The sequence below is a fragment of the Nyctereutes procyonoides genome, unplaced genomic scaffold (genome assembly GCF_905146905.1).
Source record: "Nyctereutes procyonoides isolate TBG_1078 unplaced genomic scaffold, NYPRO_anot_genome, whole genome shotgun sequence".
NCBI classification, from domain to species: Eukaryota; Metazoa; Chordata; class Mammalia; order Carnivora; family Canidae; genus Nyctereutes; species Nyctereutes procyonoides.
This window is the reverse complement of record NW_026575135.1, coordinates 12,770,087-12,911,524: the sequence shown is the minus strand read 5'-3', so window position 1 is coordinate 12,911,524 and position 141,438 is coordinate 12,770,087. Positions and strand designations below refer to the sequence as shown.

The window sequence follows — 141,438 nt, the reverse complement described above, 5'->3', positions numbered from 1 at the left end:
TCTGTGATACTTTATTTTTTTAAAAAGATTTATTTATTTTAGAGAGAGAGCACACACTCGCGTGCAAGCAGGGGTGGAACAGAGGGAGAGCAAGAGGAAGAGAATCTCAAGCTGACTCCCTGCTGATCGCAGAGTCTGACACGGAGCTCCATCTCATGACCCTGAGATCATGCCCTGAGCCCAAAACCAAGAGTGAGACACTTAACTGACTGAACCACCAGGCACCCTATTTGTGATACTTTATTAGGCAGCCCTTGATTAATGCAGTAATGAAGACAGTGTGGTATTGGTAAAAAGACACATAGATGACTGGAACAGAATAAAGAACCCAGAAATTGACACACAAATACACTCAATGGATTTTTTTTTAATAAATTCTTTTTTTTTTTAATTTTTATTTTTTATGATAGTCACACAGGGAGAGAGAGAGAGAGGCAGAGACACAGGCAGAGGAAGAAGCAGGCTCCATGCACCGGGAGCCTGACGTGGGATTCGATCCCGGGTCTCCAGGATCGCGCCCTGGGCCAAAGGCAGGCGCCAAACCGCTGCGCCACCCAGGGATCCCCACTCAATGGATTTTTGAACAAAGAGCAAAAGCAATTCAGTAGAGGCTAAGGTAGCCATTTCAACAACAACAAAAATAACCTCAACTTGAACCTCATACTTTATTTTTTTTTTATTTATTTATGATAGTCACACAGAATGAGAGAGAGAGGCAGAGACATAGGCAGAGGGAGAAGCAGGCTCCATGCACCGGGAGCCCGACGTGGGATTCGATCCCGGGTCTCCAGGGTCGCGTCCTGGGCCAAAGGCAGGCACCAAACTGCTGCGCCACCCAGGGATCCCCGAACCTCATACTTTATACAAAAATGAGCTCAAATGTATCCTGTACTTAAATGTAAGACTATGAAACTTCTAAGGGAAAAAATAGAAAATCTTCATGATTTTTGGCTAGGCAAAGGGTTCTTTCTTAAGACTTGATACCAACCAAAAGCATAATCCATTAAAGGGAAAATTGATAAGCTGGACTAAACCAAAATTTAAAACTACAAAAGCCTACAAGAAGAGGATGGGAAGTCAAGCCACAGACTAGAAGGAAATATTTGCAAACTACATAGCTGACAAGAGAGTAGCATTTAGAATATATAAAGAAACTGACCCTCAATAGCCTGAAAAATCCATTAGAAAATGGGCAAAAGACATGAACAGACATTTCACTGAAAAATATTTACAGCTGATTAAGCACGCTAAAAAGATGTTCAGCACTGTTAACAAAATAGCCAAAAGCAATACTGAGGAAGAAGAGCAAAGCTAGAGGCATCACATTTGCTGATCTCCAACCATAATCTAGTGCTATACTAATCAGAACAGTATGGTACTAGCATAAACATAGACCAATGGAACAGAATTGAGAGCCTAGAAAATAAACCCATACATATCCAATCAACTAATATTTGATGAGGGAGCCAAGAATACTCAACAGAGGATATCCTCAACAGAGGATATTGGATTAGTTGATCCAATCAACTAATATTTGATGAGGGAGCCAAGAATACTCAACAGAGGCTGGGAAAATGGATGTTCACAAGCAAAAGTATGAAACCACTTCTGTCTTTCACCACTCACAAAAGTTAACTCAAAATGGATTTAAAAACATAAATGTGAAACCACAAAACTCCTAGAATAAAATGGGAAAAGACTTCTTGACCTTGTTCATGTCAATGATCTTTTTTTTGGATATGACACCAGAAGCACCAAAGGCAACAAAAGTGAAAATAAACAAGTGGGACCACATCAAATTAAAAAGCTTCTGCACAACAATGCAAGGCAGCCTCTAGATTAGAAATAAGTATTTGCAAATAATGTATCTGATAAGGAGCTAATATCCAAAAGATACAAGGAACTCCTACAACTCAATAGCAAAAAAAAAAAAAAAAAAAAAAAAAAAACATCCAATTAAAAGTGGGCAAAGGAACTGAATAGACATTTTTCCAAAGGAGATATTCAGGTGGCCAACAGGTACCTGGAAAGGTGTTCAACATTACTAATCATCAGGGAAATGCAAATCAAAATCTCACACCTGTTAAAATGACTTACTAAAAAAGATAGGAGCTAATAAATGTTGATGAGAATATGCAGAAAAGGGAACTCTTATTCACTGCTGATGGGAATGTAAATTGATGCAGGCACTAGAAAAACAGCATGAAGTTTCCTCAAAATATTAAAAATAGGGATCCCTGGGTGGCGCAGCGGTTTGGCGCCTGCCTTTGGCCCAGGGCGCGATCCTGGAGACCCGGGATCGAATCCCACGTCGGGCTCCCAGTGCATGGAGCCTGCTTGTGTCTCTGCCTGTGTCTCTGCCTCTCTCTCTCTCTGTGTGCCTATCATAAAAAAAAAAAAAATTAAAAATAGGGCTACCATATGATGATCCAGCAATTCCACTCTGGATACTTACCTGAAGGAAACAAAATCATTATCCCAAAGAGATTTTTGCCCCACCCCCACCCCCATACATTGCAGGTTTATTTACAATAGTCAAGATATGGAAACAACCTAAGTGTCCCATCAATGTACAAATGGATAAGAAGATGTGGCATATATAGAGAATGGAATACTGTTTAGCCACAAAAAAGCAGGAAATCCTGTCATTTGTGGCCAAATAAGTAGACCTTGAAGGCATTATTGTTAAGGGACATAGCAAACAGAAAAAGATTAGATAACTATATGATCTCACTTTATATGTGGAATCTAGAAAAACCAAACTCAGAAACAACAGATTGGTGGTTGCCAGAGGCAGGGGGTAGGGAATTGGGTGAAGGTGGTCAAAAGGTACGAACTTCCAGTTGAGACAAGTTCTAGGGGTATAATATACAGCATGGTCGAGTATAGTTAACAGTACTATATTGTATATTCGAAAGAGCATTTTGTCACAAGAAAAATTTTTAGCTATATGAGGTGATGGATGCTAACTAGAGGTGATCATTTCACAATATGTACATATATCAAATAATTGTGTTGTACACTTTATGACCTATATACCATGTTAGAGGTCAATTATATCTCTATAAAACTGGGGAAAATGTTGCCATTTTTCCTGGTCATAATTTCTTCCATGAAATCTGAAATATTACTGAAGCAAACATTAATAAATCAGCCCTTGCTCAGCTGATAATTAGAAATTTTTCTTGTTATCACTGGTATGAGAAGTAATGCTAGAACCTCCTCAGCTCTGCTTCATTGCACCTTGTGTTTTGGGATCCTATTCCTTGGATGCAAAAATACAAAATCTTCTGAATTTCAGCATAGTCCTCTTCCAAAATGTATCATTTTCCAAAAATGTTATGGAAATGTCCATTTTTACTAAAAGCTACTACTAATTTTATTTCTAATCTAACTTTATACCTTTACTATTCGTCCCATAAATAATGTTTCCCTATGACTATTCTCTCCCCACAAAGCTATATGTAAACTGCTGACCAAAGGTGCTAAATGTAACAGCATTTTCTGAAGGGAGTAAAATTTATCATTGATAATAGAGAAGTAAAGAGAGAGCTATAATATTGATTATTAATATAACTTTAAGAAAATGTTCAACAGGGACACCTGGGTGGCTCAGCGATTGAGCGTCTGCCTTCGGCTCAGGGCATGATCCTGGGCTCCCAGGATGGAGTCCCACATCGGGCTCCCCACAGGGAGTCTGCTTCTCCCTCTGCCTGTGTCTCTGCCTCTCTCTCTCTCTTTGTGTCTCTCATGAATAAATAAAATCTTAAAAAAAAAAGAAAGAAAAAATGTTCAACATTGTTAACCATCAGGGAAGTGCAATTACAAGCATAATGAGATATCACCGTACACCTACTAGAATGGCTAAAATTTTAAATAGTGATTAACACCAAATACTGTAGTTGTCTCTTTTATAAAGGATTTCTTTTTGCATGTGTACTGTGTACCATGGTTTGTACTATGATTTTACTAGAGTACCCTTCAACATGTTACAAAAACTCTTATAGCACTCTTTATAAAAATTTTATTTTTTTAATTTTTTTATTTTTTTAAAGATTTTATTTATTTTTTCATAGAGACAGAGAGAGAGAGAGGCAGAGACACAGGCAGAGGGAGAAGCAGGCTCCATGCAGAGAGCCCAACGTGGGACCCGTGGGACCCGATCCAGGGTCTCCAGGATCACACCCTGGGCTGCAGGCTGCGCTAAACCGCTGCATCACCGGGGCTGCCCTCTTTATAAAAAATTTAAAGGAATAATCTTACCACAATTTTTGTGCTGTACTAATCAAAACAGTATGACACTAGCATAATGCACTAGAGACCGCAAGGGCTTTGGTGTTGTACAAACTTGGACTCAAATCCAGGGGTGCCACTTCCTAGTTTTATGATCTTGGGCTAATTATTTAACTTTTGAGTTCCAACTTTTTTTCAATTCAGGGGGCTGAAATTAATATCTAGCTTTAAGGGTTATTATAAGAAATATAGGAAATCTGTAGTATCTGGTTCTGTTCAGTGCATAGTAGATGTTTAATAAATGGTGGCTCTTGTTAATAGTATCTTGCTTTTATTTCTACTTTTGGAATAAATCCCATGAACTTATATTTTCCCAATAAACCCAAGTAATTTTTTTCTGTAAGATTAGATATTTAAGAGTTCTCTTGGGTAGAGGACCCTGTCCTAAGGTCTGGTGATAAGAAAGGACCCTAGCCTCAAGGGCACAGGTGCATGCTCTGTCTTTTGGGGAGACAGGACATGGGATTAATTGATTCTCAAAGACCAGGCTTGGATAAGGAGACCAAAAGTCCCAGACTTTGTAGAAGGCAGCCTGAGCACCCTAGGCTAGAAAAAGCTCTAGGAAGGAGGGCAAGGAAGGGACAATGAGGTGTAACTTGATCTTAAGATATTATTAGTGAACAGTAACTTTGTTGTTTTTTGTTTTTTATTTATTTATGATAGTCACAGAGAGAGAGAGAGGCAGAGACACAGGCAGAGGGAGAAGCAGGCTCCATGCACCGGGAGCCCGACGTGGGATTCGATCCCGGGTCTCCAGGATCGCGCCCTGGGCCAAAGGCAGGCGCCAAACCGCTGCGCCACCCAGGGATCCCCTGAACAGTAACTTTGAATGAAGAAAGGGAAGAAAGCATTTCTGAACAAAGGAAGTCAGTGAAATCATGGAATGGGCTTTGTAGGACAGTACATAAGACCACTTGGCTATACATGGATAAATAGTGGGGGGGAAAAGACAGCTAGAAAAGCAGGCAAGGAACAGATTGGGGGCAGGGGGACCTGAATATACTGCTGTGAAGTTTGGATAAAAGAAAGTGTAGAAAGGTTATTTGAATAAGAACATGATGTTTTTAATCAGCACTCCTGGCTAGATTACTACTCACGCATACTATGTTGGGGGCTGAGGTCCATTTGTTGACTCAGGAAATATTCATGAAGCACCTCCAAGGCCAGAGTGGGGATTTGGAAGAATTTAGGCTCACTGAGACTGATCCCATGAAAGCAGTCTAGGACAAGTCCATTTCCACCCAGCCAGATTCTGCTGCCTGGGTCAGAGAGCTGAACCTGGGACGACTCCCTGGCAAGGTCTGGGCCAGCTTTAATGCCTGTTTGGATCCTAAGGGTGTTGAGTGTGGGAGGAGAGGAGCCCCAAGCACAGGTGTGTCCTGTTAAAACAGCCCACTTCGGCTACAGTGTGAGTTTCAGAATCGTATCTGAAACCCTAGCTGGTCTTGGACTTATTTCACATAACTTGTAAGGAAATCAGATCTCCACCAGCTAGAAAAGATGGATATGCTCTTGGGTAGTACAGAAGTATCTGTATTATGCAAAAGCAAATGTGAGAACTGTGGCAAGAAACCAAGGTTTCCCCTGTAGGTTTTTTTTATTGGTTATATTTAAAATAACATGCTTTAATTGTCCTAAGAAGCCCCAGTGGCGTCTCCTGAAAACATCTGCTGAATTTGAGGACTAAGGGGGTGCCTCCCTCATCCCCTCGGTATATGTTTGGTTTGGGCTTTGTCCTTCTGGAAAGCAGAGGGCTCTGGGCAGCTCAGGCCTGGCAGATTTCCTCCACCTGCCTAAAATATAGCTCAGGGGGGCAGAGGCCCCTTCCTAGCCCAATCCTGTGCCTTCACTTTCCAGCCCCTGGAGCTGTGGCCTTTATTTCAAGTCTGGTCCCCAGGGGGCGGAGTGGGGAATGAGGACAGCTGATAAGCCTGACATTATTGACTTTATGGGGAGTATTCAGTGAATTTACTTTCTGCAAGAAGGCTGCACTCTTATCTGCTGCCCACAGAGCATCCAAATCCCCATCTAGGGGACCCATTTGATGAGTCATGTCTCTTATACAAAGACCAGAGAATATAAAGAGGAGAAAGGGGAGTCACACCCCACCTCTTTCTTTTCTCCAGTACCTTGCTCTGTTCCCCGTTCCCCTCCCCCCAATTCCCCTTGCTTTCCCACTGCCCTTGGGGTTATTGGCTGGAAGTAGCACTCTCCGCTCCAGGCCTACAGAGCGAAATCAGGCCAAATCAGCCTGGTCTTGAGAGTCAGCAGCTGGGCACACCCAGGGCTGTGCATCCCTCTAGTTGTAACTATGGGAAGAAAAGCCCACTCACTTTAGGCAGTTCTATGCCGTGCTTTCTATTGCAATGGTCAACATTTGCTCTGGACAGGCCTCAACACCAGGTGTCCTGATGGAGATATGTGTGTGCATGTGTGTCTGGGTGTTACCAAGGAGTCCTGGGTCTGGGGAGCCTTGGAGGGTGGAAATTAATGGTAAAAGAGAGCCTGATGCTCAAGAGAAGCTTTTCTTTCCCTTCTTTGATATCTCCCTCACCCAGCTCTGGGTTCTGTTTGCTTCAAATACCAGAAGGAAATAAATGCTTCTTAGCAGCACAGGACCCAAAGTAACTGGGAGAAGAGAAGTGGGAGCCAGGATAGCTGGGTGGGGCAAATGAAAGGAAAAAAGTGCCCTTTGAACGATATTAGAAGCATGTGTTCAGACTCTCCATTTAGTTTTTGTTTTTTTTCTCCATTTAGTTTTTGGATAGGATTTTTCTGGCAATGAAAATGAAAACACAATGTACTGAGCGGCTATGATTTTTATTAGATGCCTATTCTCACCATTTTTAAGCATTTACTCCAAATCATTCACTGAATCTTCACAATAAGCCATGAAGCTAATGTTTCCAATTCACATGAGAATATTGGAACTGGGAGACTAGTGTCAGAATGAGGATTCAGGCAGTCAGCCTGCCTCTGCAGCCATAGCAAAGGCCTTCTTTGAGCTGTCACCCACTTGGTGTTTCTTAATCCTTTATCACACTTAATTCATAGCAAAGTGAGTATTTGTTATTCCCATGTTATAGAAAACAGCCTCAGAAGGGTAAAATATGGGGAGGTGGGGTTGGCAATTCTATCAGCTTTTTGTTTCTTAAGTCAAGTAGCCAGTTTAATTGAGAAAGTTTCAAAGCAGCATGGGCCTGGAAAGCAATTTATAAATTCCTCTACTTGCAATCCGAACCAGCAACCTTATCATTGCACTTGTCCCAGGCAAGGCACAAGATTAGACAGCAGACAGAGAAAACAGGAAATGAGAAAAGGCATCAAGAAGACAGTGTTACAACAGTGCAGGAAATCTTTGCAAATCTCATTGTAGATGGATCACCCACCCTTCCCCTCTTCTTTATTCAAACAGGGCCTTAGGTTTGGATCCAGTTGAGGACCATCACTGAGGTTCAACGTTGACTGCTTCTGAAATGCAGGATGTCTGGCAGGCTATGGCAATCTTCCAAGTAAGGATAACTTTGTTTACCGAGTAATATTGTCCTCTTCTTTTGTCAACTAAAGTCACTGTAAGCTGCAGGGAAAACCTCAGTGGACAGCACATTTTTTTCCTTATATATCAATACCATTTTTTCCTTTATTATTTCTATCTGTGAGTATGTCCAGGGCCGCAAGACTAGTGTACATCAGAGACTCTGGTCTGCAGATTCTACTATCTTTCCTTTTCTGGCCCAACTAGGAAACAACCTCAGGAAAGTCCGAAAATGATGAGAAAGCAGCCAAATCTCTCTTTCCTTATGACAGAAGACCAAAGCTCTCACTCAGCCAGCACCCTTCCCAACGCTCTAGTAGAGATGAGGCCATGTCAGCTTATTTCTCCCTCCAGATGCCCTGGTTTCTTACATCACCTGCTTTCATCTGCACCCGCTTGCTTTATTACTTTTTTATTTGCAGGAGGTCGAAGAAGGGGAGGCAGGAAGAGCATCTGAGGAGGTAAGCTAATCACTAAGTGGCTCTATGGGTCCTGTGAACGAAGTGACATTAATGTCCATGAGGATTTACAGCCTCTGCTGGCTCTGGGAAGATACTTGTCTAAGGACCACTAGTAAAACAGAGTCAGCTGCAAGTGAAGTCTTGCTTCTTTGGGCATACTTTTTAGTATTTCACTTGTTTGGGAGCAATATTTTGTTTTGTCAAGGATGATAACTTATGTAATTTTATAATCAAGATATATAATTTCTCATATTAAATGGGAAAAGTGTGTGTAATGCTTTGCATGACACCTAGTACTTAGTGCTAAATAATGGGATAGAGAATTTGACACCTGGCCCCCAGTTGGTGCTTGATATCACCCCCTAGGTCAAGCAGCATCCGCTCTCCTGTCACAACCTGCTAGCTAGTCTCCTCACATCGTTTCTCGCCCCTCTGTGTACAGCAGCCAGAATGTTCTTCTCTTCTCCTTAAAAAACAATCACCCAAACCCCTCCCATGGCCTTGGAAACATTCGTTTCATAGAAACAAGCTATGTGTCTTCTGACAGAAAGCAGGGTAGGCTGGAGGCAGCTGTTTGGAGAAATGAGTCAGCACTGTCTTGCATTCATTCAACAAATGACTTATCAAGCAGCTTTTATGTGCAGTGAACACTATGGGGTTTAGTGATTAACAAAGCTAAGTCCTTGCCCTCTTGACATTTACAGTGTATAACAGGCAAGCCAATAAGCAAGTAAACTAGAATGAGATTTGCTTTGAAGAATTCACCATGGTGATGGGGCACTTTTAAAAAACCAGAGTCAAAAGAATTTTAATTTACCAAATAAAGTTTCACAGAAGGATAAAACCTATGACCAAGAGTCATACCCACACAGCTTCAAATTAACTGTAAAAAAACAAGCACAGTTTTTTTGGGAAAATGCAAAGTAGGTTGTAATAATATAAAATTCATGACAAAAAGCAAGGCAAAGAGAACCATTTTTATACTGATATGGAGTATAGTTCTCTAAATCAATAAAACTTCACTGAGTCTTCATGTGTCAAATGCATTGTATCTTAAAATATAAAGATCTAAAGCAAACTCTTCTGGAAAAACTGAAAGGAAGGAACAGATATGAAATAATAGAGGGAGATTTTCATACAACTCTGTCAAATAGATTAAAATAGACCAAAAGGATGTGAAGGATTATGTTAATGGTTGTATATAAAAACATTTTATTTTTCAAACAGGATATTTACCTCCTTTTTATTGCTTATGGATCATTTATAACAGTTGATCATATGTTTTACCAAAGAGAAAGCTCTCAATAAATATCCCAGACAAAACAATATACAGTGTATCTTTGACTATACCACAGTGAAATTAGAAATTAATAGTAAATTGTTACCAAAAGATACAATGATAAAGAAATTTTAAAAGCACCTTCAAAAAGAAAAATTAAAATAAACAACAGATGTTCGAAACTAATGACAGTGATAGCATAAATGGAAACACAGAATGACACCAAAGATATATCAGAATATAATTCATAGCCAGAAAATTAATAAAATAAACATTCAGTCTAAGAATGGGATGTGGAGAGAGAACAAAATAAGCATAAGCAAATGAGAAAGGGCAGATTTAATAAACATAGAGTAGACATTAATACATTAGAAAATCATAAAAGTGTTGGAACACAGAGGTAGTTTTCAAAAACAACAATAAAATGTATAAGCTTCTGCAAAGCTAATCAAGGAGAGAAGTCATGAACAACAACATGAGGAATGAGAAAAGCAACACAAATACAGATATATTTTTAAATTTTCATCTTTTTAAGATTTTATTTATTTGATAGAGAGCACGAATGGGGGAGGTGCAGAGGGGTGGGAGAAACAGACTCCCCATTAAACAGGGAACCTGGACTTGGGGCTCAATCGCAGGACCCTGAAATCATGACCTGAGCTGAAGTCAGACACTTAACTGACTAAGCCACCCAGGTGCCATCAGATATATATATATATTTTAAAAATCATTGAATAGCTGTATATAACACTTTGTTAATGATTCTGAAAAGTACCAAAATTAACCTAAGAGAGAACACTTGAAGGAACAAAACCTACCTAAAAGGATTTACTAGTGGATTCTATTAACTATCAAGAACCAGCTATTTCATGTGATGAATAAATTGATGGTTGCGGACACAATGGGTGGAAGAAAGGATTGGATGGATGGGTGGATGGATGGATGGATGGATGGATGGAGTAGGGAAGGAGTTTTAAGACTGCATAGGTAAGGCTGATGCTTGACCTCCAGCCAAAATGACCTTGGCTCACAACCACCTGGGATGACAGAAATCCCTTCTGCAAACTTCAGGTTTGGTCTCTCCTGAAGCTGACAACCCCTGCACACAGGACTAGAGGTCCAGGGTTCACAGGCTAATCCAGACAGATCAATTAAGCCAGTAGAACGCGGCTCTCCTAGCGGCCTACCCTTCCCTCGCCAGGAGTCTGCAGGTGCAGTCTCTCCAGGGGGCAGTGAGAGCCATGAATAGTAAGGGTTTTAGCTCAAGCACACAGAGGCGTTTAGCTGCCCAAACTTAATCCCTCAATAATCGGATTATGTAAATTCCTCCTTCAACCCCTTCCCCTGGGGGACCGGACCTAGCCCCTAACTCTCAGCACTGGGAGACCGGGATGGAAGAGCGCCCATCATCCGAAGAATCACTGCCAGTGGAATGGGGCACTGAAAAATGTTTCCCCATTTTAAAAATAAAGGCAACAATAACGTGTAAGACAGTTTTGAGAAGAAAGCAAATGTCGACCCTGGTCCCAGTGTGCCAGTATGGTTGGGTCCCTTTCTCTGTAATCTTTGCCCTCCTGTCAGTTCTTGTCCAGTTGTGCACAGATCCCACTCCACAGCTTATTGTTTCATTTGGCATCAACACATTTCTGCCCTTGCTACCCAGTTACGACATTTTTAAAAAAGATTTTATTTATTTATTCACGAGAGACAGAGAGAGAGAGAGAGAGAGAGAGAGAGAGAGAGAGAGAGAGAGGCAGAGACACAGGCAGAGGGAGAAGCAGGCTCCATGGAAGGAGCCCGATGTGGGATTCGATTCCAGGACTCCAGGATCACACCCTGGGCTGAAGGCAGCGCTTAACCGCTGAGCCACCCAGGCTGCCACCCCCCCCCTTTTTTTTTTTTAGCAATAACAGACTTTGCCACTAAGCAAATACATTTGCTAAGGTTTTTGGCTAAGATGAAGGGTAATATGGGTTCTTGGTTTAAAATATAATACACAGGTCTAGGGGAGCCCCGGTGGTGCAACTGTTAGGCGCCGCCTGCAGCCTGGGGTGTGATCCTGGGGACCTGGGATCGAGTCCCACATCGGGCTCCCTGGATGGAGCCTGCTTCTTCCTCTGCCTGTGTCTCTGCCTCTCTCCCTCTCTGTGTCTATGAATAAATAAATAAAATATTTAAAAAAATATAATAGGGGTCTATCAGAATAGTGATGTCACAGGGCTTGGTAGAAAAACATGGGCACTGGGAATCTGCAGTTCCCCTTCCACAGCCCACAAAGCAGACAGAAGGGCAGAAAGAGGACAAATGGAGGATGTTTGCTGGAAATATCAAAGTGTGTTTCTAAGGGCCCCCTTTGTGCACAAGTTGATCAATTTTCTCCAACTCACTCCCCACTCCCGTTCCATCCTTTGCATTGCTACCAGATGAGTGTTGGAACCTGTAAACCTAAACATATCACTCTCATCATCTTCAATCCATGCAGCTGGCTTCACATGGATTGGCTTCTCCTCCACTCCTACCTGTGTAATTCCTTCAGTCTTTCCCACCCTTCTGCCCAGGTACCCAGGCGACTGTAACTCCTGCCTTTTTAGATGTGCTTTAGATGACTCTGTATTAGTTCTTCTCTAGTACCCACTGGGTGCCCATTTCCTACATTCTAGATCCCATTCTGGGTATCCAGGACCCCTGGATTTAGACCACACTCTGTGTACCTAGGACTCCCTGAATTTCTGCTCAAATGGCTCTGAGCCTATTTTCAGAGCCTGCACAGGGTTCTTCCTTAGGTCCATGTGGGCTGGGAGTCCACATCATATACACAAAGCCCTTCACCGAGCAGAACAGAGCTGGGCAGTGGGGAAAGAATGGGGATGGCTCAGAAGTCTCCATCTGTACCTTTGTCCTGGATCCCACAGATGTCAGAGGCAGCCCTGCCTCAGGGCCGGGTTTAAATGCCATCCCCCTCACAAGCAATCTCTGATCCTCCTGTTAGAATCTTGTTCACACTCTCTGGCACTCAGGACTCTCTTGTATTTAGTCATTATGGCCATGCCTCTCCCTCCCAAAAGCTGTGAACTCCTTGAATGCAGATGTAGTGTTTTCTTCACCTTCTTGCTTCTGGAAACTCTAACAATTCACACAAAAGCTTTTTAAAAAATTTATAATAAGAAATATAATAAAAATATAATAAGAAATACATATATAGGAAGAGGGACAAACAATCTCAGAGTCTCAGTGGCTTGCTTAAAACAGTGAAGATTTACTCCTCTCTCATGTTACATGAGGGCTGTGGTTGGTTATGGCTTTGCTCTATGGCTGTCAGGTTGAAAGAGCAACCCCAACCCCAAACATTTCTCATGACAGCCCAACTAGGAATCACTCTTAGAGCTTCCCCTCCATCACTGCAGATGTCAGGTCTGCTCACACTCTGTTGGCTGATGCAAATCTCATGGCCAAGCCAGGATGTGGGCAGAGAAGTCCCCTCCCACCACCTACAGGGAGGCACTGTCCAGCCCATGGCAGTGGGTGGGGTTATATAATCTTCTCCCAGGAAAGGGAGCCAGTAGTTGTCCTTATAGTCCTGTTGTTGTTACAACAGTCCTATTTTAAAATAGTCCTATTTTACAGATGAGGAGACTGAGGCAGGGAGAAGTTATATAATTTGCCTAGGGTCACATAAAGGGATAGACCAGGGATTTCAATTTGGGCAGCAACTCCAGAGTCCTTCACTTTTATCCATGAAACTATAATGTATTTTGAATTTATGATTTTAAATCCCATGCTGGGTCCTTTAGAGAATGTGATATCTAGAAATTCTTTACTTATCCATTCATTAATCAGCCAATGTTTGATGAATGCCTATTCACTGGGGTTGGGAGGAGACAGATGGAATAAATAAGTAAAATATTGCTAAACGGAGAGGAGCACTAAAGAGAGAATAAAGCAGGGCAGGAGGATGAAAAGTCCTTATGTATGTGAAGGTGCAATTTTAGATGTCGTTCTCAGAATCTTCATAAGAAGGTGACATTTGGGGGAATCCCTGGGTGGCTCAGCAGTGGGGTGCCTGCCTTCGGCCCAGGGTGTGATCCTGGAGACCCGGAATCGAGTCCCACGTCGGGCTCCCTGCATGGAGCCTGTTCTCCCTCTTTCTCTCTCACTGTGTCTCTCATGAATAAATAAATAAAATCTTAAAAAAAAAAAGTGACATTTGACCAAAGACAGGAAGAATGTCAGTTTCTTGAGGGCAGAGATTTGTGTCTGTTTTGTTTGAAGTGGTCTCCCGGCACCTGTACAGGGTGGACCATAGTAGGTGCTCAGTAATAACCGTGCAATGGATGAAAGGAGGTGAGATGGGGGTGGGAAACTACGTGGATAACTTGGAGGCAGAGTGTTTTCAGGCAGTGAAAACAGTGCAAAGGCCCTGAGGCGGGAGTGCGTTGGTACGTTCCTGAAACAACAAAGGTCAGAGTGGCTACAGTTGACTAAACCTGGGGGAGAGAAGGAACAGGCAGGTAAAGGGGGTCTTAGGGGCCCTTGTGAAGACTTCAGGTTAATTCTGAGTGAAATGGAGAGCCGCGTAAGGGCTTGGAGCCAGCAGCGACAGGAATCCCAACTGGGTTTTCATCGGGTCGTTGAGTGATGCTGGAGTGTAGACCGAGAGAGCAGGTGTGGAAGCGGGAAGCCCCGTGGGCAGGGCGCGGAGTCACCGGCTCTAAGCTGCGCGGGGGTCTCCGTGCTTCCCGGCCCCTGGTCCTCTCGGCGAGAGCCTCGTCCTGCGGGCGCGGGGCGCGGGGCGCGGGGAGGGGCGCGCGGCGGCGGCGGCGGCGGCGGGCAGGCCCCGAGGGGCCCGGAGACAAAGGGCCGCGTCCTATAAAGGCAGCGGCGGCGGCGGCGGCGGCGGCGGCGGCGGCGGAGGCGCGCGTCCGGGCGAGGGCGCACACGGCCAGCGAGGCGGCGGCTCCCGGCTCCGCGAGGAGGTGCGTCGGCCCCGGGGGCGCGGGGGCCCGGAGGGCAGAGGACTCAGTGGAAGCCCTGGGGGGGCTCCGATGTCGGAGGGGGGGCGCGGCTCCGGGGGAGCAAAGCGATGCCCTGCGCGGTCGGCCAGGCCGCCCCACCTCGGTGGGTGCTGCTGGAGGTCCCCCCGCGGCTCCTGCCGGGGCCGCTGCGGCGGCGTCCCGTCCAGGTGAGCGACTCGCCCGCAGCTGCAGGTGCCCAGCTCCGCAGGTGCAGGTCCCCAGCTCCGCAGGTGGAGGTGCCGACTCCTCAGGTGCAGGTCCCCAGCTCCGCAGATGGAGGTGCCGACTCCGCAGGTGCAGGTGCCCAGCTCCGCAGGTGCAGGTCCCCAGCTCCGCAGATGGAGGTGCCGACTCCGCAGGTGCAGGTGCCCAGCTCCGCAGGTGCAGGTCCCCAGCTCCAGCCCGAGCTGCCCCCCCCCCCCCGCCGGGCGCTGCAGGCCAAGCGAAGAGTCGGGAAGTGAAGGGGCGAGGGCCGCAGGTGGGGCGGGGCGGGCAGAGGATTCAGGTGCACCAGGCGGGTGCCCACCCAAAGACTGCTTGCTACTCATGGGAAACGCATTTATTAGAACATCAGCATGCAGAGGTGTCTAATGAGGAAAGTAGTTTGCATAATAGCGTGTGTTCTGATATTTAAAGGACATATGTGTTATATATAAGGTACACACACCAGACTGGCTACTGCTGGGCCATCAGATTGAAGGTATAGATAGAGAACCTTCTGTGTTTTTACTTTATGCACCTACGGACAGCTCATTTGTTGGTTGTTTTGTTTTGTTTTTTCTTGGAAGAGCATGTGTTACTTCTGTACTGATTTCAAAAGGCAACGAACGCTATGCCCAGTGTGGGAGGTTAGGCATCTTCCCTTAACCTGTCTATGTAAATCACCTTTCTCTCTTTCTGGAGACTGTTTTCACTTATTTTCGAGAAAAAGATGGACGAAGAGACAAATACACATGACCAAATGAAAGAAGGAGGAATTTAAAGTCTTATGAACAAAGAGCCACATGAATCTGACTGCCTGGGACAGGCCACCGCAGGAATGTTAGCTGTGAGCCTGGGCTGCACCCTTTTCTTGTTGACCTAGGCTCTGTGTCCAGAGACCACTGTCACGGAAAAGCAGCAATCCCTATTGGGGGCATTGGCTACTTTCTGTGGGGGCATAATTGTCATTCTTATCTTTGGTAACCTGTTATCTTCAGTGAGGACAATATAAGAGAGGGAAGTTTGTGTCCAACTATATATATTCCTATTATATTTACCATTACATTCCCCCTGCCCAGGTGTTCCTAACCCCAGGTCCGTGACACCTATCCAACCGGAGGGATGTAAATAGAAATCAGGGGCTCTGTGTATTTGGATGGGGAGAATTTACATTTTTACTTCTAGTAACCTTTCATCTAAATTTAGCCTTTCCTTTATTTACAAATGTGGGTAATAAAAAGTAGTACAGGTGACAATGTCACCAACAAAAATCATAAATGCCTTCTTCTCACATATGTTGCAGATCTTTTGCTTACATATCATGGTGTAGAAATTATGGTAACAAGTCATTTAATGTGTTAAAAACAAAGCACATTACTACTATATTGCATTTTAAAATTATTTTAAGAATTATTGATAATGGATTATTTTTATATGCCTATGTATTTCAACTCATGCATTTAAAATAATTATTTTGAGACGGGAACCAAAAGCTTTTCACTTTGTGAAAATGATTTAAAATCATTGTCCTGGGATAGAGTCCTCCCCTAGACTTCCCCAGTCTGCCAAAAGAATCCATGCCACAAAAAGTTCATGTATCCTGACCCAGCAGGAGTCAGTGGTGACAAAGATGCATACATACAGAGGCATGAGACACAGGCCATGCCACCAATTCCCCGTGTGACCCAGGGACAGCATGCTTTACTTCTTTTTTGACATCTATCAGGTGTTTTCTGATTTTGCAGCATCTGGTGTATTTTTTTAAGCTCTTAAATTATTCTGAGATCAAGCTTAGCAGTAATCAGGCCTTACAACTGGAAAAACACTAAATGCAATTTACTTTGATTTAATAAGTAGTTCAGTAATTTTCCAGTGACCACTACTTTGAATTTTCCCAGCTTGTTAAAGACCTGATTTCTATTTCCCCCTGTGGAGAGTAACACCCTTGAGGCTAAATCAACAAGGCATTATTAAGCTCCTTCTAGGATGGCAGGCTACATTTCTGAAGCTGAAGCCCATCTTTTCCTCTCCTTATTTCCTCTGTCTGCTTCTAACACAATAGGATTGAGCCCTCTTAGAAGAGAACACCAGTTAGTTTATCCTGCTTAATCTTTCTCTTCCCAGCTTGAAAAGGACTACTACTGCCCCCCCACCCCCGCCCTGTCCCCCACACATAAGGAAGTAGAGTTGACTTAGTGAGCTAAACCCTCCTTTGACAAGAAAAGCTTGAAAGTAACTTTGCTCCTACAGTCCTGGCTGCAAAGCAGCCAGCCTCGTGGTGTAAACAAAACTGAATAGTTTTCTATCTAAAATCCCTTGATTTAGGTTCAAACTGTCATATTTTAGTTTTAGTTGGCTATAGTTCTGACGGCACTCATATTTTTCACTGCAGATGAAGGATTAGGTTATTTGGAAATGAGTTAGATCAAAGACTATTAATAGGCTGGGCACTGTGGCATTTTAGAGCAGAAAGAGGCCTTTGGGATCACCTAGTCCACCCCCTTCAGTTTGGAAGGACACATGGTATGCCGGGAAGGCCCCTAGAACACTTGGGTAGAAGCTGCTTCTGTGCTTTATAGCCCCTGTTTCGCTGTCCATTCACAAGACATTGGTTTCCCAGTATCCAGCAGCCAGTATAGTGTCAGACACATAGGGTCAGTAAGTGTTGTTACCTAAGCTCGGAGTGCATATGACTGTAATTGGATTATGGGTCCTACTAAGAATGTCTTCACAGAGAAAGGAAGTGGACCTGAGTGGCTGGTGGAGGGAGCCTGAGGCCAGCCAGTGAGCTTGGGCTGCCATGTTTTCTTACCACTGGGTTCTCAGCACAGCACCCAACCCAGATAGAAGCAGGAAAGGCCACAAGACCAGGGATGGAGAAATGTCCTGGGACCATACAGATGATTGAAAAATGCTATTCTTTGGAGTAATGACACTTATCATCTGTATAAGGAAGAGAATGCTTGTTATTTATTAAGCACCTTTATAGCAGGCACATAGTATCTCATTTATATATTATATACTTCACATAACATATTATTGAATCCTCACAAGGACCCTGATAATGGCTTCATTTCCATTTTCCAGAGAAGAAATTGAGGCTACAGAAGTTAACTGATTTTCTCAGAATCATATAACTAAGAAATTGGGAGCTGAAATTTAAAACCAGGTCTTTCTACATTAAAGCACATAAACTTTCTTAGTTTTTGCCTATTATGAAGCAAATAATATGTGAGACCTTTCTTGTTATAAAAATGTAAAATATTGGGGCAGCTGGGTGGTTCAGTGATTGAGCATCTGCTTTGGGCTCAGGTCTTGATCCTGGGGTCCTGGGATCAAATCCCACATTGGGCTCCCCACAGGGAGCCTGCTTCTCTCTCTGCCTGTGTCTCTGCCTCTCTCTGTGTGTCTCTCATGAATAAACAAATAAAATCCTTAAAAAATGTAAAATATTACCCAACTATAACAAATAAAACACACTCATCTTCTTTTTCTATCTTCCCCCAACCCACTGTCCTCCCTTAAGGAACTACTATCAACAGTTTGACCTGAATCCTTCCAGGTATTTTGCACACACACACACACACACACACACACACACACACACGTGCGCGCATGTCCATAGACATATAGAGAACAGACAAATACATAAATCAAGCTCAGACATTTTCTACTGCACGTAGCTTCTGTATCAGAAAAAAAATTTTTGCTAAGTTGCAATAAACATTTACTTTTCCCTGTTTTATTTGTAGAGATAGTGATTGTAATTGTCTAATATTTATTGACCACTTACTATGTGCCGAACACTTTGCTAAAATGGCTTACGTGGATCATTTTATGTGTCCTTACAGGTGGTGCCCTGAGTCCTTCTTTACTTATGAGGCGTTTGATACATAGAGAGTTTAAGTAGATTGCTCAGGGTCATACAGCTAAAGAGCAGAACCAAAAGCCAAAACAAGGTTCTGGCTCCGAAGCCTGTGTTCTTAACCACTGTGTAAGTGCTTCCATTGGCGACTGATCCCTGTAGGGTCAAGGCTTGGTGATAACAGTGACTTGTTCTAATTAATTGAGATCATCATTTGGTTCCTACAGAAGGGCAGAGATACCAGCACACAATGTAGTGAAATGACTTCTGGAATATGTCAGCGTCTCTTGGCCAATCCCGACAGTGTCTACAGTACTGTCACTACAACCAACACTGCTTGCGTATGTGTAGAGCATGAGTTAATGCACCAAAAAACAGTGCCTGGCACAAAGCAAATGCTCTGTTTGCTCTTATTTTCCTTAGTTTATAGTTCACAGAATGCTTTCACGTGTAGTATTCCATTTAATCCTTACAACAAGCTGTGAGGAAAGGATGGTATAATTACACCCGTCGTATAGCTGAGGAATTGAGGCTCAGGCTGGTGAAGTGACTTAGGCAGCGCCTCACAGCTGGTTAGTGTTTGGTGCTTTGACCAGAACACACACCCTTGGAGGGAGAAGGTGGCTTTTCCTCTATGTTGAACTCCTGCTGTACCTTCCTCCAGGATTACAGGGACCGGTGAGTGCACTGCTTCTTACCACACACAGTTTCCTATAGGGATGACGGGGTTCCTATTTCAAGAGTAGAGCACGGGTGCTCAATGTCCACCACACACTGAGATCACAGAGAGGTTTGTTTGCTGATATATCATCTACATTCCCATTAACACATGTTAATCCAAGCTGCCTGGGGTTGGAAAGGCAACCCAAGTGCAGGCTTGTGGAGGCCTGAATATCTTCCACAGCATCTATGGCAAATTGCCACCCTCACTTGCCCCTTGTCTTGTCTTCTTCTTACACCAAATATCCCCACTTCTGTTTTTCATACAATAGGGTTTCACAACTCTTCATCACTCTGTTCACCCTCCTCTAATTGTGGTCCAGTCTGGATATTTTAGATTTTGCACAGTGAGGCCCAACCCTCCAGGTGAGGTCTGCCGTCTAAGAGGAGAGCTGTGTTAATGTCCTCATTCCTCAAATTATCATATTAGTGAAGCCTAGGGTTAGAGCTTTTATTTTTTGAGAATTCATATTTAACTCCCTGTTGGCTGACTATATATTTTGTTTGCACAGTACTAAATCCTATGCTATGTCTGATTCTGAACAGTTATGAAGAGTTGGTTCCAAAGGAAGTAGTGGGGTTACTGGGTGGGATAAAACCACCTTGTGATGGAGGCTCCAGAACAGGGAGGGAGAAAAAGGCTGAAGGGTATTGTTCTGACCCTATCCCTTCTTCTGCCACATTTTCTTCCGTTGTCAAAAGGAAGATTAAAAAAAAAAAAAAAAGGAAAAACAAAAGCCACCATCACCAACAACCCCCCCCCCCAAAAAAAAACCCACAAACCTAAAAATGAGGAAGTGGAATTTCCTAAAACCTGGTTCAAAAAGATCTAACATCTCAAATTCTTGGCAGGACAGGTGATACCCACCGTCTCTTACAAAGTACTGGGCCCTTTCTCTTTCCTGTCTCAGGACGTCAAACATGACCAGGAAGATCTTCACCAACACCAGGGAGCGGTGGAGGCAGCAGAATGTCAACAGTGCCTTTGCCAAGCTGAGGAAGCTCATCCCCACTCACCCTCCAGACAAAAAGCTAAGCAAAAATGAAACACTTCGCCTGGCAATGAGATATATCAACTTCCTGGTCAAGGTTTTAGGGGAGCAAACCCTGCAGCAAACGGGAGTGGCTGCTCAGGGAAACATTCTGGGACTCTTCCCCCAAGGATCCCACCTGCCGGACAGGACTCTCCTTGGTGACTACCAGGTTCCTTCACTTGACCCAAGCCCCAACGTTGTGTAATGGGGCTCTGGCCGTAATCACCCAGGGCAGCACTTGCTCAGAAGCCACTGGCCGTCGACAGCCTTTTGCATGTTCTGGTATCAACTTGATGAATAATTTGTGAGGCATGAATTTAAGTTCCACAGGAGGAGGCTCAGGGACAGCTGAGCCGGAAAGGGGCCATGAGGCTTTGGAGTCTGCCACCAGCCCGGGGCCTTTCAGGCAGAGCAACCCACCTCTATTTTATTTATCCAGGATCTGCATAAGATGTTGTTTGTGGGGGGAAAAAAAAAGAAAAAAGAAGGAGAAAAACATAAGTTAAAAACAGGTTTGAAAACCAACGCTTTACTCAATTTGTTTTCAATTACAAGGAAGGAGTTTTCTCATAACAGATCTCAGATGGATGAGTAGAAAATGCTTCCCTCGAAATGTATTTTAAAGTTTGTTTTGAAAAATGAGATATATGTGATGGAGGGTGAATGAAATAAGGTTGATGAATGTGAAGACAACCCTCATGGAAACCAACATGAACTCCCTGCCGAAGTTCAGGGAAAAGACCCTCCTGACCTGTGAGGATTACAGGAACATGGCCAATACATGTGGAAGAGCTCTGTATCCCTTATCCCCGTGGAAATACGAAGTGTTGCCTGTGTTGAGCCATTTATATATGTGTTATCTCTAAAGCCAAAAGGTGGATTATATCTGTGAGAGGAAAGGACTTGATAATTTATGAAGTAGAGTTCATAGTTTTCTTATGAAAAACAGCTGAACTAGGTTATCTAAACCCTTAGTTGCACATGTCAGACATTAAAACTTTTCATTCAGCCTGAGTTTCTGCTATTTAAGACCTGTAAAATTCAAATATAATTATGAAAATCCAAATATTACCATTTAACGACTCATTTGACAGCTTAGTTTAAACAAAAGATCTAGAGTAGACAATAGGAATGTAATACCAGACTTTAATGAATTAATGAATTTGTAATTTGTCTTCCTTGCTATGGAGCATTAGCTCAATCCTATGCTGGGAGGGGTTGTACCCACTAGTCAATGAAACAGTGTGGATCTGGCAAAAGTACTCACAACCATGTGCCACCCTGATGATTGGATTCAAAGATGGATTCAAAGATGAATCCCATAGCTGAGCCCAGAATACAAATAATAGCATTTGATGGTCTCTGGGACATTTGATTTCCCTAAAGTTCTTGACATAGCCTTGGTTTTAAAACCTTCTGAACCACAGGTAGGAAATTGATGGATTTGCAATTATGGATTTTCAGTGTGTACACAACAGAGGAATTTAAATTTCCTGCTACTCTAGAAAGAAGATATTGACTTATGGAAGGTTGAAGCGAGCTTCTTTGGTTTGGTGATCAGAAAAAAGCTCAATGAGGCTTCCTCAGATTCTTATTCCCCCCAGATAGCAAGGTCATAATGTCATTGACATCTATACAGCATTTACACTCGTAGCCCAGTGCATTTCTCCAAACAATATTTTCCTTCTAGGTCCTTTAAACTGCATTCTGTACACTTCCTATGGGTCCAGAATAGTCCAGGGAAACACATACACACCAATTCTAGGAGCCTTCCTCTGAATGTGCATTTCTTTCTATGAGGTGATGTGGACTTAAATTTGTCCCCAAACTAACTGATAGTACAGCTCAAAGCTTTGATGACAGTTGTCAATCAAACACTACTTACTCTCTCATCTGGCATTAAATCAAAATAACACTTTTGACAGCGTTTTTAAAATTAGCTTCATATTAACATGTTGCTGAGGAAGGCACAGAGGACCTCTTTGCCTGAATGCAGGATTTTGCTGCTCTCCTCAGAATGAATGCCCCCTTTTCTGCTATTGGAGCCACGTCTGTGTGTACAGGGGGCTTTTCCACTGACGTGTAAGAGGGTGCTTCTGAAAAGTCGTGAGGAGATTGAGTTATCACTAAACTATATGAGGGGGATAATGACTTAAAGAAACTGCAGGAGATTCCATTGATAAATGAATAAACAGTTAAAATACTACTTGATCTAATTCACCTCTTATTTTGTGAGCTTAGGTTTTGGTATATCAGGTTGTGTTGGGTTAAAGTGACTGTCAAAAGGAATTGTAGGTACACATAGACCAAAACCTTTAGCAAGGTATCCATGAGACTGGAAGCTAATTAAAAAGTTACTCTGTAGTCTTCCTTGGTGTCTTATAGTCAAGGCTTGGTAATTGCAGTAGTAAGAATATATGGTTAAAATACATTAGAGCTCACCGATGGCATATCTCTTTATGGATCATTTGAACCAAACAGAAAAGTTTAGACAGATTATGCCATTTATGCTACTCTGTTACTTGAAAAAAATGTTCAGTCTCCTGTGGGCACTGGAAACTTCTGGAAACCAGGTCACTGATTTATATAGATCATTAGATTGGCTAGTTTTACTCCTCAATTTACAGAGGAGAAAACAGGACCAGAGTGTTCTGAAGTGGCCTTCGGAGGTCCCATGGACAGTTAGTGCTTGATTTCCTGACTCTGTGTCCAACCTTTCTACAGCCCTGTTCACCCTCTAAGTATTTTAGGATTGAAAATGGATAAGCACCTTATTGCTATGCTCTTTTCAACAGCATTCGGTAATCTTCATATACCTTTTAATTGAAATTGAATTAATGTGCTTTATAGAATGTGATTAGATGTATTAACCAAAGATTTTTTTTTTGTTAACGTGTTTTGTGCGTTTTTAACATTGGGCTTGCTATTTAACTATTAATTTATTGCAAATAAATTATTTAAGAAAAGAAATTGTTCTTTAAAAAAAAAGAATTTCATAAATTTACTAAGCACTGCTCTCTTCATTCTTACAGCTTTTGGCTCTCAGCCCCTCCCCCATCATTGTCTTTAGTCTAGAAAAAAAATCTAGCATCCCCTGGTTAGTCTTTCTCTCCTCTCCCTTTGTCTCTCTCTCTACCTCTGGCTCTCTCTTCATTTTACCTTTCACACAGCTCCCTCATTATCCTTCTCAAACCATTGCTGTGGTCAGATCACTCCCTAGCTATCAAACCTTCAGTGTCTTGTCCACCAGACCGAGACAAGTGCCTTACTCCAGGCCCTCTGCAGCCTGGTCCTTCCTTGTATCTTCCACAATCCCCTAAGTAGGTTGTACATGCTAGGGGATTCCTGGGTGGCTCGGCGGTTTGGCGCCTGCCTTTGGCACAGGGCTCGATCCTGGAGTTCCGGGATCAAGTCCTGCGTTGGGCTCCCAGCATGGAACCTGCTTCTCCCTCCTCCTGTGTCTCTGCCTCTCTCTTCCTCTCTCTACATCTATCATGAATAAATAAATAAATAAATCTTAAAAAAAAAGATTGTACATGCTAATGAAACTGCCTCACTCCACACATGTCCTACTTCTTAATACTTCTGAGTTTTCTCTTATAATTTCACTTGCATGCATGAATGTTCTTATTCTCTCTCGTTCTACTCCTCCACCTGCTCCAAATTCCACCCACTAACATCTTTCATGACTGATCTTAAACACCACTCCTTCACAAACCTTGACTCCTCTTTTTTTTTTAAAGACTTTTATTTATTTATTCATGAGACACACACAGAGAGAGAGAGGCAGAGACACAGGCAGAGACAGAAGCAGGCTCCACACAGGGAGCCCGATGTGGGACTTGATCAGGGGTCTCCAGGATCATGCCCTGGGCTGAAGGCAGGCGCTAAACCGCTGAGCCACCCAGGGATCCCCCCTTGACTCCTCTTAAACACCATCTCTTACACAAAGTCCTCCTAGATTTCCACCATTCTATTGAAACTTTCCTTTCTTAGAATCCCCCTTTGTGCTTCCTGACCCTGACTTCCTCTACTCTATGGTTACAAATATTGGTGTATAGCCTGTCCCCCTTCTCCAGTAAGCTTAAGATTTCCTCAAGAAAAGGGGTAGTTTCTAACTTTTACTCCTCACCACAGCCCTGCAAGAGACCTCATTTTCAAAATGAGAAAACTGTATCAAGACTGTCCCTGTTAAGAAGGCAGCCTCCCCTAAAAGAGGACACAAATGAAACTTGGATAGGCTGAATTTTCCTGAAAACCCCAAAGTCTAATGCTTTTCTTAAAAGCATCGTTTCTCATCATTTCTATTCTACATGCAGCACCTGCCTTAGGAAGTATCACCACCTAAGAATGGCTTGAGATGGGCGAAATATGTATAAGTTATGCACAACTGGCTTTGTCCTTAAAAAGGCAAAAGATGAAAGGAGTCTGGGAGAATGGACAGCTTAACTGCTGACCCACAGGCCAAAGGTTAGTTAAAAGTCACATCCTTAAATAAAAAGGTCAAAGATAAGGAGGGAATCTAAAAGTCCAATGGCAATGCAAAGCGAGGGATTTAAAGTGGCAGGTGTCAGAAAGGAATGCCAAGGAATGAATGCATTCAAAGGATTGCAGGAAGCTGGGGGTGGGCGTGGGGGCACAGTCTCCTAAACCACTTTCACTTCTGTGATTGTTGGGTGTACCATAAATAGGGAAACTTTTCTTTTTTTTCTTTCTCTTTCTTTCTAATGACTTATCACAGACTTAAAGAGCACTAGATTTTAACATAAATATACATAAATTTAGGTTTGCAATCTGCCAAATAAATTTAAGAATTTAATATCCAGAGTTCAAGAATTCCCTGGTAGTCAAGTGAAGCGAACTGTCGAATTGAATTTTCTTTTTCTGGATAACTCTGAAAAAAACAGGATTATCATCCAATATGTCCATATGCTTCAACCTAAGTAATTATCCTTCTAGAACCTATCATAAATAATTAATCAGAATTATGGCCAAAGAAGTATGTACATGGATCTCTATTTCAGAATTTCACAATGTACATAAAACTATAATAATAAGAGTAAGAGCTAAGAGTCATTGGGTGCTTCCTTGACTGCCAAGGCATCCTGCCAAGAGCTTCCAGTGTATCAGCCCACCTAATCTTCATAACAATGCTGTATTGTTAACATTATATTAATTATGTGTGTTATTCTCACTTCACAGATGAAGAAACTGAAGTTTAGGAGACTATTTATCTTGCTCACATTTCCACTGCAGAGTCAGAATTTGGCCCCAGTCATTTTTATTCAAAATTACTGCTTTTCACAGACAGATTTTGTGTGTGTGTCAAAATTCTTAATTCCTTTTGTATTTTTAAATTTAAAAAATTGTCCTTTAAATTGAACTATAGTTGACACACAATGTTGCATTAGTTTCAGGTGTGGGAATTCTTTTTATTTTTTTAAATTTATTAAAAATTATTTTTAATTTAAATTCAATTTAGTTAACATATTCTGTATTATTAGTTTCAGAGTAGAATTTAGTAATTCATCAGTTGCATATAACACCCAGTGCTCATTTCCTCAACGGCCCTCCTTAATGCCCATCACGCAGTTACCCTCCCAATTCCACTCCAGCAACCCTGTTTATTTCCTATAGTTAAGAGTCTCTTATGGTTTATCTCCCTTTCTGTTTTTACCTTATTTTCTTTTTCCTTCCCTTCCTCTCTGTTCCTCTGTTTTGTTTCTTAAATTATACATATGAGTGAAATCATTTGGTATTTCTCTGATTTATTTTGCTTAACGTAATACCCTCTAGTTTCATCCACATTTCATTGCAAATGGCAATGCCAAGATTTCATTCATTCTGATGGTGAGTTATATACATATATATATAACATATATATGGACTTATATATATATTCATATGTATATGAACAAATATATAAATGGATAAAGAAGAGTTGACTATATATATATGTTATATATATATATATATATAGTCTCTCTCTTTATTCATATATCTGTCAATGGACATCTGGGCTCTTCCATAGTTTAGCTATTGTGGACATTGCTGCTATAAACATCGGGGTGCATGTACCCCTTTGAATCACTATTTTTGTATCCTTTGGATAAATATCAGGTGTGGGAATTCTTAATATTTTAAATCCTGACCACTTTAATGGAACATCATGGAGCAGACATATTACCCAATAACACTATTGGGTAATCAGACACAACCTTGAAAAACAAAGTCCTCCTGTTTAAAAGCACCAAGTTGGGGGTAATCCCACAGCAAGACACTTTGAGGACACTGTCCTGCAGAGGCAGGCTTGAAAGTGAGCCTGCAGGAGCAACTGTTAGTTGCTCTGTTTAGACTCTGCTTCCCGCTTCCACCTTGGCTTGAGCATGAACTATGGTTCAGAGCATTTGTTCTTGTGAGTGTGTCTGTGCATGTGCTTGCATGCACACGACAGGAAATCTACTCCTCCACATCTACCTGTCCTTCTCCTGTTTTTAGCTCCTCTGCAGTTGAGGAGGAAGAAGAGTGTCTAAGGAAATGGACAGTATTTTTCTTCATTGGATATGGGATTGCATTTTCTTCCTATATTCAGTTTAGACTATTCATATCAATTCTAACTAGTGATACAAATCAGGTTTAAAAACACTGTGGAAGAGCAAAGAATTAAATCTCTTGGATTCAGCAGGACTCTACTTTGCACATAGTCTTAGGGACACTGTGACCCTCTCCCCACTCTGGGAGAAGTGGAGTGCTGTGCTGAATATTTAGCATCTGCTCCAGCAGTCAGGTCACTACAGGGTATTTTTTTTTTATATATCTTTCACTAAATAAACGAAGACTTAATTTTACCTTATGGTGTGTGTATGTGTGCATGTGAACACAAGTATATGTGTGCACATGTTCTCTTTCCACCAACCAGTAACATACCTGAGAGCATACAATTGTGGCAGCAATTGGGAGACATCACATCTCATATGGGCACTGCAGAAAGAATGAGTTTTGAAGGATTTAACAGTGGTGACTGGAAAATATGTGGAAAGGGATGGGCTAATCAGTTATTGAGACCATTGGGTCTCTAAGAGAAGTTTAGAGAGGTTGTCATATCAGTCACATCTTTTGGCCTTCCCTTCAGCTCCTTTCAATTTGGACTAATAAGTAACTAGATAAGGTTAAAGCTGAGGATCTGTTGGTGTAAGATCCAGTTTCTTGGTGTCTCTTTAATACTCTACCCAAGGAGGTAGATGTCGAGCACAACATCTATGTGATCACAGAGGTCACAAAATGAGCCAAATCCATAGGGAGGAAGGAGCCTGGGATAGGAACTGTAGCCAGGGGTCCTCGGATGTCCCAGTCTTATCACATGGTAACATTCTGGATGGGACAGGCCTCAGAGATGCCCCTAGACTAAGCATCATTGACTTTCTGAACAAAAACTGGGTACATATTTAGCTTTTAAGCAGTATGTCAGAGGAGAACCCCAAATGTCCTGAGTTTACTTTCCCTGCACGAGTAGATTTAAAAAGGAGAGGAGAGGGCTGCTGAGGACAAAACAATCAAATAAACAAAACAAACAAGAAAATACAGTGTTTGTCAAATTGAGATCTGAATCTTCTCAAAAGCTTTACCCTTGGAGCCCTTATTTGGGCATATTGTAAAATATTTTGGAGTCAAATTAGTTTTCAGAAGATGGTCATATACATAGTTGAAAAGAGAACTTTCTAAGCAAAAGTATAAAGTACAAAATTTTGATGCATAAACATCTTTTATTTTCAGTACTTCTGCTTAAAGAATAAATGTTTGTTACCCAGTGAGATAAAATGTTTAAATGGATAGGCTAGGCTGTGTAAAACATTAAAAAGCTATACATTTTATCTTTTGTGGTTATAAGTATCCTAAAATAAAATGGTCTCAAATCAACTGCTGTATTTTTATAAATTGATAAAGTGCCTTAAAATCCATAGTTTTTGTATTTTAGAAGTAATGTTTTAAAACAGGGGATTGAGATAATAGGAGGGATACAGTAATACTCCCAGGAAACGGTTATCAAAAAGTCACTTTCTAAGGCTATTTTTTTAAAAAAAGATTTTGTTTATTTATAGAAACACAGAGAGAGAAAGGCAGAGACACAGGGAAAGGGAGAAGCAGGCTCCACGCAGGGAGCCTGATGTGGGACTCAATCCAGGACTCCAGGATCACGCCCTGGGCCGAAGGCAGGCACTAAACCGCTGAGCCACCCAGGGATCCCTTTTTTTTTTTTTTTTAAGTTGTCTCCAAGTCCAATGTGGGACTTGAATTCAACATCCTGAGACTAAGAGTCACATGTCTACCAACTGAGCAAAACAAGTGACCCTTCAAAGCTATTTTTTAAAGAAAAAAAAGAAAAGGAGAGTGGGAGTGGGGTCAGTAACAGCATTTTTTTTTTTTAATTATTAAGCTCTGTGAAAGACAATTTTAAGAGAATGAGAAGATAGGGACGCCTGGGTGGCTCAGTGGTTGAGCCACTGAGGAATCATGCTCAGGGCATGATCCTGGGGTCCTGGGATCGGGTCCCATACCGGGCTCCCCTCAGGGACCCTGCTTCTCCCTCTGCTTATGTCTCTCCCTCTCTCTGTGTGTCTCTCATGAATAAATAAATAAAATCTTTTTTTTTTAAGTTTGGCAATTTTTTTTAAATAAATTAATTTTTATTGGTGTTCAATTTACCAACATACAGAATAACACCCAGTGCTCATCCCGTCAAGTGTCCCCCTCCGTGCCCGTCACCCATTCACCCCCACCCCCCGCCCTCCTCCCCTTCCACCACCCCTAGTTCATTTCCCAGAGTTAGAAGTCTTTATGTTCTGTCTCCCTTTCTGATATCTCCCACACATTTAAATAAAATCTTAAAAAAAAAAAAAAAGAATTCCAGATTGCTCCAAAACCTCACCAACACTTATTATTATTGGTCTTTATAACTTTTAGTCTATCTGTAGTGGTATCTCACTGAAGTTTTAATTTGCATTTCTCTGATGGTTAATGTTATATGCTTATTGGTCATTCCTATACCATCTACTATGAAGTCTGGGTGGTTTTTTTTTAATATTTTATTTATTTATTCATGAGAGACAGAGAGAGAGAGAGGGAGAGACATAGGCAGAGGGAGAAGCAGGCTCTCAGGGAACCCAATCCCAGGACCCAAGGATCACGCCCTGAGCCGAAGGTGGACGCTCAACCGCTGAGCCACCCAGGTGTCCCTAAAATCTTTTTTTAAAAAGAAGAGAGAATAAGAAGATAAGCCACAGATTGGGAAAAAAATATTGTCAAAAGACACATCTGATAAAGGATTGTTATTCAAAATATACAAAGAACTCAAGAAGAAAACAAACAAGCAAAAACAATTGAAAAATGAGCCAAAGACCTTAAAAGACACCTCACCAAAGAATATACGGAGGGCAAATGAGCATATGGAAAATTGCTCCACATCAAATGTCATCAGGGAAATGCGAATTAAAACAATGAGATACTGTTACACACCTATCAGAACAGTTAAGATTTGGATCACTGACAACACCAAATGCTGGAGAGCATGGGGGGCAACAGGACCTCTCATAAATTGCTGGTGAAACTGCAGTATAGCCACTTTGGACAGCTGCTCGGCAATTCCTTATAAAACTAAACATATCCTTCCATACAATCCAGCACTTGCATTCCTCAGTTTTTGCCCAAAAGAGTTGAAGACTTCTGTCCACACAAACACCTTCACACAGATGTTTATAGCAGCTGTATTCATCATTGCCAACACTTAGAAGCAACCAAGATGTCCTTCAGTAGATGAATGGATACATAAACTATAGTGCATCTAGACAGTGTACTATTACTCAGCACTAAAAGGAGATGAGTTATCAAGCCATGAAAAGACACAGAGGAACCTTAAATGCCTATCACTAAGTGAAATAAGCCAACTTGAAAAAGACTACATGCTGTATGATTCCAACTACATGACATTCTGGAAAAGACAGAACTATAGAGACAGTAAAAAGATCAGTGGTTGCTGGAAGTGGGAGGGGGTAGGACGAAAGGGAGAGGATTTTTAGGGCACTGAAATTACTCTGTATGATATTATAATAATGGATAGATGTTATTATACAATTTTCCCTCCAGTTCAAAATGTTTAAAAGATTTTATGTATGTATATATGTATGTATGTATTTACAGCATGAGTGCAGCAAGGGGCAGAGGGTGAGGGAGAGAGCATCTTGAGCAGACCCCATGATGAGCGTGGAGCTCAGTGAGGGGCTTGATCTCAGGAACCTGAGAGCATGACCAGAGCTGAAACCAAGAGTCAGACACTTAACAGACTGACTCACCCAGGTGCTCCTCCAGTAGAAATTTTATTCGGGATGCCAACACATACCATCAACAAAAACTAGACTTTTAAAAATCAGTGACATTTATTTCAATGGGTTTATGTAATATCTAGTTATAAAATTAATCAATGATAGCAAAGAGGTTGTTTTAGTGAATACAAAATTAGAATTAAAAATTCTAGTAGAGGGGGGATCCCTGGGTGACGCAGCGGTTTGGAGCCTGCCTTTGGCCCAGGGCGCGATCCTGGAGACCCGGAATCGAATCCCACGTCGGGCTCCCGGTGCATGGAGCCTGCTTCTCCCTCTGCCTATGTCTCTGCCTCTCTCTCTCTCTCTCTCTCTTTCTCTCTCTCTGTGACTATCATAAATAAATAAAAATTTAAAATAAATAAATAAATAAAAATATTAAAAAAATAATTCTAGTAGAGTTAACATATGGTATTATATTAGTTTCAGGTGTATAATATAGTGATTCAACAATTCTATACATTACTCAGTGTTCATCATAAGTGTACTGTTAATCTCCTTCACCTAAGTTTAGGATCCTCCACCATCATCCATATGACTTTATATATTTATCAAAACCCTTAGAATGTACAACACAAGGAGTGAACCATTATCTTTTAACTAATTTATCTGTATCTTTGTGCAAACATAATCATATATTCTCATTTCCTTCTTTCTTATACCACCTTGCTTTCCCTCTTAACACTATATCCTGGAGATCTTGCAATACCATAGAGAACTTTCTCATTCTTGTTAATATCTGCATGTCTTATACCATATGGATATACCTTGGTTACTGACAGACACTGGGTTTTATCCAGTCTTTGCTGATACTAACAATGCTGCAACTAATAGCCTTCAACACACAAGATTTCCCAAGCTTGTAGATATATTTATAGGATAAGTGCATTCTTAGCAGCAACGTGTGGGAATTCTTGTTTCCACAGTCACCTAGAGAGCATGTTGACAGTTGCTGGGATACTTGCCAATCTGATAGGTGAAAATGTTATCTCAATGCAGTTTTAATTTGCATTTTTCTTTTTATGAGTGAGGCTGACATCATATGCTTATGAGTTATTTGTATTTTTGAGGACTATTAGCTTTTTTTTTTTTTCTGTTGGGTTGTTTGGCTTTTTCTTTCCAATTTCTAAAAGCTCTTTATATGTGAAAGAGATCAATCTTTTTTCTGTGATGTGAAAAACAAATATTCCCCCCCCCAATATTGCATTTGTCTTATGACTTTGTTTATGGCATTCATTTGCCTTGTATAAGAATTTGATTTTTATGTTATACAGTTTATCAATTTTATGGTTCTGGATTTTGAGTCATAGTTAGAAAGACTTCCTTCACTCTGAGGTTTTTGTCCTTTTGAACTCACTTTAAAATCTTGCTGTGAGGCCCCATTTTTGAGGTTTCTGAGGCAAGAAATGGTGGGGGGGGATGCTGAATATTTCTTCCCCTTTAAATACAAATGACTTATTATGACATTGAAAATTACATAATTCAAATAAGTTCAAATAGATAAAACTGCTCCTTCACCAAATTCTAAATTTGATTCTAATAAAGAAAAGTCTCAAAAATTTGCCCCGTGGTACTCTGATACAAGAAAGTGGGAGACCAAGGGCCCACCAGGTTTGAGATAGATCAGCATCTTCTATCCTAAGTTGGCAGAGCTAAGAGTACACATATACTGGGCAGGAAGAAAAAGAAACATCCAAAAGGCAAAACAAAGAGAAAAGGAAGAAAAAAACAAAACAAAACAAAACAAGAAGTGAAAGTTCAGAAGAACAATTTCCTCAGAAATTGAGTCTCCAGAAAGGGATAGCTGGGTAAAGGTGGGTTTAGAGTTTGCTACTGCCTGGTATCTCTAGCAGAGCTGTGCCCACGAAGAAGTCTGTCTAATAGGAAGGAGCTGTGGTTGCAGATGAAGTGGTGGGAGTGCCATGGGAGTGGTAAATACCTTGACCTCTTTTTCTCCTGCTACCCTCTGCTCTGCTACTGCCTTTCATTTGTTAGCCCAACTAGAGGCCCAAGAGTAGGGAGGCCAGAGTGATGGAGGCTGAGGTTTGTACAGGTCTACCTCCTGGGGCATAGAGAAAGGCAGTTTCCCTTGCCTCCCACATGAGGACCCGGTAATGCATTTTAATGAAAGGTTTTTGATACCTATTGAAATTGGATGAGGGGATCCCTGGGTGGCGCAGCGGTTTGGCGCCTGCCTTTGGCCCAGGGCGTGATCCTGGAGACCCGGGATCGAATCCCACATCGGGCTCCCGGTGCATGGAGCCTGCTTCTCCCTCTGCCTGTGTCTCTGCCTCTCTCTCTCTCTCTCTGTGACTATCATAAATAAATAAATAAAAATTTAAACCATTTGTTTTAAAAAAAAAAAGAAATTGGATGAGATATATAATATTAATGTATTTCCTAGCAGTGTTTGGATAAACCTTTACTTGGCCATGATATAATTATCATGATAAAAAAATAATTATCATGATATAATTATAAATAATTTCATATATGTTCCCAATCGATATCTTGGCCATGTTGTAAAATATCCCTGAAAAAGTCAGACTTACAAAAGCTATCTTTACTAAAATCTACGTGGGAAGGAAGAGAATCTTCTCTAAGGATACCTTGTGCCACTTCCTTTTATGCCACCCCACCAACTCTGTCTATGTAAAAGATGTATGAAGATGCAATTGTTTCAACCCACAGCTCAAGAGAGATGTGGGTTGTCAGAGTTAGTGAGCTTCTCAGTCCTTCTCCTTATCACCTTCTTACCCTTTTCTCTAGATACCAGGCCTCCACACCCCCATCTCACACTCAGGGTGTTCTGCATGCTTACTTTGGCTTCTAGAAGATAGAAATGATTTTCCTCCCTGCCTCCTCAGACTAAATTTTTGCCCCTAGATTCCAGACCTTCTGAAAACAACCTTGGAGTATCTTCTTCATCTTCCCTGAGAGACTGAATGGCTCTAGGCTCCAGGAGGAAAGATGTTCTACCACAGAGATTGAGAAGGAAAGATGTACTGGACAAAAGATCGGGGAGACAAGGCAGAGAAAAGTCAGCTTGTGGGACTAGTAAACTCTTCACACTGTGTTTGAATATCATGATATTGATACCATGATACACCTACGTAGATATACAACATAAACAGATGCCAGTATGGCAAGGTGGGGATGCAGAAGGGAAGTATAAACACCTCAAGGAAGGGTCACTAATATCCACTGAGAGCCTATTATATTTTATAAATGCCATCTCTGATAGTCCTAATAACCATCTAATGGTAGTATTTGTTCCACTTTACAGTTGGAGGAATTGTGGCTTAAAAGAGTCTAAGTAAGAGACAAATCTGAGATCACATCGTGATTTACTGCACGCATAGAGTCCCTTCCTTAGTTTTCAAAATAATGAAAATTGCAGTTCTATGCATAAACGGCCCATAGCAGAGAAAGCTGCTCTCAGTCAAAAAGTTTTCTGGCTTCCCTTGTTATAACAAGTTGATTGTTGGCTTCTAAGCACACCTTACCCAAAGGCCTAAAACAGCTACCACCACCTTGCTTTCCCCCACTTCTTTTCCAGAAATAAAGGAAACATACAGAAGTCCAATTCAGAAAGTACCAAAATCAAACATCCAATGAACTTTGTTCCCTGTAAGTAAACCCCTTATCAGTCTCTTGCAGAGATTCTAAAACGCTTATCTCGATAGACCAGATTATGGGGCTGACCCACTCTCACTGCTGAGTAGGAATCAAACAGGCATTCTCTTCTGTCAGCAACTCCTGCCTTGCCAATCCAGATAAATCAATTAATGGGATGCAGAGCTGCTGTCTTGCCTTTCTCTTCCTGATGCTTACCTCCCCAAGCTCCCCCGGACTCCTCAGTGCCCTGTTTAATACCATCTAAGAGTCCTTATTTACAAGAGGGCTTGTGCAGGTGCAAGCTTTCAGGCCAGCAGCACAGGAGCAATTGTCGCCCCTCCCCTTGCAAGCTCCAGGCTCCCCTCTTTGTGAGATACTTTTGTTTTCTCCCCTTTTCAGACCAAAGACGTCCCTCAGCAGCTAATCTAATCGGATTATGCTAATTTATACTTCATGAACCTAAACAGCATAACTAGATCTGCAGAGGGCTAAAGCCAGGAAGAGAGGGACAACGACTTTGTTGGTAAACCTACCCTGCAAAAAAGTGCAAAAAGAAAGCACGTCCTGTGTTTAGCCACACAAAGCTGCTACTCTGGAAAGCCTACAGAACTCTTGACAATTTAGAGTGCCCAGAGGTCTCTGTGTTCCGAACAGAAAAGGCAGTGCAGTGAAGGCACAATGAGGACTGCAATGACAAGGCTGTTTTTCCCTCTTAAAAAGTAAGGTTCCTCTTCGTTTTTTTACCCAACTGACTCACATTTACCCTCTTGGTTAATCAATATATAAATTCAGAAGCTGAAGCTGAATGGTACAGTTTAACATTCACTGGATCCTACTAATTAAGGATGATGCTTTGTGCTATGGGCTGCACAAAAGTGTTGAAGCCTTAGTACTTGCCTTTCAGAATTTATACTCTGATAGGGAAAGATATCCAGGTACAGAAATTAGGAAACACCTCAGTGAGCGGATTGCATTCCTTTGATTTGTTTTCTCTGCCTCATGCTTGAGGACCCTGCTAGTCATCTTTCACAACCTTCCACGGGTTATTTTTAAAATAACTTATATTCATATGAGGCTTTGTGTTAATTCAAATTACATAAGTATATAACTTCATAACAGACTGTGAGACAATTCACTTACAGAGCTGACAAGGTTGACTATCCTAAAATTAGTGAATGATTCAGGCCTTCTCAGTTCACATGCTTACTTCGTCACTTCTCCCTCTCCATTACTTCCAAAATAGCCCAAATATGCAACAATAATCAGATTCCATCAGAAGAACAGAAAGTCATATTTCATCTCTGCTGTATGTCCCCTCCTCATTTTTGTTTGAAAACTAAAAAGATCACTCTTATTATCTCATAGCTTCAGACCCTGGTTAGAATGGAGAATGGAAAGGCAGAGGGTTAGAAGTGGAATCTTTTCAGACAAAAAACTGTCTTAAAACCAACTATAAGTTGAGTAAGGAAAACATTTTTGTGCTAAGAAATGGTTTATTTAAGCATATCCAAAATCTTCCACCAGTAGTTTTAATTTCCTCATATGGTCGAATGTTATAAGCCAATCTACTACTTTGGAAAATCCTGGGGTCGATATATCACATAGGGGAAAAACTGCCAGAATGAATTCGAACGTATATTTTCTAACATAACCAAAATGTCTACTAGTATTTTCTATGAAATACCTAACTTATACAATGCAAACATTTCTCACTCATCAGATTTTTCTAATGTTAGCCAAGTTTTTTCAAATTCCAGGCTTAAAAGAAATCTATATCATTACCATTTTCATAAAGAAGTCATTTTTTCCAAAGCCAGAACCCAATCAATACATGAACAAAATGAGAAGTTCAACAAAGAAATAGAGATCATTAAAAAGAACCAAACAGAAATTCTAGAGCTGAAGAAGAATAGGAAGACTGAACTGAAAATTTCAATAGAGAGCTTCAACAGCAGACTCAATCAAGCAGAATAAAGAATCAGCACACTCAAAGACATGTCATTTGAAATTATCCAGTTGGAGGAACAATAACAACAAAAAACCCCAAAAACCACAAAATAGAAAAGAAAGAGTGAAGAAAGCCTATGGGACATATGGCATATCTTTATGAAAATGAATATATGCATTGTGGAAGTCTCAGTAGGAAAAGAAAGGGAAAGGGGCAGAAAAATTATTTAAAGAAATATGGCTCAAAACTTCCCACTCATCAATGGATGGGTAAGGAAAATGTGGTATATATGTACAATGGAGTATTATTCAGCCTTTAAAAAGAAAAAAATCCTGCCATTTGCAATAACATGGATGAATCTTGAGGACATGCTAAAAAACAAACCAGGTACAGCAAACAGATGTACATGATATTGCTAACATAAGGAATCTAAAATAGATAGAAGCAGAGAGTAAATTGTGGTTGCCAGGGGCTGGAGGGAGAGGGAAATAGAGTTGTCTTAGTCAAAGAGGACAAAGTTTCACTTTTACAAGATGAATAAGTCCTAGAGACCTACTGAACAGTTTAGAGCCTATAGTTAACAATATTGTATTATATACTTAAAACTGTTAAGAGTAGATCTTATTACACTTAAACACAAAATAATAACAAAGAGATGGGAGGAAAATTTTGGAGGTGATGGATTTGTCTATGACATAGCTTATAGTGATCATCTTATGGGAGTATATTTATCTCCAAACTCATCAAGTTGTGTATGTTAAATATAAATATAAATAAGCTTTTTGTATGCCAATCATACCTCAGTAAAGTGTTGTTTTCTTTTTTCAAATAGGAAAGATCAAATGGTTATTAGATCTAGCGATGAGATGTATTGGGGCTTCTTATAAAGACACAGAGTCCCATCCCTGTGACTCTTTCATTATTTATAAAGACCCCATTCTCTGGAGTGGCATGTGACACTAGTTCCGCCTCCCCTCCCTGTTCTTTCCTGCTACTCTGCACCAGTTCTCCGGGCCAAGTAGTCGCTAGTCTTTGGACTTTGTGGGAATGTGGTAGTGGGAGGATGTCATATGTTTGAGGTCTTGCAGAAGTTGGCAGCAAGTTTTCAGTTTCACTCTTTGGCTATTTTCCCAGCTTCCAATCCCCATCCAGTAAATGCTGCAATTACCCTGAGAGTAGTGGGAATCCTTGAGCTCTCTGTCCTTCTGAAAGATACAAAAGATTATCTGCTTTCTGCACTTAGTTTTTGATAGATAAATATGTCATGCAACAAGGCCCCATGAGGTACCAGTAGACATAGCAATGCGCCTTAGAGAACATGATGCCGGGGTGCGGGGTGTGTGTACGTATGTGTGAGTGAGTGTGTATGTGTGTGTACAGTGCTTGGCCCATGCTTCTGTGGGTGGATATATATAAACAGGAGCAAGAGAAACAGATTGCTCTATAAAATAGTCCATCGAATAGTGGCTGATTTGCCGGCAGGACGATTATCTTCCCACTTTAAACAAATTGTTGCATCAGTTCATGGACTTGTACTCGGGCTTCAACCAGACAGCTGTTACACATTCTAGACCTGTAGACCAGAGTCCTGGTCAAATTCCAGGTCTCTTCTTTTAGTCAGAAGCAGGACACACTGTGAATTAAACTCTGGGAGAGTACTGCTATTCAGAGGCCTGATTTGCTGCCAGGAGATTGGCAAAGAGCTTCCTGAAGGAAATCCCCTGCTTTGTAGCCAGGGATGGCAGGAAAACACTGTGGTGTACACATGAGGTTATGACTCGAGTTCATTTGCTAAGCAGCTAGTCCCCAGACTTTCTCAACCTCTCGAGCTTGGGTTAGGAGGTCATCTTCCAGGGGCTCTCATAGTACCCTGTGCTATTATAGCAGTCATCAGGGGCCATGTGGCGCCTTGCTATGAGAGACGAAATGGTTCCTCAGAGTCCAATACCTTGGAACCTTGGAACAAAGAGAGGCCCGCAGGGGCTATACCATCAGGCACCACCAAGAAGTGCCGGCACTGAGGTGAAACCCTGAGTCCTGGAATGGCTTTCAGTTTTATTATCCTGGAATGTAAAGTATGCAGAAGCAAGGAAGGAAAACAACTCAAGAAACCAGTCATGTGAGGGACAGCAGGGAACTGCATATGTGACTATCTGCAGGAGTCTCAGAAAAGCATTAAGTAGGGGGCTGCTGGGGATGGGAGAACTGACCTCAGCAGGCCTGGCTATCTTATCCACCATCATTGCTGTTTTCAGGATGGATGGATGGCAGGAATAATTGGCTTTTGCCATACACATAAAGCTGTTGCCATTTATTTTTATTATTTTTTTAAAGATTTATTTATTGGGATCCCTGGGTGGCACAGTGGTTTGGCGCCTGCCTTTGGCCCAGGGCGTGATCCTGGAGACCCGGGATCGAATCCCATGTCGGGCTCCCGGTGCATGGAGCCTGCTTCTCCCTCTGCCTGTGTCTCTGCCCCTCTCTCTCTCTCTCTGTGTGACTATCATAAATAAATAAAAATTTAAAAAAAGATTTATTTATTTATTCATGATAGACACACACACACACACACACACAGAGAGAGAGAGAGAGAGAGAGAGAGAGAGAGAGAGGCAGAGACACAGGCAGAGGGAGAAGCAGGCCCCAAGCAGGGAGCCGGATGTGGGACTCGATCCCAGGTCTCCAGGATCACTCCCTGGGCTGCAGGCGGCGCTAAACCACTGCGCCAACAGGGCTGCCCTGTTGCCATGTATATATGACCCTGTTCTTACTGTTTCTTTTACCCACTGAGATCCTGCTCTCCCACAGTCATGCTACACAATCTTTGTTCATTTGTCTGTGTGCCAAGTAGAACAAAGCTCCTAAGAGCCTGGAGGTGTTCTTCATCTGCCCATAAAGTTGATCAGATGCATGAACCAGCCTATTAGAATTTCCTCACAAATATCTCAAAAGAATCCAATGTAGGCAGAGATGCTGGTGGTCATTTTTCATATAACTATTGAACCATTCCCCATTCTTCTTTTGAATGGCAATATTTAGGGGAATTGATGTATTCTCTTCCTTACCCCTGCTGACTCTCATGATCTAGAAGCCTTGTGGAGAATAGAAATCTATTCTATACTTCATGAAATCTGAGCCTGACTTCAGGTATCCTTGCCACCCAGCTCTGACTTCAAAATGCCCACTAAAATTTGTATGTCTGGAGCCCGAAGTATTCATTTGTTTAAGCAACAACACAAGAATCTTAGCCCGATTTAGCTGAAATTACTTCCTTTCAAGGAGAAGAGAACTCTTGTAGCATCTAGAGGCTTACAACTGAAGGACTTGGCATCTGACCTCCTCTCCCTACTTTTTAAGCATCCCTGCCCCTGAATATATATTTAAAAGTAGATGATACAAAGAATCAACCATTCTTAAGGCCCAAGATTTTTAGCACCTGCAGATTAATGCCAGAGTGATTATTAACTTCATCTTCTCTGGAGGGAATTCTTTAGGAAACAGACTTCAGGAGAGTATGAACTAAGAAAATTGCATGCAGCTTCACTATTTTTTCTCAGGGTTCCAGAGGAAACCTCTGATTGAACAGATAACATAACATTGCCTTTGACTGAATTAGGATAGGTTTTTATACCTTGGCTTATCATGCTACTCCCACAGAGACTGAGCTCTTCCTGGAGAGACAGAAAACCCAGTCAGGGCCACACTTCCTGCCAAGCCCCAAGCTGCCTAGTAAGTTTGTTAGAAAATGTCATTCCTCCTCTTTACTTGAAAAAACTTTTTGAGGTATAAAATACAAATCAAAATGTACAAATCTTAAAACTATAACTCCATTTTCAATAAAGTGAACACAGCAACATCATAGTAAAGAATAGAAACTCCAGAAGCTCCCTTCTCCTGCCTCCAAGAGCAACCACTCATCCCTATTTTCAACTCCATAGATTAGTTTTGCCTGTTTTTTGAACTCCATTAAATGGAATATTGTGTTTGAGAGTCATGATTCACTGATATTGATGCAAGTAGCAATATTTCATTCATTTTCATTGCTGTACAGAATATTGTGTGTGTGTCTGTGTGTGTATACGTATATAGCAACTGGACATCACAATTTATTCACCCATATTTATTTTGACAAACATTTGTGTTGTTTACAATTTTATGCTATTATAAATAATGGTGCTATTCATATTTGTGAGTGGAATTTGTAGATCTGAGGATATCTATGTTCACCTTTAGCAGTTTTCCAAAGTGGTTGCATCATGTTAGACTCTTGCCAGCAGTGTGTGAGAGTTTAAGTAGCTTTATATTTTTACCAGCACTTGGTATTGTCTCTCTTTTAAATTGTAAACATTTTAATAAGCAGGTTTTTTAAAGATTTTTCTTTCTTTATTCATAGAGACACAGAGAGAGAGAGAGAGGAGCAGAGGCACAGGCAGAGGGAGAAGCAGGCTCCATGCAGGGAGCCTGATGTGGGACTCGATCCAGGGTCCCCAGGATCAAACCCCGGGCTGCAGGTGGCGCTAAACCACTGCGCCACTGGGGCTGCCCAGTAAGCAGGTTTTTAAAAAAGATTTTACTTATTCATGAGAGACACAGAGAGAGGCAGAGACATGGGCAGAGGGAGAAGCAGGCTCTATGCAAGAAGCCCAATGTGGGACTCGATCCCAGGCCAGCAGATGCTCAACCGCTGAGCCACCCAGGTGTTCCTTAATAAGCAGTTTTAATTTGCATTTCCATGATGACTGTTGAAGTTGGGACCTCTTCATGTATTTATTGGTTATTTGGTTATCCTCTTTTGTGAATTATCTGTTCAAGTTTTTGCTGTTTTGTACTGAACTTAAAAAAACTAATTGACTTTTATTTATTGATATATATGAATTCTTTATATTTTGGGGGTAAGACTTTTCTGTTGGGAGAAAAACACATATGGCATGTATCTTCTTCCACTTTGTGTTTGCCTTTTTATTCTCTTAATAGTGACTTTTGATAATTAGAAGTTAATTTTAATGTAAGCCTATTCATCAATTTTATTCTTTGTGGTTTGAGCTTTCTTTGAGGAGATGTCTAAAGACCAGTCCTTTTTTTTTTTTTTTTAAGACCAGTCCTCCTTTGTGATGCAACTTTTCACCCGTCTGGAAGAAATCTTCATGTGGCTCCTGCCCAGTGTTAGCATCAGTAATTTTGCAATAGCTAGTCATCCATACCTTGTCATTAAAGTGTTCCTTGCTTCATTGGCTTGACTTTTTTCACCTGACATTTTTTTTTTCTGGTAATGTTTGACTATGGTCCTGCTAATGACAGCTGACTAAACTTCATCTGCCCCTCAGGTTGTATTTCTTAGTCTCAGCTATTATCTGACTGACCAGACTTGCCAGTTACCCACTCTAATTAGCTAGTCTCAATGTCCCTATATCTAATTTTATCCTCAGTCTCTCTCATGGTTATGGATGTGCAACAACTGTTAGCCCAGTTGTCCTAACCTCCGTCTGGTAGAGAATGTTCCCAGCCCTTCTTTAGAGTGTATTCTGGTTAACTTTTTTTTTTTTTTTTGGCACCTCAAAGTTAGGTGAGTTTACAGGATTGGAAGCCTTGTCAAAGACTTTTCTGAATTGAACTGGTAGACTTCAATATGGATGGTTTCTGGGTGAGAAAATGTAATAAGAGAACTCAAGGAAACCTCAACTATGTGACTTTAGTCAAAGCAATAGCGTTGTTTTCATGGACTAAGGGAAGCATTATTGTTATTTCTATTTGGGCACACATAATTATTATAAGGTACAAGGCTAAAGACAAGGAAATAAAAATAAAAAGCAAAACACAAAAGTAAAAGGGAGCAAATAAGGGAGAAATACCTATATTTTTTCTTGGAATGCTAACGACAGTTTCACTGAGCTTACTGAAGTCTGTCACCTCAGCATCCTTTTCTATTGTATACAGATGATTTTGTTCATTATTTAGGTTGATATATACTAGATCACAAGTTTGAAAGTGCTTTTATGTGATAGATTTTTTTAAAAAGAAATTAGGTCCCAATTGAATTATATTCATGATAAGAGAAAATTATTAAAGTCCTTATAATGCTGGTTAAGTAAATTCTGAATAGTAACTGACATTTATTGAGGGCTTTGTATGTACTAGGCACTGTTCTTAACACACATTAATATATTTAATCCTCACAAAACCCCATGAGGTCCAGAGTATTATGTTCACCATTTTATTTATTTATTTATTTATTTATTTATTTATTTATTTATTTATTTATTTATTTTTGTTGTTCACCATTTTAGAAATGAGAAAACTGAGGTACAGAGAAACTTGCCCAAGATAATTTAGCTAGCAAGGAGCAGAGCCAGAATTTGACTCAGGATCCCTTGCTTCAGCACCTGCAATCTTAATCACTATTCCTCTAAAATTAATAAAATCTATATAACTTCAGTAGTTAAGAAAGCAGTAGGAAAAAATATCTAATTCCCTTCCAAGAGGTCTGAATATCATAGGAGAAGACTGATAGCTAAGGTTTATCAAGCAAGTACTCATGTGTTAGGCACTATGATAAACAATTTTTTTTCAAAGATTTTATTTATTTATTCATGAGAGACACACAGAGAGAGGCAAATACATAGGCAGAGGGAGAAGCAGGATCCCTGTGGGGAACCTGATGCAAGACTCGATCCCAGGACATGGGGATCATGACCTGAGCCAAGGCAGACGCTCAACCACTGAGCCACCCAGGTGCCCCTATGCTAAGCAATTTATATGCATGCACTATTAGTTTTGAAAACAACACTACTTATTAAATACTGTTAATCCTAAATTAAGATGAAGGCACAGGATTAGAGAGAGTTAGCAACTGCTTTCTACAAGGTTACACAATAAATAGCCAGCCAGACTCCAGAGACCGTGTGTTTTATATTACCTCTATGCTACCCTGTCTCCCAAGATGAGAGTTTCCCAAGTGAACCCCTTAGTATAATATGGAAAATGCAATTTTATATGCTGCTACTAGCTGGCTAAACTTCACAGAGAGGTAGCTAAGGAGATGGAGGGAAAGACTTTGCTGTTAGATTTGATGGGCCCCATTTGAAAGATGAGATACATATTTATTAAGTGAATGAACATTATAAATAAGCTGATAGTCCAGCTGAGTATAGTGGTGATAGGAAGAGATTTGTACAGGGTTTTCCTTGCTGGATTTCCAGCTTCATGAACTGCTTGGAGGGAAAAAAATAGATTTCCATGTTTAAAATACTTTGGGGAATTATTCCCTTCTTAGATAATCATAATGCCTATAAGAAGTTGTGCTGTTATTAACAATCTTCTCTTGGGGCACCCAGGTGGTTCAGTCAGTTGAGCACTGGACTCTTGATTTCAGCTCAGGTTATGATCTCAGGGTCGTGAGATTGAGTCCCTGGGAGGTGCCACACTCAGTGGGGAGCCTGCCTGAGATTCTCTCTCTCTTTGTCTCTCCTCTCTCTCTCTCCCCACCGTTCCTTTGCCCCTCCCCCTGCTTACCCATGCACACCCTCTAAAATAAATACATCTTTAAAAAAATATTCTCTTTAAGTTTTCTTTTTTTCAGACTAAGGAAACTTGTTACTAATTTTTCTATGCAAAACCATAAGAACGTGGATAATAAATACTAATAAATCTTTACATTTTACAGATTTTACATCTAATGTGATTTATACAGATTTACAGATTTTAAGGAACTTTGAGTGATTGAAGCAGACTGTGCTGTCCACAGAAACATATGCAATTCCACTAACTGACATAGATTTTAAAAATAGTCCTGGGAAGCATGTAATATAGATGCATTCTGTATGAAACCTAGACAGCTTTGGGCTCAAGCAATGGAATACATGTTTATTGTCAGTTGTCCTATAAGGGCAGCTTTAAATTGGATTAATTTGCCTCAGTGATTGTTACTGGACAGAGACCACCTGCAACTGCATTTACCTTCTCTATTTGTACTTATGGACCCTCCTCACCATTCATTCCCTGTTATTTGGACACACTTCTGAACCTCTAAGTAGGATTCCTTTGGTTTGCCCAAATGTTAGGGGCATATTATGTTCTCATTGCTCGTTTTGGTTTAACCAACCCATCTACACAGATCACTTATGTTTTGTGAGTTCCTAGCTTTAGCTACATGCATTTTCTTTCAAACCTCACTCATCGACCTCATTTTCTAATCTCTCTCTTTTGCTTATCTTCTAGTGCAACAAGATGTTAATTGGGACTTACTATCTTGGGATGCCCCTAAGACAAAAGATGTTACCTTCATATTCTAAAAAGAGGAGGTAGGCCATCTAACTGAGACTTACAGATAACAACTGGTCCAGAGACCTTTGCTCCCAACACCCCAAGATGTCAACAATTTGAAAGGGAATTCAAAGGTTTGGTGCATTTGCTTTTCTACTCCTCTGTCTGTGAGGAAGTAAGTACACACCTCTCCACCATGCCAATTCAGACGCTATTTAAACAGGTATAGGATTACTTTTTTTTCTCATATAACAGTAAGCCTGAGAAACGAACCAGGGGTGGTAGAAGGGTGGGTGAGGGGTGGGGGTGACCGGGTGGCGGGCACTGAGGTGGGCACTTGATGGGATGAGCACTGGATGTTATTCTGTATGTTGACAAATTGAACACCAATAAAAAAATAAATTTATTAAAAAAAAAACAGTAAGCCTGAGAGAGATAGCTGATATCTTCAGTTATCTGCTATTTTCTTGACCTTCTCTCATGGTCACAAGATGGCTGTTCCAGCTCAAGGCAGAAATAAGACCCATATCAAGAGCATGGGTCACCCTTGTGAGAGAAGCCACAGTGTTTTCCCCAACCTGTTTGTCTATTCTTTTACCAATATCACACTATCTTGATTACTGTGGTTGTATGTATAATAAGTCTTAAGGTCAAGCAAGCAGAATCAGTCTACCAGCTGTGTTCTTCTTCACTTTGTTTTTAGAAGCATTCCAACAGACTCCCTCTTCATTTTCATTTGCCAGTATTTTAATACATGGCCACTCCTTGCTGAGAGGCTGTAAAAGCCATATTTAAGTTTTAATTCAATGTGCAAAGTTAGATATACCTGTTGTGTTAGCCTCATGGTGTCTGCTGCAACTGTAGATGTCGGGAAACCTAGCTATGCAGAGGTCCATGGCATCATTGCCAAACCTACATATGTACCACATGAATGGGTCAACGCTGGGAACCTCCCATAGAAAGTATCAATAGCCACAAAAAAACCCGAAAACTATAACCAACACTTGTTTTTTTTTTTTTTTTTTTTTATGACCAACACTTGTTAACCACAAGACCTTTGTTCCTTTTCTATGGTATCGCTACCTTTTACCTTGACTTTCGAGGGCACAGAAGATGGAAGGGGCAGATGAGGAAAGATGAAAGACCTTTCTTCTATGGCAAGTTTCTGGGCTAGGCAGACCAAGCTGATGGAATGGGAGAAGTTCTGAATTAGATGCAAGACTGACAATTTAACTGTAGTAGACTTTAACATTTTCATTTCATTTTATTTTTTAGTATGTTTAATGACAAGAAGCAATGGGATCTGCTGAGATAATGTTAAAGGATGGGAAGGGGAGATCTGACACAGGATTATAGTTGGGCGTGGGGGTTTCTGGAGGAAGATAAATTCACTTCCTGATTGTGTCCCACTGAGTTCAGTTCCTTCAACAAACTGGTTATGCTAGAAACTACAAACCCTTTTTCTAATCCTGACTGCTGACCCATTGCCCTGACTCCTAATAAGTCTTTCTGGCTCTTAACTGGTATCCTTTTCATTGCTGTAGGGGTGCTGAAACTGTTAGTAAAAGACAACTTTAAGAATAATATTTGGTGTCTGTTGGATAGGAGAAAGCCCAGGAGGAGTACTTAGGAGAGATTGTAACAGGATAATAACCAATCCTGGTTTGTCACTGACTGCCTTTGTGATCTCTTTGTCACCCTGGGTTTCCTACTCTGAAATAAATGGGCTAAAGAAAATGATTGTAATAGACACCTCTTGTGATGGTTGCCTCGTTCACTTTATTCTCAGGACATTGCCTCTGATACCTAGGGATGCTATGGGTCCATGTGCCACAGCCTCCCTTTAGAGCTGATTAAGCAGGAGAGGGCATCTATCCCAGGCCAGGCAGGCTCTCTTTCCTGCAGTATTGAATAGGGGAGCGCAGAGATGGAACAATGTTGACATTGACTATCATTAGTAACTGAGAGCAAGCCACCCCCACCTGCTGCTGCTGGCCTCAGAAATTCCCAGCTTCTTGCTCTTCTTAGGGCTTAATGGCTCAATTCTTCCTTTCATCTGATTCTGCAGTTTTTCAGTAAATCCTTCACTTTGTTTAAGCTGCCCAAACTGTTTTCTATGACCTGCAATCCACGGTAATTTTTTAAAGGGTCCATTCAACTTCTAGAATGTTATTATTCTTTGATTTAACGGTACCTGTTAATCTTGAACTGAGATGAGTTGTAACCTTGGGTGTTGGTAACCACAGACACCTAGCAGCCAGGCAGTGGTGAGTGACTGCAGTTTTGCTTACACTGTCATCCTTACACTGATGAATACTGAGATATTCCTTTTAATAACATCAGATTTTTAATTAGGTATATTTACATTTGTTACACAGGGAGAACAGTTTTAGTTTGATAGTTTATGTTAGAGGTATATGTGATGTTTATAGAAAAGGATTTGCCTCCAGGGCAAGAAATAGGTGAACCAAGTAATATTTTAAAAGTCACCATATCAAAAGGCACTATTATTAAACACTTGAGTCTAAAAAGTTGAGTGATACCCAAATTGGTTCATCACTTAAATCTCATGCACTAGCAGCCCACTGAACTGATTAAATTCAGTGGGTATTTTGAATGCAACTGATGTTCTTTAGTTAATTCTCGGAGATAATGCTGGATATTAAAAAAGTTGAATTCAAATTAAACATTTTGTTGTAAAGGTCATATAATATTACACTATAATTTGATATGGCATGGTATCAGATACCTATCAAAATAACTTTAGAGTGAAAATGTCTGATTGGAATATCAAAGTTTAGAAGTGTAATTAGCCCCTTTAATATGAAACCTAACTATGGGCCCTTTATGGTTCTTTAAAAAGTTACTGTTACTGATTTCCCAAAGTGAAAGGCATGCCACTCAGTGGATGGAAAGCAGTATTGCAGAGAAGAGATAGCGATGATTACATTTTGAGATACTAGTTTTTGGGATTTTGCCACCTTGACTTGGGGGGAATGGGTAAGCAAGCTGAGACTAAGAAGGGTTATGTGAGTTGTTCTAGAATTAACTTCATGATTAATATTAGTGGCACGACTGTAATGTTTGTATACAGAGATACAGACTGCAAAAAATTTATTTATTTATAAGGGTAGTTCTGAATGAGGGGCATTTTCATCCCAGCCTTCTACTGGGACATTTGGCAATATATGGAGACATCTTTGGCATGTGTGTGTTACTGCATCTATTGGGTAGAGGCTAGGAATGCTGTTAAACATCCTACAATGCATAAGACAGTCACCACAACAAAGAGCCAATAGTATTGTTGAGAAATCTGGTTTATGAAAATTAGTTTCACATGTTTTTTTTTTTTTAATTTTTTTAAATTATTTATTTATTTATTTATTTATGATAGTCACAGAGAGAGAGAGAGGCAGAGACACAGGCAGAGGGAGAAGCAGGCTCCATGCACCGGGAGCCCGATGTGGGATTCGATCCCGGGTCTCCAGGATCATGCCCTGGGCCAAAGGCAGGTGCCAAACCGCTGCGCCACCCAGGGATCCCAGTTTCACATGTTTTTGAACTCAAATTCTTTTTAGTCTAAACTCTTCTAGATATTCATATAATAAGACCAGCTTTACTTTCTAATAGATAAGCAATACTTTATAATACAAATTCATTTTTCTGCAATGATTATGTAACTTTGTAAATTGCTTCCAAAAGTCAGGAAAAGTTTGAATATTCACATATAATCTCCCCCAATCTCGCCTTGCTCTGTTACCAGTTCAAAGCCTTTCCTTCTTTCATTGCCCACTTCCTTTTATTCTGGATTATTTTATTTTACTAAATAACTGAAGCACTGACCAGAAGCAAATATAGTGAGCATATTTAACATTTGGATACAACTTGTCTTTTTATAAGATTATAATTTCATTTTTCTTAGATTTACATTTTTTTTTCTTTAGACTCTAGGCAGATGGAGACCCATTTTATTCTCAGTTTTTGAAAAGAAACAAGTTTCAGATTACTAGGAGAGCCTGAAATGATTCATTTCTTTCTGTTGGAATTAGTCTGTTTAGGGTAAGTAAAATGTTGGATTTACCTGCTTTTTAAAAAGCTCTGATGCTTTTTATGTTGTCCTATTGGTCTTAATAATTGATTTAATTATACCTTAGAATAATAGTGGCATAGACTATCATTGGAGGTGTTGCAAAGAGTACTTCATATATATTGCTTTTTAAAGAACAAAATGCATCCTTTATGAAATTTAAGATTGTCAAATGTAAAACCTTTTGGGAAACACTATCCAAATTGTGCTCCTAAATTCATAACACTACAATTCCAAAGATAAAGGAATGCATAAAAAGTATGGAAAGTGAATACCTTTTGATTTTCCCAGTCTCCAGTCTTTTCTCACCAATTTACTCCTAAACTATTTGTTGATTGCACATTACCCTCCACTTCCATCAAAAAGGGAAAAACCCAGTTTAGTATAATGGTTAAGAGAATGGATTCTGGGGATCCCTGGGTGGCGCAGCGGTTTGGCGCCTGCCTTTGGCCCAGGGCGCGATCCTGGAGACCCGGGATCGAATCCCACGTCGGGCTCCCGGTGCATGGAGCCTGCTTCTCCCTCTGCCTCTCTCTCTCTCTCTCTCTCTCTCTCTCTCTCTCTGTGACTATCATAAATAAATAAATAAAATAAAAAAAAAAGAGAATGGATTTCTGGCTCTGATTTGTCTGAGCATAATGTAGTGATCAAGAGCTTAGATTCTGAAGCCAAGCCACATAGTTTGTGGTATGCCATTCAAGGATTTCTTTTCTAGCCTCATTTCTCACTTTGTAGTCTAGCCAAAATTCCTCTGTCCTTCTCTTATCTAGCCTGTAAGGCCAGGTCACCTTACCACTTCCCTGAAATAGTCCTCCTCTTCTTGGAACTGCTCTAGCATGGCACCTATGCTTCTCACTACCAGTTCTGTACAAATGACGTGTGTGCCTAAAAAACTTTTAATCTCTTGAGAAAACACAAGCTTACTGAGGGCACGATATTATTGTATTTTTTTTTTTTAGATCTCCACTAAATCACGACGTGCCTTACACACTAGCTTTGCTTGACAAATGTCAGGTGAATCAATTTAAAGAAGTTAATCCCACTCTGAACCTCTACCCCTCTGGCCTGTACAGGTTTATCCCAAATCATAGAACTTTATATTAAAAAGGGTGAATGCAATGTATGTAAGTCAAATCCCTAAAAAAATTTCTTGAGGACCCAAAAGAGTCCCCAAGACTCTACGAGGGCTACGCAATCAATACTTAGCATATTTCACATCTTAGGAGAAAAATTTAAAAGTTCTTTACGTATGGCTTTAAAATAATAAATGTGCTAAATGTTTTTTTTTAAGGTTTTATTTATTTATTTATTTATCTATTTTTTTGTTTGTTTGTTTGAAGATTTTATTTATTTATTCATGAGAGACACGGCGAGAGAGAGAGGCAGAGACACAGGCAGAGGGAGAAGCAGGCTCCATGCAGGAGGCCGGACATGGGACTTGATCCCGGGAGTCCAGGATCACACCCTGGGCCAAAGGCAGGCCCTAAACCGCTGAGCCACCCGGGCTGCCCAAATGTGCTAAAGGTTAATGTAAGTAGTGCATTTTAAAATTCACTACAGAGGATCCCTGGGTGGCTCAGCAGTTTAGGGCCTGCCTTTGGCCCAGGATGTGACCCTGGAGTCTTGGGATAGAGTCCCGCATTGGGCTCCCTGCATGGAGCCTGCTTCTCCCTCTGCCTCTCTCTCTCTCTCTGTGTCTCTCATGAATAAGTAAATAAAATATTTTAATAAAAATAAAATAAAATTCACTTCGTATATATTCCTCTGCCCATTCTCCTGGAGCTGGCACCGTTTGCAGCACGAAGAACGCCAGACCCTGCCTGGGAGAACCAGGCTCGGCCCTGCAGGAACAGGCGGGAAGCCGCTGGCCCCGCCCACCCCCCAGGACACGCCCCCCCGCCCCGCCCCGCCCCGCCCCGCCCCGCCCCTAGCGTGCCGGCGCCGGGTCCAGGGCGCACGCGCAGGGCTCCTGCAGGCGGCGCGCCCGGGCGCGAGGCGGCGGCCCCTCCCCCACCCGGGCCGCGCACCGCAGGAACCCGTCGCCGGGGCTGCTGCGGCTGCTGCTGTCGGTCGTCGTCATGGACTCTCCGTGGGATGAGCTGACCCTTGCCTTTTCTCGCACGTCTATGTTCCCCTTTTTTGACATCGCCCACTACCTGGTGTCCGTGATGGCGCTGAAGCGTCAGCCGGGTGAGTGCGGGAGCCGCACACCGGCCCCCTCAGGGTGCCTCTCCCGGGAGGACGGCCGGAGCCGCCCGAACGGCCCGGGGCCTGGAGACGGGCTGGAGGGGCGCGGGGGCCGACCCGCCCGGCCTCGCGAGCGCGGGGGGAGACTGAGGCAGGGAGCGGGTGTGTGTGTGTGTGTGTGGCCCCGGGAGTCGTCAGAGGAGGCGCGACCGCGGGTCCGGACGCCGCGGCGGGCAGGGGCAGCTGACGGGGAAGACGCCGCTGCGGCGTGTGGGAGCCGGAGCGCCTGCACCGCCGCCTGCACCGCCCTGGCCCTGCGCGGTCCCCGGGCGCCGCCGCCGCCGCCGCCGCCGCCGCCGGCCTGGGGAGCCCCGGCGTTCACGGCTCAGCTGCGGGGGCGGCCCGAGGCCTCCGCGCTCCAGCGCCGCCTGCCGCCCAGGGCGTGACCCCGGGTCCCGGGATCGAGCCCCCCGTCGGGCGCCCCGCGTGGAGCCTGCGTCTCCCTCTGCCTGCGTCTCTGCCTCTCTCTGTGCGTCTCTCTCACGAATAAATAGATAAAGTCTTAAAAATAATAAAAGTAAGAACTGTTCATCAGAAGACACCATTCAAGGGCTGAAAACACAGAGCACAACCTGAGAACGGGTATTTGCAAGACTAGAACCAACAAAGGATGTGTAAATAAAGTGTATACAGAACTACGTATCAGTTACAAAAAGATAGACAATTCAGTAGGAAAAAAATGTGTTTAAGGAAGAGGAAGACGAAGGAGAGAAACTTTAATGGGCAGTTACACACACAGAGTATTTCTAAAGAGCCAAGAAACATGAAAAAGTGCCTAAGATGGGCCGCCCGGGTGGCTCAGAGCTTTAGCACCTGACTTCAGCCCAGGGCGTGACGCCGGGGTCCCGGGATCGAGTCCCACGTCGGGCTCCCTGCACGGAGCCTGCTTCTCCCTCGGTCTGTGTCACTGCCTCTGTCTCTGTCTCTGTCTGTCTCTCTCTCTGTGTCTCTCATGAATAAACAGATAAATAAAATCTTTAAAAAAACCGTAAAAGTCACCTGGGGACAGAGTCCCCCCGGGGACAGCAAGTGGAGCTTGGTCGCTTGGAATAAGGAGTGGTTCTGGACTGCTCTGCAGCCCTGAAAGTTGTGTGGACGCTCAGAGAGCCCCAAGCAGGGACACTTGTCTTCTCCGTACCCAGCTCTGTCACCGTGCTCTGCAGCCGAATAAAGTGATTGTGGTTGGAAGAGAGGGGATCTCCCTTTTTCCGTCGTAAGCGTGACGTTGTCCAAGGGTCATTTGGCACGGTTTCACTACAGCGTTTTGAGGGTTTCTTTATCGTATATGGTCAAGGAGCAATATTTGTCTTTTTTACTCTCAGAGTATGTTTATGCCTGTATTGCTTTACTTCTGCAGTTATTCTGCTTGCCTTTTGGATCCTTTATGACTCTCTTCTTTCTTTGAGCTCAGGCATTTTTGTTTTTTTTTCTCCCTTTTCCTACGTTTTATCTGTTCATGCTGCCTGGTCCTTTAGTTCATTAATGAGTGAATGAGGGCTTGAAGAGGTGCTGTAACTCTTGGGGACTGTTTTTTGTTTTTGTTTTTGACTCTTTGCCCTCAGAAATATTTTTCACTTACATTGATGTTTGTAGCTCAGTCTTTTAAAGCATTGTTTGGTCGAAGTTTTGCCCTGGAAAAGGTGGATATTGTATTAAATCAGGACAGATAATCTGTGTAAGTGAAAGTGTTTCCCTGATTTGAAAAGAAGTACCTTATCATGCCATATTCAGTATTTGGAGTTTTCTTGTATAGACCAAATCAGGTTCTCAAAGTGTGGCCCGGGAACCCTTGGGGTTCCTGACATTTCCAGGTCAAAATTATTTTCATAATAATATGCAAATATTATTTGTCTTTCCTTACACTCATTTTCTCACAAGTGTGCAGTGGAGTTTTCCAGAGGCTACATGACCTGTGATGCTGTAAGAGATTGAATACAGAAACAGATATGAGAGTACAGCTGTTTTCTGCTTGAAGCCAGACATAAAAAAAGGATTTGCTAACATAAAACAGTGGGACCTTCCTCACTAAATGTTTGCTTTGGAAAACACTTATTTTTCATAAAGAATACATAATTGATGTTAACATTTAGTATGTTTATTATTTTTAAAATGAAAAACATTAAGTACTCCTTTAAAATTTTCTCAACAATTTCTAATAAGCTAAATATACCTGTAACTCACATAAAAGCTCTTTGGGGTCTTCAAGAACTTTTTTTTTCAAGTCTGACTTTTTAACGGTTTAATTTGCATGTATTCACCTTTTAAAATGAAGTTTGTGATTTTTTTTTTAAGATTTTATTTATTTATTCATGAGACACACACACAGAGAGAGGCAGAGACACAGGCAGAGGGAGAAGCAGGCTCCATGCAGGGAGCCCGATGTGGGACTCGATCCCGGGACCCCAGGATCACACCCTGGGCTGAATGCAGTTCTAAACCACTGAGCCACCCGGGCTGTCCTAAAGTTTGTGATTTTGGACAAAGACATACAGACATGTGATTGCCACCACTATCAAGATATCCAATAGTTTCATCACTCACCCCAGATTCCCTCCTGCCCTTTGTAGTTGGCGTTCCTCCAGTCTCTGGCAACCATTCATTTGCTCACTAATTTTTAGGGGCGCAAGAGACCCTAAGACCCTGAGACCAAAAAATTTGAGAAGCACTGGAGTAATTTAATGCTGAAACAGGATTACATCTTGTGAATATATTTTATATATGTGTGTGTGTGTGAGAGAGAGAAACATACTTTACATTCCAGTACCAGTGCTTGTAAACAGGTGAAAATGATAGAATTCATACAAAAGAGTGTACCAATTTAAGCTTTTACCAGAAGTATATTAGACTGCTTGTTTCTTCCTCAATATTTGCTTCCCCCCCCCCCACTGTTATCATTCTTAACTATCTTATTCTGATGATCAGAAAAATAGTTTTCATTTGTACCTGTCAGGGTTACTGAGTGTATGCTTCTTAAATTTATTGGCAATTTGTATTTTCACTTTTCATTGAGTTGATCATATTGTTTTTCCTATTTAAATTGTAATGTAATACATTTTTTAAAATGATGAATCAGGGACTCCTGGATTGCTCAGTCAGAAGAGCATGTGACTCTTGATCTCAGGGTTGTGAGTTTAAGCCCCATGTTGGGTGTAGGAATTACTAAAAAATACATAAAAATAAAAATTAAAAAAATGATGAATCACCCTTGTATTCTTGGAATAAACTCCACCTGTTTGAGGTATCATTTTAATTCACTAGGGATTTTATTTGCCAATACTTTGTTTAAATTTTTATTTAATTGGCAACTTTTTCTTATCCCCTGTTGACTGATTCTCTAGAACTCAGACCTATTGTACAATAAAACTATAATTCATCTATGTAGTACCAGGATTCTTCTTATCTTTATTTTCTGGAGCACGTTACTCCTTGAGACTCCTGACTTTTGGAATGTATTTTATTACTGCCAATACCTCTCTCCTCACTTGCCTACCATTTACATCTTATATATCTCTTCCTAGAGCTTAAACAATGCTAGTGGAAACAGGGAAAGGGGATTAACTCTTTCTGTGGTATGGATAAGGACAGCGTCCCTTTGCGGTTTGGTTCAAGTCGTAGGCTTCAAATCCAAGGAAAGATGATGGTTTTCCTCTTTCCTTTTCCACATGACTTGTATTTAATAATTTGGATTGTTTTTTAAATATTTCTTTTTTTTTAAGATTTATTTTTATTTATTTATGATAGACATAGAGAGAGAGAGGCAGAGACACAGGCAGAGAGAGAAGCAGGCTCCATGCCGGGAGCCCGACGCGGGACCCGATCCCAGGACTCCAGGATCGCGCCCTGGGCCAAAGGCAGGCGCGAAACCGCTGAGCCACCCGGGGATCCCCTGTTTTTTATTTCTTAATTTACCTCCATTTGTCAAATAGTTAACTTTAGTTCCTCCTAAACCTTGGCATCTGATTTTCTATAGTTTTTAGTTTTGGCTAGTAGTTATAGGTTTTGCTTGTTTGTTTTCCTATTTTAGTAGGAAGTTGGAAAATGCTGTCTTGAGAGTTATTAGTCAGAAACCATTTAACAGGGACACCTGGCTGGTTTAGTGGTTGAGCATCTGCCTTTGGCTCAGGTTGTGATCCCAGGGTCCTGGGATCAAGTCCCACATCAGGCTCCCTGTGGGGAGCCTGCTTCTTCTCCCTCTGCCTATGTGTCTGCCCCTCTATGTGTCTCTCATGAATAAATAAAATCTTAAGAAAAACCCCACTTAACAGAAAGTTTATATCAACTTTAGTCTCTCTTATCTTACTTTTTTTAAGATCTTATTTTTTTATTCATGAGAGACACACAGAGAGAGAGAGAGAGAGGCAGAGACACAGGCAGAAGGAGAAGCAGGCTCTATGCAGGGAACCCGATGTGGACTCAGTCCCGAGTCTCCAGGATCATGCTCTGGGCTGAAGGCGGCGCTGAACCACTGAGCCCCCCAGGCTGCCCCTTATCTTACATTTTATATCTTACATTTTATTTTTTTCCTTACATTTTAAATCTGCCTTCTCTCTTTTCTTATTTAAATCTTCATTAAAATTAACACATTTCTGCAATCATACATTCATGTCTAGTTGCTATTTTTGGTAAAACTTCCTGAAAATTTAATCTACAGTTATTTCTACTTGATTTTTTAGAAACACAGTGTATTTTTCCTGTTAATTCTCCCCCTTTATACTACAGGGGACAGTATTGGTGATCTGGCAAGACAGTGATATTAAGAAAGTTCATAGTTTAGGAATATCTAAAATACTTCAAGTGTTGCTAACCTTTCTTGAATCACAGGAAGTTCAGTTAAGCAAATGTTCATTGAAACTTTACTGTGTATCAGGCACTATATTAGATTTTTTTTTAAAGATTTTATTTATTTATTCATGAGAGACACACAGAGAGAGAGAGAGAGGCAGACACACAGGCAGAGGGAGAAGCAGGCTCCATGCAGGGAGCCCGACCTGCGACTTGATAAAAAAAAGCTCAATGAATTTTCAAAATGAGCACATCTATTTAATCAATATCCAGATAAAAAAATTCATGAAACCCCAAAAGCCTCTTTTGTTATGTGATGTTTTAAAAAGTGACAGTTTGTTCTCCCAGTGTAGGGTGGAAAAGGATGTCTCAGAAATGACAGTTCATATTACTTCTATTAGAGAGTCTTACTTAAATGTCTTTAATTTTTAAGTGAAAGAATATTTGACATGACATAAAATATTGGTCAGGGAGTGTGATGTGGTAAAAAGAGCTAATAAAATCAGGACACCTGTATTAAAACTCTATCACTAACCGGGTAGTTTGAGATAAATTAACCCCCCCCCCCAAAAAAAAAACCCAATATTTCATCTGTGCAGTGAGTGGGCTGGACTAGAACAACAGCTGAGCTGTGTTTCCTCCTTAGGAGTCTCAGTTTTGGCTTTAAAGAGATGTTCAAGCTTCAAAGTTTTTTTTTTTAAAGATTTTTATTTATTCATTAGAGAGACAGGCAGAGAGACAGGCAGAGGGAGAAGCAGGCTCCCTGTGGAGAGCCCGATGTGGGACTCGATCCCTGGTCTCCAGGATCCCGGGTCTCCAGGATCACGCCCTGGGCTGAAGGCGGCACTAAACTGCTGAGCCACCTAGGGATCCCCTGAAACTTCAAAGTTTAAAGATATTTTCAACCCATCCTTTGTCTCCCCAGTAGTGGTAAACTGCTTTCTGTAGTTGATAACTCTGTGATACTGTAGTACTTTTTACCTTTTTAACAATCTAGTTAACAGTTTTATACTTAATGTCTTTATAGCAAATTCTCTCTATTAAGATAACTATGCATTTTGTTCCCTGACTGGACTCAGACTGGTACAGAGTCCTAGCAATGGAGTTTAACTTCCTACTTTCCAGTTTGCATATGTCAAGTTAGGGTATTTAAAGTTCTGGCTACTTCCTGTCTAGATCCAGTCAGTATAACGTCATTAGTTGTAGTGGGTCAGTGTGATGTTGGATGGATTCCCAATATGATCAAAATCTCTGTGACTTTGTTAGAGAACAGGAGAGTTGACATAGAACTAAGGCAAGATTGCAATATACTGTTCACCTAGTCAGGTAAAAGAGGTGTCTCTGGGGTTCCTTCAAATTAATATAGAAAAAGAATTTGCCTACCAGGTTTTAGGGGTTATATTGATTTGTTCCCATAAAAATACCACATCTTGAATACAGTGCATTTGGAGTCACTACCTGTCTACATTTCTGATAATCCACAGGCATTCTCCAAGATCCATCTGCTTAGTACTTATAGACCAAATAGGCAAGTTAAATGGGATGTGATAGCTATCACCACCTTTTCATCTTTGACGTTTTTGGTTATGGCACCCATCTCTGTGGTATTGCTTTTTAAAAATACCTTGAGGGGGAGAAGAAGCTCTAGGGGCTTCTACTCGAATGTTTCTACCATACTGATTCTGACTCCATAAATCAGAGGATCACTATGGACTTTGTGTCACTTGCCAGCTACGTCTATTCTAGTTACACATTAAGGAACTATGGAAACAACCACAAGGTGGGTCTGTAGATTTACTTGGCCCACTATGATCCAAACTTGATCCAAAACTGGAAGTAGAATATGACTTTATTTTCTAGCTTTCATTTCATAATGAAAATATCTTGATGTTAAAGTCCATAGGTGATTATGAGTGCTTCAGAACTCATACTTTTTTTGTTTCTTTTCTTTTTTTCAGAACTCCTACTTTGAATTAGAGTCAGATCTCAATGTGACAAATTTTGTTAAGAGTTTTGGGGAATATCACAAACATCTTAAGATAGGACAGATAATTTTTTGTCTTTTAAATATGAGCATGTTAAAAATAAAATAACATCTCCTAATGTCAGCTTGTTCCTTAGCTAAAGGAATGTTTTAAAACTGAGAAAAAAAGCAAAGAACTATTTTTTTTAACTATTTTTAACTATTAACTATTTTATTTTTTATTAACTACTTTTTTCTACTGACAATTATTTATATGCAGGAAAAGATATACAAGCTGTTTCTGGTTACCTTTCTGTATTTTCACAGTTTAACTTCACAATAAACTAATTCTGCTACTGGTATGATATATACAAAAGAACATAACACCTAAAGAGATTTGTCATAGGATTGCCTCATACTGTAAAATGTGTTACCATAGTGTATATACTGAAAAGAACTCCATAGAAAGGCCTATTTGAGTTAAGGGAAATTTTTCTAGCAGACATAGTTTTGAAAATTAGACAAAAAAGATGGATGTGAGAGAGACCCTTCTTCAATTGTTCTTTTCCTTTCTTTTTTTTCTCTAATAAAATCTTCGTTTCACTGGTTTAAGTGTCTTAGGGTTATAAGTACTTCCCTAGTGCTATGGTGTGTTGTTTTCATCTCAGCCTTGCAATAAGAATTGAAAATAATTTTATCTGGGGCTCAGAGAATAGAAGCAGCCAGAAGTTGCATTTTGCCTGCTTTCTCTGCTGGTAATGATCAGTCCGTTCAGTAGATATATCAACAAGTGTCTGCTGTGTACTAGGTAGTAAATATGTCTTTTTGTATATTTTCTTATTTTAAATCCTTTTAAGTTATGTATTACTCCCATTTTGTGAAAGTTGAAACTTAAGCCGGCAGGGTTTAGTGATCCTACAAAGAGGTCACAAAACTGGTATATAATTCCAGCTGCTTCTTTGACTTGTGACAATACAAAGGGAAGTTAATGGTAGTTAAAATCATAATACTGAGCTCTTGAAATATTTCACATATTTTTCTGTCATTCAGTATATTTATAGAGTACCTACTGTCTAAAGTCTCTTAGAATTTTAAGAGATAAGAACTTTATAATGGAGCTAACACATATACAAAATCTAGAATGTGATTATGTCCTAAGAGGACAGAATAAAATGTGCAAGTTGAGGAAAAATGAAAGTTATTTTGACCTAATCAGAAATGAGTATTACATGAGTGAATCATTTAAATGAAATCACTTAGTAAATTTGATTTGGATTGTTTTAATGGTCAAAGGAAAACCCAGGTATATTAAAATTTGGCTAAGTTAGTGAGTGGTGGGTATCAGGTAGCTGAAGGTAATGGTAAATCTCCATTAGAGTAGTACACAGGAACACAGAGGACAGACACCAGTGAGTATTCCTAATTGTATGTTTATTTGAAGTAATAAGTTACCTTAGAATGTGTTCTTCATAGTGACTGTGCTGTGATGGGCTCGTTATGGCTGTCATGCAGTTAGGACTCTCATTTCCAGAATGCATTCCCAGAGCGAACCAGAGTATGCCTGTGTGTGAGAGAGAGAGAGAGAGAGAGAGGGACACACACAGGGTAGGATTGGGAGACAGTTAAGAGTAAGGGGGATAAAGGGTGTGTATGTGTAAATAAGCATAGGGAAAAAGTCTGGAAGTTGTCATTTCTCAGGATAGGAGTGTGATAGAATGGTAGAAATAGGAAAGGATAATTTTTTGCTTATTTTGATTTACTTATATAATAATAGTGATAAGTTAATACTTATTGCTTACTGTGTGCCAGGTCCCCATTCTGAGTGATTTCAAAGTACTCCCTTGTAGTTGATTTTTACAACAACCGTGTGGTGTAAATTACTTTTTTCTTTACCACTTCCGTATGTGTATTTTTTCTTTTTTGAAGATGTGGGAAAGCAAACAATCAACTTGTTGAGTTCACACAGAGAGTAAGTGCTGGTGCCAGGATTTATACCTGAGTAGTTGAACTATAGAGTCAATAAGCACTCTATATTAAGCACTCTGTAATTGCTTTTTTTTTTTTAAGATTTTATTTATTTGAGATAGAGTGTGTGCCTGTGTATACAAGTTGGAGGTGGGGCAGAGGGGAGGGAGAAGCTGACTCCCTGCTGAGTCTGATCCTTGAGCGGATCCTGACTTAGCCAAAGGCAGACAGGCGCTTAACCGACTGAGCCACGCAGCACCCCTCTGTATTGCTTTTCAACATGAAGATGGTGCAGTGTGGAGGAAGCTAGTGACCATTACCTAAGAAAAGATAATACTCATTTGTTAGGCTGACTGACCAATGTTATAATCAGTCACCACTCCGTGGTGCTCTAGTGCCCATATACATATTTAGGTGGGTAATAATATCTAAGTAGAGACATAGCGGTGTCATATCTTACATGGGGGTTTGGCTCTAGAGACAGCATGTATTATCAAAATAATCCTTGAAAATTCTTAGGTTTAAGGAAGTTGCTACACTGAAAATTGATGTCCTGCCTTTTAGTACTTTTCTCATAATTGAATTTTCTTCCAGATTTGGAACAGGTCACCATTTCTTGAGTTCTCACCAGACGTATATCATTAAACCTTGGCATCACATGTTCACTTGACAGGATATGTACACCACAGAAAATGCACATCTGCCAACTCATGTTCACTCCTGGGCACGTTTTGTTGTGTGGAATGGTGGGTTGCACTATTTGACTTTTATCTCCTTTTTTCTCCCTGAGCACATACAGATGAATTTCCATGTTAATACAAGGATGATGTTGTTACCCTAACAAACTCACATATACATTTATGTAGTTTGTTTTGTTGTTTGTTTTTGCATAAATGGGCATTTTCCTAAGAGATAACAACAACTTGGTTATATATTCTTGCAGACCTTATTTTATGTATTATTTATATGTATAGGTACTGATCGAAATACATGGATTTCTGTACAATAATTTCTTATACATATTGTTTATATACATATATATATATATTTTTTTGTCTATCAGTGCATGTAAAGCTGCTACATTCTTTTAAATAGATGCATTGTATTGGTTTGGGAGTCCCTGGTGGCTCAGCAGTTTGGTGCCTGCCTTTGGCTCAGGGCGTGATCCTGGAGTCCTGGGATTGAGTCCCTCGTCCAGCTCCCTGCATGGAGCCTGCTTCTCCCTCTGCCTGTATCTCTGCCTCTCTTTCTCCCTGTGTCTTTCATGAGTAAATAAATAAAATCTTAAAAAAAAAATAGATGCATTGTATTCCACAGATTGGGTGTGACATAATTTGTTAAAATTTTGTTTAATTTTATAATTAGTAATAATTTAGTTAAAAGAATTCAAATATGATTAAATCATCATAATATTATATCATGATCTTATCATAATCAATATAATTAAATAAATTTGACCATCCTCACAAATCTCAGGCTTTCTCAAGAGCTATAATAGGAGTTAATTTTGGTGTATTGCATACCCTTTTCTGTGCATTCCATGTATATGCATCTTCCCATGTTAATATTGCTATATCACACTCTTGATTGCTCCTGTATAGTATTCCATACCACAAATGATCATGGTTTGTTTAACTCTTCTCTGATGATAGTCATTTAGATGTTTTTCATTTTTTTTCACAGCATTATAAACAACACTGCTTTAATATTCTTGTATGAAATTCCTTGGACACTTGAGACAGTTTTATTTTTTTTTTATTTTTTATTTTTTTTTAAATGAACTATTGGGACTGCTCCTTTTTTTTTAATTTTTTTTATTTATTTATATATGATAGTCACACACACAGAGAGAGAGAGAGGCAGAGACACAGGCAGAGGAAGAAGCAGGCTCCATGCACCGGGAGCCCGACGTGGGATTCGATCCCGGGTCTCCAGGATCGCGCCCTGGGCCAAAGGCAGGCGCCAAACCGCTGCGCCACCCAGGGATCCCACTTGAGACAGTTTTAAATTAAAATTTTAATTTATACTCCCAAGTTACTCTTTAAAATGACTTTTAATACTCTTACAGCAGTATATGAACTTCTTCACATTGTTGCCAACTAATAAGTTAATATAAATACTGAGCTGTGCATTTTTTTGCCAGTTGAATGTGTGACAAATACAGTATCTTCTTAAATTTTGTTTTTCCTTGATTTCTGATGACTTTCTTTTTTTTGGTATGTATTTGGTCATTTATATTTCCTGCTTTGTGACTTGTCCATTTTTCTCTCGTGTTTGTTGTCTTTTTCTGTTGATTTATTGGAATTTGCCTTATGTAAGTTGAAAAACACTATTCCAGTCTTTTGTCATATAGAAGTTTTGAATTTTAGTAAGGTCAAAAAAATCTTTTCCTTCATATCTTTATTCAGGTTAAGTACTTTTCTTTCTGTTGTCCGTGTGCTAGATTTTTTTTTGAAATTGGGCGTGTTGAATTTTTAAGTCTTTAATTGTCTAAATGGGAGATGATAATAAATTTGTTAGTATAGTGAATGATTTAAATGAATTTTTAGGGACACCTGGGTGGTGCCTGCCTTCCACCCAGGGCGTGATCCTGGAGTCCCGGGATTGAGTCCCTGCATGGGGCCTGTTTCTCCCTCTGCCTGTGTCTCTGCCTCTCTCTCTGTGTGTCTCTCATGAATAAATAAATAAAATCTTTTAAAAAAATGAATTTTAAATATTGAACTCTTTTAATTTGGATAAAATCTACTTGTCTTGATTTATTATCTTTTCAAAAAACTACTGATTTTAATTTATTATTAATATATTTGTGCATTATACTCATAAACTAAATTATAGTGTCTTCTTCCTTTCTTTTCTTCTCCTCCTTCCTCTCTCACTCTTCTTTCTTTATAATGTATGATATTGGATTAATCATGGAATGATTTAAGTTTTTCTCCTTTGCTGTATTCCATAATGGTTATATAGCATAAAAATGAGTAATCCAAGAATATTTGGTAAATGTTTTCCATTAATTTATCTGAGTTGGCACCTTTCTTAAGATAGATCTTGGCCTTGTAGGTTTTTTCCAGTTATTTATATGTTCAAGTTTTCTCTTTGTTTTTAAGGGAATTTTGCTAATTTATATTGTCCATTTCTACTGCATTTTCACATTTATTATATTAAATGCATGTTGTTTTCCTGTAAAACTCTATAAAAACTATTTCTTTATTTTTCCTTCTAGTGCTTTGCATTATTTTTGTTCCTACCCTGAGCCCCTTTCTCAGACTTGTTGAACAATGGTCTGTTTTATTGGTTTTTCCAAGAATAGCTTGGGGTTAGCTTTATTGATTGCCCATCTCCATCTTGCTATTTTAATTTCTATTTAATTGGTTTCTACTTTTATTTTTTTATTTTATTTTTTAAAAGATTTTATTGATTTATTCATGAAAGATCTGTAGAGGCAGGCAGAGACACAGGCAGAGGGAGAAGCAGGATCCCTGTGGGGAGCCCAATGTGGGACTCAAACCCAGGACCCCAGGATCACACCCTGAGCCAAAGGCAGATGCTCAACCACTGTGCCACCTAGGCATCCCTGCTTTTATTTTTATAAATTGCTTCTGTTTCTCTGGTTGAGTTTATTTTTAATTTTTTTTGTACTTTCCCTTTGATATTTCAAACTTACAAAAGAGTTGCCAGAATAGGTCAAGGAATTCTCATGTACTTTACCCAAATTCATCAAGCATTTACATTTTGCCCCATTTAAAAATTTTTTTCTAGCTTTACTGAGGTATAATTGACAAAATTATATATATTTAAAGTGTACAGTTTGATGGTTTGAGATGCATGTGAATTGTTACATGATTATCACAATCAAGTTAATTAGCACATCCATCATCTCACATAGTTACCCCCCCACCCCGTGAGTTAACATCTACTGTCTTAGCAAATTTCAAGTGTATGAGATAGTATTGTTAACTGTAGTCACTATGCTGTACGTGAGATCTCCAGAACTTACTCATTTTAGAACTAGAAATTTGTACTCTAGCATCTCTGAGTGTTTTTATTTATGCATTACTATTTTTTTCAAAACCACCTGAATGTCAGTTGGAAGCATTTGCCTAGTTACTTCAAATTACTTAAGTCTGTTAATATATAAGAACCATAGAACATTTACTAAAATCAGAATGTTTAACAGTAATACAACACTATTATTAAGCCATAGTCCATATTTAGATTTTGTCAGTTGTCCAAAAAGGTCATTTGTAAATATTCTTTCCCATTCTAGGATGTGATCTAGAATATACATTGCATGTAGTTGTCTCTTTAATGTTATTTAATCTGGAGCATTTTATCAGCCTTTTATTTTACTTTATTTTATTTTTTATTTTATTTTTTGGTATGTGTTTCTTGACTTTGACATTGCTAAAGGGTAGGCCAGGTATTTTCCCAGAAGTGCCCTCAATTTGGGTGTATCTGATTAGATTAGTTCGGGTTATATATTTTTGGTGGAAATACTGTAGAAGTTAAGATGTGTTTTCAGTGCATGATAGCAGGAGTCACCTGATGTTTGTTTATGGTGAGGTCTGCAAGGTTTCTCCACTCTAAAATTATTTCCCTCTAATTAATAAGTAGTTTGTTAGGAGGCATTTTAAGATAATGTATATATATGTTCCTCATGAGCCTTTCACCTCTGGGTTTATTTTGTTATTCTGTTTCTAGCCTGTTATGTTAAAAGCTAAGTTTATTTCAGCTTTTATTTTCTAAAGTAATTAAGAAAATAAATTTTTCTTAAAATCTGCTTTGATGTATCAACTGGAAGTACTTAAAACAGGGCTGGGAATGAAAGGAGAGAGTGTAGATAGGGAGATTGTTTATAATAATGTGCTATTAGGAAACTGGCAGTAAGAGGCTGGACAGAGTGTTTTAAAGGTGTCCCGATCACCTGTGTCTTAACAAAGTGTTTCCAGTCTTGGTTTAAAGAACAAAAGATAGAGTTTATAATGATTGTGATTGTCGCACTTATGAGTAATAGTAAGGTTTTGAAAGTCATGAAGTTAAGAGGTTCATTTCTTTCTTTTTTTTTTTTTTTTAAAGATTTTATTTATTCATGAGAGACACAGAGAGAGGGGCAGAGACACAGACAGAGGGAGAAGCAGGCTCCATGCAGGGAGCCCGATGTGGGACTCCTGTGGCTCAGGACCACATTCTGAGCCAAAGGCAGACGCTCAACCGCTGAGCCACCTGGGCTGCCCAAGAAGTTTTTCTTTAGTGCCACTGGCACCTTAGCGTTTATTCAGTGTACAGTTCTCTCAGAGCGCGTTTCCACTTTGCCGTTCCAGGGGCTGCGGCGGTGGCACGGAAGAACCCTTTTTCAAGCTGGTTTACTGCTATGCTCCATTGCTTTGGTGGAGGAATTTTATCCTGTGTATTGCTTGCAGAGCCTCCGTTGAGGTTTCTTGCAAACAACACTAATATATTACTGGCATCTTCAATCTGGTAAGCTGCCATTATGGTGAACTATGGTGAACAATTTTAAAAAATTGTTTTGTAAATTACTAATAAATTAAATTTTTTTTTTTATAAAACCTATCTTATGTTCTTGAAAAGTTAATACATGTGCAAAGGAAGGAACCCAAATAAAGCCAATGGTTTTAAGTACAAAGTCTCTTTCTCACCCTTCTCATTTATCCTGTCCAGAGGCAAGTTTGTTACCCTGTCTTTAGTGGAAGCTTGTCAAATGTGAAAGGAAACCAAATATTTGACCCCAAACTTACTAATTCATACCCACAGACATACAAAAGGATAAAATCAAGAATGCGACCAACTACACAAAAAGTCCAGGTGATTATTATGATGCATTTATAATTACCATTCTTATTATATTCTATGTTGGATTTTTCATCACCTTATGGGATTTAACATTAATTTTGTTTTTATTTATTTTTTATTTTATTTTTTTTTTTAAAGATTTTATTTATTCATGAGAGAGAGAGAGAGAGAGGCAGAGACACAGGCAGAGGGAGAAGCAGGCTCCATGCAATGAATCTGACATGGGACTCTATCCTGGGTCTCCAGGATCAGGCTCTGGGCTAAAGGTGGCGCTAAACCACTGAGCCACTCGGGCTGCCCTAATTTTGTTTTTAATCTAGTTTTGAAGTGAAGAAAAAATGTTAGTAGGAATGGCTTTGGATTCTTACAAATCCAAAGATTCAGTTATCTTTAAGAAGATTGATCCATCAAGCTAAAAAAAAGTGTAATACAAATCAGAGTGGGTTTGCAACATCTGAAGCAGAAACTATACTTTTGATTAAAAACCATATCAAATATAGAATATTAGGAACACTTAAAGTTCATTTTTATTGTGATAATTTTTAAATGAGTATGTAACCAGTCTTAAAAGGGAATATTATATATAGAGGTGGCAATGAGAAAAAGTAACAGTGGAAACCTGTGTTAGTGGAAACAAGTAGGAGTAGAATAATAAATTTGATAGCTAATATTTACTGAGTTGTTAACCGCATATCAGCTAAATTCTTTATATTCATATTTAATCATACACGTCCCGTAAGGTAACCATTATTTTTGACATTTGACAAATGAGAAAACTGAGGCATGGAGAAACTTTGCTAGAATTTACAGTTCAGTATTCATATTCAGATCAAACCCAGGAAATTTGACTTTAGAGCTTTGACATTTAATAGCCCCTGTCTCTCATAATTGTTTTTTTGTTTTGTTTTGTTTTGTTTTAAGTGACTTTATCCCCAGTGTGGGACTCAAACTCATGACCCAGACATCAAGAGTGCATGCTTTACCAACTGAGCCAGCCAGGTGCCCCTGTCTCTCATAGATTTGTTTAATCATCTCTTAAAATACAGTCTTCTGCTTGCTATATGTTTTCTTTCTTTCTTTCTTTCTTTCTTTCTTTCTTTCTTTCTTTGAAGTACAGTTGACATATAGTGTTATATTAGTTTTGGTGTACAATATGTTTGAAGAGTTCTGTACCTTACTCAGGGCTCATAATGGTAAGTGTACTCTTAAACCCTTTTACCTAGTTCACCCATTTCCACTTCTCCTGTATACTAACCACCCTTCTTTGTTGCATGGACAAAGTGATTATTTAAAAATAAGTTAGAGGGGTGTCTGGGTGGCTGGCTCAGTAGGTTAAGTGTCCAATTCTTGATCTTAGCTCAGGTCTTGATCTCAGGATGGTGAGTTCAAGCCCTTGTGTTGGGCTCCTCCATGCTGGGTGTGGAGCTATTTGAAAATAAAAAAGATAAAAATAAGTTAGAACGTTTTACTCCTATGCTCAGTAGTTTCTTATCCAATAAAGAACAAAATAAAAAAAAAAAGAACAAAATCTAAAACTTTTACTATGGCTTATAAAACCCTACGGTATCTTCCCTTTTGTTCTTCCTGATGTAATGTCTCCATTGATTGTACTCCTGTTCATTCTGTTTTAGCCAACATTGGTTTTTATCATTTCTTGAGTACACACAATGTTTTTCTGCCTTGTGCTTGCAGTCTTTTCTCTGTAATGCTGTTTCCCCAAAAGGCTCATATTTTCTTTTTTTAGAGATGTCTTCTTGACTGGAATAGCACCTCCTCTCCCATGAATATCACATAATCCTTCTTTATTTTTCTTTTTAGACTTACTACTATTTGACGTATTATCTGTTTATTTCTTTTTATGTTGGTCTGTTTCATTCTCCTAACATAATAGCTTATCTGAACAGGGATTTTTGTTTGTTTGTTTTTGTTTTTTTTAGAACAGGGATTTTGTTTTGTGAACTGTGTGATAAGTACTTTTCTAGGTTCGCTAAATATATTAAAGAAATGCACTGCTATGTATTAGAAGGGATTTCTAGGGTGGCACAGCGGTTTAGCGCCTGCCTTTGGCCCAGGGCGCGATCCTGGAGACCCGGGATCGAATCCCACGTCAGGCTCCCGGTGCATGGAGCCTGCTTCTCCCTCTGCCTGTGTCTCTGCCTCTCTCTGTGTGACTGTCATAAATAAATAAATATAAATAAATAAATAAATAAATAAATAAATAAATAAATAAATAAAAATAGAAGGGATTTCTATAATTGAGTAGTAAGGAATTACAGATCTTGATTATTTGATCCCTTAAATAAAATTGCTTGTCTCCAAATGGATGCTTTCTTAGCTTAAATTAAAAAGTATGTTAGAAATGGAAAATAAGAAATGCAATTTTACATAGTGAATTAATAGTATAATATTTAATTGTTAACCTCAGATCTTTTATTATTGCAGTTTTATGCAGGAGGAAATTGAGGCTTAGGGAATTGGTGAATGGCAGGGTCTGAATTCAACTCAGCATTTGGACCATGACTTTAACCAAGAAGAGGTTTCATTTTGAACAGTTTTCTTTTTTTTAGGATCAAATCTTTTGTCTTATTTTTATTTACTTATTTATTACAATATATTTTTTCTTTAAAATTTTTCAATTAATATTAAACAGATACAGAAGAATATTTATAAAATATATGCAAAGTATAAAACTGTGATATAATAAAGGTGCATTCCCATCATTTAGAACAGGAATCTTTTTATTATAAAGTGAAAATTCAGGAAAACCACAAAAAAAATAAATATTTGGCCTAATGTATTATTATGAAGTATAATATACTTGAAGTTTTACTCAAGTAAGAAGTAAGTTTTTGCCATTCATTCCAGAAGCTCCTTCTGTGTATCTCATTCTAATCACAATGCTTTTCCCACCTTAAATAACCGTTACAGTAGCATACCATTTATCCTTTTTATGGTAATCACTTGTATATTTTTATGATTTTATCATCCAGATGTTCATCCCTAGACACTATAATTTTGTCATACCTATTAAAAGATTGCTGTCTCTTAAGTCATTTTTATTTTATAGATTCCCCCTCCATTCCTTTTTTTCCCTTATAATTTATCTCTTGAAGAACCAGAGCCATTTGACCTGTAAATTTTTTCGTAGTCTGGAATGTGCTGATTGCATACACATGGTGCAGATCATTATATTTCTGAGTTCTTTGTGTTTCTTGAAAACTGGAAGATTATTCCAAATACAAATCAGATTCAGGTTAGATTCCTTTGGCAAGACCAGAAGGGGCCCCAAATATCTGATTTGCTTTCTTTTTTGTTGACGTTTGCACTCTTACACTTAATGACCGTATTAATTAACTGGGAATTACACAATGGTAATAGTCTAGTTCTGTCTTCTTATGTATTAGATGGAGTAGAATTATAAATAGATAACTTTCCACTCACCATCTATTATTTGGTTACCCAGTTGTACCATTCATGTAAGAATGGCAGGATAAATCCTTGATTCTTTTCTTTTATGTACCAGTTTTCATGATAATTAGTTCCCTGTCATCTTCCAAAGGTAACCAGTTTTTTTTAGTTATTATGAACTTATAGATTTAAACATATTTCATAGGTTGCAATAAATTGCAGTTGTCATTGTTGAAGTTCAATTTGTTTCATCTTTGGCAGATGGGAGCTTCTTCAGATTGGTTCTTCAGACTGATTAGCTCCTTGATACTTAATATAAGATTCCTTTCTTTCTTTCCATTCATTTGTTCGTTCTTTCTTTGAGAGAGAGAGAGAGAGAGCACACGCACAAGAGTGGGGAGGGTCAGAGGGAGAAACAGACTCTCTTTCAAGGGGAATCCCACACGTGGGGCTGGATCCTGGGACTCCTGGATCATGACCTGAGTTGAAGCCAGACTTTTAACTGACTGAGCCACCAAAGCACCCTAAGATTCATCTTGTACTTTTCTTCTGGAATCACTCATTTCTCTGGTTTCTCTTACTGAGCAATGGCATTTCAAGACCAAAATTTGAACACGAGAGTTGTTCATTATTACTGGATTGATACTGTTTCTAAGCCTTTTCAGTGGACAGAGCTAGGAAAAATAAGGATGAAAATTATTTATGAGTTCATATTAATATTTTTAATTCAAATTCAAGACCATAGAGCCTTCATTAAACTTTTCTGTTACCTGTGTGTGTTTGTGTGTATCCTTCTTTCACACTAAGAATTTTCTTTCTTGAGGGCACAAGGCATAATAGAATGTTCCAGCATTACTCATATTTCTTTTATTCTCTATTATATATATGATACACAATAGCTTTGGAGTGACAGTACTAATACTACCATTGATGTGATTACTGAGAACATTAATTTTTTTTTGCATATGTACTTCTTGTTCTCTTCCCATTGTAAAAATAAACTATTCTACATTGTCATAGTTATAGTTATTATATACTGTTATTCTTGCCTTCCTAATTGTAATTCAATCTTAGTTTTATAGTTAACTGTATGTTTAGTGCTTATCACCAGTCCTTATGTTTGTGTCTCTCTAGTAGTTTTGGTTGTTTGAAGCTTATATTCTAGGAGATTTACCACTGAGGTCCCATATATTGATGTTTGTGTCTTTTGTATTTGAAAGTCAGCTTTGCTGGGTATAAAATAATTGGATCACACTTTGTATCTTTGAGGATTTGAAAGTGTCACTCTATTTCTTATGTCATAAAACATTACTGTGAAAAAGTCTGATGTTCATTTAATTTTATTTCCCTTATAAGTCACATACCCTTCTAGATGCCCAAAATATATTTTTTCCTGTTAAAGCCTAATAATTTAAATAAAATAAGTCTTGGTGTTGGTCATTCTGAGTCAGTATTTTTAGGTTATGTGGTATGTTCTTTTTAGTAGGTACATGCTTTTTTTTTTTCCCAATTGAGAAAATTATTTTAGTATTTGTACTCTTCAGGAACTCTTATGGTTGTTATACAGCTCTTTGTCTTTCTTCAATAGACTTTTTATTTTTTAATATTTTAAAAATATTTTTATTTAAATTCAATTTGTGAACATATACTTTAACCCAGTTCTCATCTTATCTTGTGCTCTCCTTAGTGCCTGTCACCCAGTTACCCCATCCCCTCACCTACCTCCCCTACTGCAACCCTTTGTTTCCTGGAGTTAGGCATCTTTCATGGTTTGTCTTTCTCTCTAATTTTCCCCACTCAGTTTCCCTTATAGTCCCTTTCACTATTTATTATATTCTATATTCTACATATGAATGAAACCATATGATAATTGTTTCTCTGATTGACTTATTTCACTCAGCATAATACCTTCCAGTTACATCCACATTGAAATAAATGATAGGTATTTATCTTTTCTGATGGCTAAATAATATTCCATTGTGTGTGCGTATATATGTATATATATACACACACATATATGTATATACGTATATGTATACATATATACACACATGTACACACACATATAACCACATCGTTATTTATCTATCTGAGGACATCGTGGCTCCTTCCACAGTTTGGCTGTTGTGGACATTGCTGCTATGAACATTGGGGCACAGGTGTCCTGTCTCTTAATTACACCTGTGTCTTTGGGGTAAATACCCAGTAGTGCAGTTGCTGGGTCATAGTTCAGAGGACTTTTTAAATCTCCTTTTTAAAATTTAAAATGTTTTCCTCTTTCTCGTATTTCTTTGAAGGTACTATTATGCTTATTTCTCTTTGTTTTCATTCTAGTTTGGTTTTCATTACTGAAGTGATTTCTTTTCCTTTAAAAATTTTTTTTTCCTGAGGATTGTATCTTCAGTTCTTAGTTTTTCTAATTCTAATATGTGTTGTTCTTTTATGTGTTGTATCACTTTTCTTTTCTTTTTTTTAAGATTTTATTTATTTATTCATGATAGACATAGAGAAAGAGAGAGAGAGAGAGGCAGAGATACAGGCAGAGGGAGAAGCAGGCTCCATGCCGAGAGCCTGACATGGGACTTGATCCTGGGACTCCAGGATCACGTTCCGGGCCAAAGGCAGGCGCTAAACCGCTGAGCCACCCTGGGATCCCCCTGTATCTCTTTTCTTAAAGTCTTTAGATTGTTTTGAAATAGTAGGTCACAGTTTTTATCTATTTGGTGGACAAATTTTCCTGAGTGCTTTCATTGTCTACAGGGATTTATTCTGCTTTTTTTTTCTTTTAATAAATTTGTGTGAGATTTGACCTTGATACTTTTCTGTTGGTCATTTTTATGTGAAATTAGGTTTCTTGAACTTTTAGTGTAAGGTGGAATTCAGAAAAGATGTTCTGACTTCATAGAGTTCCTGCTTCTCTTGTTTTTATAGTGTTCAAAAGATTAAGACCTGCTTTCTCAGATTCCTATGTCTCTTCTCCTTTCTCAGTTTGGTCTGAACCTTCCTTCTGTTGTCTGTACTGCTGTTTTAATTCTATACCAGTGTTTTCTTCACCTGGGGCTTGTTCTGGGAGACAGCTTGGGTGGATCCATTTTGAAAGTTTATGGGGACTAAATTGTTTCAACCTCTTAGGAACTTCTTATTATGAACCCTTTGTGGCACCTGGTATTAGAGAATCTGTTTCAGTTGTTTCCAAATTGGCCCATTGTGCTTTCTAGTGAATACCTATTTGCTATTTTGGAGTGGTTTTGTTTTTAGGTCCATTAGTTGCCACCTTTTTGCTCTTTTCTTCCTTCCCAAAAATATAGGTCCTGTGGGTGTTGGTGAATTGTCTCTTTCCATTTGCATTTTGGGATTTGAAGGGATACCTTGTCACATAGTTTTTAGCGTTGTGGATGGGGTTTTGATTTTGCTTTCTAGTTGCCCTGTTTTTATTAGGGTTTGAAGAGATCAAAGTCTGTACAGCCACTGCTGCCATCATCTTCCCTAAAACCCTTGCCATTAGTTTTGATGTCCCACTGCTTGACTGATCCCATCTCCTTTCTTCCTTTCTCAGAGATAATTATTACTCTTAATTTTGTGCTAATCCATTCCTTTACTTTTCTGTGTAGTTTTAGCATATGTTTATGTCCCTAAACAATATAGTTTTTGAAAGTGTTATTATATATGGCATCATGCGTATGTATTTTTCAGTGACTTGCTGTTTTTGGTCAGCCTTTTTTCTTGAGATTCAGTCTTATTGTGTATGGTTCTAATTTATTAATTTTCACTGTATAGCATACTAGAATTGTCATAATTTATTCTTCCATTCTTCCGTTGACAATTGTTTCTAATTTTTTTTCTATTACAAACAATGTTGCTAAGAACATTCTGGTATATACTTACTGGTGTACATGAGCAAGATTTTTTCTTGATATTTGATTAAGAGTAGCTTTATTGAGTTACAGAGAAAGTTATTCTTAAACTCTATTAGATAAAGATAATGCCAAATCATTTCTCAAAGTGGTTAACAAATTTACATTTCCATCATATTGCACTCAACCTAAGAACTGGACTTTACCAATAACTTACATATATTTCTCTTCCCCCATCCCATTTCTATGTACTTTTCCTACAGATAATCTCTATCCTGTTTGTGTTTATCTTAACTTTCTGAAAAAGGTATATAATACATACGACTATACAATAAATTTTTTGTTTTACTTGTTTTTGGCCCTGTTTTAAAATGAGGTATCTCTGGGATGTGTTTTTTATTTTATTTTATTTATTTGAGAGAGAGAGAGAGAACAAGTTGGGAGGAGGGGGAGGCAGAGGGAGAGGGAGAAGCAGGCTCCCTGCTGAGCAGTACCCCCTCCACCCCACCCCATGCAGGGCTGGATCCCAGGACCCTGGGATCATGACCTGAGCTGAAGGCAGATATTTAACCAGCTGAGCTACCCAGGTGCCTCTGGGACTTGTTTTTTTTCACTTAACATTATATTACTAATGTACATTAGTACATTCCTTCTCATGCTGTATAATTTATTAATATCTACATTTTATTCTTCTGATGAACATTGTTATTGGTTACTAATTTATTAATATCTACATTTTATTCTTCTTCTGATGAACATTGTTATTGGTTACAAAATAATATTAACAACCACTGATAGAATACTCACTATGTCCTAGACTTTTTTTTTTAAGTGCTTTATACATATTATCTCCTTTAAACCTCACAAGAACCCTTTGAGGTAGGTACTGTTTTATTCTCATTTAGCAGATGATGTAATTGAGGCAAGATGGACCAAGTAACTTGCCCAAGGTATCACAGATATCTAGTAGTTAGGTCCAGAATTCAGATCTAGGCTATCTTTAGTCGGCTTTTATGCAGTGTGTTGTTTTGGATTCTGAAAATGTAGACAAGACCTCTGTCCTCTCAGACCTTTAAAAATAAAAAATGGTAACTGTTTAAAGACACAGTATGTTTTACTATTTTATTTATAAGGTTTTAATGTTGAGAAAAAAATTGTAATCTTTGCTTTATTTGATTTTAATTTGAGAGCTAAAATGAATTTTGGAATGTACTTCAAACTCTAGCAAACTAAACTACGGGATTCTGTGAATGCACTTCTTGAAAACACCATCTTTATTCAGTACAATAGCTCATAGTACTCACATGTGGATATTAGCACCATCTACTGGCAATGGGAAACAATAACTTGGTATGTCATAGTAAAGTATTGTTTGGAAGATAATGTATACTTTCATAGGATTTTTCTTTTTGAAACCTGTTTCTGGGGAAATTAATATTTTGTAATTTTTCTGTGTACTGGGATTTGTGGCCCATTTGGTTTCCTCAAACTTCCAAGTATTAAATTATGTGCATATGTATAACTGTGACTGTATTGTTTTGAGGACAAATACAAGAAAAGGCGTAGTTTTATAGGTCTGTTATTCTCCAGTATTTTTCAAAGCATACATAAAATACACAAACTTATTAATTTGTTAGAGTAATAAGAACAAGAGAAAAGCTGTCATATTGGATTAACATGAACTGTATTTAATTTGTAATTTGTTTTGGTTTAGTTAAGTAATGCTGTTTTTTTGTAGTCAGAGGAGTAGAATTAATAATAAAGTGAAAACAAGGTTCTCTGATTAACCATGGGAAGAGTCTCTCTGCTCAGCTCTAGGTATTTACCTAAATTCTGTTTTCATCTTTCCTACTTAAACTGGTTTAGCTTTCATTTGTCAATGGTCTGGCATCGTGTTGTATCCTATTTTAGACTAACTTCTATTATTTTGAACTATTCTTTGCTGTTTTTTCTTTCACCTTTGTGACTTAAAAATGTATGAGAAATCAGTTGCCTTCTTATTCTTTCTTGTCTGGTGTTCCATTTCTTCTCCAGTGTTTTCTTTAGACACTTTATACAATGAAAGTTGCCTTGGATGTGATGATTTTAGTTAAGAGGTGAAATGATGTCTTTACAAAAGGAGGGATGTGGTGATTGCTTAATGAGTATTGGTTGAGTGGTTCATTAAGGGAATTTTAAAAAGCTAACTTACCTTATAGAGCAAGAATGGCTGTTTAGGGAGCCGTTTGTCTGATTTGTTTACTTGTGAATCTACTGAGAACAATAAACAGTTGTTTTTTTGCCCTGTGGCTATTTAACACTTGAATGAGAATTGTTTTCTGTTTAAAATGTTAGCTTATTATAGGTATACTTCAGCAATGTCTGATTAAATAGGATAAAGCCTTGTTTATTTAAAAATAGCAATAATTACAGATTTTAGCTCTTATGCCATAATGTCACATAGTTGAATATAAAAAGTCCAAGTTGCTAATAGTTTAGGTTTTTAAACTCATTTTAAAGATAGTCATGCGTAGAAAACAAAAATGGGGTCATTATACTGTATTCTTTTAGTTTTTGTTGTTTCTTTGAGTGTTTTACTTTTGAGCATTCATTACTGCTAAAGTCAAACCTAGTTCTCCTTTCTTAATCTGATCTATGGTGGATACCAAAGTATTTTTATTATATCTTAAAATATTTTTAAAAATTCTTATTTTGGGCAGCCTGGGTGGCTCAGTGGTTTAGCGCTGCCTTCAGCCCAGGGCCTGATCCTGGAGATCCAGGATCGAGTCCCACATCAGGCTCCCTGCATGGAGCCTGCTTCTCCCTCTGCCTGAGTCTCTGCCCCGCCCCCCCGCCCTGTATCTCTTATGAATAAATAAAATCTTTTAAAAAATTGCTTATTTTACTTGTAACCTTTTCTTCCAGTACTTAAATCGACTTCCTTATTCTGTGTTTAGAGAGGTGGGTAGAGGCTCTCAAAATATTTGGACATGTAAAATTTTTAAATGAATTGTTTTTAAAATGCTTTTTATTACTCTCAGATAATTTATTCCTTTCCCTTGAACTCTTTATCAACTGATTCTTTGATTTGACATATTTTGTATTTTGTCTCCTGATTAACTGCTAATAAATTATTTAATTTAGAGCTTCTTTTCATCATGCTGAGTTTTAGGTGAGGAGATAACAAAATGAATGATTACTGACATCTAAGGACTCTTCTGATTTATTATGAGATTTACTCCCTTTATATGTTATAGAAAAAAATTTGTAGAGATGTTGAGGCATAAGAATTGATTATTTTAATTGTACAGAGCCATCAGAATTTAGTGAACTGAGAATATTAAAAAGAAATTCCCAAAGTCAAATGTACATTATAGTATTTGAATGGGACCTTGAAGAATAGGAAGGCATTGGTAGGTGGAGATGAAGAAGAAAGAGTACTTGAGCCTGAACAAACCCCATTGCTTCTTGCACTGGATCTCTGAAGTAATATTTTAACAAATAAATTTCATATTCCATGAATACTTTTAGGAATTCTGACTTTATGAATCATGAATTGCAGTTCTTTTGGAAGACCTATAATATTATGTTCTGCTTTAAGCATGAAATTGTCTGCCAGGGTATTTTAGAAATGGGAGAAAAAACACCAGTGTGTTTTCCAGTTAATGCTGTTAGTAGACTGAATAGGTACTTAGAACAAATTAAACTTCAAAAAATAATGTACCTGGGCAGCCGGGGTAGCTCAGTGGTTTAGCGCCGCCTCCGGCTCAGGGCGTGATCCTGGAGACCCCGGGATCGAGTCCCATGTCGGGCTCCCTGCATGGAGCCTACTTCTCGCCTCTGCCTGTGTCTCTGCCCACCCCCCCCCTTCTCAATCTCTGTGTCTCTCATGAATAAATAAATTCTTTAAAAAAATAATAATTTACCTGAGAGAGTGAGTTATTTTTAAACTAGTATCACAATTTAATTGAAGAACGAGTTTCATATTTTTTTTTACCTGTATGTAAAAATATTTTTCCTCAACACAAATCTGTCTCCTGAGAGCTATGACCTTTCTCTGTATTGGTCCTAGTTTATGTTCTGCACAGGAGGGTACAGGTAAAGATTTTAATAGGGTTGAAATGGAGCCCTTCTCAGCTACTAAGGGCTCTTCTCTAACTCCTTTTCCCAGAAGACAAAGACACTCCATTTAGAGAAGTCCCTACCTTAAAAGTGATTGGTACCTTTACTTTTTTTGTTAGTGGATTCAGCACCTACCATCTAGGAGAGTATAGGCACAAATTAGGAGTTCAGTAAATACTTTTTGCATATATAGACTATTCAGAAGTCCAAACAAGATGAAAGTCCCCTTTGATCATATCTTTTGGGCAGATTATTATGTATGCTTCCAGGATTTACAAAAATTGCCCATTCCATGGTCTTCTTGAAGTCAAATTCCTTGTTTATATGGATAATTCAGTTTGTTGTGCTTTGGAAAATTATTGCTGATATGCTGGGTTTTGATTTCTCTTTATTGCTGATCTTGTGATTTAATTGTTTAAAATCTAAGCTTACCTAACTAAATTGGGTATATGTTAAATAATTTATATTTATATATTACATTTATATATTACCATGTTATACTTAATATATTTAAAATTTTATAAAGTATTAAAATATTTATATTATAAAAACTTATATTTTGTTTATACATTAAAATATTTAAATTTTAATTTCAGGTATATTACATTTTTTTGCCCGTGTGACCTAGTTTCCCAGGGCTATTCTTTCCTACCTGTTCAACTCTTAGCTGCGGGAATGAAAGAAGTGACCAGAACTTGGAAAATAGTAGGTGGAGTGAAACATGCTAATAGCTATTACAAAAATAGCTGGATAGTCATGATAGCTATTGGATGGGCCCGAGGTAATATTAACATAATGTGTTTGTAAATATTCTGTTATTGATATGTTATTGCTACTGAACAATTCTCTAGTTACGTTAATGAGGACCACATACTTTAGTAACAGTATTTTGGGAAGAAAGAAGTCTTCTGTTCGCTAGTAAAGTTAATTCATAACTAGCACTTCATTACTAGTCATCAACCGTATTTTGAGCCTATCTTACAATATAAAATCTTTATCATTGGTTTGATTAGTAGCTCAGAACTAGAGGGACAAGTTGACTTAAGAAGTTATGTAAAAAGATTGTATTAAAAATTGCTCTTTTTTGTTTTTTTATCCCAACTAGAAATAGTATTTTAATATGATTGATTATGGATTCATCTTCACTCTATATCACTTACCTTTATTGTTGAGTTCTTTTATATGTAGAAGTTGAACAAATTTCTCTAATCTCTTACTATATTTTACTGCACCTAAAACTAGTACAGGGAAGGAAATGATAAAGCAGAAAGTTTTATTTTTCAGCCTGAAACAAACTCTTAGAAACATCTCTGTGCTTGAGGTTCAAATTTTTTTTTTGAGGTTCCAATTTTAACCTTAATTATGGTACAATAGACAGTTGCCAGCTCTGATGAATGGGAGGAGTTGCAATTGTCTCAGTACCATAAATGTACAAGAAAACTCTTTTCTTCCTCCTCAAAATTATATTTTGGGGATCTTCTTCGAATTTTATGTTAGTTGTTTCAAATATTTCCTCCATAAAATTTATCTAAAATTCTTGTTTTATTTTATTTTTAGGTGCGGGTGGTAGCATCATCACGAATTTTGAACAGTTGGTAAAAGGAGGTTGGAAACCAGAAGCTGATGAATGGCTGAAGATGTCCTAGTGAGTTGGTATAAACTATATCGAGACCGGCTTTTTATCCTTAAATCTTACCAAGTATCTAAATATGGATGCAATGAAGCTGAAAAAAATAGTCATGATAATGGGAAGAGAATCAAGAAACTTAATCTTTCAAGAAGTCTGCTCTCTCAAATGTAGTTTTTAAAATAAATATTGATTCTTTTCTCTGTGAGTTCCTCCCCTTAGAAACCAAAGTTCCTGGATTGTTATGGAATTGTGGGAAGAGTGTGTATTTATGGAGAGAGAAGTACATAGGAACACACTTCTGTGGATGGAGATGAATCAGTTGCAGGTTCTTGGCATTTTCATTAATGACTACAAACAACATCACTCAGATTTCAGATTTGCATGGTAGTAAAATGTTAAGTTTATGGGAACAAATCAATCCATTATTGTAAGGCCTTGTTGCTTTAAAAATGAGAGTTGAGCTTAATTACACATAAAAATAAAAGATTAGAGGAAATAAACCACTCTATATTTGTAGGGTGTATAGGTTACCTTTTGCATCCATTTAAGAGACTCTGATCATTAAATGCTATCTAAAGACACTGACTCTTTTCTTAAATAAGTCATGGGTGTATCCCTGATGCTCCTGCAAATGAAATAAAGAGATATAGTTACTGTTACCACAGTTCAAGAAGGAAAAAGACTTAGGGAATAGTGCCCATAGTAATAAGCAAGGTGAGGAAAGACTTTATTTTAAAATGGATTAAAAATGAAGGTTGAGAAGCAGTCTGTATGATGAAGTATATGTTTTTTTTGTGAACCAACAAATTCTATATTTAACTTTGAATGTACCCTTTTAAGTGTGAATGAAGTAGTGTAGAAATAGAACAAACAAGGCTTTGACTGATAAGTTAATAAATAAGGCATTAATGATATTCAAGGGAAATTTTTCTCATTTTGTCTTAAATTGTCTTTCATAAATGCCTTGAAAAGTCTTTCACAAAACATTTCTTGAGCTCTTATAACCAAAATCAATTTGTTTCTCCTTTATTCAAAACCTTGGAATGACTCCCCAGATGGCCTGTAAGACCTGTAAGATCTGTCTTTCTTCCATATCCTATTTGCTTTGACTTGATTTATTACTATTTTCTCCTTTGCTTGTATCCTGGAATAAGCCAGGTAATCTGTACTGTATCCTTGAACAAATTTACCACATAGTAGATACTCAGTAAACATTAGATGAATGAATTATCAGTTGATCAGGTGAGATTGATTACTTGTTCATTATGATATTCTGTGTATGAGTGTGTATATATAAATTTTCATTTATCTATTACCAAATACTTTTGCATAGTAGAGAAAGCCTATATGGTCTTAGAGAATATATATATTGTCATAAACAGAATGATGGTAGAATTATGAATGTTAAAGATCCTGGTGAGGGCTCAAAAGAGAATGAGGAACATGATATTGGAAATTGGAGGAGAGGTGACATATAGTGGGAGAAAACTTAGTTATGTACTACAGTTATGTGGAAAGTATAATTTGTGAACAGTGAACTTGGATATTTAGTTGAGATTTTGAAGCAGTGTTAAAGGTTTGGACTGGTTTCTTGCTGCTTTTAGTAAAGTGAGAGAGAAAAAGTTGAATTGAGGGGATAACTGCTTAACAAAGAAGCTAATATGATGATTTGGAAAATTCTCAGCCTATCCAGATTGCAAAGGTGATTAAATTAGGAGATTCATATTTAGGAAAGTCTGTTATGGAGAGAAGGTAAAGAGTGGCTAGAAAACTTTTGCTAGTGTTAAATTAGGTGTGTGACTCATGGATCCATTCAGCCATCACAGCACAAGCTAGGAACAGACATGAGATTATTTAGGAAAGATATGTGGAGGACCATCTTTTTTTTTTTTTTTTTTTTTTTTAAGATTTTTAAAATTTATTCATGAGAGACACAGAGAGAGGCAGAGACATAGGCAGAGGGAGAAGCAGCCTTCATGCAGGGAGCCCGATGTGGGACTAGATCCCCGGACTCCAGGATCACACCCTGAGCCACCCAGGTATCCCCTGTGGAGGACCATTTTAACTAATGTTTTAGATTCCTATGTCTTATGCTGCAGACCCACAAGGTTTTTGAAAATGTTATATCAGTAGAAGTACTGCCAGCTTGCCTGGAAAGGGACAAAGATGAGGTGAAATGAAGAGACTGTCAGACTCCCAAAATTCTATAGGCAGGAAATAGGCTGATAAAACTGCTCAGCTGCAAACATGTGTTACCTATCAAGAAAAAGGAAAAATGACTTTTGGCTGGGAGCCTCGGGCCTAGAGGTCTGAGGCCAGGCCCACAGTTGGAGTCCAGGTGCAAAGGCCAGAGCCATGGGTGCAGAATGGATAGGTGGACTCACTGGATGGAGCCTAATGTCACAGAGGATTATTCCCAGGCCTTGAAACCTTGAAACCTAATGGAGTTTGCCCTGCTGGATTTTGAAGTTGCACAGGACCAGTGACTTCTTTCTTCCTTTTCTTTCATTTTCTCTCTTTTGGAATGGAAATGTGTCTGTTACCCTATACGTATTCCACTGTTGTATTTTGGATGCAGATAAGCTCATTTTCTAGTTTCACAGGAAACTAATCTCAGAATATTCTAATTGTGTCCTGATCTTTCAAACCAGTTTCACTGACATTTTCTTAAATCTCAGCTCTTTTCCAATTCCCTGTCCCATTTTATTGTCTGCAAAATCCTTGCTTTTCAGATTCAGTGCTTCTGAATTTATGCTCTAAGGGAATGCAATCCAAAATGGAATGTGAATATGCTAAGAGGATACCCATGATGAGACACTATGGTACAGAACCCAAACCGTTAGAAACAAAAAATAGCAAAATGACATTAAGATAAACCTCATGCCTGCGACCCCTGGGTGGCTCAGTTAGTTAAACAACTGTCTGCCGTCGGCTCAGGTCATGGTCTCAGGGTCCTGGGATTGAGTCCCGCATCACAGCCAGCTCCCTGCTCAGCGGGGAGCCTGCTTCTCCTTCTGCCTGCCACTCCCCCTGCTTGTGGTCATTTTTATTCTCTCTCTCTCTCCCTCTCTGACAAATAAATAAAATCTTAAAAAAAGAGATTAACGTAATTCCTTTTTTTTTAATCTCATCCTTTAAAAATGTCAATTTGGAATACATTTTATAATACAGTTATATGTATATGTAATTTATAAGTTAATTGATAAACATGTATTTGTGTCTTAAAACACTTTTTTTGGTAATAATAGGGCTGCACAGTTAAAAAGTTTAGGGCAGCCCGGGTGGCTCAGCGATTTGGTGCCGCCTTCGGCCCAGGGTGTGATCCTGGAGACCTGGGATCCAGTCCCACGTTGAGCTCCCTGCATGGAGCCTGTTTCTCCCTCTGCCTGTGTCTCTGCCTTTCTCTCTCTCCTCTCTGTGTTTCTCATGAATAAATAAATAAAATCTTTAAAAAAAGAATTTAGAGAGACCACTGTTCCAAAACATGAGTGTTGCCCAGTCAACTGTTAAGCAAGGTCTAAACCCCTGTGGCCTACACCTAACCCTGTTTTGACTCAATCCTCAGCTTATAATAAATAAATAGTTAATTTTTCATGAAATGCAATTTGTCATATTTGCAATGTGGCATTCTAAGAGTTTATCATTTATCTTTCTCTAGTTGTAAGCATAAGCATAAAGCTAGATAATGATCTGTTACTGAGATACATACTTTAAATGTGTGGCAAATACATAATACGAAAGTAATGCTTTTGTAGATTAACATTTTATTATGGATGTTAAAGTTTCAGCATTCATTTATTAATAGGCTAACACTAATATTCTATGCTGGAGTTAGCAAAGTAATGTGCTGGATCTGGCTTCTAGTGTTATATGAGAGCTAATTGTGTGTATCTGTCTCTTTTCCATTCTGTACAGTAGCCTGAAATTTACCGTGATGGGAGTATTTACACCATGGAAATGGGAAAATACTAGAAATCAGGGCTTTCTTTTCCCACCCACCCAAAGGGTGCTTGTTTCATGCTATAATGACTAATCTCCTTTTTCTGAGTCATACTGTGGAACATGGGACTTTCATATCTTTGTGAAAAAGTATTATATGGTCAGATGTATTTCAGAAATACTGTATGTAGAAATGAACTCTATTGGAGAGTCACAATATTTATGAACATTCTAAGATCTCTGATATTTTATCAGTGAAATTATACTTTATACAACTTAGCACTTCTAAAACTTTACAAGTATATTAACAGAACTCATTTTTATCTGTTAATAACTCATTAAATTAATATTTTCCAGAGTACTCTTTGAGAAGTAAATGGAGCATATTTGTTACTTACTGACTTAAAGTATGTTTTATTTTCAGCCCTGCCAAGGTGACCCTACTGGGGTCAGTTATCTTCACATTCCAGCACACAAAGTATCTGGCAGTATCAAGGCATAACCTTATGTTCCTTTATACCATGTTTCTTGTGGTCACAAAGGTAAGAATTCAGAATAGCTATAAATCAGTATTCTAAATTCTGTGTAACCAGAATTCTGCATACTAGGCAAATAACAGGAACGTTTATTTTTTATTGTTATTACAGTCTAAAAAGGTAAATTTTGGGTGGTTTATTCATTGCATCCATGACTTTCTGAAACATAGCTCTTGTATGATTCTTCCTTTGACATTTGCTGAAGCTATCAGGAAAGATTTTCAGATAGTCTAACCATATATTGAAGGCCAAAGAGTAGTGGAAATCGTTATTGCTGATCAGAGACTGAAGACAGCATTGTCTCATTTGTAAAATGAGGTACTTGGGCTAGGTGTTCTCTGAGGTTCCTTTAAGCTTTAACATTTCAGAATTTTATAGTAGGGACATACTTTGCTTAGTTTCTTACTATTGTCTCGTTGGAAGCTTTATTCTGTCTTGAAAATAGGAGGTAGTATGATATAAGATCACAGGTTTTGGAGACAGGCAGTCTTAAGTTCAAATCTTAGCTTTGCTGTCTAATTCTGGAATAGACAAGTCACTTAATGTCTCTGAATCCTGACTTCCTCATCTTCATTGTTTGATTGTTGAGAGGATTGGATGGTGCATATCCTTTTATCACTGTGACAGTCTTAGGAATTTTATTTGCATCATGAGGCTAATTCTGATTATCTACCATTATTAGATATTGTTCCCTATTCAAAAGTAGATACTTGGTTTTAAAATAAGATTATTATTTAAGTGTAGAGGAATTTTATAGCTAACTTTGTCTTAGCCTAGGTATTTTTGGCTAAAAACTTACCTATGGAATTCTTAAAAGGAAAACCATATATATTCTATAAATTTATATCTTATAGTGACTTGGCATTATAGGCATTACTTACCTTTGTTTTAGTAGTCTCTGCAGTGAAAGTGATCTGTGGCTGTAATTTAGGTACTTCAGATATCTAAGGTAGCCTCTTCTTATGCATATTTCTCTTCCAGTCCTCACTTTGTGAACTGTATGTATCTTTTTGTAATCGCTTATTGAGATACGTTATGTACCATACTATTCATCCATTTAAGTGTACGTTTCAATTTTTTTTGTCTATTCACAGAATTGTATAGATGTCACTATAATCAATATTAAAACATTTTCACCACTCCAGAAAAGAAACCTCATGCCCATTAGCAGTCACTTAACATTTTCCATCAGGCCCCTCAACTGTAGGCAACCACTGATCTATTCTCTGTCTATAGATTTGCCTATTCTGACATTTCATGTAATTGACATCATAAATATGTGGCCCTGTGACTTGTTTCTTTTACTTAGTGTAATATTTTTGAGGTTAATCCATGTTATGGTATGTATCAGTATGTTATTCCTTTTTTATTGCCAAATAAGAGTCCATTGTATAGATATTGCACATTTTGTTTATCCATCATTTGATGGATATTTGGGTTGTTTTATTCTTTGGCTAGTATGATAATGAGCTATGAGCATTATTATACTTTTTTTGTGTAGATCCATGTTTCATTTCTTTTGGGTATGTCACATAAAATGGAATAGATAATAAAGTAATTTTGTGTTTAACCTTTGGAGAACTACACACTGTTTTCTATGGTGGTTTGATCATTTTACATTCCCACCAGAAGTATATGAAAATTCTAGTTTCGCATACCGTCATAAATGCTAGTGTCCTCTCATCGTGATTTTGATTTACATTTCCCTGTTCAGTGTTGAGCATGTTTCATGTGCTTGTTTGTACATCTTCTTTGGAAAAATGTCTCTTCAGATCATTTGCCCAATTTTAATTGTTTCATTTGTCTTTTTAATGTTGAATTGTAAGAATTCCTCATATATTCTGGATCCTAGATGCTTATTAGATTTCTGATTTGCGTTTGTTTTCTCCCATTCGGCGGATTGTCTTTTCACTTTCTTGGTAATGTTTTTAAAAATACAAATTTCTAAAATTTTAATGAAGTCAAGTTTACCTATTTTCTCTTTTGTTGTGTATGCTTTTGGTGTCATGTCTAAGAAACTGTTGCCAAATCTAAGGTTAAAAAGATTACGTCTATGTTTTCTTCTACAAGTTTTATAGTTTTAGCTCTAATATTTAGCTCTGTGATCTATTTTGAGTTAATTTTTGGGAATAGTATGAGGAACTTTCAATTCAACTTCATTCTTTTACATTCTGTGGATATCTATTTATACACTCATGTAGATTTCTGTGGATATCTAGTTGTCCTAGTATTATGTGTTGAAAAGACTATTCTTTTCTTCATTGAATTTTCTTGGCACCCTTGCAGAAAAATCAGTTGTAAGTGTAAGAGTATTTTTCTGGATTCTTTTCCCTCACTTTTACTCCCTTCATCTATTTACTTATCCTTCTGCCAGTACCACACTGTCTTAATTATTTTAGCTGTCTGCTTAATTTTGAAATGGAGAGATATGAATTCTCTGAGCGTGTTCTTTCTAAGGATTGTTTTAATTATTCTGGGTCACTTTCATTGCCGTATAAATTTTAGGTATAACTTCACAATTTCTGCAAAGAAGTCCAGCTCATATTCTCTTAGAGATTGCATTGAATCTGCAAATAAGTTTGGGAGTATTGTCATCCTAACACTGTTAAGGCTTTCAGTCTGCCAACACAGATGTCTTTCCATTTATTCCATGTCTTTTAAAATACTTCTTCATTATGTTTCAGTGTACGAGTTGTATGTACACTCCTTTTGTTAAATTTCTTCCTAAGTATTTTATTCTGTTTGATGCTGTAGTAAATGGAATTGGTTTTTAGCTTTATTTCCAGGTTGTACATTGTAAATATGTGGAAATAAAATTTATTTTTTAAAAAGATTTTACTCATTCATTCATTCATTCATTCATGAGAGAGAGAGAGAGGCAGAGACACAGGCAGAGGGAGAAGCAGGCTCCATATAGGGAGCCTGACATGGGACTCCATCCCAGGTCTCCAGGATCAGGCCCTGGGCTACAGGCGGCGCTAAACCATTGAGCCACCAGGGCTGCCCTAAAATTGTTTTTTGATCTTGTATCCTGTAACCTTGCTAGTAAACTCATTTGTTAGCTCTAATAGGTTGTTGTGGGTTTTTTTTGGTGTGGATTCCTTAGGCTTTTATGTATTCAAGATGATGTCATCTGCAAATAGAGATAGTTTTACTTCTTTCTTTTCTTTTTTAAGACTTATTTATTTATTTTAGAGAGAGGGAGAGGGAAAGCGAATCCTCAAACAGACTCCCTGCTGAGTGCAGAGCCTGATGCAGAGCTTGATTCCAGGACTTTGAAATCAGGACCTGAGCCAGGACCAGGCCAAGAGTTGGCCACTTAGCCGCCTGAGCCACTCAGACGCCCCTACTTCTTTCTTTCCAATCTGCATGTCTTCTATCTAATTTTCTTGTGCAATTGCCCACTAGACACACTCTACAGTGTTTAACAGAAATAGAATGAACATCCTTGTCTTTTTCCTGGATCTTAGGGAGAGGCCATTTAGTCTTCCTCTATTAAATATGATACTAACTTTGAGTCTTTCATTGATGCCTTTTATCAGATTGAGGAAGTTTGTTCCCTCTATTCCTAGTTTTTTGAGTGTTTTCATCATGCAGGAGTGTTGGGAGCTGTATCATTTCTGAGATTCTAACTTTAATCTATCTTTAAAGAAAACAAATGCGTATTGTGGATGTATTGGTAAGAATAAGTAGTACCTGTATTTGTTGAATTTTTTTTAATTATAAGGATCAGTTTTTGTTGAAGGCCTGGTTTGTGGAATAAAAATGAATTTTTCTTACAATTATTGCTGGACATATAGTTCTTTATTATAACACCTAAACTTAAACACCATATTGAAATGTGGTAATAATACACAGTATTGAACTTGTCTCATAATATTTCACAACATTTTTCTAATTATCCACCAACGTTTAAATAAAATATGAATTTTAACCCATAAATTTGCCTAAATTCCATTTAGATTTATATTGATTTTTAAGTGACTTGTCTTTTATTTCTGAGTAGCTACTATAGCCTTTCATTTCTTAGATATAAAAAAATGAATATACAGGGAAAAATTTGCCAGTAATTATTTTTCTTTACTCTTTTGCTGTATTCTTTATATAGTCAGTGTGTATAGAAAATGTGTATTGTCTGCTTGTTTTGGATAATAATCTAGTGTTTTGGTGTATACAGATATACTGATAAGGATGATTTCTCTTTTCAAAGAGACTAACTCCCCAAAAGTAAAACAAACACATTTAGAAAGCTAGAAGTATAAAAATAATGAGTTCTGTCAGAGAAACAGAAAGTAAATGTCCCCACCATTGTTCAACCTCTAGTATCTCTTTTGATGTCTTGACCCATTAGCATCCACTCCGTGGTAAGCCAGAGGAAGTCTCTCTCTTGACATGTGCAGCCTAGCCCTAAGCCAAGGACTTATGGCACCATCCCATATAGACATCTGGTGTCTCTTCCCCTCCCTCCTGTGCCTACCCAGTGTCCTCTTATTTGATACCCTGCCCTGCAGATTCAAGTCCATTTAGCTTCACTGACATCAATTTCTACCACCTCAGTTTTAGTTCTAGCTTTCTAATTGAGAAATTGTCCTGAGGCAGAAGTGAGGGTAAATGTGTGGATCAGTTTATCAGTTTCTGTATTCTCCTCATCAGTCTTACACTCTCTGTTGTCCAGTGCCCAAAAGTAGTTACCTCATTTTTTGGTCAGGTTTAAGGTTTTTATGCCTAGAGTCTAGAACTAGTTATTCTATAGTCAAGAAGGAAGTTCCTTTCTACTTACTTGATTAGTCTGTCAGAGACTTTTGTATATTGTTAATCTTTTCAGAGGACCAACTTTTTGGTTTTGTTGTTCCTTAATCATATTGTTTTACATTGCTGTGTCCCACATCACACGTCTTCATGTATATGCATTTATTGTTATTCAGTTTAAATTTCTTTTTTTAAAGATTTATCCATTTATTTTAGAGAGAGTGAGTGCACGCAAGTGAGTGCGGGGAAGGGCAAAAGGAGAGTGAGAAAGAAACTTAGGAGACTTCTCACTGAGCGCTGGCAGGTAGCCCAATGCCAAGAGGATAGCCCAGTCCTGAGCTGGTAGCCGGATATGGTGCTCAGTTCGAAGATCTTGAGATCATGACCTGAGCTGAAACCAAGAATTGGATGCTTAACCAACCAACTGCACCACCCAGGCTCCCCAGTTTAAATTCCTCTTAACTTACATTACAATTTCTTTTTTGACAAAAAATGTTTGAGTGTATTTTAAAATTTCAGACATTAAAAAAAATCTTTTAAACTTTTAAAAACTTTTCTTTAACTGCATTATAGACAGTATATGTGGTTTGTTATTCTCTGGTGTTTGTTGAGACTTCATTTCTGTACTACATTGATGAAATTTTATAATTATTTGTATGTATGAAAAGTAAGTATATTTTTTATTTTGGAGGTATAAGGACTCTGCATTGCATATATGTACACATCCTCGTTAATTATGTTTCAAATATGTAGTTACTAATTTTTTCCATGTCTGATATATTAATTTTCTTTTTCCGAGAGAAGTGTGTTAAATTTCTCCTCCTCTTCTTGTCTCTTTTCCTCTCTCTTATCTTCCTTTCCTTTCCCTTCCTCCTCCTCCTCCCATTCTCCTCCCCTGTCCCTCCCCTCCTCCTTGCCTTCTCAAACCCAAGCAAGCTGGACATTTAGTGATGTTTCGCTCTTATAGGATCCTGGTTTCATTCAAGGAGGACTTACTTCTACTCTTCAGCTTTCACAAGTCATTTATAATTGTTAAAATTTAAGTCTCAGAGGAAAGAAACTTGGTATAGGGAAAAGCACATGGGGTTTGGAGTCAGAATGTGAAATCCAGGCTTCACAGTTTTGAGCAAGTCATTTCTTTTTTTTTTTTTTTTTTTGTCATTTATTTTCTTAAATTGGAGTTATACATACACTGAGGGATATATGGCTTTTTTTGGGCACTAGCTGTACTAAGTCACATTATAAATGTGATGCATTATATACCATTGGTTGATCTTAGTGTTAATTATTATAAACATCTTAAAGGTAAACAGGAATATATAATGGGATAGAGTTCAAAATTCACATTTTTAAAAATAAAATATGACATTTTATATTTGGTATGCCTTTGTTTCGGGCTCTGCGAAGTTCCCTTTCTCCTATCAGAGATGATTTGAAAAAAGTTTGAGAAGCGTGGATTATCTTTTGGCTCTTTGGCATAAGGAGTTATGGTGAAATAGTGTATTATGAAATAAAACACAGGGAGACTTGAGTGGTTAAGAGTGATTTTTTTTTTAAGAGTGATTAAAACTGAAAAGAAGCTGTTGGATTTTGAAATGAAGAGGTATTCAGTGACCTTGGTAAAGCAGTTTCAGTGGACTGATAGAGAATAGAAAAATGATTGTAAATAAAGTGAGGTGAATAAGAGGAATTGAAGACAAAGCATATCAACTATTTTTGTTTTTATTTTATTTATTTATGATAGTCACAGAGAGAGAGAGAGAGAGAGAGAGAGAGAGAGAGAGAGAGAGAGAGAGAGAGAGGCAGAGACACAGGCAGAGGGAGAAGCAGGCTCCATGCACCGGGAGCCTGACATGGGACTAGATCCTGGGTCTCCAGGATCGCGCCCTGAGCCAAAGGCAGGCGCCAAACCGCTGCGCCACCCAGGGATCCTGCATATCAACTATTTTAAAGAGATTTGGAGAGAGTATAAGTAGAAGCAGGTTGAGAGAGCAGTTTGGCAAATATATGACAAAGTTAAAGAATTACATGTCTTGTGACCTGTTAATTCCTTTTCTAGGTATAACCTATAGCTGTCTCCCAACTTGTGGTACAGAGCCCAACCTCATCCGTGTCTCTTTTAAAAAATGTTTAGCAAAATTGCATTTTTTTTTTTAGATGGATCCCACTAATACCTAAGCCACCAACTAATTCTTTTGTGTACTCTATTTCTCATCCTTATTATACGTGGTCTTTTATTCAAGGTGTCAAATCTGAGAAAGTTGGGCTAAATAACCTCATACAGAAAATTAATCTGATTGACAGTACATTTTCCAGATATACAAAGGATAACTTTAAAGGGCTATTACATTTACAAAAATCTTAGGAACAGGCTCTTTAAAATTTTTTTTTTAATTTTTATTTATTTATGATAGTCTCACACACACACACACACACACACACAGAGAGAGAGAGAGAGAGAGAGAGAGAGAGAGAGGCAGAGACATAGGCAGAGGGAGAAGCAGGCTCCATGCACTGGGAGCCCGACGTGGGACTCGATCGCGGGGCTCCAGGATCGCGCCCTGGGCCAAAGGCAGGCGCTAAACCGCTGCGCCACCCAGGGATCCCTCTTTAAAATTTTTTTAAAACCCAACTCACTGAAATATTATTTTCGTACAATAAAATATACTCATTCTATGATTAAATTTAATGAGTTTGACAAATTTATGTACCTGCATAATCATTACAATCAAGATACAGAATATTTCCATTACTTCAGAAAGGCCCTTGTGTACTACAATAAATACCAACTATTGCTTATAGCTCCAGGGTACCACTTATCCACTTTCTGTCACAGTAGATTAATCTTTTTTCAAGTTTTATATATATGGAATTATATATATCTTTGTGTCTAGCTTTTCTTTTTCAGCATAATGTGTTTTTAAAGATTTTATTTGAGAGGGAGAGCATGAGCACAAGTAGGGGGAGGGAGAGAGAGACCAGCAGACTCCTCGCTGAGCGGGGAGCCCATTGCAAGGGACTGTATCCTAGGACCCTGGGATCATAACCTAGCCAAAATCAAAGAGTTGGCTGCTTAACTGACTGAGCCCCCCAGGTACCCCTTTTTGGTGTAATGTTTTTGAGATTTACCTATGCTGTTGCATATTCCTTTTTATTGCTAAGTAGCATTATATACCCCAATTTGTTTATCCAGTTATCTGTTGACAGATTTTGGATTGTTTCTAGTTTTTTATTTTTCCAGTAAGGTTATTATGAATAAAGTTGCTGTGAACACATGTACTTCGTGTGGACATGTATTTTCATTTCTCTTGGGTAAATAACTAGGAGTGGAATTGCTAGGTCATATGGAAAGCATATGTTTAATGTTTAAAGAAACTGGCACACTCTTTTCCAAAATGGTTATACTCCTCAACATTATTACCAGCAACGTATGAAAGTTCCAGTTTTTTATATATGCAATGGTATCTCACTGTAAGGTTTTTTTTCTTTGCATTTCTCTTATAAACTAGAGATCTGAGCACTTTTTCATGTGCTTATCAGCCATTTATATCATTATCTTTAAGCAGGGTTTGTTTAGATCTTTGCTCATTTTTTAAAATTGGATGGTTTGTCTTCTAATGAGTTGTAACATAACAGTTCTCTGTATATTCAAGATAGCAATCATTTGTGAGATATATGAATTGCAAATATTTTTCTCCACAAATTAGGCTTTCTTTTTTATTTCATTAATACTGTCTTTAGAAGAGCTGAAGTTTTTTTAGTTTTGATGAAGTTCAGTTTATCAGATTTTCCTTTTATGGTCCTGCTTTTTGTGTCCTATGTAAATAATCCTTCCATACCCCAGGATTGTGAAGATTTTTCACCTGTATCTTCTTCTTACAGTTTTTGCCTTTATATTTAGTTACGTGATCCATTTCAAATTAAGTTTTATTTTCGGTAAAAGATAAGGATCAAATTTATTTTTCCATATGAACATGACTTTGTTCCAGCATTATTTGTTGAAAAGACGGTCTTTTCCCTCATTGAATTATATTGGCACCTTTGTTGAATTTCAGTTGCCCTTATATATGTGGGTCCATTTCTGGGCAGTATTCTGTTCCATTGATTTATATGTCTATCTTTAGCCAATACCGACTTGTTTTACATAACTATAATTTCATAGTAAGTCTTGAAATCAAATAGTGTAAATACTTCAACTTTACTCTTTCTCAAGATTTCTTTGGATATTTTAAGTGTTTTACATTTTCATATGATGTTAAGATTAGGATATCATTTCTATAAAAAAACCAACAATTGAAATCCGATAAAAAATATACAAAAAAAAAATTAAAAACCAGCAAGACTTCTAGGATTGTGATTGAGATTGTGTTGTTTAATAGATCTATTTGGGAGAAATAATATCTTAAGAATATTGAATCTGGGGATCCCTGGGTGGCACAGTGGTTTAGCGCCTGCCTTTGGCCCGGGGCGCGATCCTGGAGACCCGGGATCGAATCCCACGTCAGGCTCCCGGTGCATGGAGCCTGCTTCTCCCTCTGCCTATGTCTCTGCCTCTCTCTCTCTCTCTCTCTCTCTCTCTGTGTGTGACTATCATAAATAAATAAAAATTAAAAAAAAAGAATATTGAATCTGCCATTCTGTCGATATACTTCTCTGTTTATTTAGGTCTTCTTAAATTTATGTGTTTTCATTGTTTTACACATATTTTGTTACATTTAAATTTATCCTGAAGTAGTTCATAGTTTTGGATGCCTTTATAAATAATAATTTAAAAATTTTCAGTTTTGTGGTTTACATTGCTTGTGTGTAGATGTATAGTTGATTCTTGTAAGTATTTCTTATATCCTATGACCTTGCTAAATTTTACCAGTTGGTTCTGGTATAGTTTGTATAGATTTCTTAACATTGTCTACATATATAATCTTGTTATCTGTAATACAATTTTACTTTTTCCTTTTTGATATGGATGCTGTTTAGTTCTTTTTATTGCCTTATTGTCCTGGCTAGAACCTCCTGTACAACAGTGAATAGAAATGATGAGTGAAAGTAGACATTTTTGTCTTATTCTTAACCTTAGTAGGAAAACATTCATCATACATTAAATATGATGTGAGCTATATAAGTTCTTATTGTTGTACTTATCAGGTTGAGGAAGTTCCCTTATATTCCTAATTTGGTGATAATTTCTATCATGAAGTGGTTTGGAATTTTGTTAAATACTTTGTTCAGCATTGGTTGAGATGATCATATGGATTTTTTTCTCCTATATTCTGTTGATGTGTAGTAGGTTACATTGATTTTAAGAAATGTTACATCAACCTTTCATTTCTGTGACAAACCCCATTTGGCTATGATATTGCTAGGTTCAATTTGCTGATATTTTGGAAGGATTTTTTTCCAGTATGTTCATGAAGGATATTGGTTTGCAGTTTTCTTTGTAGTTTCTTTGTCTTTTTTTTTTTTTTAAGATTTTATTTATTTATACATGAGAGATGCGGGAGAGAGAGGCAGAGACACAGGCAGAAGGAGACGCAGGCTTCATGCAGGGAGCCCGACGTAGGACGTGGGACTCGATCCTGGATCTCCAGGATCCTGCCCTGGGCCGAAGGCAGGTGCTAAACCACTAAGCCACCGGGGCTGCCTCTTTGTTTGGTTTTTGTATCACCATAACACTTGGCTCATTAACTAAGTTGAAAAGTGTTCAATTCTCTATTCTCTGAAAGCATTTATGTAGGTTTGATATTATTTCCTGGTTAAGTGTTTAATCTAGGACTATTTAGATTTTCTACTTGTGTTCATTTGGTAAGTTGTATTTTTCAAGGAATTTGGTGTTTTGCTTACATTTTTTATTTTATTGGCATGAAATTTTTCATGGCAGTTCTTTGATACCCTTTTAATGTCTGTAGAATTTGTAGTAACGTCTCTACTTTAGTTCCTGGTTTGGTCATTTGTGTTTTCTCTCTTTTTAAATCAGCCCTACTGGATGTTTATCAGTTTCATTAATTTGTTGGAAAGACCTAGCCTTTAGTGTCATTGTTTCCTATTTGATATTTCGCTTAATTTCAGCTCTTTATTATGTTCTTCCTTGTATGTACTTTGGGCTTACTTTATTTCTTTTTCTATAAAGAAAAGGTTGATAAATTTGACTCTATAATTTTTTTTTAAAAAAGTTGCATAGAAGAAAGCACCATGGACAAAGTAAAAATATACCTGTCAAACTGATAGAAGTACTTGCAACATATATCACAAACGGCTTATATTTGTAAATCATAACAACCTCTTAAAAATTAAGGGATATAGGGCAACAAAACCTGAAAGGAAAATTAAAAGGAGCTGTCAGCAGACAATTCACACAGAGAAGATTGGAAGATATCTTTCAAACGTGAAAAAATGTGCAACACTCATAATTTGAGAAATATTAAAATAACACTTGGATATCCTTTTTCATTTATCTAGCTGGGAGAATTTTAAAAATCTGGTTCTGTGTTCTATCTACAAGGTTATGGAGAATCAGGCACTCTTGGAATTTTTCATTTTCTGTGTTTTTTGAATATTCTTGCATGTTTGTTTTTCTCTTTAATTTTTTCTGGCTATTTTTGCATATTGATGTGAACTTTAATAGCAAGTTGTCTAACTCCATAGAAAAACTTGTTGGTATTTTTTTATTGAGATTGTATTAAATTTATAAATTAGGCAGTTATATTACATAGAGAGAAACAGAGCTGTTGAAACAGGAGTGAGGACAGAGCTATGAGATTCTTTAATATTTATTTAGAGAAGGAAGATTCAGAATGGGAAACTGGAAAGAAGTTGGTCAAGCAAGGGGAAAACCAAGATAAGGCTTTAGGAAGGATGGATGGGGGGGTTGTGCTAAATGCTGTTGAAGGGTATATTGAGATAGTATGTTACTGAAAACATGAATGAGGGACAGTGTTGTTAGGCCCTTTGAGGGATACAAATGGGCATATAAACTTTGAATAAGACCCAAAGTCTGTCCTTACGATGTTAGGAAAAGAAATATGAGAAACGTACACTATACTTTTAAGCTTTATAAGGACAGGGACTAGTTTTGTTTTATTTATCACTGCATCCCTAGCAGTGTGTCTAGTGTTTGTAGCAGATATTAAATACATATTTGTTGACTGATAAATGATCAAAGTCCTCTTTAAGAGGTCTCTCTGTATTTAATTCTTCCATACTTATCTAAGATTGTACTACCAGAAGCGAACAGTTCATTTGCCCAGTTTATTGAAAAGGACATTTATAAAAATGGAAATCTTAAAATTTTAATTTATTTGACAGTCTTCAGGTTAATAATTACTGATGCCTGAACGAATGAGATCACCAATGAAGAAAGCATAGGTGACCAGAAAACATGGTTGAATATGCCACTTGTCATTGGGAGTTCATTCAGATTTCACTGGACACTATTTTAATGGAGTAGACACATGAGTTGCCTTGCAAAGGATTGTTTGGATCTAAGGATGCAGAGACAGAAGTATGTTCTGGATGGAGAGAGTAATCATGTAAATTTTCCTTATATATAGATTCATTGTGATAGTCTTTCAGTTGATCATATGAGGTAGAAATTATGTTTATTCATTGTGCTTTCTATGCTAGACTCAGTAGCGGATCTAAAAGTACATTAAATGCTATTTGTGCCCTTAAAAACTTAGATTGTATGTCACATTTTTTGGGCATCTTTGAAATGACATAATATGAGATATTACATAAAGAATGTGGTGGAGTTTTAAACAGTTTCTTTACCTGAATTATTTATATTTTAGGATATATTGTAAATATCCAATAGTCTTGAGTTTCTACTTTCTTTTTTTTTCCTTTTTAAGCAAGAGACCAGGAAGTCAAATGCTATTTAATTTAGATGTTATGCTTGTTCTGTTAATGGTTTGCTAAATAAGGAGTCAGTTTTATATTTTATTTGTAAAAGAATAAAGGTTCATTCCATTTGTCACCATTATATTGGTGTCACCTTGCTGAATCAAGATCTGATAAGAGGCTGAATTCACAGAAGTTTGTCCTTGAACCTCATAAGTCTATCTCAGCAGTAATTTCTGATGCCAGCAATACTTCTCAGCTGAGTGATGAGTCTACTGGGAGTGGAGATTCTATTAAAACATTCGACTTTGAAAAATACTATAGTTCATGTTCTTAGGAAATACTTTAGATCCTGACAGTCTTCTCTATTAGTGTTTGTAAAAGACATTGCTGTTTTCCTGACAGTGAACCATTGTTTTTAACTGAATTATTTTATTTGTTATTGGCAGTCCCATGAAGTCAAGCTGTGACCAAGGTAGTTATGCTAATACACATTATTTTAACTATTTATTCTAAGGAATAATTTCATATAAATAAGTTCTTCTTAGATCTTACCCAGTAATGATATAAACTTGTAGATTAACATTATATTTAGACTCATACTGTGTATTCTCTCTTCAGGTGACCATGTTCATATTTACCCCTTTACCTTTTAGTTGTATAGTAATGACTTCCAAATCTGTATCTCTTACTTAACTATTTGTGGCCAGATCTCATCACTGCATTTACTGTTTACTGCTCTGTAATTACTGGTTTCTTTTGTCTCTGACCAGCCTGTCCCTGACTGATCTGTAAGGACTTTAAGGGTGGGGACTGTGTTCAACTTTTTTTCTGGCAGCAAGATGTAATGCATAAGCAGATTATTTTAATCCTGTTCATAGTTGATTTTAGGTTTTGTTCATGCTGTTGTGTTTTGAGTTTGCCTTTCTAGAATGTGACCCTTGTGGAGTCTCGGTTTAAACCTGAGGTATATCCCTAGGCAGTTCCACATTGGCTGGCCTTCAACTCCAGCCTTCAGCTGGTTGCTGAAGTGTCTGATCAGCTTTTACCTTTCCAACTGTTGCTCTTTGTTAGATTTTTGAAATCTCTTTCTATGTTTGTACAGTTTAAAGTTGGTAAACTTCTCCAGGGCAAGTTATGTGTGGGTCTTTGGGCTCACTTTTTTGTGCTTCTCTTTGCCTTGAGCTGTATTGCCCTCAAGTCCTGGATGCTTTGGCCTTCTCCACTGCAGCCTCTGTGTCCTTAGTCCATTTTGGGACTTGTGTTTGCTCTTGTCCTATGCTGTGAATTGACACATATCATTAAAAGAAAAAAACAGGTCGAATGTGGAGCTCACCTTGCTCAATTAACTTTCTCTTAGGGTTCAAAGCGTCATTAGATTCCGCCTGATTTGTTATTCTCCAGGGCCTTTTAATGGTTGTTTTATGTATTTATTTTTTATATTGATTCTGGTAAGAGACTGAGTCTGATACATGGCGTTTATCTAGTCATGGCTGGCATGAGGCCATGTGTGTGCATGCAGTTTTTAAAAGGTTCGGTATTTTATTTGTTTACTTTTATTGAGGTCAAAATAACAAGACAAACTATTTCATAGTATACGATTCTGTGACTTTTTGTACATTCACAATGTTGTGTGTCTTTGCATTTTTTTTTATAAATTAATTTTTATTGGTGTTCAATTTACCAACATACAGAATAACACCCAGTGCTCATCCCGTCAAGTGTCCCCCTCCGTGCCCGTCACCCATTCACCCCCACCCCCCGCCCTCCTCCCCTTCCACCACCCCTAGTTCATTTCCCAGAGTTAGAAGTCTTTATGTTCTGTGTCCCTTTCTGATATCTCCCACACATTTCTTCTCCCTTCCCTTATATTCCCCTTCACTATTATTCATATTCCCCAAATGAGTGAGAACATACGCTGTTTGTCCTTCTCCGATTGACTTACTTCACTCAGCATAATACCCTCCAGTTCCATCCACGTTGAAGCAAATGTTGGGTATTTGTTGTTTCTAATGGCTGAGTAATATTCCATTGTATACATAAACCACATCTTCTTTATCCATTCATCTTTCGATGGGCACCGAGGCTCCTTCCACAGTTTGGCTATTGTGGACATGGCTGCTAGAAACATCGGGGTGCAGGTGCCCCGGCGTTTCATTGCATCTGAATCTTCGGGGTAAATCCCTAACAGTGCAATTGCTGGGTCGTAGGGCAGGTCTATTTTTAATTCTTTGAGGAACCTCCACACAGTTTTCCAGAGTGGCTGCACCAGTTCACATTCCCACCAACAGTGTAAGAGGGTTCCCTTTTCTCCACATCCTCTCCAACATTTGTTGTTTCCTGCCTTATTAATTTTCCCCATTCTCACTGGTGTGAGGTGGTATCTCATTGTGGTTTTGATTTGTATTTCCCTGATGGCAAGTGATGCAGAGCATTTTCTCATGTGCATGTTGGCCATGTCTATGTCTTCCTCTGTGAGATTTCTCTTCATGCATTTTTAATTTATCTAAATAATAGTATACCGTAGCTCTTGTTCTTTGTCTCATTTTCACCTAACAGTATTTTTAGGAATTTTTCCATATTGCTTTTCTCTTACGTTTAACAGGTGCACAGTATGCATTTCACTTATGCATTCTTCTTGATGGACCCCTATTCTGTCTCCCAACTGCTCACTACCTACACAGTATTGCACTTCATAAGAATTTTTTCTTGATTCCTTTTTCCTTAAACAAATGGATCAGGTAGGGGCCTCTTGTGGAGATTTGATTCCAAAAATTTCTAATGTGATTCATTATCTTAGATCTGCTGGAGGAATTGTCTTTTGGAAATTCTTGGGCTTTTTCGAACCATCCTAGTCCTTAGTTCTCCCCTCAGATCCATATTGGTACCAATCTAATTTTTTGAGTATCTGAACATCTCTGAACACTGTGCATTTTGCCAGATAAAGAATTGGTAGCACTTTATATTCTACCTCTTAATGTCTCGGTGCTTTGGATATAAATACACCTGTGGGAAAAATTGGATGATTAGAGACTTTATACTGTCCCTCCTAAGGGTAGTATCCTACAATTTACTGAAAGTCTGTGACCTTAGATAATGATGGAATTCAGTGTATTTAGTGATTGAACTCAAAATCTGAGTGTTCCAAACTGCTTTACTGCTTATTAGTTCTGTGACTTTGGGCAAGTTACTGAACCTGTCAGCCTTGGTTCACATCTCTGTGCTCAGAGTAATAGTGTAGTAATTGTTGGTGTAAATTTAAAGAGGATAAGATCATATAGAACACTTATCAAAGTTCTGGCACATGTTAAGAGCATACTAATGGTATCTGTTCTTGGTTGTTTGTTATAGACTGTAGATATTTTACCTTCCTATTTCCTTTGAATACTAACTGTATTTTTGTGGTTATACTGCTCATTTGGTACCGATAAACATGGTGCCTTGTATTATTGTTAATGAGTTATGTTCTGCTTTGGTTAAGTATAAACTTATAGAGAACAGAGGTTTTCTAGAACCTAGCTTAGTTTGTTTCTCCTAAAGATTAAAGAATGCATTTTTAGCTCAGAAATAAACCCATGCGTATCCAGTCAATTAATTTACTACAAAGCGGCCAAGAATATACCATGGAGGAAGGATGGTTTCTTCAGTAAATGGTGCTGGGAAAAGTGGAGAGCCACATGCAAAAGGATAAATTGGACCACTATCTCACACAAAAATTAACTCAAAATGGATTCCAGAACCAAAACCATAAAACTCCTAGAAGATATAGGCAGTAAACTTCTTGACATCAGTCTTGGCATTTTTTTTTTGATCTGACACTAAAAGCAAAGACAAACAAGTGGAACTACATAAAACCAAAAAACTGCAGCAAAGGAAACTGTCAGTAATATGAAAGGGACAAAATATTAGCATATCATATATCTGATAAGTGGTTAATATCCAAAATACACAAAGAACTCATATAACTGAATAGCAAAAAACCTAAATAATCCAGTTAAAAAAATGGACGGCTTTGAATAGACATTTTTCCAAAGACATACAGATGGCCAATGGGTACATGAAAACATGCTCAGCATCACTGATCATCAAGAAATGTAGTTGGAACCATAAAGAGATATCGCCTTACACCTGCCAGAATGGCTATTTCAAAAAGACAAGAAATAACAAGTGTTGGTGAGGTTGTGGAGAAAAGGAACCTTTGTACACCATTGGTGGTAATGTAAGTTGGTGCAGCCACTATGCAAAACAATACGGAAGCTCCTCAGAAAATTAAATATAGAACTCTGTATGATCTCGTGGTTCCACTCTGGATATTTATCTGAAGAAAATGACACTAATTCAAAAAGGTAGATGCACCCCAATGTTCATTGCAGCATTATTTACAATAGCCAGGATAATAGAAACAACATGTCTGTTGATGGATGAAGATGTAATATGTATGTGTGTGTGTGTGTGTGTGTATGTGGGTGTGTATTTATCCAATGGAAATTACTCAGCCATAAAAAGAATGAAATCTTGCCATTTGCAACAACTTGGATGGATCTTGAAGACATTATGCTAAGTGAAATAAGTCAGATAGAGAAAGACAAATACTACATGATTTCACTTGTATATGAAATCTAAAAAATGGAACAAACAAACAAATAAAACAAAACTCCTAAATATAAGGAATAGATTGGTGGCTGCCAGAGGCAAGGAGTCAGGGGAGTGAAATGGGTAAAGGGATCCAAAAGGTACGAACTTCTGGTTATAAGTCATGGGGATGCAATGTGCAGCATGATGACTATAGTTAATAATAGTGTATTGCATATTTGAAAGCTGCTAAGAATAAATCTTAAAAGTTCTCATCATAGCATAGAAAATATGTAACTATGTATGGTGACCTATTGTGATCATTTGTAATATATACAAATATTGAATCATGTTTTACACCTGAAACTATATGTCAATAATACCTAAATAAAAAACATTTTTTTAAAGAGTAAAAACTAAGAATGTGTTTTTAATCTTTCTCTCTTTTTAAATTTACTTTCTCCTCAGTTTTGAGAAGGAGAAAACATTTGTATTTAAAATCAAAATTGAACTTTTTTTTTTTCCAGATAACCATGATGATTACAGAGACTGCTACTACTGTGCTTTTTGCTCCTCTTGAGGATACATTGGGTCGAATGCTATTTGGCTGGCAGCAGCAGTTTTCATCATGTGAAAAGAAAAGTGAAACAAAATCATCTTTTAATGGTACTGGTTCATCGACCTCAAAACCTATAGCTGTTGCTTCAGATACTGTTAAAAAGAAACATACTAAGAAGACTGAGTAAATTTACTTTATGAGTTCTAAAGGCAGAAATTTTTTTCTTATCTACCTGTCAGATTGTGATAAATACTTCTATGTAAATGATGTGAAATAAAGATTATATATAAGGAATGGAGGTGACAAAAAGAAAGAACTTCTTTCTGTTTCAGGGAGATTGTCTCTTTCTGGATTGTAATTGAGTGTTATGAGTGTATCATGTGAAACTGTTTTCCTAAGTTATATCTAAAAAATTCTGTTGTGATTATTTAATAGTTTTATGTTGATAAAGGAGGCTAGATTTTTTTTCCTAATGTTAGACAAAGTAAACTTACTATCATTGCAAAATAATAAAAATTAAAGCCTTTGTTTTATTTAGGTATTTTCATACACATTTTAAATTGAATCTCTGAGCTTTAGTTCAAAATTAAACTTATACTTCATATTACCATTATAATTCCTAGATATGGAAAACAATTCCTATTTAACTTTGAGCACTGAGAAAAGTAGACCTTACCTAAACCACTTTATATTATGAATGAAAATAAATGACTAGTTTATATTTCAGATATAAACATTGTATTTTTTAACCCACATTAAGTGGAAAATATTTGAAATTTAATTTTTTAAATAGTATTTTTTAGCAAGAACAGAGTATTGGTATAAGTCTTGATCTGAAGTCTGTTTCATGCCCTTGTTTATAATGTTCCTCTTTCTCCAGAGAAAATTAGGGGTATAATTTTTAATAAATTACTAAGCCCATGTTTTGCTTTGTAAATTTCATTTTAAGAGCTTATTTTTTTTCTCTCTTAAAACACATTCATTTTATTTTAGAAGAAATATTCTCCTCAACATTTCACATATTCTTAACTTCTTTCTGATCTTAGTTGGTTGGGGTACATTGGTGGTAGTATCTTTAATGATTCATCATTTTAATTTAAAGATTTTCCCTTATGTCTCTTTCTAATGGCTACTTTTCACTTTTCTAGGAGAAAAAAAAGGTACTAAATAATGTTAAACTTTCTTGCTTCATTTTATAATTTAAAAGTCTAGTTACAATTTTTAAACACTGTGACTAATGTCTTTTTTTTCACCAAGACCATGAACCTACCTGCAGAGTTAGTATGTACATAAGGCATTTGGGGATGGCATAGAAGTACTCAAACCACACTAACATTAGAAATTTTTTAAAAAAATGTTTTAATATAAACAGCAGGGTACTGTACTTGTTGCATAAAAAAAGATTTTTTTCAGGGGAGGACCTTTGATAGCCTTGGGATATTAAAAAATTTATTTTCAATATTGTGTCTGAAAGCATTAAATATTTGGGTTTTGTATTATATTTGATAACTCTTGTAGTTAAAAACTTTTCAGAATTAACATGTTACTAATTATTGACTTAGCTTTGAAGTGTGGGTTTAACTATAGTTGAAATATTAGGGTGTTGTTTTACACTTGTATTAAAGTCAAATTTATTAAAATAAGCTCTTTAGCACTAATGGAGTATTATATTATTTTTATGTTTTTGTTTTATATTTTTCTTTGAGTTAGGAGTTCAGAACTTCTCTGGTATTTTGACTGATATTACAGTATTATATATCCAATGATTGCTGTCCAAATGGAATATTGGTACAAACTTTTATTAATCTAGTTGTGCATCCTATAACCTTCAATTCAGGGTTCTTAGGAAAAAAGCTACTGGAGAACATGGCTTAGGCTTGAAACCTCCCACTCCAGATATACTCGTGTTGCCTAGACTGGAAATTTCACTAGGTTTGCAAAGAAGATTGTTTAGACTTTCCCAACATATAAAATGAATGAGCCCTATGGGCCTGTTTCACACAGCCAGTCATAGGTAGCAGTGAGAAAGTCAGGACCTCCTGGTCTCCTTAAGTTAGAGGAGACAAGATGCTGGCTAGAACATGGGCTAGCTTAGCTCAGGGTTTCACTCTCTAGTAAAATGTGGCCAAATTAATAACAAATTCTGATTTATCAGATTAGTTTCTCTTCTTTGCTGAGGAAGTAAGGGCTGGAGAAGACCCAGATATGTGGAGTAGGAGGATTTCAGTGGAAAGTCCAGCTTCCCTCTAAGCAGAGACCAAAAGGTGGAAATGAGAGAAGAGAGGAGAGATTCCCCCTTTACTGTATTTCTCTGTCCATTCCTTGGAGGCCAGACACTCCCATTAAAATCTACCTCAAAGCTCAAGTGGATTGCAGTTGAATGATTTGTTGGAAATGGAATAATGTGTTAAAGAATACTTTCCTTCTCCCCACTGCTCTCTTGGAGTTTACATTCCCCTGGTGTAGAGAGTCTTAGAATAAACAATGTGTTCTTGTGGTGAGAACTAAAGGTTATGAATAAGTATTAAGCAGGACACAAAGATAGAAAGTGAGGGACTTGGGGATGTTGAAATAGTGTTGCTAGAGAAGGCCTTTCTGTTAAAGTTGGATTTTAGCAGAGACCTAAAGAACATGTGAGGGAGTAGGCCAGGCAGACGTCCAAATAAGTGCAAAGGTCATTCAGTTTTTTTTACATACTTAAGTTAGATAATATATAATGTATTTTTCTTCTAAAAAAATGCTTAATAAGTATGATTCCACTCTTGGTTTTTAACAGAGAAGTTTCTTTGTTTTTTATTTTTACATTTTTTTTTCTCCAAGTAAAGGTTGCATGCATGAAATGCACAAATTGTAAGTGTACATTTAGTTTTTACAGGGGCACCAGGGTGGCTCGCTCAGTTGGTTAAGTATCTGCCTTCAGCTCAGGTCATGATGTCAGGCTCCTGGGATCAAGCCCCTTGTCAGGCTCCCTGCTGGATGGGGAGCCTCCCTCTCCCTCTCCTCTCTGCTTCCTCTGCTTGTACTCTCATTCTCTCTCTCTGTCAAATAAATAAAATATTTTAAAAAATGGTTTTGACAAATGAACACAACTAGATACGCTAAACTTCTATGAAGATATAGAATGTTATCAGCATGTTGGGAAGTTCTTTCCAGTTAGATCTGCGCCCTCCCCCCACTCCTGTCCAACTATCCTGAATAGAATAAATAGAATCAGGCAATATATTCTCTTTTCGTAAGACTGCTTTCATACTCAGCATAATGTTATTCAGATTCATCCATCTTGTTGCATTTTTCAGTAGTTCATCCCGTTTTAAGTTGCTTAGTAGCAAGTATTCTATGTGAATATGCCACATTTTGTTTGTCCTTTTGATGCACATCAGGGCTGTTTCTAGTTTTGGGATGTTTTGAATAAGCTACTATGACCATTTTTGTGTAAGTCTTGATGAGCATATGTTTTTAATTTCTTTTGGGCAAATATTTAGGAGTAGAATTACTGCTAAACCTTTTTTACAAAGTGTACCACTTTATACTACATAACATAGTTTGAAAGTCCCAGGACTCTGCATCCTTACCAAGGATTAGAGTTGTTAAACATTTTAATTTCGTCCATCTCCAATGGGTGGTTTGTGGTTTCTATGTTTTTAATTTGTATTTCCCTGATGATTGATAATACTAGAGCACTTTTTATGTGTGCTTATTGGCCATTTGTTTATTTCCTTCTGTGAAGCATCTGTTCATGTCTTCTGTTCATATTTTATTGGGTTTACCTTTTTATTATTAAGTTGTGGGGGTTTTTATGTATTGTGGATATTGATCCTTTGTCAAATATGTATTTTGCACATATTTTCTTTCTGGTCTGTGGCTTACTTACTCATTTTTATAAGGTCTTTTAACAAGCAGAGGTTTTTTTTTTTTTTAAGATTTTATTTATTTATTCATGAGAGACACAGAGAGGGGCAGAGACACAGGCAGAAACAGAGGGAAAAGCAGGCTCCATGCAAGAAGTCCAATGTGGGACTTGATCCCGGGACTCCCAAGATCACGCCCTGGGCCGAAGGCAGGCGCTAAACCGCTGAGCCATCCAGGGATCCCCCAAGCAGAGGCTTTTAAATATTGAAAAGGTTTAATTTCTCAATATTTTAATTTATAGTTACTGTTTTCTGTGTCTTAAACTTTTGCGTACATCCAGGTTGTGAAGATATTTGCCTGAGGAACTCCAAATCAGTGGCTAGCTTTTATTCTGAGAAACACTTAGAAATATTTTATGCTATTATGTAAAGTAATAATTTTGTTACTCAGCGAGTCACTTAGGCCTAATTTTTAGTTCTGCTTCTTGAAAATCATTGTACACCTTTTATGTGTGGTCGCTTTTTCTGTGCTTGTGTTACAGTTTGTATATTACAGGAATTTAGTGCTTTTCTCTAGGTGTCTGTTTAGGGACTATGGGGTAGGCTTGACCTTGTTTCATCACAATGCTGAAAATACAGAGATGGCGAATAAGAATGTGATACCAGAAAATACTTTAAAAATGAAATAAATCTCTAAGCTCAGTGTAGGTGTGGGATTGGTTGGAAAGGTAGTGGTCCATATTGGAATATATAATCTTAGTGTATATTTGTGGAGATGGAATTTGGACCAGTGATCTGGTGTGAAAATAGTAGACCTTAGATTACATTACATGGCAGACTGTCAGGTGACCCATGATAGTATGTTTATGTGGCATGCTTAACTGAAGATAGTATTACTTTCTTCTATGTTTAATAAGGATATTTAAGATTTAAGGGCCAAGAAAAAGTCGATTCATATGGTGGGATTATTACCAGCAAGCAATAGTTTGGTTAGTGAGGCAGAGGACTGGAGAGACTCCTGCCTGACAAATTTAGTGACTTCATGTGTATTTTTACCCCTGTAGAATTATAGTATTAGTAAAGAAAATAAAGTTGATAAAGGACATTTGTATTTTTAATAAACATTTGTGTAATCATGCAAAGCTTGACTTAATTGATTTTTTAAAAACGGACTGTAGAGTGAAACTTTCCTTGAAAATAATACAAAAGAAGGGATTCTGTTTGTGGTTTATAAATGGCATTTTAATATTTTGACATCTTCCCTCTGAGAGGAAGTATGTAGTACTTAAAGTATGTAGTATGTACTTCAATTTGCAAAAGACATTAGATGTTATGAAAGCCCATAATGACCAGAAAAACTCAAAAGGACTAGTAATTATGTTTGGGAAATGATGTGGCTTGAAAAATACAAGTATGCAGCAGTTAAAATTATAGAAGACCTGAACCTAAGGAAATATGCATATATTTTGTAATAAACTGATTGACAGGAATTAATGAAACCTTAACATGTTATAGTCCTTGTTTTGAGAAGCCTGCCATTGTGAGTGTTTCCTTACTATGGAAGAGAGAGAAATTCATGTTAGAGGACAAACAGCAGTCTTTGCTGTGACTGCTTACCTGAAGAGAGTGTTTTGAAAATAATGTATGTGAAAATGTTTTTAAAACATTTCACAGAGAAGAGTAAATTTATAGGTGAAGCCAGAGTTCTACACGGTTTGCAGGGCAAGAAATGTGCCGCATTCATTTTCCCATGTGTAATATTTGAATCCCACAGTCAGTAAGACTCAAAAGTCCAGAAGTCCATTCTCATTACACTGTTACTGTTTTATTGTTACGATGCTGTGGTGATGTAATAGTATTATTATGAAGGAGCTGAGTCACTCTGTATGGCATTCTGACTCATACATTTAAATCTATCATACTGTCACTGCACTCCTATGTCAGTTATCACATGCACATTCTATGTCTGGTGTTTCAGTATTCTCAGTTGGATATGTGTCCTCAAAAGCTTACATTAGATTACAGATTATGTATTATGATAAATTTTGTGCTAATTAAATATTTGAATACAGTCTTATAAAAAAATAAGATCCCATCTCTTATGTGGTTATGTGTTCAAGTGGCTTAAGGTCTGGTCCTGACTCCTTGTCTTGAGCAATATCATTAATGTTACTCTTTCTAAAGGAGACTTCAAGCCAAACTGTCCAGAATCTTTAAAGTTCTTTCCAGTCCCTCTCTGAACCAAATCCATGGGGTTCTAGGCTACCCCAGGACAGTGGGAATGGCACAGATTGAGTTGATGGTCACTCCACAGGTAGTAGTGATGTGAGTCAATAGGTGGTGGATGAAGCAGTTGATAAATGTGTAAGAGCTGTGGGCAGCAGGAACAAGGTTGAGAATTTTCTAGGAAGATATGAGACTAATTAGGCTCCACAGAGGGCACAGTTAACTGTGCTGGCACAGTTATCCCTAAATATTAGGTCTGAAATAAGGTGGCAGAAAGGCTAAATTCTGCTCTAGCCGTTATTAAAGCTGTCAAGGTAAAGTTCTTTCACAGCAGTTGTTTAAAGGACAACCATCCAGGGTCTTAATATCCTATTAGACCTCTTAGAAACACTACATTCCAGTACACAAACCTAGAACCCTTATTCCTACTTCCTCTTTGGTGACTACCTCTATAAGATATCATACTTAAAACCATTCAAATACTGTTAGTTTTGTTAATACTAAGTTTTACTAAGCCTTTCTCTGAGGGGAGGAACCCATGCAAGAGATTCTTTGCAGAAAAGGGAAGATCTGCTTCAAGGTGACTTTTAGTCTTGAACTGTATCAAAATGCAGTTGACATCTCACTATGGAAGAGAAATTAAAACACATACTTCAATTCTGACAGGGCACTCCCCTCAGCATACATGAGACAAATGAGTTCAATTCAGGCAAGGATGAGAAGAAACTGGCAAGGCAAGTAATCTCTATTAGAAACAGGAACGTTTCTTCAAAAGGACATTTATCAGATTTGCATTTAAAAATTTTAATTGACATATAACATTCAGAAAAGCATACAAATTGTGTTTGTCTTGTTATCACAAAGAGAACATACCCGTGTAAAGTCCAGATCAAAAATGAAGCATTATTAATACCTCTTTTCTAATCACCACTCTTCCCTTCTCACAGGTAAACAGTATCTTGACTTCTAATATAAGATATTTGTTTTGATTGTTTTTGAGTTTTACATGCATAGAATTATATCATATTTGTCCAAGTGTGTCTAACTTCTGCATACATTTGTGAAATTCATCTCTCTGTTATTTGTGTAGCTTGTAATTGCATTGTATTGCAATTGTATGACTTCAGTTTGTGTATCTAGTCTATTGTGTTGATGGGATTTTAGATTGCTTTTAGTTTGGTGCTATTGCTAATATTGCCGCTATAAAAATACTCCTTTGAATATCTTTTGATTTACATGTATATACATTTTTGTTCTGTATGTTCTTAGTGAAGCGATGGGTCATGGAATGTGAACATATTCAGCCTTTGTAGATCTCAAAAGTTTTACAAAATAGCTTAATTTGAACTCCTATGAGCAGTGTTTGAGAGTCCCAGTACCCCCACTTCCTTACCAATCCATTTTTTACATTTAATAATTCTGGTGAAGTTAGAGTAGTATCTCATGTTTTTAAATTTGTATTTCCCTGATGAAGTTGAACATGTTTCAGGTAAGTTTATTGGCCATTTGGATTCCTCTTTTGTGAAATGTCTGTTCTAGTTTCTTGCCCATTTTTTTCTCTTAGGTTGTATGTCCTTTCATTTGTGCATAGGGCAGTGTGGTGTGTGTGTGTATGTGTGTGTGTATGTGTGTGTGTGTACACATACACTTTGGATATGAGAGGTTTGGGAGTTTCATGCATTGCAAATATATTCATCCACTCTGTCAGCTTTCATTTTCACTCTTAATAGTTAAGTACCATGAACAGAAGTTACTAATTATAATGTCCAGTTTAACAATATTCTCATTATAATTGATTAATGACTTTTTTTTGTCTTATTTAAGAAATCTTTCCCTATTCCACAGTCATAGAGATATTCTCCTATATTATCTTCTGGAAGCTATATTATTGTATCTTTTATCCTAAAAGATTCTAAAATTCCACCTGGTGGAATTTATTATGTTTGTATGGTGTGAGCATGGGGCATTTTCCTTTTTTTCTTTTTCTATATCTAGTTCTTTCACCATCATTTATTGAAAAGTGCCACTTTGTCATAAATTGGACATGTATGCATTAAAATTAAAATGCATTAAAACCCTATTTGTTGCATTGTTCTCTGTCCATCCTTATGCTGTATTGCATATATACTATATTATGTAAACTATGGTAGCTGGATATGTCTTCATATCTAGCAGAATAAATCCTCTCACTTTGATCTTTTCCTTCAAATTTTTCTTATCTATCCTTGGCCCCCCTTTGCTTCTATATCAATTTTGGAATTGTCAGCTTCCACAAAAATAACTTGATTGAGTCTTTTGAGATTTTTAAAATTGGAATTAAAAAAATGTTGGGGATTTTATTTTACTTTGAATTAACTTCTTTATTCTTCTTCTTCTTTTTAATTTTAGAGAGGGAGATAATCTTAAGCAGGCATCCCCCCTAGCATCAAGCCCGATGTGGGACTTGATGTGGGACTCGAACTCACAGCCCTGAGATCATGACCCTGAGACCATGACCTGACTGGAAACCAAGAGTTGGTTGCTTAACCAACTGAGCCACCCAGGCTCCCCTCTCATTTATTTCTTTTTTCCTTCTTCTTTTAAATTTTATTTATTTATTTAACAGAGCACAAGCAGGGGGAACAGCAGGCAAAGGGAGAGGGAGAAGCAGGCTCACCACTGAGCAGGGAACCTGATGCATGGCTCAATCCCAGGACCTTGGGATCATGATCTGATCTGAAGGCAGATGCTTAACTGACTGAGTCACTCATGTGCCCCTCACATTCCTTCTTGAATGCTGTCCCTTTCCTTATGTAAATCTGAATCCTGACCTATTTTTCTTTCTTTCTAAAGAAATTTTCTTGACTTTTCTTGCAAGGCCAATCTACTGGCAACAAATTTCCTCAATATTTATTACCTGATAAATTATTTCTCTTTCACTTTTGAAGAATAATTTTGCAGGGTACAGAAGTCCAGGTTGGTAGTTTTTTCTCACAACATTTAAATATTTCATTCCATTCTCTCCTTGCTTGCATACTTTATTGCATCTTTGTTTCTCTATAGTTAAGGCGTTTTTCCCCCCACTCTGGTTTCTTTCATGGTTCTTTGTCTTTGATTTTCTGTAATTTGAAAATAATATGCTTACTTGTAGGGTTTTTTGGTTTTGTTTTGTTGATATTTATCTGACTTGGTGTTTTCTGACCTTCCTGGATCTCTTGTTTGGTGTGTGACATTGATTTGGGAGAAAATTCTCAGTCATTATCATTTCAAATATTTCTTCTGTTTCTTTCCTCTCTTCTGGTATTTGCATACGTGTCATGTTATACTTTTTGTGGTATCTCCACAGTATTTGAATATTCCATTCCTTTTTTTTAGTCTTTATTCTCTTTGTTTTTTTTTTTTTTTTTTTTTGGTTTTCAGGGATTTATTGATATATCCTCAAGCTCAGAGATTGTTTCCTCAGTCATGTCCAGTCTACTAAAAAAGCTGATCAAAGACTTTCTTCATTTCTGTTTCGGTGTTTTTGATATCTAGCATTTCTTTTGGTTCTCTTTATGATTTCCGTCTTTCTGCTTGCATTGCTTGCTCATTTGTTATTGCATGCTCTCAACTTTATCCGTTATAATAGCCCTTAGCATATTAATCACAGTTATTTTAAATTCCTGGCCTAGAATTCCAGCATCCCTGCAATGTCTGGTTCAGATGCTTGCTCTGTCTCTTCAAACTGTGTTTTGACTTTTGGTATGCCTTCTAATATTTTCTTGATAGCCAGACATGATGTATCAGAAAGAAGAAACTGCTGGAAGTAAGCCTTTAGTAATACAGTAGTGAGGTGTGGTGAGAGGGTCTTGTGATTAGGTCTCAGTCTTTCATCAAACCCTTTGCCTCTGGACTGTGAACATCACAAGTGTTTCAGGTTTTTTTCTGCCCCTGTACATGGGACAGATTGGCTAGCAGGCACCAATGTTAGGTCTTTCCATTTCCCAGGTCAGTTAGGCTCTTATAGCAGTTGAGGCTCTGCTTAACTAGGCTAGGTATTCCTTAGAATAGGCCTTGTTAAGAACAAAGTTCTCTGACTTATTTCAAAGTGGTTCCTTTCCCCTGCTGGAAGCTTAAGGAGATTTTTCTCCTGTATTTACCATGAGAATCTAGTTGAGCTTCTGCAGGTAAATCTCACAATGTTGTTGGGACCCACTTATGACTGGGTCCCCCTAAAGTTTTTAACTTCCAGAGTTGTCTACACTGAGCCTCCAGCAAGTACAGTTTAGGTTTTCCCACCTAGCACTGACTTTGTTGGCAGTTTATGCTTGAGTCTCCACTCTGGTAAACTACGACTCCCTCTATTTGCCTGTCTGTTTCTGCAATTGTGGGAGCAGTGGTTTATTCCGTCTCCTTTCTTATGAATCCAAGAAGCATTAATTTTTCAGTGTGTTCAGCTCTTTACTTGCTGTTAGGACAGTTTGGCGACTTCCAAGCTCTACATGGGGAACTGGAAATTGGAACTCTCTCATATTTTTACTGTATAAAATAAGTGAAACATTTACCATTTTTATTTACTGTTTTTATTATTTGTAAAGATTTTGAGAGTGAAAGAGAGCTCATAAGCAGGGGGAGCATCAGAGGGAGAGGGAGAAGCAGACTCCCTACTGAGCAAGGAGCATGATGTGGGGCTCGATCCCAGGACCCTGAGATCATGACCCGAGCTGAAAGCAGATGTTTGAGCCACCCAGGTGCCCCTAACTGTTTTTTAATTGTACAGTTCAATGATATTAAATCTATCTAAAATGTTGTGCACATCACCATCCATCTCCGTAACTATTTTAATCTTATATAAACAAACTCTATATCCTTTAGGCAGTAACTCTGTTTCCCCCTTCCCCAGCCTCTGGCAAGTACTGGTCAACTTTATATCTCTGATTTTGACTACCTTATATAGGTAGAATCATACAGTATGTGTCTTGTGACTAGTACATTTTACTTAGCATAATGTCCTCTAGATTCATCCATGTTGAAACATAAGTTAGAAATTCTGTCCTTTTAAAGACTGAATTATATTCCATTGTGTGCATATACCACATTTCGTTTATCCATTTATCTGTGAGTGGCCACTTTGGTCTTTTTCACATTTTAGCTCTTGTAAATAATGTTGCTATGAACATGGGTGTATGGATATCTCTTTGAGACCATACTCTTAATTCTTTTAGGTTTACCTAGAAATGCAATTGCTGAATTATATGGTGATTCTATTTTTAACTTTTTGAGGATCTGCCATACTATTTTCCACATGGGAAATGGAAATAGATTATAGGATAATTCTATTTTTAACTTTTTGAGGATCTGCCGTACTGTTTTCCACAGTGGCTATGCCATTTTACATTCCTGATAGTGGCGCATTAGAGTTCCAGTCTCTCCACATCCTCTCCAACGCTTACTATTTTCTGTTTTTAATTTTTTTTTATAATAGCCATCCTAACCAGTGTGAACTGATATCTCATTGTACTTTTGATTTGCATTTGCCAAACGACTAAGGATGTTGAGACTCTTTCATGAACTTATTGACCATTTGAATGTCGTCTTTGGAGAAATGTCTATTCAAATACTTTGTTCGTTAAATTTGGGCTTTTTTCTTCATTGAGTTTTAGGGATTCTCAATTTAATATTAAATCTTTTATTTGATATATGACTTGCAAATATTTTATCCCGTTATTCTGTTGCTATTGTCTTTTGATGCACACAGTTTTTAAATAATCACAAAGCGCAATTGTTTCTTTTGTTGCCTTTGCCTTTGGTATCATATCTAAGAAATCATTGCCAAACCTAATGTCATGAAGTATTTGCCCTCTGTTTTTGTCTCAGAATGCTATAGTTTTAGGTGTTATTACATTTAGGTCTTTGATCTATTTTGAGTATACAGTGTTAGGAAAGGGTCCAGCTTTTTTCTTTTGCGTGTGGCCAGCTCTGCTCAGCACAGAGTGTGCTTAATACTCTCTTTCCCACTTCTTCCCCCTCCCATGAGGTCTCTCCTCCTCATCTCTAAAATACTTAATGGTATTTATATATTTTTTAAAGTTTTATTTTCCTGTGTTTTTATTTAAATTCAAGTTAGTTAACATATAGTATCGATTTCAGGAGAGTTTAGTGACTCATCACATATAACACCCAGTGCTCATCACAAGTACCCTCCTTAATACCCATCATCCATTTAGCCCATGCCCCACTCACCTTCTCTCCAGCAACCTTCAGTTTGTTCTCTATAGTTAAGAGTCTCTTATGGTTGACCTCTCTGTTTTTATTTTATTTTTCTTCCTTTCCCCTATATTCATCTGTTTTGTTTCTTAAATTCCATATATGAACGAAATAATAAGGTATTTGTCTTTCTCTAACTTATTTTACTTAGCATAATACACTCAAGTTTCATCCACATCATTGCAAGTGGCAAGATTTTGTTCTTTCTGACAGCTGAATAATATTCCATTGTGTATGTGTATGTATATATACACGCATATATATACACCACATCTTCTTTATCCATTCATCAGTTGATGAACACTTGGGCTCTTTCCATAGTTTGGCTATTGTTGATAGTGCTGCTATAAATATCAGAGTGCATGTACCCCTTCAAATCTGTATTTTTGTATCCTTTGGGTAAATGTCTACTAGTGCAATTGCTGGGTTGTAGGGTAGCTCTATTTTTAACCTTTTGAGGAACCTCCATACTGTTTTCCAGAGTGGCTACCAGCTGCATTCTCACCAGCAGTGTAAGAGGGTTCCCCTTTCTCTACATCCTCACCAACATTTGTTTCCTGATTTGTTAATTTTAGCCATTCTGACTGATGTGAGGTGGTATATCATTGTGGATTTTTATTGTCCAGATGAGTGATGTTGAGCATCTTTCATGTGTCTGTTGGCCATCTGGATGTCTTTGGAAAAATGTCTGTTCATGTCTTCTGCCCATTTCTTAACTAGATTATTTATTTTTTGGTTTGAGTTTGATAAGTTCTTTATAGATTTTGGATACTAACCCTTTATCAGATATGTCATTTGCAAATATCTTCTTCCATTCTGTAGACTACCTTTTTAGTTTTGTTGATTGTTTCCTTTGCTGTGCAGAAGCTTTTTATCTTGATGGAAGTCCCAATAGTTTATTTTTGCCTTTATTTCCCTTGCCTCAAGAGATGTGTCTAGTAAGAAGTTGCTACAGCCAAGGTCAAAGAGGTTTCTGCCTGTGTTCTCCTCTAGGATTTTGATGGATTCCTGTCTTACATTTAGGTCTTTCATCCATTTTGAATTTATTTTTGTGTATGGCGTAAGAAAGTGATCAAGTTTCATTCTTCTGCATGTCACTGTCCAGTTTTCCTAGCACCATTTATTTTGTTTTTTTTAAATATTTTATTTATTTATTTATAAGAGACACACAGAGAGAGGCAGAGACATAGGCAGAGGGAGAAGCAGGCTCCCTGCAAGGAGCCCAATGTGGGGCTTGATCTCAGGATCCTGGGATCAGGATTTGAGCCAAAGGCAGACACTCAACTACTGAGCCACCCAGTTGCCCCCCCTAGCACCATTTATTGGAGAGACTGTCTCTTTTCTGTTGGATATTCTTTCCAGCTTTGTTGAATATTAGTTGACCCTATAGTTGTAGGTCCATTTCTGGGTTCTCTATTCTGTTCCATTGATCTATGTGTCTGTTTTTGTGCTAGTACCAATACTGTCTTGTGATTACAGCTTTATAAAACAGCTTAAAGTCTGGAATTATGATGCTACCCACTTTTTTTTTTTTTTTTTGCTATTTGGAGTCTTTTCTGCTCTCATTCAAATTTTAGAATTGTTCTAGCTCTGTGAAAAAGCACTGGTGGTATTTTGATAGAAATTGCATTAAATATGTAGATTGCTTTGAATTGTAGAGATAATTTAACAATATTTATTCTTATCCATGAGCATGGAATGCTTTTCCATTTCTTTGTGTCTTCTTCAATTTCTTTCATAAGTGATCAGTAGTTTTCAGATCTTTTACATCTTTGGCTAGGTGTTTATTCCTAGGTATCTTAATGGCTTTTGGTGCAATTATAAGTGGGATTGATTCCTAGATTTCCTTTTCTGCTGCTGCTTTATTGGTGTATAGAAATGCAACCGATTGGGATGCCTGGGTGTCTCAGTAGTTGAGTGTCTGCCTTTGGCTCAGGGTGTGATCCTGTGGTCCCGGGATCGAGTGCCACATTGGGCTCCCTGCATGGAGCCTGCTTCTCCCTCTGCCTCTGTCTCTGTTCTCTGCTTCTGTCTCTCGTGAATAAATAAAATCTTAAAAAAGAAATGCAACTGATTTCTGTATGTTGATTTTATATGTTGTGACTTTGCTGAATTCATGTATTAGTTTTAGCAATTTTTTGTTTGAATCTTTTTGAGTTTCTACATAGAGTATCATGGCATCTGTGAAGAGTGATAGTTTGACTTCTTCCTTGCTGATTTGGAGGCCTTTTATTTCTTTTCACTGTCTGATTCCTGATGCTAGGACTTCCAGTAGTATGTCAAACAATAGTGGTGAGAATGGACATCCCTGTCATATTCCTGACCTTAGGGGAAAAGCTCTCAGTTTTTCTCCATTGAGGATGATATTAACTGTGGGACTTTCATGTATGGCCTTTATGATGTTAAGGTATAGTCCTTCTATCCCTACTTTCTTGAGAGTTTTTTTTTTATCAAGAAAGAATGCTGTGTGTTGTGAAATACTTTTTTTGCATCTATTGAGAGGATCATATAGTTCTTTTCTTTTCTTTCTTTTTTTTTTTTTACTGGAAAGAGAGCAAGCAAGTGAAGAGGGGTAGAGGGAAAAGCAGACTTTCTACTAAGCAGGGAGCCCGACACAGGGCTTGATCCCAGGACCCTGAGATCATGACATGAGCTAAAGGCAGATGCCAGCTGACTAAGCCAGCCAGGCACGCTGAGGATCATATGGTTCTTATCCTTTCTTTTATTAATGATCACCACTCTATTTTGATTATTGTAGCTTTGTAACAAGTTTTGAAGTTATGAAGTGTGAGTGTCCTGGCTTTGTTCTTTTTCAAGATTGTTTTGGCTGTTGGGGGTTGCTTGAGCTTCCATATAAATTTCAGGATGGATTATTCTGCAAAAAAAAATCATTGGAATTTTGATAGGGATTATATTGAGTCTTTAGATCATTTTGGGTAGCATTAACATCTAAACAACATCAAGACTTCCAATCCATGAACATGAGATGCATTTCTATTTATTTTTGTCTTCTTTCACTTTTTCCAGCAATATATTGTAGTTTTTATTGCGAAATCTTTCAACTTCATGGTTAGTTCCTAAGCATTTTATTCTTTTTTCATGTTATTGTAAATGGAATTGTTTTCACAATTTCCTTTTCAGATTGTTCATTGTTAATGTATAGAAATGCTATTTGATTTTTGTATGTTTACTTTGTATTCTGCTATTTAGATGGATTCACTTAGTATTTTTAACTTTTTTGTGTTCAATATTAAGGGTTTTCTATTATGAGATCACCTGAGAACAGAGATAATTTTACTTTCTTCTTTCCAATTTGAATACCTTTTATTTCTTTTTCCTTCCTAATTGGTTTTGTTAGAACTTCCAGTACTATGCTGAATAGAAGTAGACATCTTTGTCTCATTCCTCATCTTTGAGGAAAAGCTTTTAGTCTTTTACCATGGAGCATGATCTCTGTGGATTTTATATATAGCTTTTGTTTTGTGAGATAGTTCCCTTCTAATTCTAGTTTATTGAATTTTTTTTATCATTAAAGGGTATTAAGGGTGCCTAAGTGGCTCAGTTGGTTAAATGTCCAGCTCTTAATTTCAGCTCAGGTCATGATCTCAGGGTCCTAGGATGGAGCCCCACATCAGGCTGTATACTCAGCAGAGTCTATTTGTCCCTCTCCCTCCCCCTCTGATCCTCCTCCTGCTCATGCATGTGTGAGTGCTCTCTCTCTCTCTAAATTAAATAAATAAAATCTTTTTAAAAAAGAAAAAAAAAAGGTGTTGAATTTTGTCAAATGCTTTTTCTGTGTCTGTTGAGATAATTACGTTATTTTCCCTTCCTTCTGTTAATGTGGTGTAGTAAATTGATCAGTTTTCATATGTTGGGCCAACCTTGCATTCTGAGAATAAATCTCAGTTGGTCATGCTATATAATCATTTTAATATGCTGTTGAATTTGATTTGGGAGTGTTGTGTTAAGGATTTTTGTATCAAAGTTCCTAAGGGATATTGGTCTATAGTTTTTGTTTTGTTTTTTCCCCTTGTAGTGTTGTGGTCTAGCATTGGCATTAGGGTAATCCTGGCCTCATAGAATGAGTTAGGAAGTGTTTCCCCCTCTTCAGTTTTTTGGCAAAGTATGAGAAGGACTTGTAAGTGTAAGTATGTAGTCAAAATCAGAGTACTCTAATACTGTAATATTGTGGTATGTTAACTACTTAACTCTAGTATAGATGTTAAAGAATAATTGTATTAAAAATAACTATAGTTACAATAATTTGTCATGAGTACACAATATAAAAAGAGGTAAATTATGACATCAGTAACAAAAGGTGAGGAGTAAAAGGGTAGCATTTTTGTATGTGATCAAGGGTAACTGATTATCAATATTATCAACATAAAATAGGCTGTTATATCTATAAAATGTTTTACATAAACTTCCTGATAACCACAAAAGCGAAAACCTACAGTAGATATGCAAAAGATAAAGAGAAGAGAATCAAAGCATAGCAATAAGAACAATCATCAGTTCACAAAGGAAGGCAGCAAGAGAAGAAGAAAGGAATAAGAGAACTTCAAAACAGCCAGAAACCAATAGGATATCATTAAGAAGTCCTTATCTATAAACTGTTATTCTGAGTATAAATGGATTAAATTCTCCAGTGAAAAGTCCTAGGGTGGCTAGATGGAATAAAAAACAAGACCCAACTGTATGCTTTCTAAAGGAGACTCACTTAAGCTTTAAGGATACACATAGGCTAAAAGAGATAGAAAAAGATACTCCATATAAGTAGAAACCAAGAGACAGCAAGGCTAGCAATATACCAGACAAAATAGACTATAAGCCAAAAACAGTAACAAGAGACAAAGAAGGTGATCATATCATGATAACGAGGTCAATTATTGAAAAAAATATAACAATTGTAAGTACATATGCACTTAACGGTGGAGCACCAAAATATATTAAGCAAACACTAACAGAACTGAAGGGAGAAATAGACAACAATACAATACTAGTAGGGGACTTCGGTCCCCCAGCTTTCAACAATGCATAGATCATCCAGAGAGAAAATAAGTAAGGAAATAGTGGATTTGAACAATACTGTAGACCAAATGGATTTAACAGACATATAGAGAATATTCCATCTAGCAGCAGAATACACATTCTTCCCAAGTGCACATGTAATATTCTCCAGGATAGATCATAGGTTAGGCCACAGACAAGTTTCAGCAAATTCAAGAAAGTACAAATATTGCTGAAAGAAATGAAGGAACTAAATAAATTGAAAGATATCCCATATCAATGCATTAGAAGCCAATATTGTTCAAATGGCAGTATGTCCCAAAGCAATCTACAGATTTAGTGCAATCCCCATCAAAATTCCAATATTTTTTTTTTTGCAAAAATGGAAAGACTGAAGTTCTATGGAAATTATGAATCTACTGGCAACAAATAGACATCTACTCACCAAGGCCAGTCTGGCTATACTTGATGCTGATGCCCAATCTACCAGTAATAGAGACCAATGCTGAGCCCTCAATATGGTAGCCCTCAGTATGATTACATTGAACTGCTTCTAAAATGGAAGGGGAAGTACTTTGTTCTTACTCAAATAGACACTTTGGACACAGATTTGACTTCCCTGTACACAATGCTTCCGCCAAAGCTATCATTTTTGGGCTTATAGAATCTCTCTCTCTCTCTCTCTCATCATTTTTGGGCTTATAGAATCTGTCTGTCTGTCTCTACCTACCTACCTACCTATCTACCTATCATTATAATTCTATATAGCATTGCTTCTGATCAAGGAATTCCCCCTCACAGCAAATGAAGTGTAGCACGGGCCATTGTTCATGATAATTCACTGGTTTTACCATGTCTCCCATGTTTTTTTAATGTCTCATCTCTTCCCTGTGCTGGTTCAGAGGCTCAAGTTCCAAGCCTCTGTTAAGCATTGTAAGAAGAGAATGTATTAGATAGGAACTCAGAACACCCCTAACAATGTTTTTAAACAGGTTTAACTGAAATTTTTTCTGGTTTCAGGAGTTCCCAATTACCCTAAAGGAAGCACTTTTCACATCTACTATCACAAGAACAAATTAAAAGAATCTACTCCAGAAAAGTAAGAGATGTCAGTGATATATTGACATGCTTTTGGATCCTCTCATATTTTACAGAGGGACACTGAAGTTACAGACTTAGATTCTTCCTGCTGGCTGGGGGTGCCAGTCAGCCATCTCTGAATTAGTAAACCAGGAGAAATAGGCCCAGGGCTGTGTATGTATGTATGCATGTGTACATTCCCCTATTTCCTTGCTGTAAATCTAGCTTTTTCCATCCTTGAATCCATAGGGTACTGTGCTTCCTTAGATGGGATTTGCAGATAAGGTGCTGGGATCTTAGCCATACATGGTCAGGAAAATCAGCAGATTGGGACTGAGCACATGGTCAGGGAGGTTCACTCATCAGTGAGGAAGGTCCCTATGGAGGATTCTCTAAAGGTTATAGTGCTCTGGTACTGATCCATTTGTATTAGTCGGATAGGCCAACTGCAGTAACCAAAGTCCCCAGAATATATAATGGCTCAAATGCACTCAAGTTTATTTTCATTCACATGAACAGTCTAAGACCTCTAGGTGGTGTGAAACTATGTTCTGCACAGGCATTCAGTGATCCAGTTTGATAGGCTCTGCCATCTTTAATACATGGCTTTCAAAGTTGGCCTAGAAATTAATACCCAGCTATTGGAAGGGGAAAGAGGCACATTCAAGGTTTTATGGACCAGACCTGGAATACCATTTCTTTCCTTTGGTAGAACTGAATAGTATGGCCACATCTCACTGGAAGAGAAACTGGCCTATGAGCCAAAGAAGGAGAGTAAATCAATTTGTGAGGACTAGCAATGTTGGATATATAGCTTCTATATCCAAGGGATAGGGATGTAGTGTCTGGAACAGGGCAGCAGCAGAAGCTAAAACCAAGAGTTTGCAGGAAGTCAGGCAGGAGGCAGTATTCTCTTTGAACCGTTATGGCCAACTTAAAGTAAGATGTTATTCAGATGTAGGTGTGGAGATGGTTTTGGTGGTGGAAGTGTTATTGATGCTAGACCCTGGGAAAAGGGACTCAAGAGGGTGGGATTCTAGGACCTGAGCCAAGAACTAATATTTAAGTCCAAGCTCTGGTGGTGATATTGAAGGCCAATAGTATGGACAGAGATTTGGGAAAAGGCTTACATGTAAGGGCTTACCTTGAAGATTCTTTGCCCTTGACTGCAATACTTAATCCCAGGTCACCCCTGCTACTGGGCCTGGGAGTGTTTGGGCTAGGCACAGCTTTGGGACAGTTTAAGACTGGTCTTCTTCCTGAAATTTTCTTTTAACCTTGTCTTTTCTAGAAGGGCACTCATCTATGCTCTTCAAAGAGCTTAATCTCCTTAAAAGAGAGTTGCCGCTACCTATGCCTTCTTTAAGCTGCCATATTTATATTCCCTAGCTCTTAGGAATTTACATCAAAATAATGCTGGGACACAGGTCAGAATTTCTAATGTCCTGTGGTCTCATAGGATATATTCGGTCTCACAGTTTAGGCATGTACATTAGAGGCTAAATAACTACTAGATTTTAAATAGTCGATAGATTCTTTATGGAAAACTTGCATGAATTCCTTGCTTTGTTTGCTTACTTCTTTGGAGGTGGCCAAAAAAATCTTAACAATTGTTTAGGGCTTTCTGAAAATTGTCTTTTAAGGATGATACTGCATGTACTGTCTAGAGATATTGTTGGAACAGATGTTGTGAGGCTTTTACACTGTAATATGCTAAGAATGCCCATGTATCCCCCAGACATTTTCTCAGGAAGTCCTCAAACACATTCATAGCACTACAGGGCGTTGCCTTCCACTTGACCCTTCCACTCTCTAGATTGTTCAATGCACAAGGGTTATTAAGAAGCCAAAAGATGATTATTACACTACATTGTGGTTGTCAGCTCTATGCTGGCAGATTTTTGAAAACAGATTCAGGAAATCACTGTAGGTTAATGACAAGATATGGAAAGTTCTGGTCTTGTAGTAAGCCTATTTCATAGAACAAAATATGGGATAGTAAAGGAGGCAATATATGATAGTATTTGAGCATAGACTGAAGTAAATCTACCATTTAATGGCAACTTGATCTTGGGCTCATTTTAACCATTTAGCACCTCAATTTCCTCAGTTGAGAAATGGAATTATAATAGTACCTCCATAGGGTTATCGATAGAGCTAAGTGAGACAATGCATAGAAAGTGCTTATCATGATGCTTGGCATATAGTAGACCCTCAAAAATAGGTTACCTATTATTATAGGCTAAAAATTTTTTAAAAAGATTTTATTTGCTCATGAGAGATGCACAGAGAGACGCAGAGACATAGGCAGAGGGAGAAGCAGGCTCCCTGTGGGGAGCCTGATGCAGAACTCAATCCCAGGATGCTGGGATCACGACCTAAGCCAAAGGCAGATGCTCAACAACTGAGCCACCCAGGCGTCCCTATGGCTAAGGTTTTTTTTTTTTTTTAAACCTATCATTTGAGTAAGAAAAAATGGGAAATTAAGTAGCCACCAAATCCAAACACTTGTTCTTAATGGTTAGAACTGAATCCTTGAAATTCTGCTGGTAAAAGAGAACATCTGTGATCATATCCAGCCCTTTTAGTTACCCACTCAGGGAAAGTATTAGACCAAGTAGGAGAAGAGTCTCAAAAAAGTCTAGAGAAGAGACTCTCCTAGTGTGGGCCCCAGGTCAATCATGTCAGCATCACAGGGAACTTGCTAGAAATAAAAATTCTTGGGTTAGGTACGCCAGGCCTACTAAATCTGAAAATCTGGAAGTGGGACCCAGCATCCAGTGTTTTAACAAGCCCTCCAGGTGATTCTTAAGCTGAGATTTGGGAACCACTGGCATAAGCCACCAGAGATAAATTTGTTGATAAAACTCAGCCTGCAGTCATTGCAGAGAAGTTGTAGAAGTTAATGAGCCCAGACCTGCACTGCAAGTTGCAACTTGCAGTTGTCTTCCGTAATCTCCACCTGAATCCTTCCTGCCCCAACTCTGCCTCTTGTGGCATCTTGCACTATACTCCTGCCATCCATGAGCCTAGTCTTCTGGATCCTTCTATTCTCTCACTTGCCATTCAGCCTGGCTCTAAGAACCTATTGATTTCCCTTCTGAGAGTTTGTATCTGAGTATCTCTGCCACCATCTCTGCTTTTATTCAATTCCCACTACCTCTCATTGGGTTTAGGATGACAGTGCCACATTTTTGTTCCTTCTGACCTCTTTGTCTTTAGTTTCCTCATTCTTCTTTCCACACTGCCATGGAGGGATTGTACTAAAGCATGATCTTATTCCACGTCCTGAAAAATCTTCAAGTGCTTTAGATAAGTTCCTTACCATGATATCCCAGGTTCTTCACAGCCTAACCAGAGATTACATTTCCAGCCTCTCCTTCCTGCCTGTTTCTCTCATACCATAGACTCCAGCCACTTTATCTTTTATTCTGTCAAGCTCTTTCTGCAAGCTCTTTCATGCCTCCTCGCTTCTGCATATGCATTTGTTCCCTGCCTAGCATGTTCTTCTTCTTCATTATCTGCTTATTGAGTTTCTATTTAAAAGTTTAGATTTAGGGCAGTCCTGGTGGCTTAGCAGTTTGGCGCCGCCTTCAGCCGAGGGCGGGATCCTGGAGACTCAGGATCGAGTCTGACATCGGGCTCCCTGCATGGAGCCTGCTTCTCCCTCTGCCTGTGTCTCTGCCTTTCTCTCTCTGTGTCTCTCATGAATAAATAAATAAAATCTTAAAAAAAAAGTTTAGATTTAACATCACCGGTCTCAGAACCGTCCTTGACTCTTCTAAGGAGATTTAGAATTTCTTTCATTTCACCAGTCATACTCCATTTTTAAAAGCATTTACTACTCCTGCTGATGGTTTTCCTACTAGACTGAGAGCTTCTTAAGGGCCAAAGAAACATATCATCTTATTCCTCTTTGCACATCCGGCACTCAGCACAGCACTTAGGAATTATTAAGTAGTTGCTTACTAAATGTTTGCTGATGAAATGAAGGAATGAAAATAAGTGCATTGTTAAAGAGAATTTTTCCTTTTAAGGAACAAAACCTCAGCTGCCCAGGCATAGAATACTGCCTTTGAGAGAGTATTTATGTTCTGGATCACCGCAGCCATGGAAGAGGAATACATCTCTCAGGGGAAACCATGGAAGAGTTTGGGCAGGTGAAATGTAATTATCCAAGCTGGCCCTGGGCCAAGGATTCTCAGAGCCACTGCGAGGCCAGGGCTAAACACAAATGGGTACGACCTTCGTCTCGCATCCCTTCTGAAGAGCTGCTCCTCCGGCAGCGTGGAGACCCCTAACAGCTTGCTGGGGCCTGGGGTCAGTCTCACTCACAGGGAAGGGGCAGCAGAGCCCCGTGACCCAGCTGAGCTGGCTGCTTGGCTCTCGGCTGCCTTTGGTCTAAACACAGCCTGGTGTGGGAACGGAAGCTGGCCTGTGATCTTTCTTTCATTCTTTTGGGCTGCACTGCTGCATTCCTCCCAGCTGAAGTTAGCAACATGCACTTGCCTTTGAGGACACAAGACCTCAGCATGTAACAATAGCTTGACCTCAAGTTACTGGCATCCAATTCCCTCACCTAGCGTGTGTGTGTGTGTGTGTGTGTGTGTGTGTGTGTGTGTGTATGTGTGTTTATGTTTATTTCTAGAAACAATAAATCCCTCTATTCAAATTATCAGGGAACACATGCACAAATGTATACAGTTGAGAAGCCTTTTTGCAGATGACTTTAAATCCTTTCTGGAAGGAGTTGCAGGTTACACAGAAGTGGCTGACTGGTATTTAAACATAAACTGACTCTAGCATCTGAGCTATGAGACAGCCCCCTGACTGTGGCAGGTTGGGCTTTCAGAGGATCCACCTGGGAGGGGTGGCAGGTAGCAGAGGCCAACAAACATAGCCAGGACTCCTGGGCTCTTGGTTTTAATATAACTAAAATCATAGAATCTTGGAGTTTCCGCAAGGAAATGACCTTGGAGATGGCCACAGGAGACAGGCAGAAGAATGCAGAGTAAAGAACAAGTCACGTCCTTTATACAAAGCAATCTCACATTCAGTCAGTATTGTGCCTCTCAACCATTCTCCAGACAAGATTTTATGCCCAGAGCAGAGACTTTCCCCTAAACAGCAATATTCCTGTATGTTCTACTTTTCATTTCCTTGATTCTTCCTCCAAAGGTCTCCAAGCAATTTACAAACTGTAGGTTGTGTTTGCAATTCGGACCCTTAAAGTTTATCTATCTTCTCTCCCCTCTCACTTTTCCTTTGTCTTTTATGATTGTGATTGAAAAAGAGGCAGAGTTGGGAGACCAAAACTCATGAATGTATATGAAGCCATTACATCTGCTGGGTGAGATGCATGCCCAGGCACTCTCTTTTAAATGGCTGTCTCTGCATCACCAGAACTGCTGGAGCTTTTCCCTCCAATCGCACAAATTCATTATTTACTCTTTTACTACATCTATTTACAAGTCCACATGGACCCTCTGGGAGCCCAGTTCGGGCCTCAGAGCTCCAGTAATGAAGCCTAGCTCACTCTGCTTTGATATATCTCACCACTACGGCTGCTTAGGGGATAGAGAGTGTGCCCACCTCTTTTTTGGAAGGTCAGCCTGACTGAGGACAAAGACTTTAAATTGTGCTCTGCGGAATCCTGGAATCCTGAGTAGGCTGCCAAGAGTTCTAGGAAATACCAGTAATAAAATCAGCATGGACATTTGTTTTTGTTTTTGTTTTTTAAATTATTTTTCAAGGCACTATGATTTTGGTGTGGTTGTTAAACTTTTTCTGGGGTTAAAATGTATACCTAGTGCAAACAGACTGTACTCCCTGAAGTTTGTAAGAGTTAGCCACAGGTATGGATCAAGTGTGTATGGGGAAGCCATACAAGAGTGGCTACTGGGGATGTTCTCTGGTAGTGACTTGTCCCAAATAGAGGTTTGCCAATTTGACTGGGAGGTCAGCTCCAAGGGAAGAATACCTGGCAGTAGTAGACTCAGTAAACATTTGTTGAGCGAATGGATTTTCTGGTTGCTCTCTCCTCTGACAGCCCTACTTGCAGGTTTCCTTCTGCCCCTAGATCTTGTGCCCATTCTGACCAAGGGAGGAATTTTGTCAGCATCCTAGCTGTATGTGCCTCACATGTTCAAAGTCAGGGTCCTCAGGCCCGACTAGGACTAGAGGACCCCATTATGATCTACTGGCTGATCCCATCATTGTTCCTCACATCTCCTTTGCTGCACAACACTTTACCCCTAGCGGCAATCCTGGTTGTGTGTCTCACCTTCAGTCCTGGTGGTAATGCTGGTCTCTGCTCTCTAGTCCCCTTGATTCAAGGGCAGAAATTCTAGGTCCTGTCGTCCTTGAATTTTTCTCCAGGTAAATGCCTCCAGAGTCTTGGCCACCAACTGAGATGATCAGTCCCTGGAACTGACAGCTTTGTAGCCTGACTGCTCCCTGGAATATGCTTCTCCAGCTGGTAAGACCTTCCTCTCTGAGCTGAGCATATGAGTATGGGGCAAGGCTGTCAGGGTGGGATTCAGTTTCTCTTCTAGAGTCACCCATATGCTCCAGTCTCCCAACTCTACTCTGCAGAAAAGTCAAGGTTCTCAAACTAAGGGGAAGGGAAGTCTTTAACCTTTCCCCAAGTGAGAGTTAATAAAAGTTAATAAAAACACACATGCCTCTACTAACACATAAATTGACAATTTGGGAAAATACTGGGGCCCTTGGCCTATTTGCTCCCTGAAGTTGCATTTATAACAAATGAACAAAACTACTACCAAAGACTTCTTTCTTATAATTACCTTAGGAAGAGCACTCAGAGTGAGGGAACCTTGCTTCTTAGAGGATTTGGCCCATTTCCCTCCATAGTGAGTGAGGGGGGAGTCTCATCCTACTGTGGCTCAGTGATACTGGAAGAAGTACTGGCAGTGACTTTTGGGATGGTCAGGGAGTGGCCCATGAGGAAGGAAAAGTGGAGAACCTGCTTGGACAAGGCACGTGGGAAAAGTTCAGGAAGAGACGTGGAAGTGAAGTTTTTAGAGGAAACAACTGCCAGAGTCTAAGAAATACAAAAGGATGGGAAGAAAATTTGAAGAAGGCTCACTTGGGTTATGATTATAATCTCCTTTAGCATTTTTAAAGAGTACAATAAAAGGTTTGAATTATTTTTGGCTATTGAATTAGTTTACTTGAGTTAGACACCATGCTGGAATCCAACTGCTTGAGAACCAGGAATTTTATTCAACAAATGTTCACTGCCAACTATTGGGCATATAGCAGTGAATAAAACAGACCCAAACCTTTTTCTCATGGAACTTATTGGAAGAGATAGAACGTAAATAAAATAAGTAAATTATATCATATATTGTTAAGTAGTAAATACCACGGAAAAAATAAAGCAGGAGAGAGAGAGATATGGAGTTTCAGGGGGCGGATAGGTCGAAAATTTTAAATATGGTGTTCTGGGAAAGCCTCCATGAGAGAGTGACATGCGATCAAAGCTTTGAGGTGTGCAAAGGGTGAGCCAGGCCACATATCTGAGGCAAAGTCTCAGAAGAGTTGGTGCCAGGGCATGTTTGTGGATAGCAAGGGGGATATATGGCTATAGTGTACTTAGTAAGGCAAAGTGCCATGGATGAGCGCAGAGGCCTGCTCACCAGGAGTTTGTAAGTCATTACAAACCCCTGGCTTATACTCTGGAGAGCTCTGAGCAGAGGAGCAATGAATATGACTTAAAAATGACTTAAGTTTTAAAAGGAGGAATTTTTAAATTTTTTTTAAAGGAGGAATTTAAAAGATGAAAGGGGAAGCAGACATAAGAAGAACAGGTAAGAATTATTATAAAACTTCAGAAGATAAAGATAGTAGCAGAGAATACAGTGAGAAATATGGGGGTTTGTTAGCATTATGCATCCACTTATCCATTAATTATTTAATAAATCATTTCATAAATGGTTTAATGAATATTTGCTGAGTCCTCACAGAGATGACAATCTGAAATGAAAGATGAATAGTTAATTATCAGAAGCCCATCCAACTTCAGAATTCTGAGAGTCTAAGGAACCAGAGAAGGGAGGAACTCACACTTTCCATGATAGAATCTACTGAGAAACATAAATTTCCATCATAGAATCTATTGGTAAACATAAACAGGAAGTGTTTGGCAGATGCCACTCACATTCTGTATGGAGAGAGGACAGAGCAGGAGCAGAGGCCCAGGGCCGAGCAAGGGGAATGCTGAAGAACACAATGCAGTTGGCACCTGGAGAATGAGAGAGGGTGGCTGGAGGTTATGTCCCAAAGGTAGTGGGAAGCAGCTGTGAAGAGCACAGTGGTGAGAAAGCTGCAGGCTACGTTGGGGTTGGGGATAGGAACTCCCTTTGGCAACAGCCACAGCAGGTCAAGATCTGCTTCCCTCAGGCCCACTGTTCTGTTTCTGGGGAGACAGGTTGGGTGTCTGTAACCACATGGAATGCCGAGGCACTGAGGCAGACCGCCAGAGCCAGAAGAGCACCCAGAGATTACCTCCTCACTTAGACATCAACATCCACTTAATATCTAGAGGATGATGTGCAAGCTCAGAGATGGGAGGAATTCTCCAAAGTCACCGGTTAGAAAATGTCAGAGTGGGCTCGTAAGCCGGGGCAGAGTTCTCTCTTATTGTCCCTGAGTTGCCAGATGGTGTTTTTCAGTCTTTTCTTTCTCTTCTTTATTCACTGGCATGTGGTCCTCTCTCTCTTGCATTAATTGGTCTGGACCCATCCATGCTGAGGATCTGGTTTCTATCTTGGTAGTCCAGTCATGGGTGGTATAGACGTTGCCTTGGAGTCATGCTGCTCTTGGCCTCTTTCTCAGGAGTTTTGACCTCTTGACCTCTTGCCGTCTGTTGGGACTTGTGACTTGCTCTGTACTCTAATCTCTTTCTTCTGTGACAGCTCATGAGCCATCTGAGGGTGTGCCCAGTTCTGTCCATGCTCTCGCTCTACTAATCTTCCACACAAGGCAACTGTAACAGATTCTCATATCTCTTTCATCCCAAAGTCTGAAGTATTCTCTTCTAAATCAGCTGTAAGGTCTCTTTTCATCCCTGCATTAATTCTTTTTCCCTTGTCCTTAGTTCTCTCCCTTTCTGTTTTAAATCTTGATATCGTCTCCCTCTTCTTTTATTATCTTTCTTCTTGATTACCTCACTATTCACAAAAACATTTAGAGACTGATTGGATAATTGGGCAAGGAAGAATTCTTTTGAGAGTGAGTAGTAAGGAGGGAAAGAGACTAGAAATAGTCATACTTTCTTATTTTTTGTGTTGCATCTGTGTTTCTCATAACAAATAGGGACCTGAATTTTAGGTTTGATCTGGACTGTGTACAGTAGAATTGTTATGTCCCTCTCCTTCCTCCTCCTCCTCCTTCTCATGCTTATCCTTCACATTGTGATTTTAGACTGCCAACAGCATGAGTGTCCTTATCTTTCTTTTACCTGCCATTACTAAGCCATACCATCTTAGTTTGTGTATTGGAATCCCTTTGTGTCATTCTCATGGCTCCAAATCATATCAATCTAAAACTTCAAGTACTACCAACCTTTATTCTGATGGCTGTCAATTTTGTCCTTCCAGACCATCTCTCTCTAGATTTAAGACCCTTTAGATAGTTACATCATTCTCCTATAACTGTAAGTTTGGGGTTAAGCCCCACTCCTATAATTTTTTGACTGCCATCTATGGTAAGTTTTTTTTTTTTTTTTTTTTTTAGCTTTTAAGCTGCTTTTTCTTCTGTGGAAAATGGAGAGAATATGAATATCCACCTGTCAAAGATGGTGGGAGGATAAAATGAGATAATGGATGTAGAACTGTCTTGTAACTTATAACAGATGTTAAAAATAAGCTCTTTGCATAGATGGCCAGACACATGAAAAGATGTTCAACATCACTAATCATCAGGGAAATGCAAATCCAAACCACAGTGAGATACCACCTCACAACTGTCAGAATGACTAGAATAAAAAAGACAAGAAATAACAAGCGTTGGTAAGGGATGTGGAGAAAAAAAGAACCTTCAAGTACTGTTGGTGGGAATGTTGGTGCAAAACAGTATGGAGGTTCCCCCCCAAAATTAAAAATAAAAATACCATATGATCCAATAATCCTACTATTGGAAATTTACCAAAAGAAAACAAAAACACTATTTTTAAAGATATATTCACCCCTCTGTTTGTTGCAGCATTATTTAAAATAACGAAGATATAGAAGCAACTGAAGTGTCTATTGATAGATGAATGGATAAAGAAGATGTGATATACACACACACAGTGGAATATTATACAGTCACAAATTGGATGAGATCTTGCCATTTGCAAGGTGGATGGACCTAGAGGGCATTATGCTAAGTGAAATAAGTCAGATTGAAAAAGACATACCATATGATTTTACTCATATGTGGAATCTGAGAAGCAAAACAAATGAATACACAAAATCCAAGAGCAGAATCAGACCTAGAATATAGAGAACAAACCGATGGTTGCCAGAGGAAAGCAGGGGCTGGAGGATGAGCAAAGTGTGTGAAAGGGAACAGGGAGATACAGGCTTTCAGTTATGGAATGAATAAGTTAGGGAAATAAGAAAAGTTGAATCACTATGTTGTAAACCTGAAACTATTTATTGTTGTGTGAACTGTACTCTAATTTTTTAAAAAAGAAGCCCACTACAAATCATTGTTTTGTGAGTTGTGTTTGCAACTTCAGCGGATACCAGCTAAATTTAGAAATTGCCCCTGCAATAGACATATGTTGCCACCAGGTGGCAGGAGAAACCCGTGATGCAATCAAGGGAGGCCGTGTTCTTAGAGATAAAATAAATTCTGATTGTTAAAGGCAGAAAACTCTTCAATGATTGTTAAATAAAAAACAAAGCTTACTTATAAATCACAGCATACCTGAATAAACCAAATATAAAGCCTGTAACACAATGTGTTTAATTTTTTTGAGGAAATGGTGATCATTTTCCAGATGAAATCTTGTACAAAATCCCAAATATATAAAATAGATAAAAATGGCAAGGACAATGGGAATTTTTGTCCCCTCATCCTCCTCTTTTATTCTTGAGCCACCTTTGCCAAACCTCAGGTCTTCATGGGAAATAGTTTTATTTTATTATTATACTTTTGAATTCATTTATTTTTATGGAGGTATGATTGACATACATCATTATATTAGTTTCAGTGAACAACATAATGATTCAATATTTTTATATATTGCAAAATGATCGCCACAATAAGTCTAGTGAACATGTGTCATCCTACATAGTTACAGAATTTTGGGGATAGAATTGTTTTGTTTGTTTTGTTCTTTTTAAGAGAGAGTGAGTTGGGAGGGGGTGGGGGAGAAGGCAGAGGAAGTGGGAGAGATCTTAAGCAGGCTCCACACCCGGCATGCAGCCCAACAGGGGAGAGGGTGGCTTGATTTCATAGCCCTGGGATCATGACCTGAGCCAAAATCAAGAGTCAGACGCTTAAACTACTGAGCCACCCAGGCACCCTAGGGAGACTTTTAAACCACTGTTCTTGAGTGGGAAATATCAGAGAGGGAGACAGAACATGAGAGACTCCTAACTCTGGGAAAGGAACAAGGGGTAGTGGAAGGGAGGTGGGCGGGGGGTGGGGGTGACTGGGTGACCGGCTCTGAGGGAGGCACTTGACGGGATGAGCACTGGGTGTTATGCTATATGTTGGCAAATAAAAAATATACCAAAAAATAGATAAACCACTGCTCTTATATTTTCCCAACACCCTCTTAAAACATCTTTTTATCATTATGAAAAAATACATAGTAGTCTTTAAAGAATAAAGTTTTAAAATTTACATAAAATATAAATCATAAATAGATAAAATGTATGTAAATATAAAATTATCGAATTTGGGGCACCTGGCTAGCTCAGTCAATGGAACATACAATTCTTGGTCTCAGGTTTGTGGGTTTGAGCCTCACGTTGGATGTAAAAATTACTTAAAAATAGTTTTTATTATTTATTTATTTATTTTTTTAAAAAAGATTTTATTTATTTATTCATGACAGAGAGAGAGAGAGAGAGACAGGCAGAGGAAGAAGCAGGCTGCATGCAGGGAGCCTGACGTGGGACTCGATCCCCAGTCTTCAGGATCACACCCTGGGCTGAAGGCGGCGCTAAACCGCTGGGCCACCAGGGCTGTCCAATAGAGTCTTTAAAAATTTATAAAAATTTATAAAACTTATAGAATATACATAGAATTTTTATGAACTCTACCCAGAATTAGAATATATAAATATAAAATTTTAAATTTTAAATAAAAACATTTTAGGACAGTTCAGGAAAGTTTCTTAAAACTACTGCTCAGCTGCTTTCAAACTTTATTTTAATTTTTAGAAAATTTCTACCTAGCTTTCAGTCCAAGAGCAGACTGAGCACAAACATTCAACCCCTTTCATCCTTAGAAGTATCAAGAATGATTTCACAGAACTTGAACAAAAAATCCTAAAATTTGTGTGGAACCACAAGAGACCCCAAATAGCCAAAGCAATCTTGAGAAAGAAGAACAAAGCTGGAGGTGTCACAATTACAGATTTTAAGATATGTTATAAAGCTGTAATAATCAAAACAGTATAGTACTGGCATAGAAATAGATACATAGGTCAATGGAATAGAATAGAGGGCCCAGAAACAAACCCGCACTTATATGGTCAATTAATCTATAATAAAAGAGGTAATATACAATGGGGAAAAGACAGTCTCTTCAATAAATGCTGCTGGGAAAACTGGTCAGCTGCATGCACAAACACAAACAAACACAAAGAAACTGGACTACTTGTTTAGTTACATCATACACAAAGATAAACTCAAGATGGATTAAAGACCTAAATGTGAGACCTGAAATGATAAAAATCCTAGAAAATACGTAAGCAGTACTTTGACATCGGCCATAGCAATATTTTTAAAGGTATATCTCCTCAGGCAAAGGAAATAAAAACAAAAACTATTGAGACTACACCAAAATAAAAAGCTTTTGCACAGTGAGGGAAATAATCAACAAAATGAAAAGGCAACATACTGAATGGGAGAAGGTATTTGCAAATGATACATTGATGGGGGTTGGATAACCCATGATCACCAAACTCATGAAGAAAATAAGAAAGAGAAAATGAAAATGAACCAATACAACTGACTTTAAAGTAAATACGGGGGACAGCCCGGGTGGCTCACCGGTTTAGCGCCGCCTTCAGCCCAGGGGTGGCCCTGGAGACTGGGGATCGAGTCCCATGTCAGGCTCCCTGCATGGAGCCTGCTTCTCCCTCTGCCTGTGTCTCTGCCTCTCTCTCTCTCTGTGTCTTTCATGAATAAATAAATAAAATCTTTAAAAAAAAGTAAATATGGATAATTCAGAGAAAAGAAGAAAACTTTAGAAGGATTATTAAAGATGTGAATTAGTCAAGATGATATTCTCATAAAATGAAAAGAGTATATTATGATAAAGAGGCACTTGCTTTGGATTAGTGACCAAAGAAAATCCCCAGGGTTTAAAAAATGTAATTCTTAAATCAGGGCTGCCACAGTGCGCAACGCTAGGGGTGTAGCTGTGTGAATGCAGTTCTCTAGACGGTGCAGTGTACAGCCTGTGTGGCCATGTGCAATGGCTTGAGTTTGGAGGTTAGGCACCTGGATTCAAGTGTAAACTATGTCGCAGCTGGGGAGAGAGCTTGACTTCTCTGGGCCTTAGTTTCCTTCTGGCCCTGGAATATTGTGGGACTAAGAATGTATTCAAGGAAGGCACAGCAGGAGGCTTTGTCCTGTCTTTGGTTCTTACAGATGTTAACAAATTCCCACAGGTGGTCCTGCCCCTCTCAAGGTCGTTTAATCTCTGCATTCATAACCTGTTGCAACTTTTCTCTCTCCTCTGGATCGGAATCTGGGAATGTGAAGGAGTTGGGAGGGCACCCTCTTCTACTACCTCCTCTTCCAAAGTCAGGATTAGTCCTGAAGCAATTCTTTCTTGGTAATCCTTCAGTCTTGGATGAGTGTATATCTCCTTCAAAACGGGACAGAATCAGTATAAAGTTTATGGAAAAATTCTGTTGCACAAGAGAAGCATGGTGATGTAATGTGACTGGGCAAATTCACTTTCCTCCAAGATATATTTCTTATAAGAAACTGAAAACACATTTAAAAATATTAATTCCTAACAAGACATGCAAAGATACTTGTTTCTTTTAAATTGACCGGGCTGTTCTTGGGAGGAAAGGGAGTAAGAAAATAAAAGAATGCACGAATGATCAGATGTTATAGCTGGAGTAGAATCTACATAGGAATCAAGAGAGCGGAGACAGGATACTATTAAAAAAAGCAATTAAGTGAGGTAGAAGATGAACTTTAGGTGTTCTTAGAATGCAGAGGAAATGGGCAAAGTTATAAAAGCAATATCAAAGAAGATGGCAACTGTAAGCAACAGAAAGCAAAAATTAGCTTCATGATTGATAAGCATTCTAGAAAAGAATCCAGAACAAATGAGCGGAGGCAATAAATGTAGGAAAAAATAAAACAGGACTTCTGATTTTAAAAAAATCCTTAATTTTTTTTTTAAAATTGGATTTCAAAGAAAAAGAACCTTGCAAGCATCCTGAAAAGAAAGTAAAAAACCTGTTTCTAACAAAAGAGCAAAAAAGCAGATTGATGTTAGAATTCTTGGCAACACTGAATGCCAGGAAACCATGTAGTGATGTCTGTAGAACTTAGTGGAGAAGGTTATGGTTCCTATGTGAAGGGAATAGGAAGAAACTGTCAAATATGTATGGTATCTGGAGAAATATCCCATCCGCACGATATTGCTTAACAAATTGTTCATAAGGTGTCCCAGATCCTTGAGATGTGATACACTGCCGTGAGCCTTGCCTATCTATATTAAATACACAGATATAATTTAAGTAATGGTGACAGAAAGCAAAAGACTATATGTAAAGAAATTTTACATGTTATACATATTTAAAAGAGAAAATAGGGGCACCTGGGTGGCTCAGTCAGTTGAGCGTCTTCCTTTTGCTCAGGTCATGAACTCAGGATCCTGGGATTGAGCCCCGCGATGGGCTCCCTATTCCACGGGGAGCCTGCTTTTCCCTCTTCTCCCCACTCGTGTTCTATCTCTTGCTATCTTTGTATCTCTCAAATAAACAAATCCTTAAAAAATAAAAGGGAAAATAATATCTGAATTTGAAATAAAAGAGAGCAAAATGGAAGGAATAGAGGCAAGAGAAAAATGTAAGTGCTAATTTTTGTATTTTCAATAGACTATAGTAAAAATTACAGTCTCTGTATTTGATAAATATAGATTTGAGAGCGCTTTTGAAAGTTTTCCATGGAATTTATTACTAGAATTCCAAATTTTTTTAGAAGAGTGAAACAAAGATTAATCTATAAAGAGAACTGGAACAGAAAGGAAATATCAAAGAAATGAAAAACAGAAAGCGTAAAATTGCATTAGAAAGGCTAGCATAACAAGTCTGAGAATAAATATAGTTTAAAATTTCCTGTTTAAAAAAAAGTTAACTTTTTTTCAATTTGATCATAAAATTCAGTGGTTTGCTAAAAAATAAAAGACAAAGATATATTGGGAAAATGGAAACAAAAAGAGAGAATGGTTATAGGAATCACTAGTAACTCATTTTAGAATCATTTTATACTACTAGAAGTGCTGATATAGATCAGTGGTCCTCTAACAGTAAGGTACATCAAAATCACCTGGAGGGTCTGTCAATAAACAGATTCCTGGGCCCCACCCACAGAGTTTCTGATTCATTAAGTCTGGGGTGGAGCATGAGGATTTGCATAGCTAACAAATTCCCAGATGAGACTGATGCTGCTAGTCACTGAGAAACACTAATTGAGAGTGGAAATTGAATAGCAATGCAAATGTATGTGCTACAGAATAGCATCAAAATATGCAGAGCAAAAATCATTGGATATATAAGAAGAATAACAAATTTCAACATTTTTTAAAAATAAAATTAATAAATCTCAAAAAAAAAAAAAGGAAAACACATTCCAGGGTAGAGGTAATTATTGATAATTCTTCCCCAATTGACAAGAATTGGAAAATTCCCCTATCATTTGTACTGTTCTAGAATAGGGAACCTAATCAATTTAAAGCCAATTAAAAAGTAGCATAATCTAAATATTCTCAGTAGAGATGGATGAAAAGGAAACCCATAGACCATTCATAAGAATCTTAAGTCTTAAAAAAAGGAGTGGAAAATGATGCAATAGAACCAAGGAAGGTTTATTCCATAAAGAAAGGATTAATTTTAGGAATTTATTACAATAAAACATTATATTCGTAGAGGTCCCTTTAAAAAGAAAATATTACACCCGTTTACCAGAAAACTAAGCATTATTAAGAGTTTCTGTGTGAACCCAAATCATCCTTGGTGGTGATCAGTTATAGTGATCTAGAGTTCCCATTAATCTCACAACGTTAGTGGGAGCATTTATAATTCTCAAAATAGAGGACTTGATTGGGTCAACCCCCCACCCCCCATTTATATGGAGTACACTTTGTGAGTAGTGTCTTTATCAAGCAATCTTATAAGTTCCTGGCCTTCTTCATACCTTTGCAACTGCTCCCTGGTGCCATCAGCTATGACTCAAGCAGCAAGGTTGTGTATGTGACACATATGACTCCAGCATGCTTGTGGGTAAGATCTGCTCGGGATCCCTCTTCTCAGGAGGAAAGTCCCCTGGAAGGGATTCTTAGGACTTCTTTCGCAATGTGGACAGTTCTGAGCACCTGCTTTCTGAGCCATACCGCATCTGTGATAGGAAAGACTTCAGAAGAAAGGATGATGGAACGTGGCACATTTCTCTATAAAGGAATCTTTAAAAATATTGATGATAGCACTGAACTTTCTGCAGCTATGTGGGTTGAGATTTGAATTATTTCTCTTGGATATTAAAGAACACAGTGACTCAAAGGGCCAGAAGTAGGGCTGGGACAACTTGATATTCAAATGCAAAAGAATGAACTTGAACCTCTATTGCACACAATATAGAAAAATCGGATGGATTAATGACCTTAAAGTAAGAGGTATTCCTAAAGGATTCTTAAAGTAAACACAGGCATAAATCTTCATGATCTCAGATTTGGCAATGGTTTCTTAAATATGGCAATAAAACACAAGTATCCAAAGAAAATATAGATAAATTGGACTTCATCAAAGTTAAAAACTTTGGTGCTTCAGAAGGTTTCGAAGGACATCATCAATAAAATGAAAAGATAATTCACAGAATGGAAGAAAATATTTGCAAATCATATATCTGATAAAGGATTTATATCTGTAATATCTAAAGAACTCTTACAATTCAATAATGAAAAGACAACAAAATTAAAAATGGGCACAGGATCTGAATAGATATTTTTCCACAGAAGATCTACAAATGGCCAATAAGCACATGAAAAGATGCTCAACATCGTTAGTCATCAGAGAAATGCAAACTGAGACCACAATGAGCCACTGCTTTATACCCACTAGGGTGGCTCTAATTAAAAGGACAGATAGCAAGTATTGGTGAGGATGTGGAGAAATTACAACACTTGTATACTGCTGGTGGGAATGTAAAATGGTGCAGTTGCTTTGGAAAATGGTCTGTCAATTCCTCAAAAATTTAAACATAGAATTACCATATGACCCAGTGACAATTCCATTCCTAGGTATATACCCAAGAGAAATGAAAACATATGTCTGCTAAACAAACTTGTATGTAAATGTTCACAGCAGCATTATTCATGATAGTCAAAAGGTGAAAACAACCCAAATATCCATTATTTGGTTATAAAAAGGAATATTGATACGTTAAATGAATAAATCTTAAAAATATGCTATATGGATGGAGCCAATCACAGAAGATCACAGATTGTAGTATTCCATTTATATGAAATGTCCTGAATAGACAAACTCCTAGAGATAGGAAGTATTCTAGTTGTTGCCTATACTAGAGTCTGGAAGGGGATAAGGAGTTTAGGAGCTAGCGAGTATGGAGTTCTCTTTGGGGTGATGAAAACATTCTAAAATTGATGGTGATAATATTGCACATTTCTGTGCATGTACTAAAATCCACTGAGTTGTGCATTTTAATGGATGAATTATACAGTATGTAAATTATATCTCAATAAAGCTGTTATAAAGACTAGAATATTGTGGACATTGGGGTCATACATAGACTGAATCTCCTCAATGTCTCCTGCATATCCTCTTACATTTAAAAAATGTTTATTTTTCCTGCTTAGGGTTTTAAATTTCTCGTGTCTCTTCCACTGTGGTAATCCAATTTTCTGCAGTATCTGTCTGCTTCCATTACAGCTTTAATTCCAGTTTTATTTTCATGTTCATCCAATCTTTCTTGATGTCAAATTGTTACTTCTTCATGACTCTGTTTTAGTTTCATAGATTCAATATATTCTTGAATCTTGCTGAGCATATGACTCATAAATGCTTCAAAATTTCTCCTGTTTCTTGGAGTAAATCTATTTCATAAAAGAAATTTTTTTTAAAAAAGATATCCTCTCCTTCTTCTGACCTGCAATATTCTTATTTCGTAAATGTGGTGATTTTACTGTTTTTTCACTTGGGGCATCTTACCTCCAAGGCTCAGTCAGCACTTTGCTTGTCCTCCAGAAAATAAACTCAACTGTTTGCTTAATGTAGTACTTGCCCCGGGGGTGATGCCAATGATGCACTTGGGTCAGTCTACAAATTGCTAATGGAGTGTTGACCGAATTTGTTTGCCTTTTTCATGGAAATTTGGGAATGGAGATAACAAATGTCCTCTCTAAGTTACCATCTTAGCCAGTCCTCTTTAGGGTCAAAAAGAAAAAAAAAGATTTTTTAAGCATAAACCTGGTTTATTTGGAAATTTCAAATAGAGGTGATTTTTTTTTTTTTTTTTAGATCAATAAATCCTTCAGAAGTCTTCCTTTCCACTGTGGGTCAGCTTGGGACCCCAGTGGCTTGGGCAGTGTGTTTTCTTTTCTCCCTTCTGATCAAATTTATTTGCTAAAAAGTTTAATGTTGAATTATCTATGCATAGTTAAGGAAGATGGAGACTCATATTGGTGGGAATTCAGATAATTGGAAAATCATTTGGAAACGTAAACTGTGAGAAAAGAACAACTTATCTTGTGATAGTAATTGCAGGAAGAGGCAATAAGGAGGCTTTTGTCAGAAATAGTGTTAGCTAGACCAGTGGATATAAAATCTGATTACTACCATACATCAAAATGAATTCCAGATGGATTCAAGAGTTAAAAGAATGTACAGTCAGAAAACAGACTAATGTAAAATGGAGTTGTTATCATTTTTTTCCCCAAAGAAGAATACCTTACTAAGCACTGAAGTCACAGAAAAATAAGAGAAAAGTTTCCAAGATTGGACTCCAAAAATGAAAAACTTCTGTTCAACAACAAAAAGAACCAACATTTAGAAGGCAAACATATTATGGATGTATTTGTAACAATAATGACAAAGTCAGGTCATAGAATTTCATATCTACATGGAACTTTAGGAATTACTTTGGTCAAATTTTTCCCAAGGTGAGGTGGGGTATTAGGTCCATACTGGGACTGTGACTAATGGGTCAAGTGAAGACCACCAGGTGTACTGGTGAAGAGCATGGCCTTGAGAATCTGTAGGGGTGACTTGGTTTCAAGTAGGGCTTCGGCTACTAACTGTTACCTTGGGGAACTCATTTCTCTCTGAGCCTCAGCTTCTTTATCTGTAATGTGGAGGATAATGGTAATCTCTATCTCACAAGGTTATAGTAAGGATAAAATGAGGTAAAAGATTGAGAAAACCTAATAATGTCTAGCACATTGAAAGAGCTCCATAGGTGGGACTGTTTTATTTATCATCACTGCCATCATGTTACTCATCATCTTCATCATTCGTGATTACCATTCTCATCATCCTCATCCCCATCCCTACCTATCTTTGGATCCTGAATCAGCTTTTCTGAGCATCAGAAGCTTTTTGGAGTCTTCAAGTTACTTTGGAGGAAGTCAGTGCAACAGGTGGATGGAATGAAAATGAGGCCAGATGGCACAAAACATCACGTGTCCCTGATGTCCCACCTGATCTGCTCTGGTTTTTCTCTTCCCTCTGCTGGTTTCCTGGTTTGGCATTATTCTCCCTAACTCAAACCCTCCATCCAGTTTTGATGGCCAGTTTTGATGGTCCAGGATGCTGCGTAACATTGGAAAGGTTATGAAACTTTTCCTTCTTCCAGCTTCCTCACTTGGAAGTTGGGAATAACAATTCCTAAATCCTCATGGTTGTGAGGATTGTGAAACTTAGCATAGCAGCAGACATCATAGGTCCTCCAAAACTCTTAATTAATTTTGAGAGAGGGTGACTTGCTTAGTGTCACATCTCTTATTGAACCAAGGAATGCCCTTGGGCACAGTGTCTAACTATTGTTAGATTTATGGCCTAGTCTCATGTTAAATATGGAAGGACAGGCTGTTGCTCGGATATGCCCTGCTTGATCCATTTTTCTCTAAGCTCCGTATCCATCCGCTTTTGAAATTCCTGGAGTGGCTTTTCCTCACCCGGTAGAAATAGCCTTTTGGCTTTCTGTGATAGCTTTCTTTTCCTTTTTTCTTTTCAAATTACTTATGACCACTTGTTTTTTATACATAATTTAAAGAACCAAAGCTGACACCCCTCCCCCATGTAACAGTTGGCAAAAACACTAAAAATATGCCAAAACTTAATTTTATGTGTGTACTTTTTTTTTTACCCCCTAAGAAATAATAAAAAAAATTATACTTGCAAAACATGTAGAGTGGGTCTTGAATCAAGTAATCAAGTTACTTCTGCCAGATGCCTTTGACAGCACCCCAAAAGGTCTAGATTCCTGGGAATTACATTTCCTGTGTGCACCCATCCACATGTCTGCACTTTGTGTGTGTGCGCGAGGTGGAGGCTGGATGTGGCCTGCCCCCCGGGGACACAATTCCTGGTATTAAAAGGCAATAGTTAGGACATTTTTTTCGTGTGTTTCGAACAGCATATTTTTGTCTCAACAGTCTGATGCTGAAGCAGACCTCTGGAAAAGCAAGTCTGTTTCTTGTGCAATTCCTCCTCAACCCCCTCCCACCCTAGCCATATGCTTTTTCTATCTAACTCCCATCTCTTGGATGCCATAAGGTTTGGCAGATTCTTGGCATGGGGCTTAGAGATCTGAAATTATGTTGGGTGTGATGTCTGACCATTCTCCCCTTGTCTGTCCAGCTTTACTTTTCTGTGGGAATATGGATGCACATGGTAATACGGGCTTTGATGTATCCCTCTGGTAGTTGGAATCAATTGCATCTCCTTGATGTTGATATGCTCACTATGATTTAAACACTGCCTTTTAATTTAAAGAATTTTATTGGGAAGGTGTTCTTAGCATATGTTCCCAAATGACATTATTCTTCTGTAGCTGTAGTTCAGTGGGAACTGGATTCAGTAGGAGCTGTATCATTGCTCCTTGGATATGATTCCTCAGCCTACAAGTTGTAGTACCACAGTACCAGGCACCACTGATAAATGGTTGCCCTTGAGATATTTAAGACAGAAGATGTACTCACACTGATATGGTCCTTATGCTGCAAATGCTCCAGGGTCAGTTGTGATACACTCTAGAAAAACCACTGCATTGGCTGCCATCTTGATATCAGCTGCCATCCTGTTTCCCTGAGCTCAGCAACTTCCCACTGGATTTCCTGATATCTTCCACTGATAAGAACCCCCTCCCCCCATCACTCAAATCCTAGGATATCATGATTGAGAAAGCTCTTGTACTCCTTTCCCTCAACACTAGGGTCCTTAAAAGGAATTCGACATCTACCCTAGATCCAGATTCCCACCAGTTAGCCATTTTAGTCTCTTCTTTACCCACACCCTAACCTACTGCTAATGCCTGTTTGGTGCTAACCAACTTTTAGACCTATATACACCAGTACCTAGTCCAAGGCACTGATGTAGCTTTTCCTTCATACATCCATTCACTCACGCATTCATTCACTTAGGCATATACTTAGGAATCATTTACTGAATCCTTGTGCCTAGAAAACCTCTCCTCAAGCCCTGTGGTGGGGATAGAAAGGGGACAATTATAGTATCATATCGTATTGTATCATATGGTATAATATAGGAACTAAAATGAGAGGGAAGCACAGAATGCTATGAAAACAAAAAGGAAATTTTAATCCAGTCAGGGGCTGAGCAGAGAGGAGAGGGGATGAAGCTGTAGGGGAACATTTCCTAGGAAGCAAACTCATGGAACTGAGTCCCTGCACATAACGAGCACTTCTGTCTCCATCTATCGGACTTGTCTCCGTCTTAGTTCTCTGCC

The 141,438-nt window shown here is 38.3% G+C and overlaps 2 protein-coding genes across 4 annotated transcripts; both read left to right on the top strand.

The window, feature by feature from the left end:
- Positions 1-14,521: 14,521 nt before the first annotated feature.
- TAL2 (TAL bHLH transcription factor 2) lies at positions 14,522-23,295 on the top strand. Of its 2 annotated transcripts, none has more exons than XM_055301861.1 (2): positions 14,522-14,541; positions 20,278-23,295. In XM_055301861.1, exon 2 carries the CDS (start codon positions 20,288-20,290, stop codon positions 20,603-20,605), a length of 318 nt encoding a protein of 105 aa, XP_055157836.1. In that variant the 5' UTR covers positions 14,522-14,541; positions 20,278-20,287; the 3' UTR covers positions 20,606-23,295. The 2 variants fall into 2 exon arrangements, with proteins under 2 accessions (XP_055157836.1, XP_055157835.1); XM_055301860.1 differs by lacking the exon at positions 14,522-14,541 and adding an exon at positions 18,897-19,324.
- A 27,350-nt stretch (positions 23,296-50,645) lies between these two features.
- On the top strand, positions 50,646-101,555 carry TMEM38B (transmembrane protein 38B). 2 transcript variants are annotated; one of them, XM_055302274.1, is made up of 7 exons: positions 50,738-50,875; positions 60,237-60,388; positions 64,961-65,117; positions 77,410-77,594; positions 78,371-78,458; positions 82,807-82,924; positions 100,603-101,555. In XM_055302274.1, exons 2-7 carry the CDS (start codon positions 60,319-60,321, stop codon positions 100,819-100,821), a joined length of 837 nt encoding a protein of 278 aa, XP_055158249.1. In that variant the 5' UTR covers positions 50,738-50,875; positions 60,237-60,318; the 3' UTR covers positions 100,822-101,555. The 2 variants fall into 2 exon arrangements, with proteins under 2 accessions (XP_055158248.1, XP_055158249.1); XM_055302273.1 differs by lacking the exon at positions 60,237-60,388 and having other exon boundaries at positions 50,646-50,875.
- Positions 101,556-141,438: the final 39,883 nt, after the last annotated feature.

Excerpts from the sequence above, each read along its gene's own strand:
- TAL2 (XM_055301860.1), top strand. The coding sequence starts at position 19,281 with ATGTTGAACTCCTGCTGTACCTTCCTCCAGGATTACAGGGACCG. Across the intron at positions 19,325-20,277 it reads CTCCAGGATTACAGGGACCG|GACGTCAAACATGACCAGGA; the intron begins GTGAGTGCACTG and ends TTCCTGTCTCAG.
- TMEM38B (XM_055302273.1), top strand. The coding sequence starts at position 50,764 with ATGGACTCTCCGTGGGATGAGCTGACCCTTGCCTTTTCTCGCACGTCT. Across the intron at positions 77,595-78,370 it reads AGCTATTGGATGGGCCCGAG|GTGCGGGTGGTAGCATCATC; the intron begins GTAATATTAACA and ends TTTTATTTTTAG. Across the intron at positions 78,459-82,806 it reads GAATGGCTGAAGATGTCCTA|CCCTGCCAAGGTGACCCTAC; the intron begins GTGAGTTGGTAT and ends TTTTATTTTCAG.